Consider the following 144179-nt stretch of genomic DNA (forward strand, 5'->3'; position numbering starts at 1 on the left):
CTTCATAGCTGAAACTTACATATATATACATTTTTTGTCCCGGGCATGGAAACTATTTGTCCATTTGGTTTTGATTTAGTCCAAAGGTCAGTTTCAAGAAAACCTTTTGGATATCACAGTGATTTTTCTTTGTGCCTTTGGGGAGTGCATTTCCCTTAACTCTGAGGTGCTTTAACCCATTCCTATCCAGCCTTTCCTAAAGAAAGAACCCTCAAGAAATATTTCTGAACTTCCAGCTAACTAGACATATTAGATAAACAAAGTTCTGTGTTAAGCAGCAATGCTAATTACAATTGCTCATCCTATTTCACTAGTTTGTTCTGAAGTTGAGAGGAACAATGTGCAGCTGCTTGGAGGAAGCATGGGATACAAATATAATAAACAAGTTGGAATAAAATTAATATTTGACTGGATTCTATTTGAAGGAGTATCTAGAGCATAGGGGTTTATGAATAGGTCATGCTTCCTGATTCAAGGGTTGGTGTTTAGTCAGTGAGTAGAGAATTGCCAGAAAGGCAGCGATTCCATTTATTCTTGAAATGAGCAGGGCTAGCCTAAGAGATCTTTCTGTCTGAATTGGAGCAGCTAATCCTCCCATCTCACTGGACAATGCATTGCATCCATGGCCAATCACATTATTTTGGCACCAGAGGCAGAATCTCCACTCCAAAAGCCCCTCTTCACCCTTGCTGATAGCGGCAACAGTTTATAATAGATTTAACTCTTTGCTGCCCTTTCATGACACTCAAAGTCCCCCCTTTTCCTAATGGCGGAGTTGTCTCTAGAATCACAGAATCGAAAGGAACTACAATCATCAACTAGTCCAACACCCTGCAATGCAGGAATATTTTGCCCACTGTGGGGCTCGGCCCCATGACCCTGAGACTAAGAGACTCATGTGCTATTGATTGATTTATTTTCCCCATATCATTCCCTTTAATCTGTTTGTCCAAGGCACTGCTCCAGAATTGTCTGTGGTAAGACTCTTCCGTCTATTCTGTAAGACTTTCATTTTTTGAAACTGAGTTCATCAGTTACAGTCACGAGACCAGCACTTTTAATGGATAGAGATCTGCTATAACATTTAAGTATCTGACCTTGCCATTCCCTTGTACTGTATCTTTTAGCTCTTCACTCTCACCAGGAGAGGTAATGACTCAAATTAAAACCAACATATACTGGTTTTTAAGTGGGTACTGGAAGGGAGCCAGGAAACTCAAGCAGAAGCTGTATGACTCTTTTGGTCTACTAGGCAGGGCAGCAGTCCACAGTAAAAAACCCTGATATGTGGCCTGTGAGCTGGTTCCTTTCAAAACTTCCCCCAGTGTCATATTAACTGTGTCCCTAGAAGCCTATATGGTTGTTGATAAATGCTTCTGGAATGCAGAATATTAGTGCTTCATTTATTGGATATGGGCTTGGGGGGGAAGCCTTTAACTTTAAAGTAATACTAACGAATCAGTTTTCCATGGACCAAACACTCAGAGCTCCAGTTTTTTTATATAATTAATGTGGAAGGGCTCACTTCCTACTATGGATGTAAATGAGGCAGTCTGAATGCAGAGAAGCCCCATATGCTCACTGAGGGTTATCTGGTCTAAATCTCTCCTAGAAGGGAAGGAAGAAACATGGCTGGATCAAACCACATGTCCATCAAGTCCAGCATCCTGGTTTCAACAGTTGTTATCCAGATACCTGCAAAAAATGAAGGCAACAGTTCTTTTCCAGTAGTATTTGGCAGCCGCTGGTAATCAGCCCTATGGTGTCTATGGAAACAGAGGATCCATTTATCTCTCACAGCATAGCCATTGATAGATGTGTCATTGATAAGTCTGTCTAATCTGTTTTTTATCAACATCTAGGCTAGTTGTCATCTCCATTTCTTATGGCATTGAGATAAATAAAAGCTAGAATATCTGATACAATTTTATAACATTCATAACTGTATAAAAATTTGCTCAGTTTATTTTAAACCTTGTGTAAAAGACAGTATGAAATTCATAATGAAAAGATGTATAATTTTAAAATATCAAAATTACACCTTCCATTGCTTTGAGAGGTGACTTGTTTACCATCAAATAAATTCAAATGTACTATTATACATTAAATTTCCTTTTCTTAAAATGACAATTACAAAAGTACACTAACAGCCAAACTGTCTAGCTTAATATCACAATCATGCAATTGATTTACTACTTAAAGTTGGTCCAAGAATCTAGATAAATTTAAAACAGCAGCTTTTACATTCCTGTACAATCAGCTCTGTTAATCTATAAAGGCTTAATATATAACATCTGAAACCCTAAAATTTGTAAAAATAAATCTTTAGCTTTATATTGCACTATCAAAATCATATTGGCCTACAGGCAATTATTTACATGCTTTTAAAATAGTTCATTTCTTGAGAATGAAAGCCCAAATATTAACAATATATATTAATACTATATTTGCTCTACCTTAAAACTGTTATTTGCCTCACCACATGCCTCAGGTCAATGGCAGCTATAAGCTCTGCTATATTGTGTGTACTGTTTGGAGATCACCTTTCATCAGGTTTAATTAATCAAGATTCCCCCCCCCCCCATTTAATTTCTTAGATGCCTACTACTAAAATTAGTCTTGAGGTGACTTACAATATAAAAGTATTTTAAAATATATATTATTTGCTGTACTTCCCTGGGGAATATCCATAAGCTAAACCAACAGTGAAGTAGTCTGTAGCTTTTGCCTGTAGCTTGTACAACCTGAGGAGACAGAGGCTGACTTTCTTAAGTCACCTCCCTTTGTGAAGACAGTAAGAGACAGTTTCATTTAGACGAAGGCAAATATATACATCCTCAGATCTGACAGTCCTGACATCTTTCCTCTATCGAGTATTGTAAAAACAAATAAACATGAATACTGTACAAAATTGTTTTCCAGCAAGAGAGTATATTTCTATACAGAAAAGAGTGCACTTTTTCTTTAAAAAACAAACCAACAATTCTACACCGTTCAAGGTAAGACTGTTACAGAATTAAAAGCAAAATGAAAAGCTTTAAAGGCACAGTCAGAGGAAAGCAAGTGCTACATTGGCTATACTTTTCAAGTGTTCTTATTCTAAACCAAAGCCTTCTGCATTTGAAATTCCAATTGTCAACTTCTGTTTCAGCTCTTTTTTGGTCTTGTAAGGAGGCAGGCAGAGCTGATTGAAGCAAGTGTGGGCAACAGGTAACCTAAAAATATTGTGAGAGAACATACACATTTTTAGTAAGAAATAACTCAACTGACTAAATTTAACTGTTGCTACAATCCACTGTTCCATGTGTGCAAATATGTATGTAAGTGCTGGGAGTGAGTCAGATCCCATTCTTTTTAGTAGAGGGACTAGTTTTTGCTGAAAGGAATTCACACAAAGTAGCTCTCTGCACTTAAATTAAGAAACAGGTATTCTAGTCAAAGGGACTGCCACACATGAGGAACTGAAAGCCAATATAATTGGGCCACACAATTATAGCTGCAGCCCAATGTTAGGGGTGTGTCACTTGAATCACAGTCTGCTATTATAATGAGAATTAGGGTGAGAGGTATATTTTATATGGCTCATAGTTAGAAAATGGTTCAATGCACTTATTTGTAACTTGACAGTGTAGGAGAGGTAAGTGTATGGATGGTTTATGCCAAATTTGGGATAGAACTTGCAAATATCCCATATTTTTAATGAGTTAAAAAGTTGGACAGACTTTGGTAAGTTGTCAGGCCGTGCGTGTGCTTTTTGGTTACCCCTGGTTTAAGAAATTTCCTAATTCAGCTCCAATCGATGAAGCAGCACAGGGTAAAGTACAGTGGTACCTTGGGTTAAGAACTTAATTCGTTCTGGAGGTCCGTTCTTAACCTGAAGCTGTTCTTCACCTGAGGTACCACTTTAGCTAATGGGGCCTCCTGCTGCTGCCGTGCCGTCACCACCCGATTTCTGTTCTCATCCTGAAGTAAAGTTCTTAACCCGAGGTACTATTTCTGGGTTAGCGGAGTCTGTAACCTGAAGCGTCTGTAACCCGAGGGACCACTGTACCTTTATAGCCACTGAGTGTGGAATCTAGAATAGCCTAGACCACAGGTGGGAACATAGTACTAAGCCATCATTCTGATGCAATCCATGTACTCTCCCAATGGCCGTAATGCTAAGCCAAGGTTTAGTGCAGGGGTGGGGTACTGGATTTGGCCAGTGGTCCAGATCATTATCATTCCCACCTGTTGTGGGCCAAGACTGATGGGCAGGCAGAGCCACCCACCTTTTAATCACCTGATGGCAATAAAAAGGTCACTTGACATCATCATGGACACAGGGGTCTTTAGAAGCCCCTTTCAAAGTGCTACCTCGTGAAGCCCTTTGGGCATTGCAGGTACTCACAATCAGGCTGATTGATGGTACCTGCAAACCCCCTTTTGACTGAGCCAAGTTTTTCTTTCTTTCTTTCTTTCTTTCTTTCTTTCTTTCTTTCTTTCTTTCTTTCACTTGTAGGGCAGATGGGAATGGCTTGGCCAAAATGGCCTCACAGGCCAAAAGGGAGGCCTGGCAGCCCTAACTTGGCCTGTGGGTCAGAGGCTCCCCAACCCTGTTTTAGTGCTCTATGGACAAGCATGAATGAGCCTGAGCAAAGAATTGGACTTGCACGTTTCCTTCTTCTTTCTCTTCCCACACAGCTGGGAGGTCTTCGGCAGAGTTTAGTGTCACTTTTGTAGAATCTCAGCTTACTTAGCATTATGGGATCCTGTTTCAAATAAACTGCTAAGTTTCAGAACAAGTCAGCTGAAAACTATGGCCTATAAAGCTGGCCTATTTAAATAAACAGTGTTAGGATATAGTCTTCAGCAAGCCAACCTTCAAAAGGTTATCTGGGTATTTGGCTTACACGAGTTAAACCAATTGTGTTTGCTCACAGCTTTAAATCTAGGGGGAATAAGTTTATTATAAAGGAACTCTGGTTTTTAAAAAGCTATGCAACTAACATAACAAAATGATACATTAATGAAACAAAGTTATCTATTTAAGATACTTATATTCCACATTTCAGAATGATTTCCTCACAAGATGGTAAACCAAAATATATAAACTAAAGCAAATAATAATGCATACACAATTTAAAACAATAACATTAAAATTGCCAGTACATTAAAAAAATGGCCTGCCCAGTACAACCATTATACTCAGAATAAAAACAGGAACACAGTTCCACAAGTGCATGGCCACCAATGAGAAGGTTTGTTCCCATATGCCCCTCAATGTATTTAAAGTCAGAATAATGAAAACGGAAACAGTTACCAATTTGTGGATGCTTCACTCTTTGAAATCTTGAAATTCAGGTCGGCCATTCCTCCTACAGGTACTCTGTCACTTCCTGTAGCAAAATGCAGGAGCTTCTTTTGAAGTTCAAGAGGAAATTCAAGTACTACTTCCCAGAAATACCTACAATAGGCGTAAAACCCAGTTTCAGTCCCCATTGACAATTGATTTTTATTGGAATTCTGTAGAAATTAGCATTAAGAATCAAGGGGGAAAATATGTCTACCGGACAGTAAGATCAGTTTTCTGGTAACCGTCATATTGCGTGTGCTTCTGAAGAGAATGCATATCCAGTTCAGGACTTCCACAAACTAGAATTTCAACCTCCTCAGGACGAAGCAGCTGCCAAATTATTGAATTTGAAAACTAGATCACACAAACTAGTTAAATAGTTAAGCAGTGGATTTAAATTAATTTAGTCCCATTTATTGTTATGAACTTAAATCATGTCCAGATTGACTGAACAAACTGATCAGCTTGTGAGTTAAGGTATATTACTAAGGTGTCACTAAACCCACTGTTACTTTCCTGTACAATGCAAGAAAAAAGAAAAGCACCTGCACATTGTCGATCATTCAGCAATGATCCTTTTATTTATTGCATATATATCCTTCCCTATTTCTGAGGTGCTTATTGCACCCATTTAGCATGGGTTTTCTATGTCTGAGCTGAATGATTCACTTCTATAGTGAGTTGGAATTTAGATGTGTGGGGGAGGAAGTCTGCTGGTACAGAAACAATGTGGAAACTCTTCATATATTAGATACTTTGATGTCTTGAAACTATTAACTAGTAATTACTCAATAGCATAAGGCATTATATATCTTCACTACCTAGTATTTTGTGGCACAAAGGTACTTCAAGTTTATAATTTCTACAGTATTATTCATGGGCAAACTTCATGCACATATTACACAATCTCTAGAGAATATAATAAATTCTTCAAACTTTTGTTTAGTACATTTTCCAAATACTTTTTGCTTTTTATTCTTACCATTAATGCATATGAAGCACAGACACTATGAAATCCATAATAAAATGCTGCAAACTGTTTGTAGATTGATTTGTTGAGAAGGAAGTCTACATAAAGTTGAACGTACTCTGAAAAGAAAGGAGTTTTCATTTCTTTTGCCACACATTAATTATTAACATTTATTGCCCTGTATCTTAAACTGCACCACACTAAAAATATGCAGAGTTACTATATTATAACCTGATGTGTTTTTACAAACCAGCTAAAATTAAGAAAATCACCTTAATATTCGCAAGTTTAATTATGAAATCAAATTACCTTTTCTATTCTGATTTGTAACTGCGATTTTATCACCATCAGGCTTTAGGTTGTAACATTTTATGACTCCAAATTCTTCTTGAAATACCTGATTAGAAATAACAGCATCAGTGTGCTACAGTGGTTAGTGTGCCAGTCTAGGACTTAGGAGATCCTGGTTTGAATAATCACTCAGTTATGAAGCTCACTGGGTGTTTTGGGGCTACTCAGTATCTCTCAGCCTAACTTACTACGCAGGCTTGGAGGGGAGTATTGTGTCCATTGTCTCCTTGAAGGAAAGGCAGGGTGAGTATGAAATAAAAAACCCCCTATATACAACAGCTGTATGTATACAATAGTCCTGGCGGGGGCTTTCATTCAATGCACACACATAACTGCACAATTAAAGCGCTACCTGGATCCCAGTTAAGGAAAGCTTGGGATGGCTCATCAGTAAGATTGGGGGAAAACGCCCATTGCTTCTGGGAATAGTATATGTCCTGAGCACTAGAGGGCAAATACTACACTTCACTTGGACGCCCACTGTAAAAAAGGAAAATGGATGTATTTTCTTTCTTTCTTTCGACCTGCTATCACAATCCCAAACCTCAGTCCCCTACCATAATGGGAAAAATGAGAAAGGAAGAGCTTCAGTAACCACATGAGTTACAGAGGCAGATAAATAGAATGCAGATGACAGGAGGACCATGTATTCCAAGCTGCTGAGGGCTACAATAAATTAATTGGCTATTCCTGGGCAGGAATATAACCCACTATATGGCTATCCATTAAGAAAGAATGATGAAGATCATGTGCTGTAAAAGCACATGCTGGTATTTTACATGTCAGATGTCTATTTTACATGAAGTTACTAATTTTCAGAACTATTTTGTAAAGCTAATTTTCAGTATAATTTTGATATTGTTAGAAATAGGATATAGGCTACCTTTTCTGTTTTATAATAAATGCTTTTCTATTATACCTGGAAGGTTGAATAAAAGTCTTCTTCAACATTCCCTTCATAGGAAAGAAGTTCATTTAGTCCATGAGCCAATTCCTGCAAGCAGAAAAAAATGTAACGTTTGTAGTATATAAGATGTCCTCCTTTTCACCTGATCATACTGATCATACTGTATACTATATGTATGAATTGCTGCTTTCCACTTTAAAACACAATAGCTTAAAAACCTAAGAAGAGCCTGCTGGATCAGGCCAATGGCCCATCTAGTCCAGCATCTTGTTCTCACAGTGAACAACAATGGTATATCACAAATAAGGTGTCATTTGGCTCTCAACTGCAATCCTTCCAAGCATGGCTGAAGTCTAAATTGCAACTTTAGCTTATGATTAAAAAGTCACATGGCCCACTTGTGACAAGCATAAAGCTACTATAAGACACAAGCAGTAGTTTTAAATATCATCCCTCACCACTGGTATATATTTCCTAGCATCATAACGTGGGCCTCAATGTGTGAAATTTCTAATAGCAACCTGGAATTTGTCTATGCTTGCAGAATATAAACTGTATTGCCACTATGTAAATGCAGTCTGAAAATGCAGAGTGAAAATCGGTGTTAAAGAATATAGATTGTGGCTGGAAGCTTAGGAAACCCAAGGAAATAATAACACAAGAATTACTATTTGCAAGTGTTCTTTTAAAGCATTGTTTTATACCTACCGGCATTACCCGACATAGGTCATCAATAGTAACGCTACCAATTCCTACAGGTGCATTCTGATCACATGGTACAATGGGAGGACTAAGTAGCTTTTTGTAGCAGCATAGTGGAAATCGAATATCCAGTGTGATACTGTTATAGACAGCTAGTCCCATTAGCTAGGTGCTGGATGTTAAGCTGAAAAATCATACTATTGTCATAAGGTATCACAGTACAGTTTGAGTTGTGTGTGAACAGAAACATTTAAAGAGGACTTGTAAAAACTGAATGCAAAATTATAAGATATAATGTATAGTCTACACAAAGTATGGCTATTTAATAAATTCAGCCTTGCAATCTGCCATTTGATTTGAAGTAAGCAACAGCTGGTTTAGCTGAGCATTTTGGAAGCAAACTGCAGTTCTCTCTCTCGTTCTTTAGTCACAAAAATATATGTTAACATCCACTGTACATAAACAATATAAGAAAACTTTAATGATTTGCTACGAAAGGAAAAACAACAATTCATTTAAAAGTTCAAATATTTGTGACATGGTTAATCTGCTGTGTACACAGCACCTTCTAGTGGACAGGAAAGGATACAGCACCAACCAATCGGAATTCAGAGTAATTATCACAGTTCAAGCTGCTAAACCAATGACAGTGAGAGTCCTTGTGATATGTAAACATGCCTGTCGAATAGAACAAATATTTTTTGTATTAAAATTCTATCACTTGTGCCCCAAATACAGTGTGATCTTGCCATGATCAAGAATTCTTGAAGCCCTGTTGATTTCAAATATACTTAGAAGTATGCATATTTAACCGGATTCTGCTTCCAAATTTATTGAAATGGTTGCTTGAATTGACTGTGTTGTCAGGGCGTTAGAAAGCAAATTCCTTAAAATAAATTTCTCTGCCCATTTCAGATACTGTCTTTCCCTTTCATATAATTACTTTTCATCATTATGAAAATTTAAGCTGGAAGTTGAAACGGAAAAAAGAGTGCTATAAATGTAACAAACCATGAAGCTATCAGCAACTTACTAATTTAATTTCTATCAGAGCTCTTTTTTGACCCAGACAGGTCCATAAGTGGGTTACAAAATGATTACAAAGAACAACAATATCAACAACATCCAATGAAACAGAAATAAAGCTATACAGGTTTATACATTATTAATATAAACTGAATGACAAAAAAGAATATTTTTTTCAAAAAAAACCCCTCAATAATTCAATAGATTCCAACTCCCTATGTAATAAACCATTCTTATTCATAATCGGAATACTAATAAGGAGAAATACCATAGCTTCATTACAACCACTGAAAATAGTTTTTCCTGCATTTTCATCCTCCACATTTTCCACAGTAGGGAAATGTGAAACAGGGCTTAAGTATGCAGGCTGGTTCATACTGGAAGCATAGATCTATCAGGTCCCAGATGAGTAAGTTAGTACCAATGAATTCTTGGCACAAAGTTGAGGAGTTAATTTAAATAAAAATCCTCTCCGCTTTGCAATTCTTAATTCTTGTCTGACTTGTGGAAGTGATAGAAGAGCTTCAGTTTAAACACTCACCATAGTCTGGATGAAAAATTTGTCGAATTAGAAGAAGAAACCATTCTTTTGTTAGGCCACCCATGTCAAGACCAGCTTCTCCTACAAATGTAACTTTCAATTTCTTTTTCAAATCTGCTCTTTTCCTTGTCAGCTGTTTAAAAGCACACATATATAAATTAGTAAAAAGAAACATAAAAAACATTTTAATGTTATACCTTTTATTTAACATATGAAATCAGTTTATTATTTAACTCAGACATCATAAACACATCTTATTAGTCTTTGAGGAATCAATAGTCCATGAATGTGGAACTGCATTTTCTTCCTATGCTGAATCCTTTGATAATATCTGAATGCTATGGGAACAGCATTGTGATAGTTTGTCCTTAGAAGTGTAAGAGAGTGAAGGCAGGAATAGAATGTGTACATTTTCATATTGTTTCATATTGTTTCTCTTGTTGTTTCTCTTGTTCACTATATAATCTCCAAATGGAAATACAGTGGTATCTCTGGTTAGGTACTTAATTTGTTCCGGAGGTCCGTTCTTAACCTGAAACTGTTCTTAACCTGAAGCACGACTTTAGCTAATGGAGCCTCCTGCTGCTGCCACACCACTGCCGCGTGATTTTTGTTCTCATCCTGAAGCAAAATTCTTAACCCGAGGTACTATTTCTGGGTTAGCGGCGTCTGTAACCTGAAGCGTATGTAACCTGAAGCGTATGTAAACCGAGGTACCACTGTAAGTGGTTGGTATACGTAAGATTTTTTTGCCACTGCCTGGCTGCAGTGATAGTGTATTAAAACATTTGTCACAGTTGATTACACAGTACGGTCATCATTTCTGAGTCAGGCCCTATGCACTGAATTAAAAAGAAACTCTTGCCAATGTTTTGCAAAACTGCAAACATGTTTTATGATTTAGTTATTTATTTAAACTACTTCTACTCTGCCCGTAAACAGAAACAAAATATAAAAAACAATTTTTGTAATACAACTTAAAAGCAGTAACAATGTGTGATCTATAAAAGCAGCATAAGATCATTTGGCAGAGATAAATGTCAATATAATGGTTGAAAAGACCATGCACTTTCCCCTCCCCTTCCCGCCCCTCCCCTACAACCTTCACTTGAATGCCAGAGCTGAAGATCTGCCGAAACCAGAGTTTCCCTTTACCACTGAAATGGGAGAATGATTTAATGCTGGATTACACACCAGGTTATGAAACCAGACAAGTACCTTCAGGTAGATTATATGCATGTGCAGCTTAGAGGCATTTTTCAAGAATCAATATAGAAATAATTCTGTATACCTCATCTAGTGAATCACTAACTAGGTGCATTCTCCTCACTTTCACATTTAGAAACAACATGTTCATGTCAGGCCTCTGCCTCCGCGAGACTTTGTCCACAAGGCTTTGCTGTTTAGAATTCAAGATAGAAAACAAAAGAATTAACTACAGTATATTATCATCTATGTCTTATGTAGGACTCTGAACTAATGAAACTCCTTTCTGAAACACTGCGGTTTATACAAAATATTGCAGAATAAACTATGCAATACTTAGAATAATAGAACAGTGTTTTCCAATGCCAATTTTAGATTGGGCAAGCCTGCAAATTCTAATTTTTCTCATAGTCACTGCCCAATAATATAGAATATTCATTATACTGATTTTAATACAGCTTTGAATTAAAGCATTAGCCTCGTAGCCATAAACAAGTGCATGGAATTCTACGTAGGTGAGTGAGTGGGCTGGTGGAGAAGCATAGGAGCCAACTCCTAGGGGTTGAAGTTCCTTTGCGCCCCCCTAAAATATTTGAGGGGGCTGGGCTCCCCCAAAGTTGATGGGCATTGCCATTCAAATGGTGTACGTGTGTCACGTCATGTGATCGATTATGTGGGGCGGTGCTTACCTGGCCCTCCCCATATTTTATTCAAGTTGGCACCCCATGGAGAAGGGAGGGAAAGCTCTGACCCTCCTCTGCACCCAGCATAGAAACAAAGTAACTTGTCAGAGGGTGGAAGCCTTCTCCATGTCCAGAATAAAAATGCAGCAAGTTGCATCAGGGGAGATGGAGCTCCGACTCTCTCCTCGATCAGCACCCAGGGAACTACTGAATTTTTTGGTAGCCTAGTAACATTTGTGGGCATATTTATGAACCTGTTTTAATACATTATATATTTTAATAAAAAAACATACTTACCCGTGCAATATTTATCATTTGTTGTTCAGAATCTTTTTGAATAATAACCTTTTTTGCTGCTATAGAAATAATAAATGGATATTGACAGAAGGAAAACCTGAAACAGACAGAGAAACATTAATTATATTACTTTCAAAGTGATTATATTAAACACTATGAATTAGAGTAGCCAAATACAACAAACAAAAGTCCTAAAGCAAGGCAATAAGGGACTGCCTAACAACCACCCATATCAAGACCACCATGTCAAAATATGGAGGCCACAGGTCCTCCAGCCCTGCTTTAAAGTGCTGAGCTGTAGCTTGGATTAAGTCCTGCTGTCTTTTGGGGGGAGGGAACAAGACCAGCTTTTTGAGGAATCCTCTCTTGTGGCAGAAAGCTGTCAATCTGAATCTTACCTCCTGCCATCCCAGAAAAACTGAAAACCCATCCACCCAGGTTGTTGCCACAATATTGATTCAAACTGCAACCCTACCCCTATATTCCTGTTATTCGTGAAACATGGAATTGGAAAACCATAAGTCGGACAATGTACCATACAGCTGTTTCTCCAAAAACTAGTAAAGCTATGATTTCCCAAACTATTAGCTATGAACACACTTTTGTTTGTGTGGACAGTTTGTTGAAGAAGACAAAAGGAAGCATAAGCAGATTAGCAGAGCATAACTGATATTTTGAATTAAAAAAGAAAAACATTTATTAACAACATGAAAGCAATATGTATGAAATACAGGAGCAACAAATAATATTAGCCATGGAATAGAAATGCAACATGCTGGTTGCATTAGCCCAGCCACTGAAATGAAGTATTGTCAGACTCAGCATGCAAAATATAGGACTTCGTTGCCCTAATAAGAATTCAGTGTTTGCAATCTGTTGCACATTGATCTTAATGCTTCAAGGCAGTCCACATTAAGATGAACAATGATGAAGAACAGAACTGCCTGAGGTCTTCTGAAAAGCTGCTGTGAATGGGCATACACATTGCTGAAAAGTATCTCTGAAAAGTACAATACCAGCTACTCAGAAAACATCTGAGTCATAAATGGGTGAAGAACTGCACATTAAAATCGGGGGGAAATGAAAAGTTTTTGTCTAATGTACACGAGTTTGATAACCTAACATTACCTATAAATTATTGGAAGACAATAGTTTTTGAAAAACCATTGTTTTTAAAATATCTTTAATTAAAAGTGATAGGATGACCACTATAGATGAGGATGAAGATGATGATGATATATTTATACCCCATCTGGCTGGGTTTCTCCAGCCACTCTAAAATGGACAGAATGGTTCATTTTAGTAAAAATGGAAACCCTGAAAATATTGCAACAAAAATACAGCCAGTGGTTGATAACACACAACCCATGACATTTAGTAGCCTTTCGACCATGGTACTAAACTCTTAAAAAATTCTTACCTTTGAGAATTTCCATAACATTGCCAATTATGATATTCTTCCATGAGATCAATATGATCCAGTGTAGAATTATAAAAATCCATATATGGAACAATAGAAGGATTAGCTAGACTATTTGAAGTATCTATAAAGATATATTTAAATATGAGTTTTCAGAAATGACAACCAGCTTTCTTTAGAGAAATGAAATTAGACTTTTTATAAAAAACAAAAATAAGTAAAATACACAGTAAACGGCCAGTCAATCCCTGAAAAAATCTTCACCTATGGAAGTAAAATCATGACTGCTGGAAAAAAATAAGTAACTGGGTGCCATTCGTTTAGCTCTTTCCCCCCTGAAGTTTTAATATCTGTGCATTAGATTTAAAAACTTATTTGTAGAACAAGATGTCTACACAAAGATTAATGCAGTTTTCAGTTCTATATTCTTAAACAACAACCAGAAAATTAAATCACTGCAGTAATAGAAGTGATTTACTTATGCTGACATTCATTTTTTATTTCAGATGTATTCTATACAATTGGCTAAGCATTGGCAGTCTGTAAATTTTCCAAGCCCTTAGCTGACCTGCTACCATTATCATGTAAAGTTCCCAATTTTTGTTCAGATGGAAGGTGTTAGCAATAGAATGTTAACAACAAGTGCACCTTCTGTGAGGGATGTGAAAAGACAGTTCCAATGGAAAAGTTTCTATCCAACTTCAAAGGGTGTGTGATTAATGGGTTCAGGGATGCCAGAGCTGCTGCTGCTGCTGGCGCAAGGGAGTCCTGCCACAGATGACTGGGCCACTTTTGCGAGAAAGGCCAGAGACATCTATGTAAAACATAGATTTGTCCTAATAGACAGGTAATTGACTGCACATCACTAGTTTTACTGCCTGGTTGGCAAAAACACCACACATTATATAAGAAAAGCATCGTATTAGAAGAAGGAACACAAACTAATTGAATCTGTGGAAACCTACTAAATAAAGACAACACTTTGGCTGCTGATGGAATCCACCAAGAACACTTTTCCAGAGGAGGCAATTCTTCAGGCTTTGCAGGAAAGAGTCGTAGAGAAATAAACTGTAGCAGCCTGTCTAGCACTTGCTTGAATCTCTTCTGTGATATCCTATAAGAAATATGCTGAAGTCATTTTTATGATAGAAAGCAAACTGTAGAATGTTAGTGGAACTCATAGCTTTTAATGAAAAGTATTTAATAGCTGACAAATTTCTATTGAACTGTACTAAAGTGGTATGGAGAATAGTTAGCAGAACCGTTAACTTTTTCTGTGGGCCAGTTCTAGTCTGTTAGTAGGTATCAGGTGGAACTCTGGAGTAGATTAGGCATAGAAAAATATAGTATAATTTGTGTATTTTATAGTTGCTACAAATACTGAACCATGTTCCATTGACTGCCAGTAGGTTTTAAAGGTTTTTTTTAAAAAAAAAAATTAAAGAGCTGACCTAATCAGAACTAACATATTACAATAAAATCCCATTAGCAATGGAAGCACACACTTTCCAATTGTAAACAATAGAGAATGATTTACTTTTTAAACCAGTGAGTTAGGAAGTGATGATCGCCTTCTGTTAAGGCAGCAATCTGTCTTAGCAAGTGAGCATAAATAACAAATGTTGACGTGGTACTAAATAGAGGATTCTGTAAAAGATTAAAAACACTTTGTTAGTATTTTGGTTGTAATTTATTTTTATACTATTACAAAAATCACCATAGTAAGAAATGATTGCTTCTATTTCTTTATTTATTCATAAAAGTATTTTTATACCCCCATAAAATAAAATATATCAAAGCATCGTTATGCAGCTAGCATGCTGGTTTGACTGAATGCGTCCAGTGTGGCTAATGTTTCATTGTGTGCGTGGGTGCTCGTTGCTGCCTTGAAAGAGGCAGTGGTGGGGCCTCTCCTAAAGAAACCAGTCCTGGAACCCTTGGCCAGGAAGGACTATTGACCAATCATAAAAACCTATTTCATGGGGAAAGTGACAGAAAGAATTATGATGGGGCAGCTGCAACCATTCTTGGATAATATGGATTTTTTTAGACCTGTTCCAGTCTTGGTTCTGAGCTGGTAATGGCACTGTGCTGGCCTTGATTACTCTGGTGGATGACAATTACAGAGAGGGATAAGGGGAGTGCAATATGGGAATTGGGGGCACTGTATTACAGCGTTTTGGGGCCTACAAATGAGACTGAGTCCATACAGTAGCACTGGGAGAGTGCTTTTCAGCTCCCTGGAAGTTATGCTATGATGTGCCACAGGGCACTATTCTATCCCTAATGCCGTTTAATCAACACAAATTTAATTGACATGAAGCTGTTGGGAGCGGTCATTAGAAGTTTGAGGTCAAGATGCCATCAGCACCCTCAAGACACTCAGCTCTTCACTTTCCCTTTTCCTCCACCCTCCTCCTCACTCTTCTCAACTCTACCTTGCACACATCACACCCATTTTCATGCCTTTTCCTCTCTCCTATTGTGCAGCCTGCTTTGCACACATACCCCATTATCACATTTACCCCCCTTTTTCCCATCTCCTTCTCTCCACCTGTACACATACCAACCCCATTTTTATGCCACATCCTCTTTCCTTTTCTGAAGCTTCTTTGCACACACGTCATGTTCATATATGGTACTTTATCTTTAATATTAATAGAAACTTAAGAGCAAGTTTGTCCATTAGTTTATTCAGTTAGAAAATGTTAAGTTCACTTGATGGATGTTGTACATATATGGGTGTACAACATGAAGTTCCAGATTCAGTGTAGTCATGCAGAATAAATACTGTACTAACAAGTATCTCTTATGAATGATGGCACTAAATCTGGAACGTCATGTTGAAGACAACACATGGTAGCAGGAGTGAAATATATGACTGTGGGAAGGTACTATGGAATATTTGAGGATTCCACATCCTTTATCTCTCTCACATGAGGCAGCTGAATGGAAGAGGGAGTCGTTTAAAATGTGCCATTTCCCCCTCTTTCAGTGTTTCACTCTGCTTGCTGAATTCATTCAACAGCAGAAGTTTTAGTAAAGCTGGGGTGAAAGAAAACAGAGATGAAAATTGTGGTTTTAAACAATGGCTGAAGATTGAGTAAAGCAGGAATGGGGGGGGGGGGACAAACCAGCTTTAACAAACAGCAGAGATGGGCACAACACAGAAACTAACATCAAAAAGATAACAGATCAAGACTTTCCCAACTCCCTTCTCACTGTACTCAAACACTGCTTTCAACAGCCACTTTCCCCCATGTTACCCCTGCTCACTCTTCTCAAACATCGGCTATTGTTAAAATTGTCTCGTTTCTTCTCTAAGTTTGTCTCCATCCATGTTTTACTCAACCTCTGCGGTTGTTTAAAACTTTTATTTTTCTCTTTGTTCCCACCACCCCTGCTTTACAGGAAGTTCTGCTGCTGTTTTTCCTTGTCAGTATCCCTCCCTTCCCTCTCCCATGCCATGGTGACTGGTGTTGTGCAACCTGCATTCTCTTTTACTCCCCTACCCCATGCAAATCCAGGCTTGTGATAAAGCACTACAAATCCTCCAAGTATTATTGTTATATATTTATTTATACCCTGCCTTTTCCTCTGATGGGACTCAAGGCAACTTACAGATAAAACAATAACTGTTAAAAACATAGAAAAATCAACCATTAAAATAAAATTAAACATTGATAGAGTTAAAACAATAGACACATATAAAATCTGCTTAAAATGAGGGCTGCATTCTGACTTCCTGCAAATCCAGGTTTGTGATGAGGCACTACAAATCCTCTAATGACAGTGAAATAACTGCCTAACATTTTTATGTATATAGGAAGAAATGGTTACTTGTAAATAAATTTCACTCACTAGGACACCAATGTGCTAATTCAAGCAATAAAATTCTATGCCTACCCACTTACAAATACCATTACAAGCAGATGTGCTGATATGCCTTTTCAAATAGCAAAATTAACTTGATTTGTGTTTCCTTGGGTCTCTTGTTCCTCACTATTGCTGTGCTACGCGTTGTGCGTGAGCACTGCAAACATACAAAGAGCCACACAGGAACAATTAGGGGCAAGTCAAAATAGCATAGAACAAAATGAACGTCAACAGAAGGGCTTCAATGGTGCACTTATTCCTTGGTAATAAATAAAGGGTTCTTTTCCTACCTGTATTAGTACAAAATATGCTCTAAGATCATCTTTTGTACGTGGCCTGAAAGCAAATAAACGGTCCTAGAATGAAACATACCATTTCAGCATGTGTGCATGCCATAAATTTATTTAACATGCAATTCCAACTCCTTTTTCACCTGTCAGGATGTATACATGCAAGCAAGCACATACACAAAAACTATGTAGTCTTTCCGCATTTAAGTGTATAGAGTAGCCTACAACTTCTAGAATATGACTTCTAAACTGTTAAAGTTTTACTATATCAGCAAAATTAAGGGAAAAAATGTTCCAATTAGTTACATATGAAGAACTCTTTAGAAGATGCAGCATTGCTTGCATTTAATTATATGCTAACATAAAGCATAACAGGTTGCTGTTTGAGAAACACAAATCCCGAAGATAGTTGTGTTGTTCTCTCCATTATGACCTATATTTGGAACAAACCTATCTACAAGTGTGCAGATTCATAACTTAAAAGTTCTGTGCAAAAAATGCAAATAGAGATTTCTTGCTTAAGGAAAATATTTTGTACCCATTTCTGTGAGCTTTCAGTTACTATTCACGCTTGCTTGAAAATAGTACCGTTTATAATCAGTTTGGAAACTGTAGCTCAAAAGGCCATGAGAGAACAGGAATAAATCTAATGCCCAATGAATTCTTTGAATCTTTCTTCACAGCAAAAAATGTAGGCCAGATATGTGAAAGATTGTTTTCAAGGACAGTGTCTAAAGAACCAAATCAAACAGGGTGTCAGGGCTTACTGACAAACATTAACATCAAAAGAAGAAGCAGAGGGTAGTAATAAACAGCAGTTCTCAAAAAGAAATAGAGGATGCAATTCAACATAAGGTTAAGTGGGATATGTGCAAGCAGAACAAGTCTGCTTGTGCAATGGGATTTCCCCCATGTCTGCTCATCCTAAACATCTTCTGGGGTTTCCCCCAACACTTCAGAGCAGATTTAGGGGGTGCAAGGAGGGGATGTGGAGAGGAAGGAGAGGGAGGAATGTCCCTTTGCCTAAGTGGACCTCATTTTGCTTGTGCAACAACTTAATTGAATCTCACCCAGAATCGTCAAGGTGGGGTATGTATTGAGAGTGGTACCATTTAACATTTGTTAACTTTCTTGAGTTATGGTGTGCAGTCTGAAGATCACACCAATTTAAAGAAGAGCCCCAAAAGGATCTCTCCATACAGTGTGAATGGGTGGCAAAATGGCAAGTGAGAATCTATGTTGTGGGAAACAAGGGGGCAAACCCGAGAAGATGTGCCTTAAGGGACTGAAGGATTTGATAATGATGCCAAGTATAACACACTTTCTAATGGGTGTGAGTTGACACTGGTATCTGTTTCTGCTTTGTTGAGTCCTGGGGGCATTTGAGGCATCTGTCTGAGGCCAAGCACACCAACAGCCCCTGGACTAGTATAAAGCTAATTTCATTCCCATTGAGTCATTAGGCATGTAAAACATGTGACTGGTTCCTTTAGGAAGCTGGATGCTGTACAAGATGGACCTTTGGTCTGATCTAGCAGAGCTCTTCCTCTGTTTTTAATATTTAAATTGTGATAATACACCATTCTGTAATGGAAGGATATCCTCAATCTCAATTACGTCCACACAGAACAGAACAAAATTTGCTGATATAGTTTAATTTCTCATTGGAATCTTCATTTGAGGGGCTTGTTTTGTTGTTCTTTATGTCCAAGTTTTTATTTTTAAGCTTCACCTAGTTTATTAGGCATTTTAAAAAAATAATTGTATGTATGATTGTTTGGATGGAGAATCCAAAGAATATTGAGGTCAGTAACAGTATCCTGGAATCTAGCATAGCACTATAAAAATGATATGAAAAACTATGGACTCTTGTTTTAAATGGGTCACTTCATTCTTCTATTATATACATATGGATAGTACAAAGAAATATGACAGTATATTTTTATGGCAGCATGTTATGCCTTTTCAGTCCTACAATTTACAAACCTTTTTCTGCCCTCTTATATATTGTACGCATCTGGCAAAAGAGTTCTTGTTGACAAAACCTAAATGAAGATGCTCAACCTAGGACTTTGATGTTTGGGCTACAAGTTACTAATTTTCCAAAATTCCATCTCAGCAGAAACTCTAAATGACTTGCACAATTTAAACGTATATAGAAGTTATAATTACCCCTTCCATTCCTGTAATAAACCATTAATTATTCCCTTAAGGACACACTTCTGGATATCTTGAGGCTAGAACAAATGAAGAAAGAGAGAGAAAAACCACAACCAGCATTTAATCACAGAAGCAAATTCTACAGATATCATTATAGTCCTGTGGTTGGATGATGATAAGACAATGCTCTTGTCAAAATTAGTTTCCATTCTTACAATAAAACACAAGTCATTATTTTAAAATTCAGGGGAAAAAATCTCAGTATTTTCAAGCCATTTATCAATTTATTGCTTAAATCTCCTGTTGGTAGTCTCTCTTCTAAGTTGATAATTCCTATTTTTCTTATATGAACCCCATCAAACTATCTCTTTTGTTTCCATGTCTTTATATCTCTTTCCAACAGGGATTATCAGAGACATGTTTGTCTACCGTACCATTGGGTAATATAGCTCTGATTGTAGTTTCTGGTCTCCCATGTATTTGCTATCACATGACTGGCAACAACAGGCAGCTTTTACCCCTTCTGCTATCTGGTGGTGAATGGTTGGCACATTATTGGTGAATGCAGATAGTACCCTATGCCCATCAACTATGTTTGATTTAAGGTAAAAGCACAGAGGCTGGGACACAAGGACAAGAAAGAGGTGTATACTGCTGCTCCATTGTTTATGCTACACATTTAGACTAACATAAGCATTTTTTATTCAGGGTATGTAAAACACGGATTATATTTGAACTAAAAGTTTGTCGTATATTATAAAAACTACAATTTGTACACGAACACAACTGTATATTCAATGTACAAAATGTGGAAAAAATACACTATCATTTTACTTACTGAACTTAGTAAGGCATCATAAACAGCATTCACAAACTTAGCATCAACTCCACAGTCTTCAATGGAATTAAAAGGGGCATCAATATTTTTCTGCAAATTGTGAAAATATATTAAAGAGCTGTTTCATGAGATTTGTTATGCCAGAGGTATTTTCAAACTTGCATTACAAATGCACATTCTGTAATAGCATCATTTATAAAACAATATAAAACAATTAACATTTAAAATGGATATTTTCATTAATTCTTTGCATTCCGATACAAACGGCACACCTTACTACACTGACACAACCCTTCTCCTGGAAACCACATCAAATTGCTGGTGCTATGCCAGCTCATAGGCATGTTACAAGCTACATGGCCAATGCCATGTTGGCTGAATGAGAGAGATCCTAACCTTTAATCCACACTGCTGGCAGGAGTTAGTATAAAGCAGGGGCAATCTGCTGCTGCAAGGTTCTAAGAAAGGGTGAATGGGTGATTGTGCTTCTGGATCCAAAGGTGGCCCACTTTCTGCCTGAGAGATGACAACAAAAAAGAATTACCTGCCCTTCCTCCACTACCACTGACATTGACGAAGAAGGTAACTCCATCAAGCCCAGTCCTTTGATTATTCTTCCTGCCATCAAATCGGCTGAGGGAAGAACTGTGGGGCAGCAGCTGCCTGCCCTCCAGGCCTGGACATTGTCATCCAACTGTGCTCCTGGATCTGATTTGGTGCTTCAGGGATGGATCTGCTCTTCATCAAGAGCAAGACAGTCAGAGCTGCCACTAACACTGGCTATGACTGAGTCTGCTTTCCCCTCCACCTTCCCATTTCTTTTTCTTCATGTGTCATATTTTTTTAAACTGTGAGACTGAAGGAATAGACCACCTTAGAACTGGTTTTTGTAAGCCACTCTGAGAGCTTTTTGGCTAAAGGGCAAGGTATAAATGCTGTAAATAAATAATAATAACTCTCTGCCCTGGCCAGCAGAACTGGGAATGTGGCAAGGATCCACTACTCTATGCCCTGCCCCTCTGGTCGTATTTTCTCCCTAACATGGTGTCAAAAGTTTGATAAAGTTCTACAGCTTGTTCAGCAGTATAACAAACTATCCATATGCAATCCTTTTATTTGATTTTTTTTTAAATGTATGGTATTTATAGCTTCCATTAGTACTGAAATGCTTTAATTAATTAAAATAGCTTTAATGGGCATAAGACAGATGTTGAAACAGACTGCCTTGATTCCTCTGTCTCACGTTTAGTAGATGACCCTTATCCCATAATAAGCCAATGGGAGCCAAGAACTGAGGTTCATAAAGATTAAGGCATTATATCCATAGTTTGTCCTTTCTTTTTTAAATGCACTGGAATGCCACCAGCACTGCCCTTGTGTGGAGACAGCTGCTGATAACAGAATCTGCTAACATAACATCTGGCCAGACTTAAACTGGGTGGTTGCTTGCAAGCATGTTTCATTTTAAAAATGCAATGGAAGTTTGCCTGTAAAAGGGTAGGTGTGATTAGATTAAATCCCACACCAGCGGAACAGATCATTAGCATTGTCAGACATGACAGCATCAATGATTCCCTTGACAACTTCCTTCGGCACCTGTGAAGACTCTGAGCCTTCATCTGCTCACTGCCCCCTTCTTCATGGAGGTGATGGGGTGGTTACTTTTCTCCCTTGAAAAGTATTGCTACAGAATTAGGGGGGGGGGGTGTCATTCTATTCATAGGCCACTTCCAGGCCTGTAATTCTGCATCTGAGAGGTTTAGAATCTAGCAGAACCAGTCAGACCAGCTTCTTTATTAAGCTAATGGCTTTAGCCCACTCAGCTAAATACCACCATCAGCATTTTAAAGTGTGACCCCTGTTGCCATAGAGACAAATGGGTGATTTTTTTCCAACCTCACCTGGCTGGATGCCATGTCATCATAGGACAAAGAACAAAAGGCCAAGTGGGGCTGCACATGTGTGAGTTTTTCAGCTGCCTTGGATGCTGGAGACACAGAATACCAAAGCTATGGCTTTGGAGGGACTTCCCTAGAAACCTAATAGGGAAGCAAGATCTGTTGGAGAATGCTGAGAGCCCTTCCACCCTATGCTCAGGTTGTATACATGTGTAAATAAACCATATACCCTAAAGACACTACAGTCTCCATTGACCTTCATTCCAAGGTAACTAAACCTTGGGTAAGGGCAGGAACCGCTGGAGTCTCTTGCCACTTGGAGACTGGGGTGCATGAAACACTATATAAAGTAGGGAGAGTGATGCTCTCTCCTACTCCCACCTTCAGTTCTATGTGCCTTTCAAAACCAGCACATGAGCAGTTGAACAGAAAGTAGAGTGACTGAAAGCATACAAAGAAAAGAGACGCAATCTGGGACGCTGGGGAAAATCGGAGAGCTATGGGGGTGAGAGTGAAAGAAGGCATGGGTACATACTCATATCACATCCAATACAATTGATAACTTTTAATTTGCCTGATTTTTCATGGGTTTCCCCAAGCCCACATCCGTCAAATCACAGATGTCACCATTGATTGAAGCATAACCATTACAAATCTGGTGCTTTCCAGTGTTGCTGTGTCACAAAAACAGGGACCCAATACATGGATTATCATAATTTTTCTATGAGATCCCTGAAAATCACCATCAAATCATTGATCACATGTGTCTACAGATGGATTCTGTGATTTGTTGGCTGCTTTGGTTTTTTTCTGAGGCTTAATGAAATACTTAAAAAATCCGTCAGAATCTGTGCCTGCAACACCTTCACTAAAGTTTTCTGTAGTGCTTGACAGAGGCAGATTTTTTTTTTTTTTTTACTGTATCAATATAAGCTTTAATTTTATAGTGGATTTTTTGGGAGACCCTGTGTAAAATCATGCAAATTCAAGAGGAACTGTTTTAATTCTAATGAATTAAACTTTTGCCCAGATCACATTCAAAGGCAAAAAGGGTTTGTGTGTGAACTTTGTTGTTTATCTGGAGTGGGGTGACCCAGGGAGGGGTGGGGGAAGAGAAGCAACCAGAGCAGGCTGTGTTTCCACAACACACATTCCAGATTCTAATTGTGCTTGTAGGCCCCAAAAGATTGGTAACAGCACTATCTAGTGGTGTGGGTACAGTTTTCCAACCTTGTGTGTAGCGTACATGCTATTTTCATACATATTACTCTTCCTGGATTGCTGTGTTTGTAGGGTTTCAGTAATCTTGTCATAGATGAAAAATGCAGTATAACACTGCTAATCACTGTGAAAATGGTCTAACAATCAGTTTCATGTACCAATATAAAAAGCCAGTTTTACTATTTTCTTATACAAAATTAGATTTTAAACATGCCATTTTCCTTAATTTATCTAGCTTCTACGTTTGGTTGCTTTGTTTTAATTATATATATTAGATAAAACATGTATTTGCATTATTGCTAGTTAATGTTTAAGCGAATTAAGATGTGTTTGTGGTGATAATGGTGGTTTTTACCTTAAACGCAGTATTGATTTCTGGAAAAGAATCAAACGTTTTTGAATAAAAATCATACACTGTTTTCCAGTCTCCTGATAATTTAGCTTTTTCTATGTCTTCCCTAAACAGAAAGCACAAAATGCAACCAATTATACAGCTAGCAGAATATTTTACACAAACAGCTTTCAATACATTTTAGACACCCAGAAATATAAATACTAGGTTGTATCCCATAGTTGTATTTAATTTTTTTCATAAATTTTAAAAATCCAAATTACATTCAAATAGGTGTAATTACATTCATGTAAAAATAGCACCCATAAATGCAGTTAAAAGCAGAGAACCTTACATACTTTGGACCATTAGGGCTAGGCATGAAATAATGAGGAACTAAGGAGCTGAGATCCAAAGAAATGCACAGCTTCTTCCACATATCCCAAGGCAGCTCTGTTTTGCTAGAACAAAAGCTCCCCATGTCACATAGCAAGCTGCTTTTATTAGTAAGGGAAATTTCACAAGCAGCTTGTGATTCAACACACGGTCAGTTCTTTAAAAAGAAAAATGCTAAAAGTTAAGCTACTGAAAGACCTAAGCTAGTTCTTTAGGTACAAATTGATATGCTCAAAGCAGTGATCCATCTTCTCCAGTGCTCACTCCAGAGTGCTTGGGAGCAGGTTGCCATTTCTTCCTCTTTTACCCACCAGCCTGGCACAAGACGTTTCAGGAACACAGCAATGTAGCTGGCCTTTCATTCCAACCTGAACATAATCCATGTGTAGCAGCAAGATGGCAACTGTGTGCCATGCCATGTCACCTTAGCAAGACAGCAGCAGAGGTTGCATGCCACAGCAGACAGCCACTGAGCAAGTGAGCCAGCCAGCTACCTCATGAACCATCTGCACTAGGAAACAAGATCACAGAAGCAGAGAATGCATGCCAGGCCTCCTGTCCCTAAGTTGTATGCTATCCAAGCAAGGTCATAATGGGTCAGTAGCAGAGGCAGAGTGCCAGACGTGCCATCCATTGTGATGGGACAAGCCACATGATCACAAAAGGGAGCACAGTCGAGGAAGTAGCATCAACAGCAGGGACCAAACATAGCTAATCTATGAGTAAATGAAGCATTCAATCACAATGTGCCCAAGGTATCTGCCTAATGTTGTAACATTTGAGAAAGGCATGTAATGTCTTTGCTCCCCCACCCCCACCCCCAGCACCACCTCCATCAACCACCAGGCTGTGAGAGACAGCAGCAGCCACCCTGGGCAGTCATGTCTGAGATGGGATTATTTCTTACTTCACCTGCTGTGGCCCAAAGATTCTCTAGCAAAGTGGCTGCTGGAATCCCTGGGAACTGGGAGGAAGGCATGTAACATATTTGCTCCCTCCTAACATCTCCTACATCTGCCTCCAGTTAAAAATACATTCATTTAAAGGAAATTTTTGAGCTGAATTATTTATTCCTTGGTATGCATTCACAGGTTATATAGTTGCAGGAAATTAGAGTATGAAAAAATATGTATTTTCCAATAGAAGATGACCCATTTGGGAGTTTAGTATAAATATTAGAAGCTTTGTTTGGTTGCTGGATACAACATCTAAATTTTTAATTAGAATAATTAAAAAGAACATATCAATAAATCTATTAGCAGTACATATACACAAAATAATGCTACTTACCGGAAGTCTATTAGAGTTTTTGTTTGGATGGGAAGAGGATGTTCTGGTGGGACTGAAACTTTCATTTCTGCTGTAAGTATATCTACAGAGGTGCGCTGTTTTTGCCTAACATCGTGGCCAAGGGATGGAAGCTCTTTTGCTGATTCAGAAGCAAAAGTTTTAAAAAATCATAAACTGCAACTATAAAAATAATTAATTCGAAAGTAAACTAAAATATAGAGACTATGTCTACCTGAACCTACCTGCATATTTGAAAGGAACTACCATTGAAATTCCACATAAACATAGCTAGGATTAGGTTGCAGTGATACCTCATGCCCATACATTTGTGCAAGTCATAAAATATACATATATATATATATAATTTTGTTTGGATCTAGAGGAGCCCAACAGGAAGGGACTGTCTGAATGGGATGGGATGGGGTGGGAAGGGATGAGCTGAAGAGGAAAGGAAGTCACCAAAAACTATCAGATGCACTTTCCATGAGCCAGGAACTGTATAAACTGTGGTTCTTGATTCTGCTTTTTCTCCCTAAACCATAGTTAAGACTAATTACAGTTTGTCCCAGTTTTGAAAGAATGACAAGCCACAGAAACAAAAGCTCCCAATATCCTTCCTGTGGCCATACAGGAGGAGAGAGGAGTGAATGAGTCTGAGGCTTGTTCTCATAATGTTAAACCATAGGTTAGTGTTATGTCTAAACCCAGTCATAGAATTAACACTTATGAAGTTCCAGCACCTGAGGCACACAGTAACATTCAAATTCCTTTCAAACTGGAGCTATATTTCATATTCTAAGACCAAGAATGTAAAAGAAACCTTCTACTACACCAATTTAAATGGGAGTTTATGACAAGTTTGAATAAATCACTAATCTCAGTGGGATAATATAATTTTAAAAAGGAAAGAAAGGTTTTGTTCATGTGACTTAAAATAATATGTTTCATGATCCTTATGCTTCTGAACATCAGTGTCACTGATTTTAAATACAGCAACACCCTTTCTAGCATTATCTTTGAACGAACTAGAAATAAGCACCAAACAATAACATACTAAATTAATTAGTAAAAATTTTAAGAAGCTTTAAATAGCTGTACCAGTCGTGCAGTTTACAACAGCACCTTAAAGAATACTATATACACTGAAAACTATTGATTATAAAAATAATTAAAATACTTCCTGAACTCTGTTCTAAAAATACTTGGAACTGTTTAAGCGATGGTAAGATTTGTAAAGCGTTGTACTGCTGAATAATGGTTTTGAGAATGTTGCTTGGTTACAGTATGCAAAAATCACTTAACCAATGTATGAGAGGCAAGAATGTTAATGAAAAATCTGATGAACAAAGCATTTCTGATAAGAGAAGAGAGACTAAATTATTAGAGCATTAACTGGAAATGAATGGGTATGAAACAGTGCCATTTCTTCAATGACTGATACAAATGTCACGACGTGACATGGTACAATTCTAGTTCAGAATTCTAAGGGTCAATTTCCAGTTTTGCTCTACACCCAAACCCTTCCAACCATATTCTAGCATATATTCAAATGGGCAAAGCTGTCATAAAACCTGTGTTATCATAGGTACAGTTGCAATTCCTGTGGCAGTTTTTTCAGCTGTCCTATCCAGCAACAGCAAATACTTATAGTGTTTAAAATTAACCAGCAGTACAGATCCTGTTGGATTAAAAAAAAAAAAAAAAAGACTTGCCCCCAATGTCAGTCAAATTCACCCATACTGTTCTGATTGTAAATTTAACAGTTCCCTCTGCCAGGGGCGGAGGAAGGAGGTGGGTGTGGACCACCCTGGGTGTCACCACTGAGGAGGGTGACAAAACGCCGGGCAGCACTCACCGTGGGGCCTGCAGCATGCCCGAGCCACGTGTCTCTCCTGGGAGTGACATGGTGGCTTGGGCGCGCGTCGGCTCTGCACTGCCCAAATGGTCCGCCCGCTGTCTCCCCCCCCCCCAGCTGTAGGGTGGCTGAGTGGGTGGAGGCAGGCAGACTCCAGAGGCCCCACGGTGTGCCCTGCCCCTATGGGCACCCAAGTGGCTTCCTCTGCCGCTGCTGTCTGCCTCTGATGGCAACTCAACCCTGACTACAGTGGTACCTCGGGTTAAGTACTTAATTCGTTCCGGAGGTCCGTACTTAACCTGAAACTGTTCTTAACCTGAAGCACCACTTTAGCTAATGGGGCCTCCTGCTGCCGCCGCGCCACCAGAGCCCGATTTCTGTTCTTATCCTGAAGCAAAGTTCTTAACCTGAAGCACTATTTCTGGCTTAGTGGAGTGTGTAACCTGAAGCGTATGTAACCTGAAGCATATGTAACCCGAGGTACCACTGTATTCTTACACCCTTTTTCAAAAAAAGGCCTTCCAAAGCATCCAAACTATCTTTACTCAAGCTCTTTCAACAACCCCACTTCTTCTATACTGCCAATAGAAAAAAAATCTTGACATTTAAAAACAGCTAAGCAGGCAGCAGGCTATGATTACTGCCACTGAAAAGCTTACTACATGCACAAAGTGCACACTGTCAATGTTACACTCACTGTAGCTATTTCATCCTAAAACTCCCTACTGACTTATTTATCTGTTCTAACTTGCATTTGTTAGACTGTTAGCTCTTATTGTGCTGTGTCATTTATTATGACTTTAGAGTACTTGGCACGAACACAGTTCTACTAGCAAGCACCAAGGCTCTGTCACAACACAAACAAAAAACAAAACAGCTACTAACAACAGTGCACCAAGTAGCTCCTGCAGTCACAAATGGCTAAATAATGAAACTTTTGTTCTCTTACCGTTTTTTATATCTGCAATAACAAATTCTGTAGGTGAGCTTCCACTTCCAGTATCTTCTTGTTTCTGGCTGATGGTTGAAATGAAACTGCTGAATGGTGAAATATCATTTTTTGGTCCCGTCTCCAAGCTCTACAATTAGAAAAAAACAATTCAATGCTGTGACATACAAGTTCCATTGATTTCAGTGGAATTTAGGGCTACTTCAAACATTATGAGAGTCAAACACGCATTTTTAATGTTGACACAGTGTTGACACGTTTACATTTTTACATTCCTACACCTCTCTTTCCAAATTGGCTTGTCTGTCATATTATATTAGTGCATATACACTAAAAATGTAACAAGTGGAGTTATTAGGTACACCAAATTTTATGCAGGTTCTACCCTAAAAAAGTATATGCAGACACTTTTCTCTCTAAAGGTACCATAGATTCTGGCATATTAGGCGACTGGGCATATTAGACGACCCCCCAAATTAGCAGCTGCAATTTGGGGATTTGTCTTATAAGCCCAGTCGCCTAATACGCTGGGCAGCTCCGCACCGGGAGAAAGTCGCCCGGCGCGGAGCCCACCGCCCGCTGCTGCTGCTTCGGAGCCACTGCCGCAAGAGCGGGGGGCGGGGGCAGGGGCAGGCTCCGCTCTGCACCACCCATACCCATAAGGCGACCCCTGACTTTTTAACCTCTTTTCTGGGATTAAAAAGTCGCCTTATACGCCAGAATCTACGGTAGATGTTAAAATCGATATGAAAATCTTAAGTCCTCAAACTCACTGAGGACTCTCTGGAGCCTGGATGTGCAAGAGACCACCTATGGAAGAACCCCCGGACCAGAACTCTCCTCCTAAAGGACAGATAAAGGTGGAACCATGAGAACTAGATGAGCCCAGAGTAATGCCATTTGCAAAAATATTCCACACAACATGCCACTCTCTAAACTTGGATACTTGGCTGACTAGTTCTTTAACCCTTTGCTTTGTTTTAACTAGAAAGGGAGCATATACTTTGAATGGCATACTCTAACCATAACTGCTTTGTTCTGTATTGAAGTTGTATTTCCCAAGAACATTCTTTAAATAAAAGTAATTAAAAGTTAAGCAGATAAAAGTTTTAAAATTTCATGGTTTAATAAACACAAACCATTCTTATAATATCCTGCTTTTAACATATAACATTTTGCATAAAGCTTGAATCACAGATATCTCATATTTTAACTTGGAATGTATTTGTAAGGAAAACATTTTTAGAGCTGAATTTTTTTGACATATTTCCACGTAGTAAATAACTGTATGTGAGTTTTTTGATGACAATATTGTCACTATCTAATCAAATAGCCAATGACTCATCCCACCATCTGCTGACAATCTACTTAGAAATAAAATGTTAGTGACTATCATTTATCCTATCATGTGCTGACAGTATTCTTGATATCCTTTTCCCTTGCCACCAAGGAATCTGGTTAGAATAAAACCATACCATTTGCTGTATGCAACTACTTAAGAATTAGGGCAGATAATTAGTACAGTGATAAAGCATGACAGAAAAAGAATGTAATATACACAAGATAGCTGTTCTTAGACAGAAAAAAACACCTATACATTGGGCAGAGGGAATACTTGCACAAGCTCTGCAATAACGTCACCCACCATTAAAAATAAATTATTTTCTTTCTCAAAAACTACAGTGCAGCACCCATCAATTTGATTTCATAACAAATTAAGAGCTATTTAGCCAATATTAGTACGCTGGATTCTCATATACTAACTACAAAAGGATTGCTTTGGTACAAAAATAGAATTGTAACCCACATACTAAAAATGGTTTAGAGCATGCCATATGGCACTTCCCTGTCCTTTCTTAATTCAGTGCCTCTGAGCCAAACAAAACAATATAGGATGCTGAAGTGTGTGGCTCTGGGGTACCTACAGAATGCACAATACATGTTTTTATACTCTTTTGAAAGCTATTCAGCTTCTAGAAGCAGCTTGGTCAAAGCTGTATCTAAAGTTGTTACATCAGAGAAAGGAGAGGGCAGGCAGGGTCAGAGGAAGATGATGAAAAGTAGTGCATCTGGTCCAGTCACCAAAAGAAGGAACTCATGAGAGAGAAACTGTCCTACATATTGTGGTCAAAGTACTTGCAAAGTACAATTAGAACAGACAAATCCCCATATCCAAACTATTGAAAATCTTATTTAGCCATCTTTACTGCTCCCAAGACTTCAGCAGGCATTGCTGACATATTTTAAGCATACAGTGGTATCTTGGTTTAAGAATAGCTTAGTTTATGAACAACTTGGATTAAGAACGCTGCAAACCCAAAGTAGGTGTTTTGGTTTGTGAACTTTGCATTGGAATAAGAACATGTTTCGCTTCCTGTTGATGTGTTCCATTTGTAAATTGAGTCCTCCACTGCTATGGGAAAGCACACCTTGGTTTAAGAATGCTTTGGTTTAAGAACGGACTTCTGGAGTAGATTAAGTTCGTAAACCAAGGTACCACTGTATTTAGTTACAGGGCTCTCACAAAGCTCTACTCCAATTCCTCACATATATCTGCATCCATAAGGGCTAGAAACATGTCTTTTATTTTAAAAAGCAGATTCTCAAGAAATTGATTTTCTACTCAAAACCACATTCTATGGTTCTTCTATGTGTCCACAGAATTATGTCAAATACATTCCTGTCTATTAATTCAGAGATCTACAACTTGAGTGCTTGTTGCTATACATTAAACAATTAAGGCATAAATTCTTATTTAGAACACTAAATAAAAACTCATTTGTGATAAATGGGCTCCAGTTCAATAGCTCTTTCTTCTTTTCTCATTTCAAAATGTTTTATAAGTCTTGACGTTTGTTACCAAAATATCATTGTGTTCTTCTCCATCTGTTACTTTCCCTAGATACAATGAAGCATCTCTGTAACATAGTTATATTTAACACATTTTGTACTTCCTTTTTTTGCTACCTCCACCCAAGCCATTCAGATAAATAAATATAGACGTACAATTGTTATTCTTCTAAAATAGATGTGCTCCCCTTCCTTACGTTACAGATATTTGTAACGCACAAAACAAGACAATCAACAAAGATTTCAGTGTTAAATGCATAGGTAAGCCTTTTTAATTATTTGAGCTTCAGCACTTAACTTTCATTGTACACAACTGGAAACAATCCCAAGCAGTGCTGTCTTTAGCCGCCGGGGTGCAAAGATGTGCCCAGTGCCCCCAAATTTAGTTTAGCCCCCAAATTAACTTTTATTAGGTTTATGTCAGACACCACGCTTAAGCCTTATCTCCTGTTTACGAAAGAAGGGAGGAAAAGAAACAAACTTTTTTATTTGCTCATTTATTTACAATACACTTGTACTTAAGTATACAACACCACCACACTTAAATTTATAAGTAATGTTTAGGCAACTACTTAGGAGAAACATCAGTCGTGTCAACGATGCCACTGACCCCGCTGCCGCATAGCAGCTCAATACAATACGTAACATAATATTTTGATGTAAGAGTTAATTTCGTGTGCACAACGCAATGTGAATGACAAGCGCTGCCGCTGACGTCTTTGGTAAATGAGCACACAAAGTCGAAAGTCCTTTAGTGAAACAGTAGGTATACATTTCGGTAATACCTAGGTATATACGTATTTTGTTTTTCTAGCTTGATCAAAATTATTTATTATTTCATAACAAGCAGATAGTTAAGAGCTTAGGCGGCTTCAGCGGTGAGCGCCTGGCGCCCCCCAGAATTCAGCACCTGGGTGCCCCGCACCCCTTGCACCCTCAGATAAAGACAGCCCTGATCCCAAGTACTATTTATGTATTGAATTTGTATCCCTCCTGCCCTCCTGAAGGAATCCCAGGGCAAACACATCCAGAATTTAAAAATGAAACAAAAACAGAGTGAAAACATTCTGAAAACCATTAGCATAAAACATCTTTTAAAAGTTACAGTTGGCCTCAAATGTTAAGAATCTAGCCGCAATATTGGCCTCTTGGGATGGTGCAGTTAATTTGGCCTTCAATTGGTGACTGTGAGAACAAGATGCTAGATTAGAAATGCCACTGGCCTGATCTGAGCAGGCAACTTATGTTCTTAATTTTTAGGCACTTAACTTCAATCTGAGTTTACAAAAGACTTTCACACAATTAGGACTTGAGTCATCATCCCCACAAATGTGCTTGATTATAATTTTCTACCCTGGTCTACATTTACTGTGAATGTTCTAGAATTATTTGCTAGGAAGAAAAAGGATGCTTAGTATTAGCTGAAGGGCTGGTGAGTGACTCTCACCCCCTGCTGCTTTTTTCTCCAGATGGCAAATTGCACTTTCCACTAGTAGGAGAACAACAGAAAGCAGGAAGCAGAATGAGATTTGCTGCCTTGCAGCACAGGGGCCATGGATACATGGAATATAGCTTTTCAAATTCTCCTCAAATGAGCCTTTTGGCCTATTAAGATATTTAGAACAGGCTCTTCTGCAGTACCATAATGTGCTCCGTTAGATTTGGCAAATACACACTGTCACTCAATTGCTGTGAAGATCCACATGCCTTTCCACCTTGTAGGGCATCTGTTGGAAGGAAGTAAAGTTCTCAGCAATAAACCACAATATTCTGACACTGATACAGGATGTTATTCCATAAGCTAGTGATTCTATTGGGATCATAAATCTTCCACAGAACGAGGCTGCCAAAATATCAGTGCCCATCATTGGTTAACAACTTTTCTTCATGCATGTGCCATTTTGCACTTCTAAAAAGTTTTGTTTTAGTCATTCTGAAAAAGTTCTAGGTGCTGAGCACTCCCTCCCACTCTACCATTCAAGTGAGGGAGATTCGTGTAGCTTTTTGAACACAAATGAGTGATGCATAATAGAAAGATAACCTTCTCCTTCTCTAAAAAGTGTCTACTTACCTTTCCTTTTGCTCCCCCCTTTGTTGCTGTTAACATTTTTTGACAGGTGTGCATTTAAGATCCAGTGGATCATGTATTTCTTACCCCAATATGTATGGGGTGCCTCATTCACTGTTTGTGATGCAGTATAATCAGTCTATCGAAATGTGGCTAGATGTCATTTAATGCATGGAAGATCTTGGGGAACATTTCAGGCCCTTCTTAGGCACATTTTTAACCTGGATTTATCAACCCCCCAAGATTCGACCAATGATTTTGTTTCTAGTTAGGCAATTCTAAGCATTCATTTGTTGCTTAACTGTTTACTTCATAACTGCATTCTCCAAAAGCAATCTCCAGTCTCTCAAAGCTATCAAACTATGAGAGAAACTATAGCTGAGAAATTAAGGTTAAATGGTGAGAATGCTATAAGCATTAATGCATTCTAAATACGAGTACATACCATAATTGTGCCCCGTTGGAATGGTACACACTAGTTCAAAACACAACCCCCTGGAGTTACTTTCAAAGGGTGTTGGGTGCTCCCCCTAATTTGTCCTGCTACCTGCTTAATGACCTCAAGCTTTCATTCACAGTGTATTTATATTTAATGTGTATGTATAGCAAAATCCTTGCTCCCCTTAAAGTGTCCCCCTGAACTCAATTATCCCCTGCAGTCCCCTTTCCTCCCAAACAGTCTTGACAAAATCTTCCTTGATACTTATTCACTGGACTTACAGATATTTAAACTATATTCATGCTAATAATTTGTTGATACATTGATGTTATAACGGCCTTGATTTAAAACGAAAAACAACGTGTTGGGATCTTATTCCGTGCCAGAACAGAGAAATCCTGGAAACCACGCCTACGCAATCTGTCCCATTCAGCACGCTAATTGTTCCGACAATGTAGCCAAAAATGGCAGGACCGTTAAATACCAGCTACTTCTGTATGGATAAGTTTATAAGAACCCCCTCCCTCCACCCCCCCAAACCCCATTGATGCCAGTCACTGGGTGCTGTTACATTAGTGAAACCAGTCAACATGTATATTATGTGTACACCTGAGAGGGTGGGAGGAAAAGAAACAAAACCTCCCGTGAATTTCATGCCCTTTGCTTTCCATTATCACCAGGAAAGATTTGGCCTTAAGCTGCTTTTTCACGGGAATTGAAGCCGAGCCATTCATCCCAGCATCTCCTGGTGAGCTCAGCAACGAAGCATCTGTGGACGGGAGAAGCTTTCCAGCATCCCTTAAAAGAGCATCTCAGGCGCTGGTGGTGGTCCATGAAAGCCTTTACTAGCCTTGCCGCATTCAGTCTGCCAGCCTTTATTAAGGAGCCGCTGTTTTGCTGCAGCAGACCGCTAGGAAGAACCAGGAGCTGGTATATACAAACATAGAATGCATACATACCCCAGAAGCTGCCCTGGGCTCCGTCAGCTGGGGAGGCAGTTTCTTCTCTCCTCCTCCTCCTCCTTCCTCCTCCTCCTCCTCCGCAGCCGCCAGCGCCGCCGCCCTCTCGTCCTGCTCTGATCCCGCCGCCTCCGCCGGGGAATCCGCTCTCTCTCCCTCCTCCGCGCTGCAGCCCAGCAACAGCCGCTTGTCGCCGGCGGCGGGCGAGAGGAGCTCCGAGTTGGCTTCTGAAGGCTGCAGCGACATCCTCTCTCCCTCGCAGGCAGCAGCAGCAGCAGCAGCAGCGCTCCTCTCTGTCAAACCAGCCCCGGGGCTGCTGCTGCCGCTGCCGCTGCCGCCATGTGTCCTGATCGCCTCCGTCTGTCCCCTCCTCCTCGCCGGCTTTTTTTTATTTTTACCTCAGGCAACCTCTTTTACCTCAGAGGCACATCCACGACGAAGACGATGACGCCCCGCTCCTCGCCCGCCTCAAAGCTATGGCTCTCTCCCCAGTCTGCCCCCTTAGCTTCCCTCCGTATCGCCGCCTCAGGAGGAATTTGTTGGCTGCCCGCAAGCGGCGCTTCTTCTTCACACGACGCCCCTGTCCCTCTTTCGCGCCGCCGCCGCCACCCCGCTACCGCCCACAAGCCGCCAGCTCCCTCTCTCGGCGCGGTCTCCCTTCACTCGGCTCCTGTGCCAGCCGCTCTCAGAGCAACGGCGACCTCTCTAGGCCGCCCCCGGAATCAGCAGAGGCGGCGGTTGGAGGAGCCGGCGCGGAAGAAACAAAAAAGAAGGAAAAAGGAGCGGGGGCCCGCGAGACGTGGCGGCAGCCTGAGGCGCGGACACCCCCGCTCGTTGGTTTCTTTCTCTCCCCCCACACACTTCCCTTCAGTTGGCGAGGGAGGAGCCGCAGACGGGAGTTGTGAGGCGGCACAGGCGGAGATCTCCCCCCGCCAGGGCTTCTTCGCCACAAAACCCCGCAGAGCCGCTGCGCCGCCTACAGCCCGGGGCCAGAGAGCGAGGCCGCCATATTGTTTTAGTGGGCGGCATGTTATTATATAGGAAAACGCCGCGCTGGGTGAGTGGGAGGGAGGGGTTGGCCGCGCGGCTGCGAAAACTCCGTAGCGTCAAGGGAAGCTGCAGTGCCCACTCTCCCCCGTCATTCCTTCGCCCGCTTAAGGGAACTGCCTGCCGCGCGCTCTACGCAGACTTAGAGGGATTCTCTAAATGCTGGTTGGGTTACCAGCTGGGCGTCCCCCCCCCCCCAGCTTTGCGCGAAGGAGGGTTGCGGATGGTCCCCCAGGACATGAAACTTTTTTTTTTAATGTTACTCTAATTATGATGGTGAATAAGAACCGTAAATAGACTGTTCTGTGGCGCCCCTAATTGATTTATTTATGGTTATACAGAAATGTCTAAAAATAAAGTGGTGTAAGCTTTTTTTTTTCCTTTTTGGAAAATATTAGTGAATAAATAATACTTTGGTGAAAGAAATCCCCATCCCTTTCACATTTCAGAGAGTAGACGTTATGGGAGCAAAATTGTAGGAACTGAGAGAAATGATAGGTGACAGAAAAGGGTAAAAAATCCCTGTTACTTTTCAGAGATTCTGTCCCCAACGCAGTGGGTTGTTTTTTAAAATTTACTGTTATTTTTTTACATTTTTATCCAGGAGCATGTATGGTTCTTTCCCAGTTTTATCCTTTGAGGCTGAGGTATATGGACTAGCCCAATGTCATCTGGTGAGTTTCATGGCTTTAAAATAGTGCTGCGGTGCTATTACATGTATTTGCACCTATATCCCTAAGTTCTAAATAAGCTTACTAGGGAGTAAGGCCAAATGAATGCTCCTGTGAACATGCATGGAATGGCACTGATTGTGTCATTCTAGAACAGAATATCAGTGGGATAGGAGTCAGGTGGTTTTTATGATTTAAAACTTGGGTGGGGTGGGGACCAAAGGTGGACAAACTACCGCAGAAGAAGCAGGAAGTGTCACTCACCAGAGGTACTCCTCCTCCCGTAACTAACACGGCAGTATGACTTCAGCCCCGGAGGTGCACACCACTGTCTCTGCAGACAGACGGATGCCAACAACAGTAACTTAGGGGGGGAACCCTCTTCAGCCTGTATTTCAGTCTAAGCAACCTTCTGGAGGCCAAACACCAGAGCTTAGCAAGGCTAGAGTGGGCAGAGCAATAAACATGAATTTTAGCTTAGTTTCTATAAACATGCTAACAGCAGCTCTGTCTCCCACCCCGGCAAACAAGAAGCATTATCAGAGTTCAAGGACATATTCTAGCTGGGCTGGTGAGGTGCAGCTGAGAAGAGAATATGGCCTGGAGAAAGTCCCAAGGCCTTGAGAGCTGCATCCAGCCCCTGGGCTTGAAATCTGCCATTCCTACTCTAATTAATACAAGGGCCATCATAATAGTGCCATTGTGATCCCTGGTGTCCACAGTGTCTTAATCCCTTCCCTCCCTCACTGGCCGCCTTGGTCATGAGGGTGTATGGATGGTTACCTTCTCTCCCCCGTCCCCGAAAAGCACATAGTGCTGAAGGAGAAAGTTGGAAGAGTGATATTTGTTTTGTGAGCTTTTAGAGACACTGCTCTTTTGGATTTGACATTTACGCTGATCCCTTTGATAAGTGAAATGGGTGCATGGGTGATTTATCTATGTCTCTTAGGATGAAGAACTGATCTGGCTGGAGGGAGGAGAGCAATTACTAGAGGGGATGGTGTCCACAGTACTTGCTCAAAATCCAGATGTGCTCTGAGGAAAAAAATCTAAGCCTGATTTCTATGTAGCAGACACTAAGTTTTTTATTTCAGCTCCCTCTACAACTGCCACATTAAAGAGGGAGAGTTAGTCCCCCTTACTGTCACCACACTGTAAATGTAGTGTTCAAGGACAAGTCTCCAGGCACATAGCAAATACATTTCCTTTACTTAATAGAACTTAATCAAGCATTACAGAAATTAAGATAAATTAGGTCAATATCATAAGAACCTCATAAAATACTAGCATTACAAATCTAAAATTATGCATGGCACAGATAAATTGGTTGGTTTAAAGCAGGGATGCAGAACCTTTTTGGCTCCATTTATCTGCCTCGTGCCAAATTTGACAGAAGGGTGTGACCACGCACCTGTCAAAATCCCTTGTGCTTCAATCTTAAAAGGGAAGGGGGCAAACATGCGAAGGGTTTTGCAAGCCTTGGGTGGCAGCAATGTTGGTCTCATATTTTCCTGCCACCATCCTGCTCACTTAAAGGAGAATGCAAAGGACTGTAATCTCCACTCATCAGGTGGTTAGCATAGATTAAATTCTGCTGCCTAGGCTGCCAGATCCTGTTCCCTCCTGGGAATGGGGTGGTACAACCAATGCAGAATTAAACCCTCTCTTTCCATCAGCTGACATCATCCGTGATGTTATTTGATGGGTGGATGGGCATGGTTTGGAGAAAATGGCCTGGTGTGTTAAATATTGGCACACAAGCCGCAGGTTCCCCACTCCTAGTTTAAAGTCTCAAGTACACAATGTGTACCTGATTACTCCTTTTGATGTGTTTGTTGACACTCTCAAATAACTCTAAAGGATTAGTGACACAAGACTTGGTGCTGCTGAAGTCATGCTGATGCTCATTCAGCAGGACTTATCCTATATTCCTAATAATTTGATCTTTAATAAACTTTCCACGAATTTGTCCAGAAGAGACATTGAGCTAACCAGACTACCAGTAATTTATTTCCAGGATTCTCCAACCCCCACCCCCCACTTCACCTCACCACCCAGTTTCCTAAAAAAATATATCCCTACAATCACCACTTTTCATTGTAATCTCTGGTATGGAGGCAGATCCTAGAGACATTTTCTATACTTTTGTTAGATGAACAGCAGTTTCACATTTGAGTCCATTCAGAACTTTCTGATGGATATCAGCTAGACTTGGGTATCAGTTGGGGTTGGGGAAGCAGCAGTCAGGAAGATAAAACTGCAGCAGCCCAGAGAAATAGTGGGGGAATCAACATTTGTACAATCTGTTTTCGTGGTGGGGGTGGGGTGGGCGGAATCTAGATCAGCAAAATGGCTATTTTAAATTTTAAAAAAAGAATCTGGATTACATTTGCCACAGGTATTTGTGTTGGTTTCTGTTCTACAACAAGAACATCAGCATACAAATTACTTACATGTGTAAAATAGGTGGATCTTGTCAGGTAATTAACTTTAGCATTTTATTAAATAATTATGTATAGGGATAGATTATACTTGCATATTTTAAAAAAGTGTTATTACACAGAAATGCAAGTATATGAATGGCAGTTTAAGTAACAGGATGCTATTCCTCTTCCCATTCTTGCCATCAAGGGGCAGTCATAGACTAGCTGCTTGATTCTACATTACAGAAACTCCAAAATTTTCAATTGGTGATAGGAATTGCATTGTTTTTCATGGGCATCTAGAAGTGTTGAGTAGTGTAATCAGAGGCTTTTTTAATTTCAAAGTAAATCAACAGGGCATGTTCCTTAGTCGTAAGTGTGTTTGGGTTTACAGCCTAAGAAGAACTTTTGAGAATCATGCTTTAACAGCTACCCAGCATACGTTTACATGGAAGTACACGTCAATTGTGCTTACTCTCTCAATAAGCATGTCTAGGATGGTACGCTTTGTAATTTAAGATTATAATCCAAAATTAGTCAGTGATTCTTTCAATTTCTTTCAAAGTCACCTGTTAAGTGATCATGCCATTTCTATTCATACAGAGTTTAGAGGTTGTATGTGTAATAACATTTTAGGTGGCTGATGTTTAGTCTTGTGAAATGGAACACTTAGATCTTGCCAGCATCTGGGTATGAGTTTCAAATAAGTAGCGTAGTTGAACTGTTTTGTATTGTGTATGTCAAATGCAATTATGTTGCTCTCAGTCTGAACATTATTTTATCCTGGTTGTTAAAATTTTACAGATTAAGCTGAATGCTGGAATCCAATCTGTCATCCCAGTTTTGTTCTATAAATAGAGCATCAACTCTTTCTTCTCTCTCCTGATAGTTTTTCTCAAGAATCAAGTGGTTTATTTATGCAACAACACTAAGTATACAAAGGCATTACAAATGAAGATCAAAATGCCATATTTCACTTTCTGACAGCTATTGTCCTCAATCAGTCAGTCAGTCAAGAATGGTGGGGTGGGAATAAACATAATATCACAATAGTGAAAACTATCTTCCTAGGGAACTAATACTTATTGCTGGTATGTAACTATCTTTTAAATTTAGGAGATGAGCAGGGACAGCAAAAATTGAAGTTGGGGGAGGCTTGGTGGAGGAAGGGAGAGAAGGGAAATGGGAAAAATACTTTACCCACACCTTCCTCTGTCTCTTACTCCCTCACTGTCACATGCTTCCCTCTGTTCCTCACTCTCAATACCTGTGTCTCATTTCCCCATACCTGATATTTGGCTTCCAATGCATTTAAAGAATGTCTTGTGTTGGTCTTTAGGTTTTCAGCCTTGTGCTCCTTGAATTATTTGTTTGCATCTCTTATTAGCTGCTTGCATTTCTTTCACCAAAGCTTGTGTCTTTTGTTTGGACAAGACATCAGTTTTCCCAAGGAATACTTATTACCTGTAATAGCTTCCTTGACTCTACAGTCATACCTTGGAAGTCGAATGGAATCTGTTCCGAAAGTCTTTTTGACTTCCAAAATGTTTGAAAACCAAAGTGTGGCTTCTGATTGGGTGCAGGAAGCTCCTGCAGCCAATTGGAAGCCACGAAAGCCCCGTTGGATGTTTGGCTTCCAAAAATAGTTCACAAACCGGAACACTCACTTCCGGGTTTGTGGCATTCAGGAGCCAAAACATTCGAGAAATAAGCTGTTTGAAAACCAAGGTATGGCAGTACTTGTATACAGTATACACATATGCACCCCCCCCCCAGCTAGCATAAGTCCCCCATTATGTCAGGGTTTAGCTATGCAAGGTATCTGAGCTCATGTCCTAATGTTTCAAGCACATGTTATACAGAGTATTTGGACATGCTTTGAATCAGTTCCAGGAAGAGTATTATTTGACAACAGTTTTCACAAATCAAGCTTCATCAGGGGGGCCAAACCTTTTTCCTCCTTGTCAATATACGGGAAGCCTGGCATGGATTTGCCTCTCACAACAGGTGTCTGGAATAACTAGAAAAAATGTTCTCTATCTCATGCATGCCCTTTAGAAGAACTTTTCCTTGTACATTACTTATTTTCATATGAAAATTAGTTATGTAAAACAACTAAACGTGTTGAGTACAAGTAAAAATTGGGGTCAGAACTATGAGCTGAAAAGCAGACACCTTCAAAACTAACACTGTTGATGTTTTCCTCCCTGCCCTCCTCTCCCATCCCAGATCAGCTTGTTGACATAGCTACCATTTGTATATCCTGACCTGCAGAATTATTATATGCTCCCCTCTTCCAAGGGCTTCTTCAGATGACCTGTTCATTGAGGATTCATCTTGATTTGTTTTCACAAAGTTTACATAAATTCTATCTGGTCTTTACTGAGCATTCATTTTGATTTGTTTGCTTGGCAACTTTATGACTATGAACATTCACCTTACATTAATCACTTGCAAGGTGTTTGTTTATACATCTTCCTTATAATAATTTCTTTGTCCCACATTTTTCAATGTGTTTCCCTATCACTTTCCAACAGCAAAAAGTCTGATTCTTTTTTAAATGTTTAGCACAAACCTGAAGTTCCAGTATGCTCTTGAAACTCTTCTACAAAATGGTAACCAGACACCTTCAAGTGCTCATGATAGTATCAGAGCAGTTATATATGATCCCACTTTCAATACTGTTTATGCCTGCAAAAGTTTTGGGGTGGGCATGCCACCAACTGCTTTATCAATGTTTCTCTGTAAAGCAATTTACAGAATGTTTTAAACATTTTACAAACAACACCAGCAGTCCATACAAAATTCAATATAATAAAACAGGAAATCAGTGCAGCAGGAACAGCTAAATATCAGAGAAGACAAACCATTAAAATACATACACACACACAGGCCTGGGAAAATAAAAAGGTCTTCCACCGGAGCCAAAAAGCAGAGGGGGATTTAGGGCAGCACAACCAGTTCCACCACACTGGCCGCTGAGCCTAGGGGGTGCCATGGGGTGTTGCAACAAATGACAGTGAATTGAGCAGAATAGAAGACAAGAGGAGTTGAATTTTGGCCTCACGCAGGTTGCTGCTGAAATTTGAAAGACCAAAGTCTGCCCCTGCAAAAAGATGTTCAACTTGGCACCAGGTAAACCTCCCTGGTAGTATAGGGGGCTAAGCGACTGAAGTATGAATCAGGGAGTCCCTGATTTGAATCTCCTGTCTGCTGCAAGGTATTCTTAGGCAATCCTACCTCTTTCAGCTTAGCTTACCTCAGAGAAAATGTGCTGGCTTACTTTACAGAAGAGTTGTGAGGTTCATAATTAGGGGCTTGTCTAGACTTCCTTTTCCACAGCATTTCTAGGAAGAGTTCTGTGCTTTAAAGCACCCTGTCTGAGGCCTTTTTTTTTTTTTTTTTTTTTGCCCTGGCACTTTTCCTGCAAAAAGCCTGCTCTTTGCTACTGAATCAGAGCAAATGGCAATTTGCAGAAAACGCGAATTGCCGTTTCTTCCAATTCAGCATTAAAGAGTGTGTTTTCATAGGGATGGCACCATGGATGGGGAGAGAGAAAAGAAAAGCATTTGGACATGGCGCTTTAAAGCACATACCTGTGTCGAGAAAGTGTGGGGCAAAAGGTAAGTGTGGATGAGCCCTATATAATGTCTGGGAAGTGCTTTGAACATTTGAAAGTGCTATACAAATATGAAGCACTGCTGGTTACTTCCTAGTAAGTGTGTTGAGGATTGTGATCTTAGTGTGTATCAGATATTCTTGAACTCCTAAACATCAAGAACTCTAGAAGTTAGTAATTGAAATTGGAGGTTGAGACCCTATGGACATATGGTCAGCAGCAGCATTAAATCTGTGGATCCCTTTGGAGTTTGAAACAATAAAGCAGGCAGTTCTTGGTACAAGACTGTGATTAAAGCAAAAGAAGAACCATCCATTTGTTATTTAAATAAATGTTCAAAGAAAGGAAAGATGACATTTATACCACTTAGACTGATATAAGAACCTGCAAGTTCTTTCACACAACTCTTCATGTGCTAGTTAAATAATTTATATCATTTTACCTATCTGTTGAAACCAACAAAGGAGCTGCTATATACTGAGGAAAAGAAACAAATGCACATTTAGACCTTGTTACTGTTGAACCTATCAGGCTAACCTTCAAGGGCAAAGTCTCAAGGCCTAGCATTTGGTAAATATAACTAAAGATGCATGACTTAAGTGCCATCTGAATGGCAGTGGTTAGAAATGATACCTCTGGAGTGAGATATGATGTGGTTTTGATTCCCAGCTAGAGAGCTTTAATGCGTGCCTAAAAATACCCTGTGTTGGGTGCATGGGAATTAGCAGTGTTACCCCATGCAGTACCTAAAGTCAGGGTGTTGGTTGCCACAGAAGATGAACAAGCACTGAAGTCTTAGATTAACATTTTTAAAGGCTAGGAAAACATGTCAATGCTTGCTTGGTTCAAATTGCCTGCCTCCCCTCCTGTATTGAAAATTGATCTATAGTTAGAAATGAGTCATAGGTACTGTATGTTACATTATCACCATATAAAGTTCTATTTTTATTGTAATACCTGATGTATGCTTCAGCTATTTTATTAATTATGTCTGGTTTATTTTCATGGGGACAACTTTTGCATTATCACTCTTTCACAGATAATTTTAAGGAAAGAGCACTGATGAATAGATTAAATATTAGCATTCATAACCAAACTTTAAGTTTCTGTAGCTGGATTATTGCCACACGCTCTGTGGAGATGCCGTTCGGTTTGGTTTGGAAGCTTCAGCCGGTGCAGAATGCAGCAGCAAGGCTGTTCAGTGGGGCAGCTCACAAAAAATACGTAACATTGGCACCGAAGGAGCTGCAATTGCCAGCTATACTCTACCAGGCTAAGGTCAAGGTGCTTATATTAACATATAAAGCCTAGTATGCTAGCTGTTTACTGTAATCATAAACATTCATTCATTTATTCATATAAAGCCCTACACAGCTTAGGACCTAGAAATTTGATAGTTTACATGTTCTGACAGGTAACCTGCCCAGAGTTTGTGACACACCCTCTTATTGGTACTGGATTTGCCTAGGGTGCAATATATGTCAACACACAAGAGGGCATTCTCCCTAACAGGATTCCAGCCGTGCAGTAGTTGTTGGCATGGTGGGACAGCCTGGAGTGGTGCTACTTATCTGAGAAGGAGAGCAGTGAGGTGCCCGGTAGATCTGCATAGTGTGCACATAGTGTTTGGAGCGTCAGATTGTTACGCTGTTTCACCTGCACTGTGCAGCCTTCCCTTGGCTTCTGGTACTGGTTTTACTGTGCAATAGCGATTTCATATTGTCCTACCCACCCAATGATGTGAAAGACATTGGGATAGCTGTGTAGTCTTGAAAGTTGGTATCTAAATAAATAAATTTTGTATGACGCAAGTAGGCCTGCACTTGAGTAAAAAATTATCTGATGAGCTTTGCTTTACCCTCGGGATCTAATGGATCACTGTAATAAAGTGTCATGTAGCATGTGAGTTAACTCCTGAGTCAGCCCAAGCTCTCTCCCTCGTTATCTGAGCTGATCAGGGATCTAGGGAGAGCACAGGGTCAGATGCCGCTAAGTCTGCTAACCCCCTGGGTCCTTCATGTCCATGTTTCTTTGAACTTGAGGAAGAGAACTGGGACTAAGGATGTGAGGGAGGTGTATCCGATAACCTGTTGAATATTGTAGCCTTATAATTCCATTATACCATGATTGTGTTTGTGATGGAAAAAAAAATTGGTTTCCTTCTAAACTTGCTTTAGGTCTCCCACAGAAAACTAGTCAGTAACCAGAAGAAGGCATCTTAGATGCCCTCCCACAGTCAGTCAGGAGCAAGGGAAGAGTAGCATGATTAGTTTAGAAATTTGGATGACTTCAAGTAGTGCTAAACCTCAGCTTATTTGACATAAGTGTCTCTGATTCCAACAGCCACAAGATCACCTTTCTCCTAGAACATTATGCCCTGCATCTTGCACTCCTCAAGTGCCCCCTCCACAGCACATGGATTATACTATAACAACAGCTACTACTGTATTGTCTTTGAATGGGAACATCTCTTTTGATAAATACTTCCTCCACTATCTGCTGCTTCCATTGGAATTTGACAAAGATACATCATATTGCACATTGATGCATTGAAGGCAAAATATGTGATCTCTATAATGTGAAATGGATAAAGGTGCAGTTTTATAGAGTTCTATTTTAAAGTGTTGCTATGGATATTCAATATAATATACAGCAGTTGTGTTGATGGAAAGTTTCTCCCTACGTCAGAGAGAGCCAGTGAATAGCTGTAATACTCCAGCCCACTAGTGCTTTCAAGCTTCCTTTCCTTCATCCTTTCTGTGAATTATTTTAAAGCAACACTAGATGGAGTCTTAAGTAGGTAAGACGTCCTGCATGCACTTTGAAAAGCCTGTGCTTTCTAAAGGTTATAATCTTTCTATTACTTGAAAAGAATGAGATTAATAGTATTGCATTATACAAACAGGCAATATCATCACCAAATAAGCAGTCCTGAATTTTCATAATTAAATTGGCAGGTTTTACTAAGCAACTGTGTCTTGCAGTATAGAGAAAAGTACAGCAAAAGGCTTCACTGGAATTCATCTTCTTCTTTGTAAAAAAAACAGTTTTGACCAACAAAAATCTCACAGAATGAAACACACTCATCTTTGTCTTAGATGCTGTGATGGATAGTGGCTGTCCTAAAGCTTTAAAGTGAGTAGCATCATGATAATATTTATCCATTTATTCTTAAATAGTTTATTAACCACATTCCATGCATACCTACTCAGAAGTAATCCCTGTAGAGTTTAATTGAGTTCACACCCAGGTAGGGATGGACAAACCTGTCAACTTTGGGTTCTCTTGGCTTCTCATTTTTTGAATCTTCAGTTGCCCGTATTTTCACATCACTGCGTTTTTTAAAAATAAACTCACGGAAATTCACTAGCAAATTTTTTCCAGTAGACACAGTTTTATGCAATTTTGCATAATGTACACTTTTTAAAAAGCCACCCCCTCAATATAATGCTTTTCTACATGTTATTTTCTCTAACATATGCATTTACATGCACACTTTAGCCTAGTATATGCATTTTTGTATACATTATTTGGCTGGAGAACTGCATTGCAAAATTTGGAGAAGTGTGAATTTCAGAAGATGGCCGTGTTTGCATTTGTGCATGAATTGAACTGAATTTCTCCCCCAAACTCTACTCCTAGGTAAGCATATACGATTACAGCCTTAGTGGTATAGGTTTCTGCTCTATAAACTGTAAAAGAGCCGAGATCACTTGAAGGAGCAGTAAGAGCTAGAATGAGGAGGACCATTTTTTCCTTTTGATCAAGCTAACTTTGACCATCTTTGAATCTTTTGCCAAATAAAAACTGCTAACACCTTCTGGTTTGACTCTCTTAGCACACAACTATAAGCATTTTCTACTGAAATCATACAGTCAGTTTCATGGTAAGATATTATTAAGTGCACATAGGCTTGCAACTTTAGATGCTCCAAGTGAGGAGGCAAAGCATAGCCATTGCTGCCAGTAGCCATAGCCTTATCCTCCATGAATTTGTCCAATCCTCTTAAATCCATCCAAGTTCATTGAATCAGCACATGGGCTGAAGGGGGCAGTAAAAATACATTAAAATACATAGCAAACTGAGGTTCTATCCCTCCACAAGTGGCCTGCCCTCCCCCAAATCCTGGCTATGCCCATGATTCAGCAGCAAAAGAGTCTACATCTACATCTATAGGCCATGCTTGATGACTCAAAAGAGGAAAAATACTCGTATAAAATCTCAAAACAATACATGAATAGCAAACTCTGTCTGCATTTATCATCTTAAAAAAACAAAAGTAATTTGGCTGAAGTCTTAGATTCTGAAAATAATAATAATAATAATAATAATAATAATAATAATAATTTATTATTTATACCCCGCCCATCTGGCTGGGTTTCCCCAGCCACTCTGGGCGGCTTCCAACTGAATATTAAAAACAATATAGCATCAGACATTAAAAACTTCCCTAAAGAGGGCTGCCTTCAGTTGTCTTTTGAAAGTAAAATAGTTGTTTATTGCCTTGACATCTGCTGGGAGGGCATTCCACAGGGCAGGTGGGCACAGAATACACCTGTTCTGTAACATTGGTTTCAATTTTTCACCTTGGCCAGCTCCTCCAGAAGATTTTGTTTTTCTATGGCTGCACATGGAATTTCAGGAGGGGTTTTTTGCCACTTTGACTTTAAAATACATCATTTTTCCTAGCATAGTTGTGCTGCTGGCAGATGGCCACTTTCAGATCTGTCAGGAGCCACAGATATGAGCTCATAAGGAAAGATGGGTTTGGAGAGACTAAAATAAGTCTGCGTCACTCAGATGGCAAATTGCAGATTGAAGTTGCTGCTACAACTGTTTGCATAAGCTTGGCATCTGGCCAACCTGTGGACGGACAAAGAATTCATGAACTGTGATGCATCAGCGAAAATGCACTGAAAGTGTTAGCAAATGAAAGGCTCATTTATTCTTCCATCAGCAAGGCTTAGGAAACAAATTTCCTTTAACTAAAAGGTTCTTTTTAACAACAAAGAGCTTCAATCTGCTTGCAATGAAAATGCCATTAAATCGCTCCCTGCTTCCCATAACAGTGGGAAGTCCAGTGGAAACATGACAAAGGATTTGTTTCTTTGACTGTGAGAGCTCTGCAGACTTACAGTGTCTTTGTAATATTTGCTCAGGACCGCAATACTTCAAGGACTGTCTCTCTCCATATGAACCTACCCAGACTCTCAGGGTCTTCTTCACGTGCCTTCTCTGTGAGAAGTCTGGAGGATGGCAACATGAGAACAGGCTTTTTCCTTCGCAGTGACTCCCTACTTGTGGAATTTTCTCTCCAGGGAGGTTCAGCTGACACTTTCATTATACACCTTCAGGCATCAGGCAAAAATGTTCCTCTTTAACCCGGCCTTTGGCTGATTGACATCCAATGCCCTTTTGCATGTGTTGTGGAAGGGGTGGGGGTTATTGGTTTGTTTTTGTTCTTATTTTGTGTTTTTTATATTGTGATTTTATGTTGTGAACAGCCCTGAGATCTAGGAGTATAGGACAGTATACAAATATAATTAATAATAATACAAATACAAATATACAAGCAGAGCACTCTGGGAGAAAGACTCCTGAAGGCCGATGGTGCAACCACTTAACCTGCATTTGACTCCCAAAAGCAACAGCTGCACCCCAGAGATGCCTCAGTTTTAGCCAGCTCCAGCTGCAACAAAGCAGGCAGAGCTCTTCACACAGACATAGCTCTGCAGGTATACAGTGGTACCTCGCAAGACGAAAAACTCGCAAGACGAAAAACTCGCAAGACGAAAGAGTTTTGGGTTTTTTGAGTTGCTTCGCAAGACGAATTTCCCTATGGGCTTGCTTCGCAAGACGAAAACGTCTTGCAAGTTTGTTTCCTTTTTCTTAAAACCGTTACAGTAATACAGGGTGCATTGCTTGAAGAGGTGCAGTTGCGACTTGACTTCGAGGAGCAACTCATAGCACGCGGTGTGGTAGCCTTTTTTGAGGTTTTTGAAGACTTTTTTGAAAAAATGGAAACCGTGCTTCGCAAGACGAAAAAACTCGCAAGACGAAAAAACTCGCAGAACGAATTAATTTCGTCTTGCGAGGCACCACTGTATTGCCTCTTCAGAAACACATCTCCATTCATTAACAGCTCTTGAGAAAACATCAACCAATTACCTCCAACTACCAGCAAAGGGTTAGAGTTAGGCAGAGTATTTAGTTCAGCCAACCAGCAGCCACGTACCTCTTTAAAAAAGATTTGAAGGAACTTTGGGCCAAACTCGGCAAAATATCAGCGCAGAATAGCTTCTCCCCAACACAAAAGCTGATCCAGACTGAGACCCCCTTAGCATGAGTCACAAGGGAACTTCAGCCTTTTTTGCCCTGCTATTTCCTGATTTGGATGACTACACCCCTCCATGCCAGCAATTTGCAGGGTGGTGGGTGAGAGAAAACTCAAATTTTCTTCATCAGGAGGTGTTGGCCCGATGCATAGTGCTGGTAATGGTAACCCAATCTTGATCAGGATCATAATGTTGCTTAGGGGTGTCATCATGACTTACATTTGCAAAATACACCAGCAATCTGGAAATGCTCTTTGAAGTTCTTTGCTAACATGCAGGATTCCCACCCACCCCAACAACAATGAGTGAGAAAGACACAGCAGATAAACGGCACAAAATCAAATGGCCGGAATTCCATTCAGCATTGCTTTGGGGTATGCCAAAAGCATTTTTTGGATTTTCAGGCTATTTATATTCAGTCTTACCTTTGGGACATGCAACCCTGGGCCACATGATGAGAAGGCCCCTGAGCTTTGAAGGCCTCCTGCAATAGACTGACTTTCCTCTCCACTATGGCTGCAGCCTTAATAGTTTTCCTTAGTTTGCATCAAGCTTTGAGTTTAGATCAGGGGTAGCTAAGCTGTGGCAACTCCCATCGTCCCTAACTATTCGCCATAATGGCTGCAGCTGATAAGAATTGGAGGCCAACAACATCTGGAAGGTCACAAGTTAACCACCTCTGGTTTAGATAATCAGTGTAATGTTATGTAAGTTTCAAACATAGCATTGAATACAATAACAGTGATTACCCAAACCTCACTGCTGGTTGTGAAGGGGCCCAAAATCTAGGTCAGGGCCCCCCAAATCTAGGTTGCTGTAAATCAGACCAGCGGTTTCGTGATTGTGCCAAGAAGCACCGCTGACATTTTGGTAGCAGAAGTGTGGTATTAAAGCACAACCCCCAGATCATCCCCACACCAACACAAAAAAGTTACACCACAGTGCTCTTGCACACAAATCTTTTTTAAAAAAAAATTTGAGGTTTTGCTGTTTGAAATTTGAGAGGCAACCTGAGAGGAAAGAGTGGGGTAACAACCAATTGATTACATTGTCTGATCCCCCCATGTAGATTGTATGTGTAGAATTCAGGCTGATTGCACAATAGTCATGTCATCTGGAGGCAACCATGGTCTTTACTTTTGGTGTACAGGCAACAGCTGTTTTGCACAGGGGTTATGTTCCTAACCCCCTGTGTGCATTGGCAGAGCGTGTATAAACCTGCTCCTACCCTGCCCCATTTTTTGGCCACTTCTGGGTTGCGGCAATGCAAATGTGCACAGTTGCACACATATCGGACAAGAGTAAAACCGTTGTGGCTTGCACTTGTACTGTCTTTCTCTTTCTTCACTCATCCAACCTAGAGGGCAAACTGATGAATTTGTAGAGGTCAGCCGTCTCAATAAGGGGAGCAACAGTGAACACCAGCTAGCCCTCGTGCCAGTGAAAGGGCGAGTGCTGAGTGTTTATTATTAGCTCCTACTGTGCAAGTTCAGGAGCCACGGTAATTTCCAGGGCTGAGCATCTCAGTCATCTCAAAACCACTTTCCCTCAAAAGGCTGCAGTGCACACTCATCTGATGCCCTTGCACGCCGTTATTTTTAAAAATGCTCATGAAGTCATTTGCCTGAGTGCTGACAACTTTGCGATCGAGTTTCAGTTCTTTGCAATTTGAAACATTCAGCAGATAAACACTGGAGAATGCCATCTCTCCTGCTTGCAACAGAAGGCACTGACAGAACTTCAGCCATCTCTTGTGACTGACAGGATGAACATACAGCCAATACACTGTATAGCTAACGTTGCCCTTGCTTTTGCTGCCTAATGTTTCTTGACTAAAATTACATGTAGCAATTATTTATCATTCTTATTTATTTAGTAAACTTATTAGTGCCCCCTTAAAAAGGTAACTTGGAGCAACTTAAAACAATCAATAAATAACACATACATTAAAACCAGCACAAAACAAAACAGGGTGGGGGAAACCTAAAACTCATTTATATTTTTAAAGGCAGGACTAGTAGGTCCCACCTACTGTAGGAGGCCACAGGTAATTAAAAGCCAAAGGCCTGGTGGAAAAGAAATGTTTTTCACTGGAGCCTAAAGATATGTATTGATGGCAGCAGGCGAGCTTTCCTGGGGAAAGCATTCCACAAGCAGGGAGCCACCACTGAAAAGGCACGTTCTTCTGTTGCCACCCTCCAGATCTCCCATAGAAGAGTTACACAGAGAAGGGTCTCATATGCAGGGGCGAAGGAAGGCATTGTGATACCCGGGGTGGGCATTGTTACGTAGGGCGCTTGTGTGGCATCGCTACGTACGACGCATGCACCGTACGTCATGACGCCACACATGTGCTGTATAGCCACCGGTGCCGCTCTAGCACCGTAGTGATGGTGTCAGGATCCTCTGCTCATGGCTGCAGCCATGAACAGAGGATCCTCTGCAGCTGTAGTGACGACGGAAGGATCCCAGCACCATCTATGTGGCGCTGGAGCGGTGTCAGCGGCAAACCACTATACGGCGCATGTGCAGCATCGCTACCTACAGCTTATGCGTGCAACGCCACACCTCCGCTGTACTTAGCGGTTTGCCGCCAGCGCCAGGATCCTCTGCTCGCGGCTGCAGCTGCGAACGGAGGATCCTCCAAATGCAGCTGTGGTGGCGCGATGGCTGCTTGTGCCGCCGCAAGCCCCTGCAGGGTGACTTTTTGTCACCCCCGTAGACATGTTACCCGGGGCGCCCCCCCCCCCCCCGTTGTGACGCCACTGCTCATATGATGACTGCAGGGTTCAGATTGGTTCATATGGGGAGAGGTATTTGGGGTCCTGAGCTTTATAGGTCAAAACCAGCACTTTGAATTTTCATTTCCGTTTAAACCATTAAAGACAAGGTGAACTGGGTTCGATTCCCCGCTCCTCCACATGCAGCTGCTGGGTGACCTTCGGGTAGTCACACGTCTTTGAAGTCTCTCAGCCCCACTCACCTCACAGAGTGTTTGTTGTGGGGGAGGAAGGTAAAGGAGAATGTTAGCCGCTTTGAGACTCCTTTGGGCAGTGATAAAGTGGGATATCAAATCCAAACTCTTCTTCTTCTTCTTTCTTCTTTTAATGGCACCTAAGGCATTTCCAGACTCTCACTATTTGGGGATGGGATTCAATCATCCCAGCAAATTCAGGCCACGCAATTAAATCTGCTTGTTTAAAAAAACCTCTCTTCCCCCACAGATAGCACTCTTTGTAACACGGAAAATGATGGGAAAATGCACTTTGACACAATGTCATCTAACCTCCCTGCAAACAAATCAGAATGAATGCTCTTTAAACTGGTTGTCTGGAATCAACCACAGGCATGAAGATTTGAGGTCTCATGGTATTTCCACCTGTCAGGGACTGGCAGGGCTCTGAGGAGTGGGTGAAAGAGGTATTGGAGCCAGGGGCAGAGGAAGGGGGGTGCGGTAGGTGTGGGCCACACTGGGTGTCACCACTGTGACTAAATGCCAGGTGGCACTCACCACGGGGCCTGCAGTGCACCTGAGCCACACGTCTCCCTGCCCTGCCCAAACAGTCCGCCTGCTGCCTCCCCCCCCCCCAGCTGTAGGGTGGCTGAGTGGGAGGAGGCAGGCAGACTCCCGAAGTCCCTATGGGCCCCTGGTGCCCAAGTGGCTTCCTCCACTGCTGATTGGAGCCAGAGGTTGATCTAAGGGAATGTAGTGGCACTTTATTGGGTTTTGTGCCTCCCACGAGGCAGGAGCCAGAGCTGGAGAATGGATCTGAGCAGTCGGAGACGGGGAAGGAGGTACAGGATGTAGGACAGAAGCCGAAGCTGGAGGAAGGACAGGATGTGCCAGGAGCTGAGGGAGAGACAGTGCATGAAGGGAGGGGGCTGGCAGAATCCCCTCCACCACCACCCCACTGTCCCCCAGGACCGGGGGCGGGGGGCGGGGCGGGCTGAAGAGGCAAACACAGCGACAACTTCTGTGTAAGAGCTACCTAGCCGCCAGGAACATGTTTGTGTGTGTTTAGTGCACCTTGGGAGCTCCTGCAAGTTCATGCTTTGTCAATAAAGAAAACTACCAGCCACTTGGGCTGGATGTGCTCAGGACACCAACTCTAGGAAGAATTCCCTGCTGTTCTGCCTGTTCTGTATGGGTTGTTGTTGTTTGGTAGCCACAGAATTTGGCATTGTTCACAAAAGTCATCTTCCTAAGAATTCTGTATTTATTTAGACGTTTCTAGTCCTTACAGATTCAAAAGTGTCATTTAAGCTTAAGAATGCGGGCACTATAATGTAAGGGGAACTCTTGCTTCACTCCTGCCATGACTGTGAGTCTGGGTAGGCCAGTCAAGCAAGGGACTCTCTGGTAGCCTGCCCCTACACTTCCCTTATGTTCCCTCTAACCCCATGCAGAAGTGAAACCTGGGGGTGCAAGGCAAATATTTATGAGGGGAAGTCCAGAGAGCACTGAGCTTACTTGTCTCTCACCAGAACCCAAAGTAGCTTGCTTTTCTCTGACAAATCCCAGTTATATGCACCTGCATCAGGAAGACTAAGCTTGCGAAGGGGGAAATAACCCTTTGAGTCTGCAGAAATGCACACAAGGACCCTAACAACCAGTTTTAATAGTTTTAATAAGACTTCAAAAGACAAGAGGCCAAAGGGGAGGCAAGCAAGCTCCACAAAATGGAAGAGGGTTTCAGGGGTGATTGTGTCAACAGCCCGAGCCATTCGGTTGTCCCAGAGGTCGTCTAGGGCTTCAACAGGATCACCAGTCATATCAGCTGGAGAATCCCCCAGCTGGGAGATGCTATATTTTCCCCTTCCCTGATCGATGGAACCCATTTTTGTATTTAGTCTATTGAAAAGATACACAAGTTCTCTGCTTGTAAGTGATGGCGGGCTAGAGAGCCTTGGCAATCTTAAAGAGACAGGCTGGCTTGGGCAGGCCTGCATTATGAACACTGTCTAGTGAAGCCACTGAGAGGGCTGAACAAGATTTCTAGGGATCAAGGATGCCTCTTCACTGTGGTGCATAGCCTCTTGTACTTCCCAGTTCTTTATAAATACATTATACAGAATACATTATGCAAAATGGTAGAAGATGCAACACAAATGAGAAAAATTATGCTAATTTGAAGAGTCTTTACAGGTTCTTTGCTTTTTCTTGGCACAAAACTTGGGTTATCAGGTTGATGAATTTTAATTTCTTTATTTTTAGCTCAGAATACATAGCATAGCTCACCAGTTTATGATACTTCCAGCTTGATCCTCAGTGCTGAAGAATGAACACACTCCCTTCTTCACCTACCCTCAGTTGCTGATATCAGTGGGTGACTCTGTCACTTCCGATTGCTCTCAGTTTCTCATATTTCCCAATATTAAGTTCAGTTTTCCACACCAGTTTGTAATTTATTCATCATTTTAGTGCAATTTTTTCCCAATATACATGTGTCTAAGTGCAGTTTTGCCAAAAAAACACATTTTTGCAAATGTTTGCGTATTGGTTTGGGAAGTGTGAATTAGTTTGTGTATTGGTTTGCCTCACATTTAAATGCAGATAGAACTGAATTTCTCTCCCCATCCCTATTTCTGTGCCACCAAGAAGAGGAAGTTGCTAGCTTTCTGTTCTTATTCACCACCACCACAACAGATGCTGAGAGTGTGGTTCTGAATCGTACCAGCTGAGCAGGGTCCACAGTCTGGGTCTATAAAGTTCTTTTCAGGATTCTGTCCTTTTCTTGATTCTCTACAGAAACCTTCTTCTTAATGGCCCGAGAGCCAAACTAGATGTGATATTAATTACACAAATGCAATTTTTATCAGCTTCAGCTGTTGCAACAACTGCGACCATTCCTGGGCCAGCCTAGCTAGACCACAGTAATCCAGGCACTGGTAACTTCAGGGTTGGATTACTGCAATGCAATCTATATGGGACATTTCTTGTGGCTGGTCTGGAAACTGCAGTTAGTGCAGAATGCTGCAGGATGATTGCCAAGGCCGGCCCACCCTTGAGACAAGGTGAGGCGACTGCTTCAGGCGGCAGGATTCTCCAGAGCAGTAGATCCTGATGTCAGTCTCTCCCCCTGCCCCTTGTTCCTGATTTAGATCTTCCCTCACCCCATATTCCCTGGCAGGGAGGGGAGCATCATTTTGGGGTCTGCCTCAGCCACCAAAATGTATTGGACTGGCCCCCGATGATTACTGACTGGAGTGAGATCCTATCAGCATATTACACCTCTGCTCAAAGGTCTGAGCTAGCTGCCAATTTGTTACCAAGCCAAATTTAAGGTTTCCTATTAATATATAACGCCCTCAACAGCTTGGAACCAGTTTACTTGAAGAATTGCCTTGCTCCACACATGCCTACTAGACCTTGGACTTACCCTACCCTGATGGCACCACTGAGCTCATGGGCTTATGTTATAATGTGGAAATGGTGTTGTTGTTGTTGTTGTTGTTTAGTCGTTTAGTTGTGTCCGACTCTTCGTGACCCCATGGACCAGAGCATGCCAGGCACTCCTGTCGTCCACTGCCTCCTGCAGTTTGGTCAAACTCATGCTGGTAGCTTTGAGAACACTATCCAACCATCTCATCCTCTGTCGTCCCCTTCTCCTTGTGCCCTCCATCTTTCTCAACATCAGGGTCTTTTCCAGGGAGTCTTCTCTTCTCATGAGGTGGCCAAAGTACTGGAGCCTCAGCTTCAGGATCTGTCCTTCCAGTGAGCACTCAGGGCTGATTTCCTTAAGAATGGATAGGTTTGATCTTCTTGCAGTCGATAGGACTCTCAAGAGTCTCCTCCTGCACCATAATTCAAAAGCATCAATTCTTCGGCGCTCAGCCTTCTTTATGGTCCAGCTCTCACTTCCATACATCACTACTGGGAAAACCATAGCTTTAACTATACGGACCTTTGTTGGCAAGGCAATGTCTCTGCTTTTTAAGATGCTGTCTAGGTTTGCCATCGCCTTTCTCCCAAGGAGCAGGCATCTTTTAATTTTGTGACTGCTGTCACCATCTGCAGTGATCATGGAGCCCAAGAAAGTAAAATCTCTCACTGCCTCCATTTCTTCCCCTTCTATTTGCCAGGAGGTGATGGGACCAGTGGCCATGATCTTCGTGGAAATGGTAGCAAGATTTTAACAACGCTTTCAAATTAAAAGAAACTCCCTCCTAGTAGGGCAAAAGTCAGAACTTGAGAGCCAGACCTGTGCTTTCTGAAAGGAATAACGGTGCACATGGAAAGTCTTAAATGAGTTGGAAGAGCACAAAGAAACAGTTAAGTTAGAATTAGAGAGAGGAAAAAAGAGATTGTGTTTTCTCTTTGGCATCTACTGGAGGAAGTGATGATGGGTGTGACTTTTTGCAGTTTGGTAAAAAGCTTAGTGAAGGAGAAATTATGGAATGTTCTTTAAGGGAAGGGACTTTGTAAAGTAAAAGCTATAAATATATGGAAAATAAGCTTAAAAGTTGCAGCAGGTTTGGGAGGGTTTTGTGTGTGTATGCATTCTTGGAAATATCTGCTTATGGAGGATTCAAAAGAAGCAATAACTGTTGTGGAGGAAATAGAACCCTAAAGAAATTTAAGCTATTATTAGTCAGAGCTGCCCAGAAATGCATGTGCTAAAAATGAAAACACAGAAAAATGAATAGAGGTCTATTTGCTGTTTTATGCTCTTCTTCCAAGAGCTGTATACCATGCAATTAGAATATTGATCTATGAGTCTTCTAGGAGGGATGGGCGAGGCCTTCTAGGTAGTCAAGTATACTGTACAGTTGGTGCAAATGCCCAATATTAATCCAGTGATAGGGGCTCCATACCATTCAATACCATTCTGCCCTGTGCAGCTTGTTTTTCTAGGAACAAAATACAAAGCTATGAGGTGTGATTATTAGTCTCTGAAGAAAGTTGTACTGAGCTTACCCATGCACTCCAATGGTCTCTATTTATTACCATGAAAAGTATTGTTATGAGTTGCGGGGAGATAGGCTGTGTGTATGAGCTCCCTTCTAATCCCTGGATCCAGTAGGGATTCAATTCCTATAATAGCCAGGCTAGCTTCCTGGTGAGATAATGCCCTTCTAAGTATGGAACATTAAGGTAACAAAGGAAGTACCGTATTTTTCGCTCTATAACACGCACCCGACCATAACACGCACATAGTTTTTAGAGGAGGAAAATCCGTAGGCATTCCCTCCATAACACGCACAGACATTTCCCCTTACTTTCTAGGAGGAAAAAAGTGAGTGTTATGGTGCAAAAAATACGGTAGCTCTGTGTGGAGTAGTTAGAAAGTGTCAGGCAGAGTTCTTTCTCAGCCTTATTTGGAAATGTCAGGAATTGAACGAGGGACCTCCTGCCTGTGAAGGATGAGCCCTGCTACTGAATTGTGGCCTTCCCCTTTCTCATCTCACTGTCATTACTCTGAACCAGGGGTAAGCAAACTTTTTCAGCAGGGGGCCGGTCCACTGTCCCTCAGACCTTGTGGGGGGCCGGACTATATTTTGGGGAGGAGGGAATGAACAGATTCCTATGCCCCACAAATAACCCAGAGGTGCATTTTAAATAAAAGGACACATTCTACTCATGTAAAAACACACTGATTCCTGGACCATCCACGGGCTGGATTTAGAAGGTGATTGGGCTGGATCCGGCCCCGGGCCTTAGTTTGCCTACCCATGCAGTCTGAACCTTTCTTTAAAGCTTTCTGTTTCAGCAGCCTCAGGTTGCCATGTCTGATCGTGCTTGTGAGTTACAGTAAATATCAGAATTCGGTGACTTTTACTGCCAAACATTTCACTGGCAATTCTTAAATTGATAGAAAATCCAGCAGAAAATATCAGACATGTTTGTGTCATGAAGCTCAGTTTTGGTATTTACTTGCTGTATTGTTTTTAACACTTGATTGGGAGCCGCCCAGAATGGCTGGGGAAACTCAGCCAGATGGGTGGGGTATAAATAATAAATTATTATTATTATTATTATTATTATTATTATTATTGTTCATGGCACAGTAAATGCCAATTCGCAGTCAATGAGGGAAATGTGAATAATTTTTGGACATTTATTGTAGCCACTTAGTCAGCCTCAATCTTCACTCGAGCAAATATATATAGGAAACTTCACACCCTCTAGATGTTGTTGAACTACAGTTCCCACCACCCCTGATGGGAGTTGTAGTTCAGGAACATCTGGAGGGCCAAAGGATCCCCATGCTTGCACTATAGTCTTCCATAGAGTTCTGACATTGACCTCTGCAATTATTCAGAATTACTGGTAAATGTCAACATTCACCACACTTCTGCTCACACACAGTACTGTAAGGAAACATGGGCCAACGCTGACACACCACTCAGCAGTTTATCTCAGTTAACACTGCACCAGGCCATGGGATAATTTTAGAAAGCTACAACCAGATGGTTTAAAGAAGCATGTTGTGTCACACATGCCAGAGCAAGGCAAAAATCTCACAGTCGCCACTCTGACATCTGTGCAATGTTGTGATACATTTCTCTTAATAGGTTATGTCATTTGGATTTTTTTTTTTTAAGAAAAAATGTGTATTTTATAGCTTAGCTTTGCATAAAAGGTAATTTTTGGCTGCTTAAGGATTATCCACAATCTTTCTTGGAATGTGGAAAAATGTAGCCTCTGAGAAGCCTGTCTCAGCCTAATAAGGCTGAGTTCTCTACTGGTAACATAGTCTGAATACCTTCTCTATGAAATAATTCAGATCATGGGGAGAACCTCCATCAACGTGGCGCAGTAGCTGGATCAGCTTTCCACCTATAAAGAACAAGATCGCCTTTGAATAATTAGTCATTCCAAGCTACACATAACTGTTTTCTTATATGGCTTCTGCTGCAGCAAGAACCACCACATAAGAAATAATATTCCCAAAATCCTCTGACGTAACGCTTTGCATTTAACCAGTGGAGAATTGAAGCAGTCATTATACTAAGGCAGGGGTGGCCATCTCTCAAGAGACTGTGATCTACTTTCAGAATTATAAACTGGCAGTGATCTATCCCTGGTTTTTTTTGGGGGGGGGTTTCAGCTCAAAGTTTCTGAGCTTTTTTTTAAGGGAGGAGTAGAACCCCCGTTTTTTAGGGGTTAAAAATAAGCTTTTGGGGTGATTTATTTTTTGGGGGGGTTAAAGGCATGGGAAAAAAGGGTAAAGTCACTCACAAAAAGATTGCTATGGATCAAAACAGCAGCACAGAGAAAGCTCTGTCTTCCATAGATCATACAACAGTGGAGGGTGGGGCAAGAGGGCAGGGCAAGAGTCAGTTTTAGCAATGCTAAGGAAAGGGAGTTATCTTGGCAGGGATACTAGAGTGGCTTGCCGGTTCCTGCTCCAGGTGGATCACGTTTGGTCAAAACTCTCCACTATGACCTGGGTGCCCTGCTTGGCATAGTTCATAGCTCCTCTGAGTTATTCAAGCCCCTTCGCCACGGCAAGGCAGTGATCCATGAGTGCCTGGCGTGCTCTGGTCCATGGGGTCATGAAGAGTCGGACATGACTAAATGACTAAACACCAACAACAAGGAAAGGGAGCCAGATATCTACCAAAACCTCACAGGGATCTACCAGTAGATCACGATTGACCTGTTGGACATCCCTGTACTAAGGAAACAATCAATTCATTGCCAGGGGAAGTAGAAACATGGGTTAATCAGCCACAGGATCCTTTCTCTGAGCGTGATACGATGCTCCAGAGCAAGCTTATATCATGTCAAGCCAGTACACCCTGTCAGTCTTTTCTATTTTTCATTTAATAATTACATTTCAGGATATTTATGGAATCTTGGGGTGATGTTCAACGTCCATCAGGAAAACGAGGAAGGTGACAGTTTGTGGTGATTCCTTTTGCCCCATTGAAGACTCCCCCATGAAATCTGAAATCTGCTCCAGAGATTATTAGGATATATACACATTAGCCTTTCAAACTGCATTCACAGTTTGTTCACATCAGAAAGAAGGTGAGGAAGTTTCCACCCAATGCACATGATGTTTTGGTTCCCCCTCCCCACCACAAACTCTTCATGAAGCTGTTATCTGTGCGTGTGTTCTCATTTGCCCAAGTATGGTGGCTGTTAGTTATGTCCACATTACTGCTTATCCACATCCAGTTTTCTGGTCGGACTGAAGTTGGTTTGGGGGGGGGGGAATGCATCAGACAGCAATACAGGATGAATATGGATTGTGGCTAACATGTGACTGTAGTTTCAAAAACTAGCACTGGATGTGGAGGTGGCATTAGTGTGAACACCCCCTGAGTAAAAAGCCATTGGCTGAGATCTAGTGATAGAGTTCCCTAGGTACATATAGGAATCTCATGCTATAACAGAGGAGGGGTGTTATAGCTTATGGACCAGTCCAGCTAAAGTTGCATTTTGATCCATGGGATGTGTGACCTCATATGGAGATGTTGAATGCTTATTTTCTTTCACCAAGAGCCAAGTACAGCTAAAGTGCAATTGTTGATTTAGCTGGAGGGAGCTGAACCAGCTCCACAATAATTTATGAGATTTCTTATTTTAGACCTGCTGCTTTGTTTCTTGATGCATTTACAAGTTTCACAGTAGGCATTTCAATGTATTTCAGAGGCAGGCAAAAAGCAGTGGAAAGGGGATGAATAACATTTTATGATACAACTATCAGTAGGATTTATTTGGGCAGGGAGAGTCGTTTTTCTGGGGAAAGGTCATAAATCAACACTTAATCCTAAAACCATTCAGCAACTTTTGTAAGGATCGGACATACTGAAGCAAATCTCTACTTGTGACAATATTTTTTGTTAAATGGCCAAATTTATCCCAATATTTTATTTTATTTTATTACTTTTGGAAAGCAAACAAAACATGTCTCTCCCATATCAGTCTCTACAGCCACAACAGGCACTGTAACTCTTCAGTGGTTTGACTTCACCCCTGAAGGCACATTCTTCAATTGTCTCCCAAGATAGATAGATGAGACCCAAAAACTTTTGGAAATGTGACATACTTGCAGTTTTGTTTTGCTTCGGGAGCCATGAGCAGAATGCTCCTCTGTTGCCTTCTCTGTTCGCTGCTTGCAACTTGCTTGCTCTGCTCTGTTTAGGCTACAGATATTGGCAAGCTGCCTGCCTGAGCTGCATCACGCTCAAGCCAAACAATGCCGCTCCTCCTTCCAGCAGATCCTCCAAGTCTCCCTATTTTCCAGGGAGGTCCCTGACTTAGAGGAGCCATCCCAGTTTCTGATTTGATCCTGGAATGTCCCACTTTTGCTTAGGATGTCTCTATTTTCATTGGAGGAATGTTGGATGGTATGGTAAGATGTTCCTATTTTCATTGGAGAAATGTTGGAGGGTATGGAGTTATCTAACCACTCCCTGTATAGGGAAGTTTTAAAATGTTTTATTATGTTTTTATATATGTTAGAAGCTGCCCGGAATGGCTGGGGCAACTCAGTAGGATGTGTGGGGTATAAATAGTAAAATTATCATTATGGAATGGGACGTCCCTATTTTCAACGGAGAAATGTTGGAGGGTATGTTCCAGTAATTGGTCTTGGCCTGGGATGTGTGGCCTGCCCAGGAAGTCATTAGACCATTGTTGACATCTTTGGAACAGGCAAGTGTCGCTAAGAATAGAACTCCTCACATGTTTTTTAAACAAGGAAGCTCAAATATCTAGAGACTGGAAACAATTCAAACTGAGGCTGTCGCCCGATGAAAGTAGATTTCAAATTCATTGCTCACATGCTTTTGAATGGAGTAAATCTGTACGGTTTTGCTGTCACAGAAACCTATGAGAGAAAGGGAAAGGTGAAACTTGCATTTGTGACTAAAGATACATTGGGCTGGACTTTTCAACAGGTTGGCTCAGTTTAAAGCGAATCATAAAGTGATGTTCTGATAAGCTTGAGTCACTTTTGAGTTACTTTTCTGGTTTTAATTTTGGTTCAACATACATAAGGTTATGCTCTGCAGCTTAAGGGTCAAAACTAGATGTGATGCTGTATGTGTCGTTAGAAACTTCATAGTATTTTTTAAAAATGATAATAGGCACCTCAGGAGAGAAGCTGCCTTTAGCTCTTTAGAAAGTTGCAGGGCTGATCCAAAGATGCAACATTGTATATAGATTATTTCCAAGCATAGCAAAAGCCAGTTAATTTGCATTGCAAATTCTCTTTTCTTTACTTAGATGTCACAGCAGAGACTCTTCAAAGCATTTGCCTGCATCTTTTGGATGCCACACATTTTACTTCCATATCAAACAGAAGAAATCAAATCACAAGCAAAAATGCAAAAGAATATTTAAAAATAAGAGGCAGAATGACTTTGGCTGGCATTTGACTGTCACTTAAATTATGAAGCATGTTTATCATTGCAGGCTGGTTGAAAGAAGCAATTGACACCAGCAACAAAATCACCGCTTTATTATTTCCTCCTTTCCCACCCCCACCGGCTGCTTCCCAAAAATGAATGGCACTGAAGTGGATTAGCACTTATGCAGATAGAATTGTCAATGTCTCCTTGTTGAAAGTTTACAATATTGGCAGACAGGGATATGTTACATTAGTAAGATGAGGCCATGAACATTACAAAGGGCACTTTTGTGTCATCCCTGGGATTAGCGAGAATGTACAGCTCAGGTGCAGAATGAGAAGTTACTACTCCGCTCCACTCCAGGCAGGGCCCCCTATAGTCACCTGGCCCTTTGCCACCTGGCTAGGAGGAGGGGGTGAGCTGCGGTACGGCCAGGCTGTTTGTGCACCAGACACCACCATCCGACCATACCAGGCACAAAATGTACAATCTTTCCCACTGCCCCTATCCAGTGGTGGGGAACCTCAGGCTCTGAGGGCTGGATGTGGCCCTCCAAACCTCTCTTGTCGTGGCCCTCATAACTCTCCCCAAGTCACACCCCTCACTTGTCCTGCTTAACATCCTTGAGATTTTTGAGCTGGCTGAAATGTGTCCTTGATATAGGAGTCAACTCCTAGGGGTGGAGGTCCCTTCAGCCTCCCCAATAAAATATTTGAGGTGGCTGCCTCCCCCACAAAGTTGACGGGCATTGTGTGCACCATGTCATGTAATTGACTATGCGGGGTGGGGCTTACATGGCGCTCCCCCAATTATTATTTTTCAGGAAGTTTTTAATGTTTGATGTTACGTTATGCTTTTTTGTGTGTTGGAAGCTGCCCAGAGTGGCTGGGGCAACCCAGGGCAGGATATAAATTTTTAAAATATTTTAAAAATTATTAGTATTCAAGTTGGGACCCCTGGTCCTTGAACTCTGCTCATGCCTTTTGCTTTCCTGGGTGGAAGTTAGAGAGGGTATAGAGAAGCTAACTTACAGTATATAAAGGTACAATTTATATTCATTGCTCCGCCCACTGCTGGCAATTGACCCTTGGAAGAAAACAGGAAAATTTCTTCATTGCTACCCTCTGCCCTGACCCGTACCAGGCACAAAGGGTGGCTTACTGAGATGAGGGACAGGGCTTGTGCCCATAGGATGGCAAAGAGAGGCAAGCAGGGCAGCAGAGAGAAAGAACAAAACTGTCTTGGTAAGTTGGTCTTCAACAGCATCATCAGGTCTTTGGGAAAGAATGATATGATTTGATGTTTTTTTTTCACAGGGTGCTGGCTTCAACTTATTATTGATTCATTTTGTATAGCCAACCACCCAGCTATATTTGCATTTTACTGTATTTGATTCCTTTGCTATGGCTTGTGGCTGACACAAATAAATATTTTTATCTTCTTCTTATGATTGATATTTGTAAACTGCTCTTTAACGGCTAAATAGCAGGGTAAAATGCTTTAAATAAATGCGTATGTAAACAACATCCTATGTATCAGCTCCTCCCTCAATAGTCATCTACTAGAAGCCATTCCACCAAGCTACAGCAAAATGAGAGATGGTTCTGCTGGGTCTACCTATTGGCTGGGCTGAGAGACTGGCAGGTTTTGGCTCCTCCTCTTCTTGAATTCCTATTAGCAAAAATTCTGTAATGGAGAACTAATGCCTGAGTTTGCATTTTCCTCATCCTTCCCAGTGTCCTTCCCTTTTCTGTCATGTATTTTATATTGTGAGCCTGAGAGCAGGGATTGTCTTATTGTTCATATTTCTAAGCTCCTCTATAAGAGGCTTTTTGTCTGCTGAAGAACTGGGTAAAGATACCTCCAAAAAACCAGAACATAAAGAAATTATAGGCATCAGGGATACATTTGAGGTTTTGCTCTCCAGGGAAAGCATTTGATCGTTACTGTATTATTTAAGACCATTTGTGTTGCATGTCTCTGCTGAATTGATCCGCCAATATGTCTCTTTTCCATGCTAAAAATAAATGTGCCATTCTAAGATGTGCCATTCTCCGCATGGACCATGGCAGCATTTTGAATATCAATACAGTGAGGGGAAACTAGAGTCTATTACATGATTGCTCTGACTTTTCAAGTACAACCACATGTGCACACTGAGTAGTCTGCAGCCACTGTGCATTCCTCCTTACACTCTCTGCTTGTTTCCCTGTGATTGTGCACCATCCTGTTACTTTTAAACCCCTCCTTATCTTAGACTGCACAGTACAATTGCATCTTACACACATTTAACATATGCGGTTGAAGGCCGGCTGGTTGAAATTCTGCGAGGTAAATGCAAGAAAGGCAGAAAGCTTAAAAGCTCCTTTTGCGCTGAGTTTTCCTGGCATGGTAAGCACTTTCAAGATCTCCCCCTTGTTTGGGTGGGCAAGGCCTGTTCGGTGCACTGGTTCTGAAAGGCTACAGATGCTTGCAGGGACTCAGATGGCCCTACAAGATGCAGTGAGAACATCCCAGTCTCCGAGGCTGGCTAAATAGCTTAAAAGCTCTTTTTGTGCTCGGCCTGTTTGGGTCTGATCTGGTATATGGCAGCTTCCTACCTACCTATGTAAAGTTTAACTATATGTATATGCATATTTCTATGCCTATCTCTGGGTTAGCAATTGCTATTTTGATATTTTATTGTAATCTGCCTGGGTTTTTAAAAAACTCTTTCAGTTACGACAGAAGACAACATTTAAGGCGCTGCTACAGGTCGTTTTCTTGAGCACCAGCTCCTGTGCTTGCTTCCCTCTTTTTCCTTCCATGGAATTTTCCCTTTGATGGAAAAAGCGATTTAATCATTCAGTTTTGACTTAAACAACAACAAAAAATGTGCTGGCATTCTGTCAGGCAAATGCCTCATTCGGATGGCAGGCATCCAGCAACTTCATTTGGAAAGGAGCCTTCTGCATTCATAATTCACAAAAAGGTTGGCATGCGTCCCGTTAAAATAACAGAGGAAGAGAAAATATCCTTGCATTCAGAAACACTCTTCCCCAGCTTTTCGGAATTATTTATACAAAGGGATGTCATTTCCTAAATTAAAATACATAACAACAATGTGTATATATAGCTATGTAGAGGAGTAGAGATTAACAAACCTTTTAAAAAATGTGCCGGTGAACTGTTTGTGACCGCCACACATTATTCAAATGCTTAATTATCACTGAAAGTTAAGGAGGAAAAGGCAAACCCTCTTTTTTGCGTGTTTACAAAGAAATGCCCCACGCAGGGCCATTAGGCAGAGTGAGGTGGATGAGGGGCAGCAGTGAGAAAAACCTTCCTTGGAGGTTTTTAAGCAGAGGTTGGATGGCAACCTGTTGTGAGTGCTTTAGCTGAGATTACTGCATTGCAGTGGGTTGGACTAGATGACCCTGGGGTCCCTTCCAACTCTACAATTCTATGATTCTGTGTTAGGGGAGAGCTGTTAAGGCCACACGACTTACACCCTTTTGCCTGCTGCACTGAACTGTGATGTCTCATTGCCAGAAGTAAGACTCAGCTGACATTGTGATCAGATGTTATGGACTGGTTGGTCGCAGAGGAATGGTGGGAGGAAGCAGCTGGGGAACCCCCAAGGGAAGAAGGCTCAGAGCCCAGGGATTGGTGGTGGCACAATGATGGGTGGCCAGAGGGAGAAGACTGGGAAGAGGAGGTTTCGGAAGCTGAGGAGGGAACAGGCCTTAGTGAGCTTAGAGAGTCTGTGGTGAAGAAATGTCCAAATCAAGCGGGAGGCCCAGAGGCAGACATGAGTCTGATTGGGGAAGAGGCATGGATATCTCCCCCTCCTGCTGTGATAAGTTCTCCTCCCCTGTGGTCTCCCAAAACTAGGAGAGGCATGAAAAGGGCAGGGGAGAATTTAGAGGAGGGGACTTAGGCAGCTGTGAGGAGTCAGGGACCTTCAGTCTCAGCAACTGCTTCATGGGGACAAGACTTACCAGAGATGAGTTGCTTTGCTCATTAGGCCTGACACTCCTGTGCAGATCCTGTTTTTACTAATAATTAACTCCGACTTGCTTGGTGTAACTTACTGCTGGCTTACTCCTGTCATCAGATTCTGTATGCAAAATATGAGGGGCCAACTTGTTTTAGGCAACAGAATGGGCTGGCCCCGGTGCATTTGTACATTTGCCAGGTCTGATCATATAGCAGTAGGGCGTTTGTTAGCAGCAGTTGAACACCTTGCAGGAAATAGCCTTTGCTTTAAACAAACTTCTAGGGTGGGTGGATGAATGCATAGATACTAAAGACATTGTGCAGTACCCAGCCAGTGTCACAGAGGCAAGATCAGGATCAAATGAGAAAAATGGTTCTGATGAAACACAGGCAATAAAACGTTTAATTGGCACGAGCATTTATTTTGCTGCTAGTATATGGATTGAGAAACCGATTATCTCTACATTGGAAAATCCCACATATAAAGCAGACCAAAAGCCCTTGTGTGAGATGAAATGTTTGGATGTTCTTCAGATAAGCATGGACAAATTCATGGAGGATAAGGCTATCAATGACTAGACTCTGCATCATGGTCAGAGGCAGTAATGCTTCTGAATGCCAGGAGCTATGGGGAGGGGAAGTGTTTTTGTCCTCTGGTCCTGCTTGGTTTCCCAAAGGCATCTGGGTGGCCACTGTGAGAACAGGATGCTGGACTAGAGGGGCCAGTGGTCTGGCCCAGGAGGCTTTCCCTCCCACCAGACCCCCCCCCCCATCAAGGACATTCAGTGCCCTGTGCAAAGGATTCCAGGAGAGGGTGGAATACACAAAAAAAGCAAACATCAGAGTGTTTCCCAGCTAGATCTTATTCTGTCTCTCCCAACAGAGCATTCTATCATCACCTGGCATGCGGGAAGGATATTTATGGCATTTTGTTGTGCTTTTCATTAAAAAAATGTACCGGTAGTTTAATGTTTCTTGTAAGCTACAAGATTTGTATTTTGAAAGCTATGATACAAATAATAATAATAAAAAAATAATGAAACCACTCGGGCATCCAAAGATGCTTTGGATCCTAGCCTAATTCTAGGAGGAGGCATGAATATATGGTAAATGGGCAAATATTATTTGAATTGAAATTACATGGCATAACGCTGGTGGTGTGGATTTAGTGCCACAATGATCCAAGATCTCACTCAATGGAACTTTATTTTGATATTATTATTTTTTGGTCAGTGTGAAGTCGTTATGGTTGCTAGTGTGATGTGAGTTGAAGCCAGAGAACATTTTCATTCAAAGCCTTTTACAAATGAGACAGTTTTTCAGATGAACCAAAGAATTCTTTTTATAGCACAAAATAAATTAGATAGAAAACAAAAGTGCAAAAAAATGCCTCTTACTGTAGGCTGCACAACAGATGTTACAACATGAATATATTTATTGCTTTCAGAAAGGAGCAATTCAGGGCTAACAAGCAAAGGAGTTATACAACTTGCCCAACTTGATATTTATTTATAGGATTTTAGCCAACTGGGCCAAAAGCATATTGCAGCATATGGACCGTACAAGATGTGGTTTCCATCAGCAGCTTACAATGGTGCTGTGAACATCGATATTAGCATTAAACGCAGCCTTTGAAGCATTATCTCCGTTATTAAAATGAGTACATAACATGTAATATAATTAATGACAGGGTTATAAATGGCTACTAATCTGATTGCCCATGGCAAGTATGAATCCCTTCTGGGCATGCTAGAAAAGGAACATTCGCTAAATTTGAGGAGTTTTGGTTCATTCATTCTTCCTTAATCCATCTACTAACATAGGAAGTTGTGGATAAGTGGACTAGTGCAAATTTGTGTGGGCTAGTACTATTTGTACATTCCCTGCCCCGCCCCCAGGCTGATTAATAACACATTTTTTCAGCCAAGTTTATATAATGTGCATATGCTGCTGTGTCTTTTACTGGTATTGCCTTCTGATACAAATCAAAACTTCAAAACGACAAGCAGCCACCAAAAATATTGATCATAATAGAATGCAACATCTACACCTTGCCTTAGATAGAATTAATGCCAGCCACTGTTTCTCAGGCAGGCATGTGTTTTGCAGGCTGCAATCCAGCTTAGGAAAAGTAACTGGAGGTCATAATGTCATAAAATTAAAAGACATTAACAAATTCTCTGGCATAGTGGTTGAGAACTAAGAATTCTCAGGGAAAACAGACAAAACAATAAAGATTAACAACTGGAGTTAAAGCATTCAGGAGTGAAAGTGGAAACTTTGGGTCAGCCACATGTGTTCAGATATACTATACAGTATTTCCATCAAAGAGATTATATGCGATGTCATGGAGTTCTGCTATTCTAAAGGGGTTCAGGTCAGGCAACATCTCAGAATTACAGTTATCAGAATCTGACCACAAGCCTGAGTTCCAGGGTTGCTGACGTCCATCTTCATTCTATAGCGCACGTAATTTATTTCCCAGTGATTGGCCCAAAAAGATAGATTAAAAAAGGACTAAATTCCAGCTACTGCACAATTTCCAATGGCTAACTCTAGTCTTATAGCTTAAGCACCTTCCCCTTCTCAATTCTTTTCAGACAGCAACCCCCCTTGTATTAGTCATTCAAGAATTGCAGCTGAAACCTTTTCTGTGTTCCAACAGCAGTTTCCTAGGGAACAGCTTTTCAAAATATGCAGGTATACAACCCACCTGCACTGGAAAGATATATATTTGGATCATTTCTTTGTCCCCGCCCCCACCCCAGTTCACTGAACTACTGACTGGATATGAGAACGGGTTTTATAACCTGGTTGCCAAGCAGCCAGCCTTTTATTGGGCCAAGAGGTAAAATGGTCTTCTGTTAAAATAATCAGGATTGGGGGCTAAATAGCCAGCTGACTTCAGAGTTTGCCAGCCTCCACTCATCATAACCAACCAGCTTCTCTCTCTACCATCTTGCCCTGAGTCCAAGATCTGTCCTAACTCACAAGGAGTTTTGTTTGTTTGTATGTTTTGGTCTTGGCCTTACTTGCTCTTGCTCTGGGTGCCTCCAGACTGTCAGGGATATGTGGGAAAGATTAAAGTGCATACCAGGCGTGAGCAATGGAAGCAGACTGAGGTGCTCTGTTCCCCTAGTATAGCAAGCCCACTTTTAAAACAAAATGGACTTTTTGTGGTTAGGAAAGAGACCAGGAAGTACATTGAAAAGTCTGAGATGAACAGATGACTAACAGGTAGATGACTAACAAGCAAAGTAGGACGAATGCAGACAAATCACTACGAATGTTCAGTGAAGACCAGATATAAACTAACTGCTGCGGGATGAATGCTCAATAAAGAGATCATCTGGAGAGGCCCTCTGTCTCCTGGCTCACCACTTTTGATACCCAAAGCTCACAATCCTATTATAAGCTGCAAACAAAGTAAGCAGCCAGTGATACATCAATCTGAAGTGCGACTGTCACAGTTAATCCAGAACTTTGTTATAACATGATGACAAAGATAGGAATGCTGTAAGGCAGAAGGAAGCTAATATCGATGATGGAAACACAGCACCAATGCACATTCTGCTTTCAGGTAGATTTAATGAAAGACTCTGTGGCATACTCAGGACATACTTAGCTAAGTCCAGATATAAAACGTGATTAGCCCAGTTGTAACTATTCAGCTATGTACAGAATGAACATGCCACAAATGCAAAGGAAATCCATTTTAGAACAAACCTAAAAATATTTAGGCAATCCCCTAAGAGGCAGCATTTCCCCCCCTCCAAAACAAAACATAGATATCAGATAACAGATAACAGAGTAAATATTTACAAGTGCATTTCCTTTACAAAAATACATTTATTCCTAAGTAGGATAGACTGTCATTAATAATGACCTGGATTTTTTTTTCACTTCAATTTGAATGATTCATAAGCTAAACTTTACAACCACAAAAAGGTTTATTATGTTACCACTTTTGACACAGAAAAAGAAAAGGCTTAAAATAGTTCATACCTGAAAAGAAAATTAACAATGGGATATTATGCAGTTAGTTCTCTACATACTTCAAGAGCTGTACCGATTCAACCACCAACTACATACAAATAAGTTTGGAAGAATAACAGCTAATCTCTCTCTTCTCTGGTCCCTACCACTTGTTGTGATTCTCAAGGCAGTTTATTTTAGACTTGGTCTGCTCACTGATGCAAATCTGTTGCTGTGTCTACAGATCTTCAACAAAATGCCATCCCATATCCTTCCCTGCCCCCCCCCCCATTTAATACAGACTTACTGTTTCTGCGGGGGTTTTCTTTACTTCTACGAAAACAGTAAATCCAGATTAAAAGGGAAAATATCATGGGATGACATTTTTATAAGGATGTTGTGTGGACACTGCACAGAACTTGCATACATGAGCAGCACTATATCCACAATAAACTGCCAGGTGGAAGCAGCTCACATCTTATGCAAGGACACTTACAGTCCATTCTATGCAGGCTGACACATAGGTCAGTCCTACAAAGTTCTGGGGGTGCTCACACCCAAGTAAGTGTGTACAGGAATACAGCCCTCAAGAAGTTACCTGGGTTATTATTTTTTAATGCCACAGAGTTTCTCTTTTCAATGGCTGACTGCAATATGGTAGGCTAATCTATGCATTTTTATTTTCTAGTCTAGAAAGCAAATAAAATTTTGTAGACAAGTGTTTTTTTTAAAGTTAAAACTACTTTGAAGGGATGTATCAAAATGGACTATGCTGTGTATAATGCATGACACAGTGTTGCCTTATTTGCTAACCCACAGGACAGACATGATTGAAAGCAATGTTCTTTGCTAAAAGAAACAAACAAAAATACTACAAAGATCTGTAAAATGGATGTTGATACCTTGTCACATACTCCAGGCCTATTCTTTCTGGCTAAGGATTATGTAACTAAACCTCAAAGCTATTTTTAAAAGGCTGAATGAATTTAGTTTGAGCAGTATTTTGTGCTTTGCAGATTTACAAGATCGACAGGGCACAGAGTTTTTGGTTCATAGGCCAGGTATAGCAGAGCCACCAGCACTGAAGCAAAAGCCTTTGTACCTTTTTGTAAGTGAGCATTTCTCAGGACCAATTTTAAAGCAACAGAGACCTTCAGGCACTCTCCAGCATCTAAGAATCTAAACCTGTAGCATTGCTTCAATCCTGCAAATCAATCTACATATGTAACCTCATGTCTTATCCTATAGGGATCCCTATCTGCCCTAAGCTTGTATACTATTTACTGCTTACTTGCGGGCACAGCAGTGTTACAATTCTTTGGGCTGGGCATGCAGAACAGTAGTTTCAAATGCCCAGGGTGAGATTAAAAGCTTTCCATTTCTTCTGTGAAAGGAAAATGCCAGCCTGCACATGGGAAACAGCTTCAATGTCCATGGAGCAATTCTCTTTCACAGAACAGAGGAAGCTGGCCAGACTATTTGCCCATCAAGCCCAGTATTGTCCATTCTGCTCTGTCAGCCGCTCTCCAGAAAGCAGTCTTTTTTATCCTAATTTTAACTGAAGATGTCATTTGAGACCTTCTGCATGTAAATCACATGCTTTATTGCTGAGGTATGAACTCTCCCAATAGAAAACATGCCTTGGAATGAGAATCCTCAGCACATACTAGGCTTATAGGAAGTGAGCAAACAGTGAAGCCATTGTCAGGTTTGATTTTATTTTTATTTTATCCTCAGTCAGTTTGGCTATGGATATCTCTGTGTGCACTATCTTCATTTATGCAATGTTCCTCTGACACAGGAAGCCTGTGATCATGCTCTATTAATATTTCATATTTAACTTGTTCTTGGTACATCGTTTATATATTTTTAGGAGTGATCAGATGAACAAATAGGTAGAATCGTCAGTGAACTAAGAAGTTAGAAAGTTCTATAGAAGTCGACTGCACTTGGTGGTCCTTCCTACAATTACCCAACCAACTCTGTAGAGGCACTATACAGCTGAACCAGAAATGCAATGGTATAAGCCACAAAGAGGTTACATGTGCAAGAAACATTTTAAGGCTCTTAGCGTTTCACAGCTCACAAGTCTGTCTTGGATTTCCATGCTTTTTTTTTTCAAGTGGAAAATATTTGCTCCCATTAATCAAGGTTACGCTATTAAAAACAAAATGAAAATAAATAAAAAAGAAGATGAACTAGATGTTGGTTCCCAGCCCTAAACATCTGAGATGCTACTGCAATTGATGTAGAAAATCTTTGTAGCCAGACCCCAAATTCTAGTTTTTATATGGCCCTTTCTCTACGGAGAATAGCAAATTTTCTGCTAGTGTACAACATAATTACACAAGGTTTATAATTGTTAGATTTCTGAGGATTTGGACAAAACACGTTTAAAGGAAGCATACTATTAAATAAATAGATTACTTTGAGAATGTATTTTAAGTCAGTCGGAATGAAGTTTTGAAACATTACATTTACCTCCATGAATCAAAGGAAGGATTTAACAGCTCATTTTCCACAGGAAACCAAAAAACAGTTCAGAAATAAGTTGCACATACTCCATTTGTGAAAATAAAAAAGTCTTTTGTTTGTGGGAATTTTTAACAATGCTCAAGTTGGCAGAGCACTGATGAAGAAAATAAATCAATATTTGCTGCTATTGGAGGTCCTTCAAATCTTCAATGGCAACAATTTCAGTAACTTAAGTAAAGCCACTATGCATACAACGGATCTGAACTGACAGATTTTTCAGGGTATCTTTGGATGCTACCTAAAAAAGCTGAAGACTATGGTCTATGCATCTCTTCCCAAGCTTTTAGGTTACATATGGGGAACACTTTGGGGAAAAGTGGTGACTCCCATATCCTCTCCATGGCAAAGTATACACATTCTGGATCTGCACCCAAAGGAAGATGCAGGAGCTACTGCTTCAGGGGTCATCCAGGACTATGCAAACAGATACACAAATCAACTCATTACCTTTCTCCTCCCCTTGCCCTTCCAGGTAATGTCCAAAATCATTCTAGTGAAGCACAGTGCAAAGGAGGAATTTGCCACATCCTAAGATACTAACCTATACACAGAAGTAGGCTTATATATAATGTAATTAGATCCACTGCTAGATGTTACCTGTGTGTGTAAAAAAAATCTGGCCAAGATCCAGATAATTAGTTCCAAGACTTTAAAGAAGCTGTGGACTCGTCCTTCTCAAGCAGCAGCCTCACATGCAGTGAAACAACTGCTTTGGAAACTGAAGTGAATTAGAAAATCAGTTTTTGATATGGCATGAGTGGCAGGCCAAACTGTTGAAAGGGGGAGAACGTTAGGCAGGTGCAAGCTCTCTGCACCCAAAATAGGAGTGTATGGAAGTGGTACTCCTGCACCATGCCCAGAGCATTTAACAGGTGATAGTTATTGACACTGTCATCAAGTATAAGTTAGAGGAAGCCAGCATGGGCTTTAGTCCAGCCACTCCTTTTTCCTTCCATGTGCTGTGTTGTGCCTGACATTCCTGATCATGTTGTGGGGCACAGAAATGACAGCCTACAATTATTTCACCATCTACTTCCTACTTTTACACGCTAGGGCTGTGGTATTTGTACTGCCACATTTTCCTGAAGTGAATTAATTACATCATAGCATCTGAAAGTGAATGTAGTTACTTGTAGTGTGCCGTTTACTCTACAAATAACTCTGTTTATTAAAACTTGTACAGATCATTCAGCTGTATTGTTTTGGCTTTTAACTGTGCAAAAGTAATGGAAGACAGGAAACAAAATAACAATATGTTACTAGCTTTGTAATGATATCCATAAACAAAACACAACATTTTTAAAAGAGGAAGAATGCACATGCGATACCTAAGGCAGCCATTAGTATTTTTGTAACACTACCGCTTGTCAGGGGAAACTCCCCCCCGCCCTTGAACAGTCAGTGGGTTTTGGTCAGGTAGCTTTGTCAATCATGTTAAATCTGCTTCTGTTTCAGGTGTTACAACGGTTTTACTATAGTTTTTAGATTCCAGATAACCCGAAAATGTGGTTGAAATGCCATTAACATTTTACAACATATTGGTGTGTTACTGAATATACTAAAATAATACAGACGTATATTTAGGTGCAGTGGACCTAATCTAGCACACTTAAGACCACCAATTTCAAAACTACCTCTTTCCCACATTGTTGCCTTCAAGGAAATCTGAAAAGGGAAGCCTGCAATGGCAACAGTTTCAAAAAATATGTAACACTTTTTATATTACAGTTTATGACACTTCCTGTTTCTTCTTTTATTTAAAAAAATATTATGTAATAGATTTTTAAAAAGACAAAATAACCTTACCTGCTGCATGTTTACAGATTTGCTATTTCTGCAATTTAAAACTCTAGGTTAAGTTATATACACTGCTGAAAGGATATGAGACATTATACCATTTCAATTCAATACAAACTGTCGCATTTAACTTCTCTGACACAAAATCTAAAATTTCAAATTCTGCAAAGGGACTGCTGTATACTAACGAGTTAGCTACCTGGTCCTATGGGGAACTGAATGAGAAAACGTTAGTGGCACAACAACCACATTTCTAAAACATGTATTATATACAAAAAAAATGTAAAGGCATATTTAACCTTTTTATACAGTACTTTCAAACAACATTTTTCAGTAAGATAGTTAATGTGGAAAAAAACAAACGAACAGCAACACCACATGTGAAAGAGCCGATGGCCATCTCTGCCGATCTAATCAATGTTATGGACCAAGGAAGGTTTCTAACAGGCAAAGCAAGTATTCCAGACTATACATTTAACTATTTGGCTATGACTCGCAAACTCTGATGTCACAAACATCTTATGAATGTTTCAGTAGGAGAATGGCACTTGGATTACGCTAACGGGGGGGGGGGGGAGATAGTTGATCAGCTGAAGAAAAAGTCCATATCTGCATGCTGGAATTCTGATCTTGTTTTCCCACCCCCCCAAATCCAGGCACGTCCATTCATTGTGCAATCTGTCGATGGGTAAATATAGTGCAGGTTTAATCTCAGTGGGATCTGGCCCTTTGGTCTAACCGAAGTCAATTCTGGGTCGATACTGGAGTACCATGGGGTAAGACTAGAACCACAATGAAAACAGAACAATGACAGCATGTAGACATAAGCACATATGCAGTAGAATTATTTAAAACGTATCAAAATATTTTACTCATCAACTTATACACGTTAAAGAAGCAAAACAAAAAGGAGGGGCTCTGTATATTAAAACAACAAGAGTTGGGCTAGCTCTTCCCATGTCATGTCAGACTGCCTTGGAGATGAGCTGAAGTATTTCTCCCCAAATCAGACAATACATTGCCTAATTTCTGGACCAATCTGAACCCATTATTTCCCTCTGTATAGCCTTTCAAAGCAGCCCCTATGCAAATGTCATCTCCAGTCTGTTTATTCAGGCCTGCTTTGAAGCAGTGAACCTGGCAAATCTGCTGCTGGGGGCCTTACTGGGCTTCATCACATGTTCCAGAGAGCAGGAGGAAGCTAAATACACTGAGGACCCTTGTGCCACTCACTATAGTTCAGCTTAACATATAAGGTAAAAGGTAAAGGGACCCCTGACCATTAGCTCCAGTCGTGACCGACTCTGGGGTTGCGGCGCTCATCTCGCTTTATTGGCTGAGGGAGCCGGCGTACAGCTTCCGGGTCATGTGGCCAGCAGGACTAAGCCGCTTCTGGCGAACCAGAGCAGTGCACGGAAACCTTTGAAATCCTAGGCTGAAATCCCATGAAGTCCTAATCAGCTAAATAAACTATTAACATAAATTAAACTATCAAACACCATCTTGGGTGGTGAAAGGCAGGCCCGGCTCACCAGTAGGGCAGGGTGAAGCAGCCACCTTGGGTGGTAAAAGTCCCTGAGGCAGCGCCCCCAAGATTTCTGGTGAGATCTTGCAAGACTTCAGTGAAATCTCAACAGAAATCAGTGCTGGTGCCAACACCACTTCTCTTCCAGCAACAGAGGGGGTGGGGCTGGCAGTGCAGTAGCAGCACTTCCCCTTTTGCCTCTGGCGGCAAAACGGGACGCGCCAGCCCTGTTTTCAGGCAATTCAGGGATCATCCCCTTGCTGCATGAGAATGCAGCTTTAGTTACATGTAACATAACTTGAGCAAGCAGGGCTATAGGAGGGCAAATCACCTTGTGACATTTTGGCCTATCGTTTTGGCTTACTATTTTACTAAAAGCTAAGGAAATGGATTATTTTATCAGAAGTTTGATTATCATCTCACTACTGAACTCTCTCTCTCTCTCTCTCTCTCTCTCTCCAGGTGTTTGTTCTTTTCCCAGTTATCTTAATGAAACACGGCTATGAACCATTCACTCCTAGTCTCCACGTATCCTAACAATTAAAAGTGTTTAAATCATACACAAACAATTAAACAGCATCAGAGGGAGTCACCAAGGCTGCTGGTACTGGAAGCATCAACAACCACAGCAGATAGAGGGGCTAAATACTACCTTTTAACTTCCATCTATGTGGTAGCCAGTCAACATCAAGTGCCAGCAGTATAGGGAGAAGCCAGCCCTCAATTGTTATAACATATCTCTGAAGTTTTCTTAGGATACTTATGTTTATATATCTATGATCAAAGTAATCCTAATTCTAGCCAGGGGTCATTGGGGTAAACAGAATGGCAGAGCCACCTCAATGTTCTTTAACTTATAATGGCCAGGGCAGGAGGTAGGGGCAGTGTCATTCACTTCTTTCCCTTTTGTTGGGCTGCACCAGCTGCAGGTTGGCACAACAGACTGGGTCTCTCTTCAGGAGCTGGACTGCCTTAGGATCCAGCAGATCCATAGCTGCAGCAGGGGCTTCTGTGGTGGGGGAGCTCCCTGCACCCCCATAGGAAAAGGTCAATGGGTGGAAATGCCCAATGGATTCTAAGGTCCTATAGCAGTGCTAATCAGGACTTAGGACTATAGCCTTAGTGTCACTGTTTTATACTATTTCTATCTTTGATATGTGCCTTGGGTATGCGAAAAGAAAAGTAGGATATAAATTTCACAAATTAATGAATAAATATTATTACATGCATTAAAAAAATTAATCTGCATGACCTTCTGAAAGCACCTGAGGCTTATGACCTGCAAGGCTAATTTTGGTCTTGGGAGACTTTCTTATATGGAATTAAAAGGACACCCGCCACCCATTGGGCTTCATTAACAATGGTTGTGTTAATGTCATCTTAATGACTATAATGTGTACAGTCGGGAGTGCCTCTTACCTGATAAAAAGAGCCATCCTGTGAGCAGACTTGCGAAGATGAGCAGTTCTGACACCGAAACTGCGAAGGAGACGAGTTTCTGATCAGATAAGAGGCATCCACAACTGGACATGGATTATCAGTCATCTCATTTATAATTCTGTTTCACATTTGAGAATTTAATTATTTTACAATTAAGACAGGTATTGCATTGCTATCAGAGATTAACAGCAAAACGTATAACTTGTACTGGACCAATTTTAATAGTAGGCATATTCATTTTATAATCAAAAGAACTAGAAAGGGAGCAAGGTGAAAATTACTAGGGACTGGTCTGAAGACCCCATTGTACAAGGGGAATAAAAAGCCCTTCTGCTCCCTCTCCCTGCCTCCTGGTCTATAGCTTCCCCACTCTTTCAGAATTGCCTACAGAGAGTTGGGAGTGTTCTTGAAGGATCCTCAAATCTTTTGAGGATTTGTGCAGCAAAGGGTGCAGATGCAATGAGAGGGAATTAGGAACTTTCTCCTTGAATGAGTGAAAGTGCTTTCCACTTAACTTGGAGGGCTTAAGGCACAAAATGGAATAAAAAAAGGCTACCTAAGGCTATAAGATATGCAAATAGTTTCTTAGTTGTGACTAGAATTCACTTAGAATGGAAAATATATAATCCCCCCACCCATTATTTTATATTCAGTAGATGAATAGGGTTGTAAACAACACTGTGTGAGTGCATCACAAGCCCATGCAATGGACATTTCCCTTCCTCTGCTCCCCACCAAAAGCATCTCCATGGTGCAAGTTTTTCTAATCTGATACTGTGCATCCCTCCCCTCCACTTATGCAGCTATTTACAGCTCCAGTGTTCTGTAGGGGCACTGCAAGGAAAAGAGAAAGGGAAAGATGTATTGTGCAAGCTCCTATCTGCTCATACTAAGCATTAAACTAGTATAAGCCATGTTTTAAAAGTGCTACTAGTCTAAAGGACGATTTCTATCTACATAAATGATTGCAAAACATAACCAGGGATTAAAAAAATTAAATTATCTTTCTGAAGTCATCACTTTTAGCAATGCAAGTCAATTCCTTTCCAAATCTGAAAGTCCTTAAATATTCTTGCATTTAATCATTTCTCAGCCTGTCTGAGTCATTGCTCAGAATAATATAATAGATGGTACTAATGGTACCCATGTCAAGTGCTCATCTTTTTGAAATGGTACTTTGTGAGGAAGCTGCTACTCCTGAGGCAGCTAACTACTAGATCTCTTTATGATAAATGTTCAAGCACCTTCCCAATTTCCCCAGATCTATTTCTCTTTTGTTTTTTGTAACCACTTGGCACCAAGAAGCTTTGTTTTCTGTACTTTTCACTGACAAATACATTCCTAGGCTGCAAGGCTCCCTTCTCCCTGGACTCCATGACTTAATTTTTATCTTAGTTCCCAGTAAGAAGTAGCTACTGCCAGCTGGTTTCTTTGTTTACACTCTGTGCCAAAGCAGCCAAGGTGGTGCTGGTTTGGAATAATCATCAGTTATCTTGCCACCGTATCATAAAATTTGGGAAATCATGGACTATTGGAAGCCAGCAATGCATTTTAAAATAGCTATTAATAAGTCCTGTTGAGGCTTTTAAACATAAATTTAGAAACTTAAGATAGCAAATAAGCTATATATACACAAAATAAATTATTAGAGTTATTTCGAATTTTATTTACATTTTCGCCTCGTAGTCTCCATCTTGTCATATAGATGAATTCCATAGTGTGATCTTTCCCCATGATCTCCCCATTGCATAGTACATCCAGCTTAGAAAGAAAAGGAAAAGGGAAGTACTGTAAATCATAAAATAGCCTTAAGAGTAAAAAACACAAACATAAAAACACCAATTTCCTTTAAATTCTTGCAATGTTATATACTAATCAGTTTTAGGAAACTGATTAGAGGAAATGATAGGGAGTATAAATGAGAACACATTATCCTAGTGCAACATTGTTGATCATTGTTTAACTGAACAAAATACAAACGAAATGGCCCTGATCCAGAAAGATCTTTTTTTACAAGTCCACATGTATTTTCACTTTCACTCCAGACAGAAGACCCAGCATCTATACATGCCACCTACAATGAGACAAACTAGAAAAGCAGCTTGGATTCCGGCACATCAAATTGCAGTGTTTTAAAACCATGATTTACTTGGGAGTCCATTTGATTCCATTATCAGATTAGTAAAGGGCTTTTAGCGAGCATAGGAAAGCTACATGATTGTGATTTTTTAAAAAAGTAAGGTGGAGAATGTACAAATAAATCTGCATATGCTGCTTAAGGGGGGGGGGAGGGAGGGACAGCCAGTCTGATCATAAAGGAAGGTAAAGAATTATTTAGCATACAAGTACAGGAAACTGCCTTATACCAAGCTACAGTATTTGTCCATCTGGTCCACCATGGGCAGCTTAAATATGCAACAGTTCTCCACAGTTTTAGGCCAAGGCCTTCCACGTGATCTTAGAAAAACAAACTGGAGATGGCAGAAACTGAACTTGGAACTTAATGAATGCAGCCATGTGCTGTATCCGTAGTGCTATGTTCCCTCTTCAAATCACTATTTACGGCCAAAAATGCCAATGCTCAATTTGTTGGCATTTATGGTTATAGAACCTACCTTACTCCTACAGCTGCTTTCACCAGTTAGAGGTGAAGGCTGGATTATTAATGTCTCATTGTCTGAGTGAGACAAAACTTCCTGTTTCATTGTAGTAACACCCATCTATATCTCAGAGTTAGGAACAAATACCATTTCAGATGAAGTAACACTTTCACTGAGGAAATGTTTATGCAGTTAGTAGCATTTTTCACTGGGGTCACATTAATGCTGATTTCTCAGTGAATAATAATCCTCAGTAAAAGATAGGCTTTACCCTCGATTATGACACTAAAACTGCAATCCCATGCACACTTACACTGGAGTACACTGAACTCAGTGTGAGCGGCATCTTAGTAAATTTGGAAAGGGTTGGCTTATTGATATTGCAGTGCATGTTTGACGTTAAAGCCAAACAATATTTGTACATCTGAAGCCTGACATGATATGTCCATTTAACTTAATCACAGGAAGGAGTGTAAAATCTTTGGCTTGTTGTCTATCATACCTCATAAGAACTTGGAAGCTTTAATTTTAAACTTAGAAACTTCTTGATAGTCCCTACAGTAACTCGTGTAGAACACCGGATGAATTTCTTCATCAGTCCCTAAAGGAAAGAAGACAAAAAACTATAAATTTGAATACACATTTCAGTCTTTGTTGGGTTCCAAAATGAAACCCAATGAAAAACAGACAAACCTGCTTGATCATTCATAGGATGAGAAAGTACTACAGCTAAGTGGTAGAACACATTTAGAATTTGGAAGCCTTAGGTTAGCTTCATTTGACAAACTTTCAGTGACAACACAAAAGCTACTCTACTTAGCATTTTTGTTATAGCAGTGTTGTTTTAGGGCAGCATGCCAGCTGTTATAAAGGTAGGCTCACAGGTGTAACAGAACTTTTATACATAGAACACTTTCCTTGTGAGATACAATTGGCATCCACTCTTTTAACCTTTCAACAGCAGCTGAAAACCTGGTTATTTGCCCAGGCTCTTAGTGGACTTCACTGTTAGTACTGATGTTTATTTTAGTTGGCTGGTTTTAACTACTCTATTTTTAGTACTTGTATAATGTGTCTCAATTTGTTTTAATTTGCAGTGAAATGGAATGGCATTTGCAATGAAGGGCAGGTAAGAAATGTTTTAAATAAAACACTGACATTTGAAGACCAAAGAACATATCTGCCTATATTTTCGACTGCCGCTATATGGGAAAGTAGCAGGCTGATTTCAAGTGGAGAAGTGGCGATAGGCAACAGGGTGTGAAACTTCCCCTGCTGTTTTATGTATTCTAACAAGACTCAGTGACTGAAAATGAGCCCATGGGGGTGGGGGGCAACCTGGGTACAGGTGTTCCAAAGCAAAAGCGGGGAAGGGTTCAGCCTTCCTAGTTTTGAAAAAGAATATTATAGGTTTGTGGGTCAGTCTGGATGATACCCTGGGTCCCTCCAAGCCTGTGCTCCTGTATCAAGGAGGCTTTAAATCTACTAGAAAAGGTTGCTGAACTGGTCAGACTTTTGTCAAGGTCACTGTCCCTGGCAACTTAAAGAATGATCTCTGTTGCCATAGAGACAAATGGATGGACTCCCCCCCCCCCCACCTCACCTGGCTGGATGCCTTGCCATCCTAGGATGGAGAAGAATAGGCCAAGGAGGGCCGTGTATGTGATGCTGATGCTGGAAGCTGGAGACACAGAAGCATATTTGCTCTGTGCTGGACTCAGAGTGGTGACTTGGAGCTTCCCTGGCTTTGGGCGTCCCTTGGGGAAGCAAGATCTGTTTGGGTGTTAATTATGTATTCTAAAGACAACACAGTCTCTACTGACCTTCATCCCAAGGAAAGTGAACCCTGGGTAAATGCAGGCACCCTTGGCACCTCTCACTGCTCATGAAATAGAGGTTGCACACAATGATATAGTTGCAGGAAATTAGAATCTTCAACTGTCAACAAACCTACGCTGTTTACAGCATGAAGATAAAAAGGGTTCATATACTGCTCGAGTTATTTAAGAAACAAAAATATTATCAAAACTTACTTTTACTACATTATCCCCGGACTGCCCATTGTTACGTAAACAATCCAGACAAATAGCAATCTGTGGGTCACTCCTGTGATAGTCTTTATCATCTTGATTTTCATCTCCATCTTCATCATCTTTGGGATCTTCAGATTTTGGATTTTCTTCTGCATAAATAAAATGAAATAAAACGTACCATTTACACATATTCCACAACCTTCAAACAAATGGACTAAGAATGAAATCCACAGTATGCTTAGTAAGCAGTAAGATGTACTGAAACCAGTGAGGCATAACTCAATGTGGTGGTGCTGAGTGTTCCTTCTTTGTGTGGTGGCTGTTGCACATGCAGTCACGAATAGGTCTATTTTATCTATTCTGCTGTTCAATATCTTCACAAGACTGCTATGGGAGGTTTTTTGGGTTTGGGAGGGAGGTGCCATCAGTATGCTGATGACAATAACACCCAATTCTATTTCTCTTTTTTCAAATATCAGATTACAGATTTTGACAAAAAAACAAAAGCCCAAATCCTTTCCTTATGTATGCCCATGTGAAACATTTCAGATGCACAAGAATGCTCCTAGGAGGTATAACTGGATAAAAAACATTAGAAACAGCATAACATATATTCTCTATATGCACAACTATGTAGACAACCAACTCTAGAAGCTAAGCATTTTACCGTATGATGTGTATAAATAAGCCATGTAACTAATAGCTGCAAGAGTTAACTCCAAGGGAAAAAGCAACAGCTGAACATACAGGTATAGTTTTGTGAGCACTGACTCTCATGCAGCTTTTGACGTCTGAAATTAAAATACACTGGATCTTATCAAAACGTTACTTTAAAAAAATCAAGGATGTAATTACCATCTCCATTTTCTTGAGGTTTGTTTTTCTTCCAGAATTCAGTCTCACGGTATAGTTCCTCTAGTTCACAACAAAAAAAGGAGCATGATATTTCAGTTCAGTTATGCTGGAATATCAACAGGATTGCAAAGAAAAGAAAGCAAGCAACCAAATGAAGAGGGGGAAACTTACGTTCTCGAAGCCCTGGGACCAACTTAAATATAATTTCCTCTAATGTGTTATCCAGCCTGAAGAGAGATAAACAGAAAGAAAACAAGTCTTCTTGACGTCTTTAAAAAAGTTATCTTTTTTTTTCTTTTAAGCTAGCTGATAACAGATTTTATAAACATGCATTGTAGAACTTGAAAGGAAACGAGGAACAAAACTTTCAGGACACTGTTTTTGGCAACAATTATTTAAGCTACAAATTCCCCAAACAACTATACAGATATATTTAAACATTGTCTGTGATCCCAAAGTGCCTTCCTACAGAGAAGACTACCCACAGAATGCCTGGCCTTGCCTCCTTCTAATCAACCTCTGTTGGAAGTTCTCCCACTAGTTGCAATTTTATTGAGAATGTATGGAGCCAAAAAATATTGACAGACAAATGGAAAAGAATGTAGGGGGAATAGGGTACCATTTTTTTCTTTGTCCACTAAATGTATCAAAATCTTTTCTCTGGTATGTGTGTGTATATCGGGGGGAGGCATCTAGATATTACAGTTTTCAGAAGAAAGATCTCCAGAGAAGAAAAGTATAAAAATTCTCTATGTCCTCAGAGAGAGAAGCCTCCATGGCAGTACTCTGTAGAAAGCAAAAACTACACACAACAGTAAAATGTGTAGTTTGGCTCATTGTCCCATAATGCTAAAGGGACTTTATTTGCCCCTTTAAAATTTGTCTGCAAACTTCCCCTAAAAATAACATGGTCACAGTCCTGTAATTTAGGTTTAGGCTGTTCAGCCTCCCCGCCTAACAGCTGATGTATGTGGTAGCACAGCAGCCATTGCCAGTTTTCCCCACGTCCTCCAGCCCCCAGCCAGAAGCAGTACTTTTGATCTGGATTGGAGAGAGACTGGCAGAAAGGGCATTTAAAGGGTGTTTAGAGGGTGCTCCCCACTTATGTAATGCCCACTTGTGTGCATGGGGTGCCGGAATATAACCCCTGCGTAAGTGGGGAATTAAAGGGATGCAGGGTCGTATGAGAAGCTTCAGGATTGGTCCCTGTGAGCAGCTGATTGATCTAATGGACAGACTTTCCCCTCAAACAGATCAGATTGCAAAACTCTTCTGGAAAAAGGCAGTCCATAAAAATCTACTGATTCTTCTGTCCATTTACCAGTACAGAGCCAATAGACCAGTTTTGTCCTAAGCCAGTAGCAAACCACAGAGAGACAAGTTGCATTAACTGCCATTGACTGTTATGAACTGGATAGTATTCATGCTCAGTTACTAATATTATATATTTTTTATTACAGTTTTGATGTACTTGTGCTGAAATGGGATTTCTAATAAACATTAAAAGTGAAGGTAGTCATGAAATATAACAAAATGAGGACACACAGCAGATATTTCACCTGTACTGTCTGTGAGCACAGTTTTGCAATTGTACTAACAGATGAGCACAGAACAATTTCAATGCTGGTTCAAGCCATTAGTCCTGCCTCACCTGCTTCCTTCTCTGCTGCTGCCACCACCTCATGCAACTGGAAAGAAATAAAAATAATTCCCTGCAACTGAGTGCCTGATGTGAAAGCATCTCAGATACAGTGGTTTCAGAAGAAACTTGTGCAACAGATTATAAGGCAACTGAAATCATTCAGAAGAGGCTCCCTGTAGGTAGCCATTCATGACCCAAGTCATTCACTTTCTCCTGCCAGAGAAGAAGTGGAGGTAGCGGCAGTACTGACCAAGGGAGAAGGCTGTTGGTGTGATCCAGCATACATGTCTTTTCCTATAGTTTCTTACAACTCTACATATAGTAATGCTACCTTGCAACTTAGAATAAGAATAGTTCTGGAAATCTGGGCTTCCTGTTCTTTAACAACAAAAGATAGTTCTGTGCATCTCTTTAAAAATCTGTAAAATCTAGGACATGGATCCTGTTGCAGTTAAACTGTGTTGCAACTCAACCATTGAAACCAACAAAACACATTATATATCCACTTTCCAGTATGACCACTTGGTTTGGGGAAGTTTTTTTTTTCTTTTTACATCTTAACCTCTTCTCCCACTATAGAAGTATTCCCTAATAGTCATATTTGAAAAGTAAGATAAATTGCTCATCACATTTTTGCCTCCTTAACAATGCAAAGATTCTGGTTTGCAGAGCTCAGTTGGGGAGGAAAGAAGGTGAAAAACCCTGCAGATTCAGCAAAAGAAAAAGGGAGCAAAGAAGCAGAAACAGCCATGATTTCCTGGCATTATTTTCCCAAGGATATTTCCCTACTTGCTTCCCCATTACAAACAGGCACCTAATTTTCTTCCAAGCCCATGATTATGTAGTCTGATCCCCCTACATGTTAGTTTTCTGTATTCTCTCCTACCCTATCCCTAATCTCAAGGACATTTAAGGTTCTTGCGATTTTTTTTGTTTAAAAGGCCATTTATGTGCACCAGTTAGTTGTTGTTTTTTTAAGAAAGAAACTGAACTGATAAGTCATTGCACTGCACTGCATAACAGACAATTATTCTGCACTGCTAGGAGCAGAGGAGCGGGCATACAGGTAAGGTAAAAAGACATGATTACACACACTATTATCATGGGATTGCATCCTGGTCCATCTGAAAGCTTGGAGAATTACTGCCACTCAGCATAGATGCAATAATGAGTTGTATGGACCAATGCTCAGACTCGGTATGGCAGCTTTCTATATTCCTATAGGTAGCCAGTCACGTCAAAAGGCAATTTAAGACAAACTCTCTCCACTGAAATAATTTGTATTTAATATCCTCTTACCGTAACATTTCTAATGGATTGGTCTCATGAACTTGATTGCCACATCTGGGACAGTCATTGCTTTCTTCGAAGTGCTGCACAATACAACTCTTACAAACTACAAAATCAAGTAAGAAATAGGTATTAGAAAAAAAATGTAAATTGGATGAATGATTTCTGAATGCTATCATTTAAAAGAGCATGCCCACACCTATCACAAGTGCATCCCAAGTTCCTTCCTGCCTTCTTCATATAGTGTTGGGATTTTCTTTCCAGCACACCTGGTAAAATCTGCTGACTTCTCTAAACTGATTTGCATGTGCCAAGCTGCTCTCAAAATTCAAATCAGAGCAGAAGCCAGGAGCTCCATCTGCACAGAGCATGCAAGGAGATTCAGATAGGCTGCAGAGCTCTCTTTTAATGTGACTCTTTTCAAAATAACTTAAAAATTTAAAGCCAGGACAGGGAACTGAGACTCCCCAGATGTTGTTGAACTATAGCTCCCACCATCGCAGGCCATTGGCCACAGTCCCAACATCTGGAGGGCCACAGGTTACCCAGCACTGAATTAAAGTAACCATCAAGATTTATCATACCAATTTAGGGAAAACACAAAGCAAAGCTTCTGGATTTGGGGAAGAGACAGATTTATGTTGCACGTGTGCCTGCATTATTTATTTAAATATTTTAATTCAGCATTTTCTCTTCCATCAAGGCAGCCAACAGCAACATTAAGGAAAACCCCCCACAGTATCTGAACTTCTGTGCCCCTTCAGTGGATACCACCAGGTGTAAAGGGGAGAAATAAGTCTCCAAAAACTTGCAGTAGACATGTACAGGGAAGCTGCCATTGGCAACTTCCAGGTACATGTCCACCATGGCCCAACTTGGACATCATGCTAAACCATGGAATGAGCCCTGAAATGAGCCCTGGACTTTTCCCATGTACCTTGGAGTAGAACTCTGCTAATGTTTACTTTCAGTTTCTTCTAATCTTAGTTTATCGTCACTTGCAAACCAGATATTGTGAGTTATAACAAACAAATTTCCAACAAGCCCACTTCAAAGCATGGCTTCCAAAGCCTTTTTTCCCTTTTAACTGATCAGTCAGCTATAATCATGATTCTTGGTTTGCATACAACAATAGGCAGAGATCAGGGGGAAACTGAAAATAAATGTTTTTGGTCATTCTCCCACCCATACTGGATGGGAAATTATGTGAACCCTAGGCTTGCTCATGTTAGTTCTGCATGTGATGCTAAACTAGGTATGTGGAACCTGTGTCAGTCTACATATTAATTCTCCCTGACCATTAGCCGTTCTGGGCAGGGCTGATGGGACTCTGAATCCAACATGTGGACTACAGATAATCCACCACTGATTCAGCATGACATATGAATGTGGTGCATGTACATTTATATATACACAAACCCCTTTAATATTTATTACACTTATCCATCACTCTTTCTCCAAGGAGCTCAGAGAGGCTAACAAATATTTCCCAAGCAGTTTTCCATCCAGGCATTCTATAGCATTTAGCTTTAACAGTAGAAGTGAATCATGCAACTGCAGAACACTTTAGTTACACTTTTTTTTTTACTGTGACAAACACTGGTATACATGTGGCAAACATGCTTACACAGGAAGGTGACCTAGAATGTAAATCAGGACACTACTTAATTCGTTCTGAGTGGAGGCCTCATAAATGCAAGAATGAAAAGTTTATGGGTGCTACCTATCAATCTGTAGGACCATTAGGACCATTTTATTAAAACTACTCATCAAGGGAATTTAAACCTTGTACAGGATTGGCCTGTCAGTCCCACTTCATGACATTTTTGTCTTTAGCAAAAACTTCAGCAGTTTCGTGGCTTGTCAAAATGTAACTACTGAACAAAGTTCTTTAAAACAACTTTTTTTTTTTTTTTTGCTTCTTTTAAGTTGAAGGCACCGGTAGATCTAAGAAAAAATATAGAATCCAAACTATGTCAACCAGTACCCTGTGACACTTTTGTCACAGGCATAGCTCAACTATTTAAACTTCCTTCAACTATTTGAAATTTCTGGTATTAAGGAATAACTGTGATATATTCTGTAAGTGATACTGTTTGAATATTTGAAGTGTATGCTATGGATACTATAATGGTGTATATTAAGCAATAGTATAATGATGCATAAACTTTTATGTCTTGGTTTTAAAATTATGTTGTGTAGTGGCTGGAGGGTGGGACTAGGATCAGTGAGATCCAAGTTCAAAACCCCACTCAGCCATGAAACACTGAGTGACCTTGGCCCAGTCACTATCTTACAGTTTACCTCGCAGAGTTGTTGTGTGAGGCAGTGGCGTAGCGTGGGGGGTGCAGGGGGGGGCCGGCCGCACCGGGCGCAACATCTGGGGGTTAGGGGCGCAAATCCATGGGTTAGGGGGCGCAAATCCACGGGTTAGGGGGTGCAAATTACTTGCCTTGCCCCGGGTCCTGACAACCCACGCTACGCCCCTGGTGTGAGGATAAAATAGAGAACATGCAGGTTGACTTGAGCTCCTTGGGGGAAAGGCAGGGCATAAATGTAGTAAATAAGATAAAATAAATAATTGGAGCAAAGACCACTTTGTTCCAAAGACAGATGCCTCACATAATCCTACTTACAAGTATGGAGGCACTCAGTTACTGTCGTTGGTTTGATAAGATATCCTTTACAGATACAACAGGTGATATGGGGATTGAAATCTTTCACAAAGTGCTTCCTCTGGGTAGCCATTCGTGGCACAGGCTGCGGCAATAAAATGGTTTGGACCCGATCCGTGAATCTGGAAGGCGAAGGTGGCAGGATCACAGGAGCCGGTGAGCTGCCCTGCGCAGCTGGACTTCTCCAGGCATTTGATCAAAATCCAAGGGTCCTCAGGGGGTCACGATTCCTAACCTCTGCTTCTTTTTGGAGTTAGACATCTTTGAGCCCTGTAGCACACATAAAAAACGAAAATAAAACCCAGGAAATGGAAGTCTGACAACAGAGATGATCCCGCAGCCACAACGCAAATACAAAAGATGTTTGAACTGGCCCGAGGAAGGAAGAAATGCCTGCAACATTTGCATGCTCGTTGAAGTTAGTAAGGAAAAGCAGGAGGTAGGGAGCGCGTAAGAGCTTGTGATAAGAACTCAGAGGTACAAGAGAAACCTCGAAGCTGGCAATAGGCTTGTCTGTCCCCTGAGAAGCTGAGGGAGGGGGCTGCTCAGTTTCCTTCCAACAGTCAAGCCCCTTCCATAAACGGGGTTAGCAGGAGAGTTTGTTTCTTCCTTAGTTTTTTAAAAAAGCTATTTACTCTCTTTCTTTATCACCCCCCCCCCCCCCCGCAATTTATGGTCTCACAGCTTGGTCCCGGTCTCAGGTCTGCACCTCGGACTCCCCCTCTCTTTTAAGGCACCCGACGCCCCGCAGGCGCTCCCCGCTCCGCCCTGCGCGCCTCTCCTCTTCAGGTTCTCATACCTGGCGCTTCCCCCGGCCCGCTCGCCTGCCGGCGAAAGAGAAAGGGAAAGAGCAGGCGCGCCCGGCCTACGTCTGACTGAGGCCGACGGGACAGCCCCAAAGCGAGCCTTCCTCCGTCGCCTGGGCCACGCCGTCGCTGCGCGCGCACGACGTCCTTTCAACCAGGGCTCACCTGGCCTCCCAGAGCCTCCTTTCAGCGCTGAAGCAGAAACGCAGGGCAGCGCGCCTGAGCACGTGCAGAGTGCTTTTCCTTCCGCGCTGACCAAGAACCACTTGAACCGCGGCGCGTGCGCGGTTGCAGGGATCTGGCTAGGGCGAAGACAGCCGGTCGCCCAAGCCCGGCTCCTTTGGCTCAGAAGCCCGGAGTTAAAAACACACTTGCATTGTCAGCAAGACTGCTCAACACCGGTCTTCAAAGAAGCCAGCTCCTAGGGGCGGGCTTCCTTCGACCCCCTTAAATTATTTGTGGGCGTTGTACCCCCAAAGTTGATGGGCATTGCCATTCAAATGTAGGGTGTGTACAGAACAGGGCTTAACTGCCTCCCCCCCATATTTTACTCAAGTTGGCATCCCTGCCAGTCTTCATTTGATTGGTATGAGGCAGGCGTGTGTTTAAGTCAGAGATCAGGTTTGGAGATAGCCTTGAACCCTGGCATCTCTCCTGGGCTCTGCCTTTAGAAAAAGGCACAAGGTATTACTTTTCCCTTAACCGCATCCAGCAAGTGTTGACAGAAAAACACTCCCGTGAGCACCTGTAGAATGGAGCGAGGATGCTAGTGGCTTGGTAGGCGCTGCTGCTCTCAGATAAGTGGGGCAGAGCCTAGAGATAGATAGTGTTGTTGCCCCCCCCCCCATTAGAGAAAGAGTCCCCTTTCATTCCAGATCACAGTGCTATACTCTTCAACTGCACCTGTCTGAACAAGAGTCCAAGTAGCACAAACTGGAAGTTGCCATCTCCACACTGTAACAAATCACACTTCACTGGCTTTCCCCTCCAGGAAAAGCACCTTCTGAAGGGCATCCCTTGCAGCGGAGAAGCATCCCTTTCCCTGCCAAATTATTCAAGAAGGTGAATACTGGGAGGACAGCAACTTCCCTCCTCACTCCCAAGAGAGAATGAATGGGCTTTTTGTGGCAATAAAATATGAATGTTTTTAAAATTCTGTAGAAATGGCTGCTCCGCTTGCCGTTAAAAAGTGAAGCATTTCGTCACAAGCTTGAAACAAATACACCTATTTTCCTACGTTAAATCTTGGATGAAAAACAAACCATAAAACATTTCAAAATATTACAGCGGAGTTGTGTCTATGTATAATTAAATAATCCATACCAGATCACTACTGTTGTTGCCCTGTTTAATTTTGAACTTGCCAACCTGAAATAAAAGCTTCCCAAACAAGGAACTCTTGGGATAGCCATACATTTTAAAAATCAAAATAGCCTGAAGTACTGAATTCAATCTTTTCTTGATCATTCAAGTTTATTTTAAATAGCTGCATATATGTAATGCTGAAGTATAATCCCTAAATTCCTTTACCCCCCCCATTACTTCTACCTACATTCACCTTCCTTTCCTCTACTGCCTTCATTACATCTGTTTGTAGACTGCAAGCCCAACTGAGGCAGAGTTTGATTGGTCTACTTATTTTTTAAGGACAATATGCTTGGAGACACTTTGGCCCATGTAATAACTGCACAACATACTCTAATACATTCTCTATTTAAATAATGGGAATGAACACAAGGAACTACTACATGTTTGATTCAGCAGTGATATTTAAGCAGGCTAATTACTGGAGATCTGCTTGTCCCTTGGCTGTGAATTACTATTTCGGTACTAAGTACACATTTGTTACACACAGTGACAGGATACTGTGCTCATTATGGTATAATTTGGGGACAGAACAGTACATAAATGTAGCTGATATGTAAACATACCTGATGCTATGTTCTAAACCTCAATATATTTAAAGAAAAAATACAATTGTTTTCAGTGTGGTTTCTGACTGTGTAAAAGCCACAACAGACAGACAGACAGACAGACAGACAGCAGTAACAATGCATCTGGCTGAAATCATGCAGATATGTTGTCTCTACCAAAATTAGCCAGCTGTATGACTGCATCAAAAACTTCCCTTTTCAGGAAATTTGTCATCTAAGGGTAATGGAAGAATTGCATCTCCTGCTGCGTTGCTGCCAATAAGCTTCCATTCCTTTTTTTTTTTAATTAAAAAACCCCACAACTCCATATTAGTCAGGCAACTTGACAATTAATTAGCCACCTTTCTACAGTTCACATAAAACATAAAAACAATAATATAAATCCAGCGCCACGAAACAATAAACAAACAAAACCAAAACCAAAAAAACAGAAGCAGCAACAGGAAAGTTGCAAAAACTGTCAATACTGTGACTCCCAATTGATGGTGGAGGAAAACCCCAAGATCAGCTATGGTGTATTATGTTAGTTATAAAACCAGAAAAGTAGCTTCACCTGCAGACCATTTCCAGCTTTTTTCGTAAGGCACATGTCCCTAAACTGCAAGCATAGAGCAAGGAATATGAAAAGACTAAACCTATTGTACACTTCAGTTGTTTTATCACCCCAATATTTTTCGACCATAATACAGGTCTTTTTAAAATCTCATACAGGCTTGAAAGAGCTATACTTTAAAGAGAAAGTATATAATATAGAACTATCAGACAAAGATTTACAGAAGTAATAGAATAACACTTAAAAATTACGTCTCAAATAATGAAATATTTGTCCCATACAACTCAGATGCAATTTATTTAGCCTGGATTCCCCTAAGGTACAAGAGGATTATGGTGCCGGCTGAAGCAGAAATTTGCTTTCCCTTGAAATCAGTGGACCAGTGGATGCATTTAGGATTAGGGTGTGTACGTATAACTTTGATCATGACCTAAACATGTAGCATAAACAGATACATACACACTATCCTGGTTATTGCTAAATGTCTGGTACACTGGTCCTACAGTATAAATTACATTAGAGATTAGCTCTAATAGTTGTTCTGTATTTGCTTTGCAGAGCAGACCACAAAACTGGTTTGATTACTAACTTTCACATAAGTTATTGGGACTTATTGCTCTATCTATGCTATACTTATCTTGATCCCAAACTTTCATTGTCAGTTCTAATTTCTAACTCCATATATGCCTACCATTAAATGTTCTTGATCCGTTTGATCCCATTAAAGGGACAAAAGAAAATCTAAACCATTGCCTTAAAAAAAAAATATTTCAAACATGCTATCCACGGCAAATGTTTATACTAGTTAAAGGGCAGGACACTGGATTTTGACTGATTTTCATGGCAACTTGTCATGGCATGGAATTTGTATAGACAAGCAAGTTTATGTCTAGGATTGCAAATTAACTGAAGAAACCCTTTTTGATTTCTCATATAAGTTTTTATGTACATGGAAAACGAAGCTTTCAGTTAATCATGTGATTTTTTTAATTATTCATTTGGCAAATAATGCAACTTTAATTGATTGGCAAAACCCCCTCTGTGGGTTGTAGTTGACTATTCAGATGTCAGTCCCAGAAGGAATTTGATAAATTATTTCAGAACAATGGTTGTGAAGCAAAACTTCGTTTTTATTTTGGTGCATTCCTATGCCATCTTCAAAAATACATTTCCTTCTGTGTAAGTACTTTTTATAAGTAGCTATTACATTTTTTTTTAAAAAAAAACCTAATTTAAAAATAAATTAGAACCAATTCTAATTGTAGCAAAAGCTAGAATAAATTGGCACCTTAGTGTCAAATGCTAACTCGCAGCACAATCCTGTGCATGTTTACTCAGAAGTAAGGCACTGTGTACAATGAGAATTACTCCTTGAAATGTGACTCTAGAGTTGCAGCCTTAATTAAACACTCAAGGAATAACAGTAAAATTAGCACATTTTCACCGATCTACTGTATGCTTAAAATTAGTTCATTTGAGTTAATTGTCACATATAAATGCCTCCGGATTGTGAAAAGCCAACAATATAGTGCTTTCAGACAAAGAGTACTCAGACTGTGTGATAGCAAGCCTCCTTAAGTCTAGGGAAAATGGTAAAAAGCCCCTTTCAAAGCCACTCTGGCTAAATCTATTTTAAAATTAAAGTTTTATTGTGTTTGCTTTTAGATGCTTTTTGATTGTTTTAAAACATTTTAAGTAGGTTTGTTCACTTTTTAAATGTATTGCTCTATCACACGTGTTTGCTGCCCTAGGCTGCTTTGTGAGGAAGGGCAGGATATAAATTTAGTAAATAAAGGGAACATAGGGCTTGCCCTATTCCCCTAAGACAGCATATAAAGGAATCTCTCAATTATTTTGTGTATTTTTTTAAATACCTGCATCTAAAGAGCTATTTTAAGCATATCCAATTATTTATTTTACTGTTCTAAGTGCTGCCACCCCAATTTTACACCACAAGAACAAAACAGTAACCAACGTATCACGGCTTGTTTTCATTTTCCAGGTTCACAGGAGCGAATTCCGTATACCTTTTGTACAGATTTGTGGAGGTTGTCATTACCTAGCTAGTTATACAAATTTGTCCATAATTTGTAGTGATCAATTGAGCACTATTGCCTCCAGAATCTCTTCTCCAGCTTATAATGTTAAATGAGATTTTGCACTGTCTGCTTTCAACAGGCGCAGCATGCAAAAGCCAGCTGATTTGTTAGGTACACACACTCAAGCTCTTTATCATTTATCCCTTACTCTCAATAGAACTCTTGATTGGTTGTCGAGAAAAAGCACAGGCAGCCACGTTAGTTCGTATGTTCCAAAACCTACAGTAATGCCAACCAGTGTCGTAAAATAAGCGAGCAGGCTTTTGAGTTCTTCAGAGCAGCTTAGCATGCTGGAGGTTAAGCAGACTTTGAAAGATGGATGGCCCTTTGTCCTGGGTGCTTTAGTTGCGAATCCTATATTGTAGGGGGTTGGAGAAAATGACTTTTGGGGGTCCCTTCCAATTCTGAGATTCTATAAAAACAGGAGAAGGGGTGGGGGGAAGCTGGCGTGATGTTAAAAAAAGCCATAAAGTCTACAGCTGTTTGAATGGCTTTCTCGGACAGCATAATCCTATACATGTTGATGCAGAAGTATGTCTCACAGTATTCAGTGGGCCTTATTATCCAATACTGTGTGTTTCAGACTACAGCCAAAATAAACTATAACGCACCATAAAACAATATAACTAGGGTACTAACAAAAAGCAGCAGCTGACCGCTGCCACTTCCTTCCCCAATGCCTACCTGTGTGGTCCAAGAAGAAGAAGAAGAAGAAGAGGAGTTTGGATCTGATATCCTGCTTTATCACTACCCGAAGGAGTCTCAAAGCGGCTAGTATTCTCCTTTCCCTTCCTCCCCCACAACAAACACTCTGTGGGGTGAATGGGGCTGAGAGACTTCAGAGGAGTGTGACTAGCCCAAGGTCACCCAGCAGCTGCATGTGGAGGAGCGGGGACGCGAACCCGGTTCACCAGATTATGAATCTACCACTCTTAACCACTACACCACACTGGCTCCAAGTCTTACAGTTTCAAAGGAAGTTCATTGAGGTACGTGGTGACTGGTGCCCACTGGGTAGGGTAAAAGGTAAGGAGGCCAGAGACAATTATGGGCAGAGCCAGCTAATGTTAGCTTTGTCTTCCTCCTCCCTGCTGCATTTTAGAAAGGCAACACTTGAGACTGAGGAAGAAGCCGATAGCCAGTGCCACCCTCTAGTCCAGGGGTAGGCAACCTAAGGCCCAGGGGGCAGATCCGGCCCAATCGCCTTCTCAATCTGGCCCACGGATGGTCCGGGAATCAGCGTGCTTTTACATGTAGAATGTGTTCTTTTATTTAAAATGCATCTCTGGGTTATTTGTGGGGCAAAGGAAGTCTCTCATCCCCCCCCTGCCAAATATAGTCCGGCCCACCACATGGTCTGAGGGACGGTGGACTGGCTCCCAGCTGAAAAAGGTTGCTGACCCCTGCTCTAGTCTGGCTGTAGGGAAGGAGGTAAACAGGTGGGGCTGGCTGAGAGAAGACTGGGTTTGGTGGGGCAGGGTCCGCTTCCTTGAATGGACCAGCCTTCCTTGCTAATGGTTGTGCATTCATTCTTCTTTGGTTTGTGCTCTGATGTTCGCACCTTTAGTGTTTTCTACAAACCAGTCCTCAGGATTCTGGTCAACAGGGGGTGGGGGAGAGGAAGAGAAAGCACAGAAACAATGAAAGGGGTTGGGAGGTTGAAAAAGTGATTACTAATAAAGAGGGGTGTGTTTGGGCAGTATATGCTTTTCAGACAATCACAGTGATAGTGATGCAAGAATAAATAAAATTAATACTTCAGAACAAACATTGTTATGTAGGTAATTTTTGATTGGCTTTTGACATGCTTCATTTTTGTGTGTCTTGTGAAGTTGCATAGGAGAAACTGTGCTCTGCACATACACTTTCTCAATTTGGAACATTCCCATTTCATGTTAAAGCTCATTAATGCCAGTGTGCCAACAGTCCCTGGAGTCTAGGCAAAACTGGTCCCCGAGTGGCAAGAGTGTTGTCTAGCAATGCTATCTTTCATTTTCCCACCAGGGACCGAGCATAGTGCTGTTTCAGCATTGGAGCTGCTTTCCACAGAGAAAAAGAGTAACCCATTTTCCCCCTAGCTAACTCACCATACAACTCGTTGCACAGCCTTTCAAAGTTGTTGCGCCAGATTGTAAGGGCCAGGTGGTTGAGAGCGCCATGATTCAGATTGGTGGAAAGGGTTTCTTGGCCATGGAGGAGACAAGTGAGAACCAGGCGGTTATAGAAAAGCAGGGAAATGCCTGTTTTTAAAACTCAGATGAAAGGATGTGGTTTCTTTCGGTGGTAGATGGAGATGCACTTGGGCAACAAAATTCCTTCATAGGAACATGAACAAAAAACATGTCACAGTAGACAGCATGCTTACAAATGGGCCTTAGACTGGGCATTAGAAGAGATGAAATGGATCTTAAAGTTGACCAAGCTTTGCAAGTCCAGTCCTTATTGCAAAAAGCCCAAAGGTTTTTTGGAAGCAAGTTTGTTGTTGCCAATATGCCACTGAATCCCACCTGCAAATAACAGTTGTCTGGAAGTGCCCCTAGACTAGCATGCCCAGGGGTTCCAAAACACCTGGAGATGGCTTAAACCAGGGCTTTTTTTCAGTCAGAACTCAATTCTGGTACCTGTTTTTCTAGAAAAACACATTATTATCACTCCTATTTTTTCTTCTTCCACACCGCACTACGTGAATGGTCATGAGGTTTCACAGCATTGACCTAGGGTTCTTTCTAGTGAAACTGTGCCAAAAACAGTGCATGAAAATTCATTAACTGTTTGTGTACATTACATTTAACTTCACTTCTGTCCTAAATGCCCATCATCTCCACCATCAAGAAAGCAATTGTATACAACACCTGTACAGGATATGAATTTGCAACAATGGACCAAGTATAAGGGTGCTTCATATATTACAGTAGAATTAGGAACACATGAAAAAATTAGCACATGGTATCTTATAAAACAATGATTGAAACATGGAACTAAAAAGAATTTACAGTTAAGGTATTCCACTCAGATCCAGATTAAAATATGTTGTGACAAAATCCACATTGTACCACCCTAGACATATTGCCAGATTGCATCTCAGCTTAAATTCTGCTAAAGAACTACAGAATCTTATCGAAACCTGTTGTTTCATATTATTTATTCTTACTGCAAACTCCCCTTTCCTCTTCTACCTGTATTCACAACTGAGAAGTTAGTTCAAAACATTCCAGTTAAAATTATGTCTTGTGCCTGACAAGAGCAGGATTATAACTCCTGTTCTAGTTCATTAGACAATTCAAAGGTATTTTCTCTTAAATATATGGGTGAATGAAGCGACTCAGCAGCTTTGTCTTTCCAGGCTGCAGTGTGATTTGTCTGTCTGTCTGTCTGTCTGTCTGTCTCTGTCTGTCTGTCTGTCTGTCTGTTTGTTAAAGCTACAGGGAGAAGGAAAAAGGGAGAGAGAAGTCCTCAAACAGCAAATACAGCTTTGTCACCAATAAAAAACAACAACTAAACACATCCACCTGCACTAATTTATTCAAGCTACTTTTTCACAGATGGGCAAGCGAATTTGGATGGTTAAAATGCAGTCTGTTATGGCGGACTGAAACAAATACATATGCAGCTTATTTGTTCAGTCTCCACTACAAACTATTGCCAATTTTAGATGAGCCAATCCTAGTTTCAAACCAGTGGCAGTTAACAGTTTCAAAACTAATATATCACACTAACATTTATTTATTTTTTAATGGGAAGCTGATATAAAAGTTGATTCTGGCTGGGAGCAGTTCACAAGATCTTGTATTTTTGTTCATATGCAAATGTCTCAAAGTTCATGTGCCATTGATCTTGGATTACAATTGGCCCTTGGATTACAAAGCCCTTTTCCGTACCTGGAGTAAAAATTGAGGATGCTTCTTCTTCTCTGCCCTTACTGAAATGCCCTTCCTACCTGTTTGCCTTTCCTAAAGCGTAATTAGGCGAAAGGCCTGCTTCAAAATATAATGTATGTCACCTGCATGCCATCTTTTCTTCTACAGAGATGATGAGAGAAAACAACAGTACTGTATTCATTGCTGCTTATGAGTAATGATTACAAATCTACACTTCCCCCCCGCCCAAGATGGTAGTTGTAGTTAGCATATGATGCCTAAATGTGAAGCTTCCATCTCTGCACATGTATTTCATTTAGCCCTTTCCCTCTACTCGTGAAGCACAGGATTCTTTGGAAAAACTACTACTAATGCAGTAAAATCATAAAGAGGACAGACAACTCTGCAGTTTCCCCAAGTTCAGATAACTACTGCTCATGTTGAGTCTTGCTAAACACCCACAACAGCTTCTTGCCTCTACCCCTGTGTTTTACACACACACCACAAAAACCCCCACCAGTCTGTGCCAATACTATAATGCCTTATTATTACTTCCATTAAACCCAGTCTGTGGAATTCACCTGTTTCTAAATAATTCCTTCTGACCTTCACCAGTCACAGGATTTTATTATCAGGTATAAAAATCAACATGGAATTCAGATATGACCTTTGGGAGGAATTAGAGAGTTCGTGTATAGATTACCTCATCTTTCTGGGAACATTAAGGAGAACCAAATTATCTGCAATAAGTATGACCTTGCCTCTTCTCATCCCTTTTTCATTGCAAAATAAGAATGGAACAGAGTAACGTAGGGTTCTTCTGGCCCAGGAAGGTTTGTGTTAGATGTAATCTTATCTCAACATATACAGAACTTTGAGCATTAAAGACAGCTACGTTCAAGTAAGAATCCAAAATACTGTGCTGTTTGGAAAGGCAGAAAAGTCTCATGTAATTCAGCACTTGTTTGATCTTCTTGTGCTGAGCAAAGTTTCCTTGTTTAATACTTTGATTTTTCCAACACAACATCCTGTGATTAGAGATTACTTTCAAGACTGTCTTGATTTTCTGCCCACAGTGCAGCCTATATTAGCCAGTTGGATGTCCATGACCTTATATATCATATCTCCACTATTCCTGTGTCATGTAACCAGTGGTGGCTGACAAGGTCCTTCGCTGGGTGAAATCACCCAGCATCGTTCCATGGCAACCAGGCAGGATTCTTGCTCATATCTTTTAGCCCTGGGAGGTGCAGGATAGGAAGGTTAGGCTGCAGCCAGAATCATGCGGGTTACAGCTACATGGTTTTTGACTGGATAATCATAGTTGTGCAGGCAAGGGCTGTTGGCATCAGCTTCAGCACACCTTGCCTCCATTGCTGCTTCCTGGTGCTTAACAGTGCGGATGAGAATTTTCTTCACCATAAAGCGACTGCTGGAGGCTAGCAAACCATCTCACCTCCTGTTGCTGCCTGCCATGGGCGTAGTAGCCAAGGGGGGCAGGGAGGCGCAGCCCCCCATCAATAGAAATCAATAAAAATGCACAGCTAACTGAGGTTCTGCCCCCCCCCAACAAAAATCCTGGCTACGCCTAAGCTACATACACAACAACCTTCCATCGTGATATACAGAGGCCACTAGTACCCAGCACAGTTAGCACTGATCACATCAATGTGTGAGGTTTCCTTGTAATGTTCCTGAACAGCACGGCTATATTTACATGCTGTTCATTCACCCTCATCCTGCTATACACCTGCACAGGATCAAAGCTGCAGGATCAGACGACGGAAGAATAACCTATGGATTTCTACTACTCCAGACAGAGCCTCACTAAAATGATTATTTGGAAGTGTTGATACTAGCAAGTATCACTAGCAGCCTGACCCTGCCCATCTTGCCCTTCACCTCTGTTGCAACCCTCTAATGCAGCAGTTTTCAACCTGTGGGTCCCCAGATGTTGTTGGACTACAACTCCCATCATCCCTGAACTCTGGCCTTGCTAGCTAGGGATGATGGGAGTTGTAGTCCAACAACATCTGGGGACCCACAGGTTGAGAACCGCTGCTCTAATGTAACATTAGAGCCTGCGGAATAGCTCAGCCGGTAGAGTAAGAGACTATTAATCTCAGGGTCATAGGTTTGAGCTCCATGCTGGGCAAAAAGATCCCTGCATTTCAGGGGGTTGGACTAGATGACCCTTGTGGTCCCTTCCAACTCCACAATTCTACGATTCTAAAGGCATAGCACCTACTCTGCTAGTGCAACACCAAAGCATGTTGTACAGTGCTGGAAACTGACATACCGTATTTACTCAAATCTAATGCTCACCTTTTTTTGGCGAAATTACGTTGTAAAAATTAAGGTGCGCATTAGATTCAATGGCACATTTACATTCACCAGCAAATACCTTTTTTGGTTTTAAGGTTCTGAAAACTGAGGTGTGCATTAGATTTGATAGCGCATTAGACTTGAGTAAATACGGTAGTATAAGATGTCAGGTCAGTATAGCTGCCCACAGTTGTATAATAGCCATATCAATGATATACGAACAGGAAACAAAGATTATCGTTACTGCATTCAGGGAGGCCTCTCTGCTTTCGTGGAACTGCAGACAACTTTGCTACTTCAAACATGGCCGTTCTGACCTGCTTTGCAACCTTTTCTTGCTAGCCACTGGGTTCTGCTTTAACTACATGAACTTGCAGGGTTGCCACTAATGAGAACAAAATCACAGCTAGGGTCAGATATAATAAGCCAAATAAAGACAATGGTTAAAGGAATAAATAGGCAACAGGGTCACTTTGAACTGACAAAGGACGGTGTGCATCTTTCAGATCCACCAGACTCCCACACAACCAGTGTCACTATGGGCAGTTTTCATACTGAGAGAACAATACAAGATGAACAATATGAGATGAGAATTGGCAACCGCATAAAGTTTGAACATTTCACCACAACTGTACACTCTTTAATAAAGCGGCCCTCCCCTTTCCCTAGGAAAAATGGAACAGCAAAGTGCCTATCCTGTTGACACATTACCAGGATGTTGCTACCACTAGAATGGGTGCCTAGTTCAATTACTTCTGCCAGTGGATTTGAGAACCTTCAGATTGAAGTGGACTGGATTTTCAAGCCAAACCTACAGTAAGGGTCTCTATAGCCAAGCACAATTTCAGATAGAGTCCAATGCACAGCAGATCTATGGAATTTGCCTTGTTCACTTCTCATTCCCATTCCTTCTCAACCTTGCTGTCCTATCAGGACTAGTCATGGGGGCTTTTCCAGAAACAGGACAGTTAGTTGGGTTTTCATCCATTTCCTTTCAAACAGGAAAGCAGCAGTCCTTCCATTCTCAGTCAAAACAAATGTATGACACCCTTACCAGTTACAGAAAATCTTGCTACTTTTAGTCCCACTCTACAGACACTTTGAATATTTTAACACTTATTTTTACTTTGCAGGATTTATATTGTGCTCAATCATTGCAAACATCTAAGCGGTTAATATGAAATAATATATTCATTAGCATGCTGAGAAAAGGGTAAAAAAAGGTTGTTCTAATATTTGTCAGTAAAATCAGTAGTCTGGGTAAGCTTGTCTAAACAAAAAAGTGTTTAGGAGGTGCTGGAAGCAATACATCCAAGGTGCTTTCCTAATATCAAAGGGCAGAATGCTCCAGAGATTAGATGCTGCCAAACCGAAGTACCGATTTCTTTGAAGTGCATCAGAAATAAGGTCAAAGATAGTGATGTCAGGGGGTAATCAACAAAACTCCTGCATTAGATCGAATCATAGAACCGTAGACTTGGAGGGGACCCCAAAGGTCATCCAGTCCAACCCTCTATAATGCGGCAATCTCAGCTAAATCATATGACAGATGGCCATCCATTCTGCTGGGAGTCCATCACCTTCTGAGGGAGTCTGTTCCACTCTCAGACAGCTCTTACTGTCAGAAAGTTCCTCCTGACGTTTAGTCAGAATCTCATTTCTTGTAATTTGAAGCCATTGATTTGGCTCCTACCCTCCAGAGCAGGAGAAAACAAGCTTGCTCCGTCCATAAGACAAACCTTTAGATATTTGAAGATCGCTGTCATATCCCCTCTTAGCCTCCTCTTTACCAGGTTGATCATACCAAACTCCCTCAACTATTCCCCATAAGGCTTGTTTTCCAGACCCTTGATCATCTTGGTTGGCTTCCTCTGCCAGCTTGTCAATAGCCTTCTTCAGTCATGGTGCCCAGAACTGGACACAGTACTTCAGGTGTGGTCTGACCAAGACAGAATAAAATGGGACTGTTACTTCCCTTGATCAGGACATCAGACTTCTGTTGCTGCAGCCTAGAACAGCATTACTGTTTTTTGTTGCTGACTAATGTTACTAAGAAGGACACGGGTGGCGCTGTGGGTTAAACCACAGAGCCTAGGACTTGCCGATCAGAAGGTCAGCGGTTTGAATCCCCGCAACGGGGTGAGCTCCTGTTGTTCAGTCCCAGCTCCTGCCCACCTAGCAGTTCAAAAGCATGTCAAAGTGCAAGTAGATAAATAGGTACCGCTCCAGCGGTAAGGTAAACGGCGTATCCGTGCACTGCTCTGGTTCGCCAGAAGCGGCTTAGTCATGCTGGCCACATGACCCGGAAGCTGTACGCCGGCTCCCTCGGCCAATAAAGCGAGATGAGCGCCGCAACCCCAGAGTTGGTCACGACTGGACCTAATACAGTGGTACCCCGCAAGACGAATGCCTCGCAAGACGGAAAACCCGCAAGACGAAAGGGTTTTCTGTTTTGGAGGCGCTTCGCAAGACGAATTTCCCTATGGGCTTGCATCGCAAGACGAAAGCCCATAGGGAAATGCTGGCGGTCGGGAGCAAAGACTTTCGCCCACAGCCGGCCTTCAGAAGAGGACCTCTTCTGAAGGCCGGCAGGGGGCAAAAGTCTTTGCTCCCCCCCGCCTGCCTTCCCCCCCCCCGCCTGCCCCAGGCGATCTTAAAATGCTGGCGGGCGGGAGCGAAGCGTTCGCTGCCGACCCCCAGCATTTTAAAATCTCCCCGGGACAGCAGAGAAGTCTCTGCTGTCCCGGGGAGATTTTAAAATGCTGGGGGTCGGCAGCGAACGCTTCGCTCCCGACCCCCAGCATTTTAAAACGCTGTTCCGAAGCGGGGCGGGGGGGCGGGAACACCTGCCCCAGTCGCCCCGCTTCGGAACGCTGCTCCGAAGCGGGGCGGGGGGCGGGAACACCTTCTGAAGGCGGGCGGGGGGCGAAAGTCTTTGTCCCCCCTGCCTGCCTTCCCAGGGGCTTTTAAATCGCCCCGGACAGCGGAGAAGTCCTCCGGTGTCCGGGGCGATTTTAAAATGCCGCCCGCCAGCATTTTAAGATCGCCCGGACAGCGGAGAAGTCCTCCGCTGTCCTGGGGTTTTTTAAAATGCTGGGGGAGGGAAGAAAAGCCCTTGTCCCCCCCCCCCAGCCTTCAGAAGAGGTCCGGGGACAGACTGTCCCCGGACCTGGTCTGAAGGCGGTTTCCCTAGGAACGCATTAATTGATTTTCAATGCATTCCTATGGGAAACCGTGCATCGCAAGACGAAAAACTCGCAAGACGAAGAGACTTGCGGAACGAATTAATTTCGTCTTGTGAGGCACCACTGTAGTCACGGGTTCCTTTACCTTTAATGTTACTAAGACCCCCTAGATCCTTTTCACATGTACTGCCAGCAAGTCAAGTATCTCCCATCTCAGATTTGTGCAGCTGGATATTCGTAGAACATCTCAACTGGTACACCCTGACCGGTTGTACCTAACTCCAACTGACTCCTCCAGCCTCCTGTGTGTACTTTCTAACCCAGCTTCATTGGTTGTTTGTGACACAAGGCAGTATTTGGACCAGTTCTTTGGCCTTCTATGTCTTTGCATGAAATGACAGAAAGCTATCACGATGACTATTTCTTTTTTCCAAGTAATATCTGGCATTAGGCAATGCTGTTTTAACTTTAATGGGGCAACAGATTTGACAGAATTTAGACGGCTGTTCTGATCCAGCATTCGTGGCTGCCATGGTACACTTGGTTGCTTTCACAGACATAGCTTCTGCAACATCCTATATCATACAACTGTGCAAGTCCACCATGCAGACCTGTTGCAGCAAATGGCCACTCTATGTTAGGCACACAGATCTGTGCAGACTTGTCTGTATTTGCAGTAGCCTGAAAGCCTGTAAGTTGGTTAATTAGCCACCAGAGTCCTACTATTGACATGCTTGCTCTCTGCCTGATTCTGAGTCATGAAGCACTGACACTGATGACGCTTGTACAGTGGTACCTCGGGTTACATACACTTCAGGTTACATACGCTTCAGGTTACAGTCTCCACTAACCCAGAAATAGTAGCTTGGGTTAAGAACTTTGCTTCAGGATGAGAACAGTAATCATGCTCCGGCGGTGCAGCCGGAGGCCCCATTAGCTAAAGTGGAGCTTCAGGTTAAGAACAGTTTCAGGTTAAGAACGAACCTCCAGAACGAATTAAGTACTTAACCTGAGGTACCACTGTACTTGGCTTTTGTTGACAGCCACGGGGCAACGTCACAGGATGCTCTCCATCCTAAACAGCTCTTGGCTCAAAGACCCTTTTAACTCAATGGCTTGTCTTTCCTTAAAGGTGGTAACTCACTTGAACAATTAGATCTGGAGAACATTGTTTGGTACACCTAACTTTGGTAGTGGCTAGACTCATCCCATTTCTGCATAACGCCCATCTAGGCCTCTGAATTGCATCTGCAGAACATGCTCTTGGCCTAGTCCTCCCTTCTCTTTTGCCACTTCCAGAAGGGACACTGCATTCTTTCTCCCAGCTTCCACTTCCCTACTCTTGGCTATAGCAGAGCTAGCAACAGACTCTGTACATCTCCAGTCTGTCTATTCTGCGGCTCTGGGCTCTCTCCCTCTCCCCCTCTTCCCAACTCTTCTCACAGCCAGGGGTAGCATCAGCACTCAACATCCTTGGACACATCTGCCAGGGCCCTAGCAGGACCCATTGCCGGTGCCTGTTCTGGGGAGGCCTTAATCCCCTACTCCTGGCCCTCTACTGCTACAGCTCATCCAGACTTTCTTTTGTGCTATGCTTTCCAGGCGCAGGTCTACACTTTGTAAGTCCACCTGCATCCACAGGAAAACCCATTGTTAAGACTGAAAGGAAACAAACAACAATCTGCAGAAAACCCGTTTGCTGTGTGTTCTGATTCAGCAGTAAACAGCGGGGTTTCCTGGGGAAAGGTGCGGGGGCATAAAAACAAAACAAAACCTGCTTAGATAGTGATCTGAAAGGCACAGGCCTGTGCCTGGAAAGCACAGCACAAAGGGAAGTCTGGATGAGCCCTTAGTCAGATCATCAGAAACCACCAGAAGCAAAGGAACTGGGCAAAGTACATGCCCACAAAAAGCAGCAGCAGCAGCAGTAGTAGTAGTAGTAGTAGTAGTACAGTAGTACTATTTTGCACAGTTACAGTCCTACTGGGGCCATGTGGCCCATCCTATGCACATTGATACTGGACAGGCACTTTGGTCACATTGTTATCAGCACCTGCTAAAAAGCTTTTTGTTTAGGCAAGCCTAATCAGATGCGACATGTATTTTAATAGGTATTTAAACTACTGATTCTATTCACATTTGGAGTTGTTTTAATCTTTTGACCTTTATAAATAGTATCTCTTACATGTTCTGTAAGCTGCTTAGGAGTTTCAACAGTTCAGTGGCATACAATTTTTTTTTTATCAATTACCAATAAATAAATCCCAAACCACAGTAGTAGGGCACTAACTGTAAACTGTACATTTATGGAGTCAATTTACTTTGATTCTACAGGGGTGCTTGCTTTTGTATTTCATTTACATCTCACTTTCCTTCCATCACGAAACACAGCGCTCTCAGGTAGTTTTCTATTGAGGTACTGGCAAGACTCAGACCTGCCAAGCTTCAGCAAGGTGGCTGCATCAGGTGCCTTCTTGCCACTTTACTACACCATGTCTTGCAACATGGTCATGAATTTATTTTGAAGCTTTCAACCTTAATGATTCAATATTCAACATTTTCTTATAATCCATAGCATCACCAAGGCAATCTCCAAGGAGGAATTCAAAGTATTAAATAGTCCACAGGAGTTTCCCCTTATCTATGGCAGGAAAAGCAACAGAAGATTGCTGGGAAAGGTTCAAAGCTCCTGTTAATTTGAAATGACCTGGAACATCCTGACCCTAAAGAGACTCTTCATCAAAGCACATTTAGGATAACAATTTAACACACCCATTCTAAACAGGTGTGCATGAAAGCAGGCTCCAATCCCAGGCAAAATGTGTTAAGAATGGCATAGGTGGTTATGCGATAATGGTTAGAGTGTTGGACTAGGACCTGGGAGAGCAGGGTTCAAATCCCCACTGAGCCATAAAATTCACTAGGTGACCTTGGGCCAGTCACCTTCTCTTGGCCTGACCTACCTCACAGGGTTGTTGTGACAATTAAATGGCGAAAACCATAAAATAAAAACAGCTTTTGGACAATTAGCATCTTTTTACAATGTGTGTGTGTAAGTGAGTCCATCTTACTCTCTCTCTCTCTCTCTCTCTCTCTCAACACACACACACACACACACACACAGAGCGAGGTGAGTCATTATTCTGTGGAACTGATGATTCACCCATTCAGTCACCATCTCCGGGCCATACTAACAAGCAAAAACACACGTGGGTTGTAATCCACAAACCACTTTACACCGAAGGTCCTTCTCAATCGGCCGGATTCGGAACGGCGCCGGATTCTCTTCCCCTTCACCCACGCCCCCAATTCCTCAAATATTTATTCCCTATTTCCTTCATGACGAAAGTGCGGGGGCAGGGAGAACAACTATGCGCCCAGGGAGATGGGTACCAGGAGCCTGAAGGGGGGGTGCCTGAGTCCTGAGTGCCTTTAACGCTCCCCTTTACCGCACCCGCGAGATCGGGTGTAATATCAGCATGTCAGTTTCACTTTTGAGATCAGACAGGTGTGTGTGTGTTTGTGCGTCCGCGGCGTCGTGGCCCATCGGCGCCGTCAACACCGAGCGAGCGCCCAGCTCTCCCTTCGCCACATCCAGGACGTGCGTCGCTCCTCCATCTCCTCCTCCTGTGACATCTTATATAAGAATGATCCGAGCAAGCTCCAGAAGCGGAAGCCGGCCGAGCCACCTCGGGAGTAAGGAGCCGGCGGAACGGGCGCTCCTCCGGACCAGGAGCCTTTCGTCAAAAACTAGCGACATGCTAGAAAAAAGCTCGGCAGGGAAGAAGCGACGCAGCAGCCAAATGCAAGAGACACCCAAGAGGATGCGGTGCTGGTGGTGCTGCGCTCGGTTCCCCATTGCGAAGCTCGCAGGCACCATCGCCAGGACACCTTCCTGCCCCTTTCCAGTGATGGGAAGTCCCAGCTTCCCTTGACTCGACGCAGGTTCCTTAATTATAGGAGGCGGCGGGGACGCGGGAGAGAAAGTTAACTCTCCGCTCCGGCCCCTTCCCGAGCCTCGCAGGAGCAGCCTCGCTTCCCAGCCCGCCTTTGGCTTCGGCTGCTGCTGCTGCTGCTGCTGCTGCTGCAAGGCGCGATTCCGGCAGAAGCACGTTCAGCAACTTGTTATGACAGACGAACCCTCCTCCTCCCTCCCCCCCCCTACGCCATCCCGCTGCCCTCCCCCGCCTTAACTTTCCTCTGGGGTGGCGAGGGAGAAGCAGGGCGGCCGGGGACGAGCGGGCTGGCTGGGCAAGACGCTTTCCCTTACCTTCCCCCGAGCAGCGCAGCGGGAGCGCCCCGAGGACGCGGCGCGGGAGTTACGGGCGGGCGGGAGGCAGGCGAGGCGGCGCGGGGAAGCGAGGCGCGCTCGGCGCTGCTGTTCAGCTGACAGGACTTCCACGGGGGAGGGAGGAGGAGGAAGGACGGGGGGAGGAGGAGGAGGAAGCCTCGCGCGGAGCGGCGCGGAGGGAGCGGCGCAGGGGGGCGGAGGACTTTCCCAGGGCTGGTTGTTTACGCATTGCTGCCCTGCTCGGTGCACGCAATGCACTCTCTGATTGGACGCAAACTGGGGCACAGCCTTTCGCCGCCCGCCCTCGCCGCCGCCGCCTCGCAGCCATGCCGCCGACACACGGAGCCCCGCAGGGGAAGAGCAGGGCTGGCAAGTTCTGCCCCGCTTTGAGGGGACTTCGGCTCCCGTCGCGTGCGCGCTCCCGAAGCTTCCACACTCGCCTTCTCTCCCGCCCCCCCTCCCAACACACATGCGCGCGCGCGCGCAAGCGGAGCCAATGGTGTCGGGCGGCCCTTTTGGCGAGCGCGGAGTTTACCCTTCCTGGCCTGGCTGCGCACATGCTGCCAGGGCTCCGGCGGAAGGAGCGTGCGCGTCGCACATGCGCGCCGAGGTCCCGCGAAGCCGCGGCCCTTCCAGCCTGCCCTTACCCGCGCCTTCGGACTGACGGGAATTCTTAGCCGTGAATGGCGCGAGCGAGCGAGCAGTCCGGTGCCCGAGGCGCAAACTCCCCTAGCTAAAAGCGGGGGCGGGGTTACAATATTATTCCTCCCGCTGATCTCTCGTCCGCTCAGTCTCAACCTCTTCCAGCAATTAAAAAGAGGGACCAGGGGGACGCAACTAAAGGGAATTAGCGCAGCCCGATTCCAGTTATGTTTTGCGCACAAGTGAAGTCGCACTAAGTTCAGTGAGACTCCCCCTGCCCACCCTGAAAGTGTGATCAGGCACTTGTTAGTGCGTAGCAACAGCGTGGTGGGAGAGTTTATTCCGACGTGAGATAACCAGATACAATCGTGGGGCTGCTTCCCTGCGCCTTTGCAGCCCTGACGACGCGCTACTTTGTGCTTGTAGGCATGCCCTGAGTTATACTACTATTGTGGGAGTATAAGCGGAATCCTATATTGTTTTTGCTCTACAGCGAATCCGTGATCTAATTGTGGAGAAAGGAAGGCGGGGTGGGGGTGCTTTTTAATGAAACCCATGCCCCGCTTCTAGACCCCAATTTTAATCAAATCACACACATACGGACACACCCCACAGGTAAAGAGGAATGGCACAAAGCGCCCCCAGGGAGACTGCTGGGCTACGCGTTTAAGGTTATCACCGGTGAATAGAACTGAGACAAAGGATTTTTTAAGCACATATGTGTTAATTGGCTTACCAATACCAAGATGTGTTATCAGCTACTTTTTGTGAATTACCATGATGAAATAAGAATGGTCACTCTCTCTGCTTCCTTGCATTTCGTTTATCCTGACGTCACTGTTTGTACACACACACGCCACCTTGCCCCTTCTATGTTCCTGCAGTTCAGGACAACACTTCTTGCATCTGGTGAAGAGTGGACTGTAGTCTGCAAAAGTTCATCCCATAGAAAGTTTTTAAGTCTTTAAGGTGCTGCAAAATTCTCTGACGTTTTCTTTATACTAGCCTCTCCCACCTTGGTACCCTCTAGACATTTGGATTACAACTTCAATCAGCCCAAACCAGTATGGCCAGTGAATAGGGATGGTGGGAATTGTAGTCTGTTACAAGAATTCTAAGAACCCAAATATAAAATCAACGTTCATAAATGTACAATGCAAACACATACATAAGTATATAAACCATGTGTCTGAAATAGTACAGGAGAGCAATCCTGAAGTCATTTTGACTCTCCCAAACCATTTTGACTCGCAAATTGACCTAAAATATTTCTCTGCAAGCTTCTCCATTGTCTTTTGCCTACCTGTCTTAAGGGTGTATTTGTGTGTGAATAGGGTGAGCCTGTGGCCTGGATTCAGGAACTAAAAGTATTTACCATCACAAAAGAGTGGCCAGGCTGCCCAGGTAAAGCAATCAGAGACCATTAACAGATATCCTGGCAAACAGGATTTCTGCTGTGAACACGCCACCTTCAGTGATGTATGTATGATGTTTTGGGGGGTGGTCTTGAGCTACGGGGTGGGCAGTTACAAAAGTCTATATAAGGGCTTGCGCACCATTGTTTGGGGTTCCTCCTCCCTCCTGTGTGTGGTGAGGACCCTGTTGCACCAGTTTAATAAAGATCAGGCTTACTATCTGCGTTGCTTCTCAATATTCTCTGGTTGGCCTCTGTTATTTTCTCCTACTGATAGGGAACCCTGTTAAGGACTCTATACAGGCTCTTGGACACCCCATAAGGGAAAAGGAGCAGGTTTTTTCTTATAACATAGTCCAATAACATGTGGTGTTGGAGCAAAGCTGCCTGAAACCCTGGATGGCTGCTGACAGTTTAGACAATACTGGGCTAGAAAGACTGACTTCGTATCTTTTTGGTACCCTATATTGTGAGATTGCAAGGTCTTAACCCTGAAAATTTCCAGCAACAAAAGAGGATATTTATTATTACATTTAGATCCCACCTTTCCTCCAAGGAGCTCAAGGTGTCATGCATGGTTATTCCTTTCATTTTCTCTTCACGACAACCCTGTGAGGTAGGCTAGGCCATCCTAAGTTACACAAAGCAGCTGATGGGTAGGGCAGGAAGTAAAATGGAGGGGGAGGAGAGTTAAAATAAGCTTCTGGCTTTGAGGGTACCACCTATGCTGTAGTACCCTGCTTGCCTAAATAGTCCACCAGCTGCCCCCAAGGGCCAGTCCATATCCACCAATCTCTAAATAGCCCTAGCCTTTAAATACCTGGTGCCCTCCAGTAGTTCTACATCAGCTTCACCAAGCATGGGGCACCCAGTTAAGAGCATAAGAGTGGGGGGCTGAAGTAATACAGCCCTCCCTTGCACTACCTTTCAAGACGGAGAGTGTAGAATTCTTGTCCCTTTCTCCTTCACCAGCCAATATGTGCAAAAGGAAGGAAGCACATCATGGCTGTCGCTGTCACAGTGATGTCATTGTCAGTCATAGCACAGCCCTGTCACTCATGGCCCAGAAGAGTGGAAGACAGAAACAGTGTTGATGGTTGGGTGGGAAACTGCCAATGCATCCCCCCCCCCAAAGGGCTAGAAACTTATTTTTAAATGAAAGCTGACAAATTAGGTTGGGAAATGCACAGGAGAACAGGATAGTATCACCAAGAAAGGGGGTCGGTGCTGGGAAACACTGAGCAGGAACAGTTTAGTGCCACTCATGTATCCTGATCCTCTGTATATTTCATCAGAAGTAAGCATTGGAGAGTATTGAGAGCTGGACAGTAAAGAAGGCTGATCGCCGAAGAATTGATGCTTTTGAATTATGGTGCTAGAGGAGACTCTTGAGAGTCCCATGGACTGCAAGAAGGTCAAACCTATCCATTCTGAAGGAAATCAGCCCTGAGTGCTCACTGGAAGGACAGATCCTGAAGCTGAGGCTCCAGTACTTTGGCCACCTCATGAGAAGAGAAGACTCCCTGGAAAAGACCCTGATGTTGGGAAAGATGGAGGGCACAAGGAGAAGGGGACGACAGAGGACGAGATGGTTGGACAGTGTTCTCGAAGCTACCAGCATCCTGAACAGAACGTAAGACGCGACGGCGCTTCCGCGCATGCGCGTGACGTCATTTTGAGCGTCTGCGCATGCACGAGTGGCAAAACCCGGAAGTAACGTACTCCGTTACTTCTGGGTTGCCGCGGAGCGCAACCCAAAAGCACTCAACCTGAAGCACATTCAACCTGAGGTATGACTGTATTTCCCCACAGTCAGGTATCCCTTCCCTTGCTTCAGTGCTAGGCAACACAATACCCTCCAGATGTTGTTGGACCCCCAGTTATCATCAGCCCCAGCCAGCATGGTCAGTGGTCAAGGCTGATGGAAGTTGTTGCCCAGCAACATCCAGGCAACCAATGCAGACAACCAATGACACTGAATGCTGGGATTTTCAGGACAGATAAAAGAAACGACTTCTTCATGCAGTGCATAGTTAAACTATGGAACTTCGTCCCACAGAATGCAGTGATGACCACCAACTTGGACGGCTTTAAATGAGAACTGGACAAATTGGTGTAGGATAGGGCAGTCATGGCTACTAGCCACAACGGTTGGAGGAAGCACTGCTTCTGAATAGCAGTTGCCGGAAACCACAAGAGGAGAGAGAGTGCTTTTGTGCTTGGGTTCAGCTTGCAGGCTTCCCACAGGCACCTGGTTGTGAGAACAGGATGCTGGTCCAGATGGGCCATTGGCCTGCCTGCAGGCTCTTCTTACGTTCTTGTGGAGGGCAGCATGTTCACTAAACATGCCTTACTTCATCTGGCCTATAAACATACAGAGGTACCTCGGGTTACAGACACTTCAGGTTACAGACGCTTCAGGTTACAGACTCCGCTAACCTGGAAGTAGTACCTCGGGTTAAGAACTTTGCTTCAGGGTGAGAACAGAAATTGCACGGCGGCCATGAGAGGCTCCATTAGCTAAAGTGGTACCTCAGGTTAAGAACAGTTTCAGGTTAAGAACGGACCTCCAGAACGAATTAAGTTCTTAACCTGAGGTACTGCTGTAGACCTATCTACCTAGAGTCAATGCTGTGCTTAAGATTGCCAACTTTTACAAACAAACACACAAGCATCCAAGCCCAACTGGACCTCTTCCTGTGCTTTTAACAGCAGCTTGACATGCAGAAACTGAGCATGGGAAGCTTTTCCTGGCATGGAGAAAATGTAATGGGGAAATCTTAGCCTACTTAATTTCTGCACGGCTAATGTTAAAAGCCATAGGAGCGGGGCCAGAAAATGCTGCCAACCCTAATAGCGCTAAAAGGAAAGGGTAGGCTTGTTTTCAAAACATATGGAAAGGCCCTAAGAGTGCCTGGCTGAAACTGTGTGGGATTTCTGACCTATGTAAACAAAGGTGGTTGATTCAGAATAACTCTTAAATCAACAGCTTCTGAAGCATTCCTGGGGAGTTTTAGCCTTTGGGTAAATATTCAGCTGAGAAGATGCTTAGCTGTTTGCATAGTTTTTGTTTTGTAAAAGCATTAGCAGCAGGCAGAACCCAGCCAAAGTTAATACGCTCAAAACAAAACCCATTAGTTTCAATGGGAAAGTTTAGCATAGGGGGCAAGTGCTTCCTTTTGAAGTGAATGGGACAAACAGCTCAGCTTTCAGAGGATCATGTAACTTGTACACATCATTAATTTCTTTGTGTTTATGGTGAATGGAAACCATTCCTCTGTAGCAGCCAAATTTTACAAGAAGGGCAAATTGTGGTTTTAAACATTTTCTTATTACTCATGTACTACGCTGCTGTATAGCATACGGCTGAATGGAAATATTCTATGTGTAAAGAGAGGTTTGTCCCCCCTCCCATTAAAGTCTCTGAAACCCAGTGGTTAGGATGAGATTGGCCCAGGGTGGTCCAACCTCTCAGACCAAGTAGGCTGCAAGAGTACCGGTACTTCGACACAGAATCTGCAGGCCACACACTGGATTAAATTTCCATATTGTAAATTAAAAGTGTTTTCAATATAGTTAATATTTTTAATAGGCACAGTTAATTGAATGCATATAATTAAATACACAGTTAATAGATTTAATATATTTATTTATTAAACAAAATTTAGTGCAAAAATATTTTAGCCGCCTCCCCACCCTCCCCTCCTCACAGGACCCCTGGTGCCACTGCAGAATGCGCGACCATCACAGGAAGTCTTGGAGGAAGGAGCTTCCACTAGGTATTTGGTTGGCCAATGTGGGGACAGAATGCTGGCCTGATCCAGCAGGCCTCTTCTTAGGGAGCTCAAGGCACCATTTGTAGGACTCCCGAAACCCAGTCCTGCTTAATTTCGGAAAGCGGACAGAGACACTCTCAGAGACACCCTTAAACCATGCCATCTTATGAGCCAAAATGACCCCTTATTCCTTAACTAAACCTAAATGTTGGGGCTATTCTATCAAAGTTATTTCCCATGGTGCCCAGAGCACTGAACTGTGTCTCAGGCTATAACAATCTCTGGCAGCCAAGCAGCCTGATAAGCAGCAAGGAATCTCCGTCAGTTTTATGTAAGTTTATTTACAAGAAAAACACATCCAGACACACACACAAGAAAAACACATCCAGAGCATGGCATTCCGCATGCTCTCATTAACAGTAGTTGCTCAGTCTGACTCATCATCCCTCCCCCAACAGGAAGGCTGCCAAAATTCCACCTTTCTTGTCCTTCCTTTCTGTTGTTCTCTCAGCTTCTCCAGTCTCCTCATTCTGGGACTGATTGGCTGGCCTGTCTCTTCTCCAGAAGACACAGCCTCAGACTCTGGCTTATCTGCTGGTTGCCTGGCAAGGCTTTGGCCAACTTCCAACTCTTCCTCTCCTTGGTAGTTAACCATGTCTTCCTTGGGAAGGAGGGGGGCCGGGCTGTCCTCTCTAAACTCTGACAGACAGCTCTCATTTGCAGAGTCGGCCCCTTGCTCGCTTAGCTCAGTTTCTGAGGCTCTCTTCTGCTGCACTCGGGGGGGGGCACGTTCCTGACACCAGCTGGCGAATTGTTCTTCTAATTATACTACCACTTTCACTTCCTTCACTGGCGGAGTTTTTGACTGCTCTGTGGGACACTGTTCTACTTCCCAACATTTACATGTTTCCTCTAAGCAACAGATCTTCTCATTTCAGTACTTTGTCATCACCACGAAATGACGGAGTTGCACATCTGCGTGTACCATCTATTCCTGTGATGATACGTGTCTTGAAAGATCAAGCAGTGCTAATGTGGTTTTATAATACAACACTTGCGGTTGGTAAAGTCTTTCATAGTACTGAGTGCAGAAAAGGAGCGAAGTGCTGCTTACTGGTGCGGCTTAACCAAAACACAGGAACAACCAATTTGCCATCTTGCTGCTTACATACCAAATGTGCCTTGCCATGAAATGTCCATGAACACCTTACCTATTAATTTAATAAAAATATGTTTATGCGGCTATATCACACACAAAAAACCAAAGCGGTTTACAACAGTAAAAATAAGACAAAACCATACAATAAAAGCATAAAGGGTTAAAAACAAGTTGACAACAAAGATCAACAACCCATTGTGGGGGCTGCACTCTTAACTGCTTGCATAGACCTGGTGGAATATGAAAGTTTTCGACAGGTGTTTTGACAAGTTAGCACAGAAGGCACCCACCGAATCTCAAATAGGCAGGGTTTTTCTCAGGACCCAGCCAATGACACTAAAGGCTCGATTTCTTGTTTCTGTCAAATGAGCCTCACCAACTTGGAGAGATGAGCTCAGTGACTGAGCTGAGATAGAAAGGTTCATGTGACCCCTGAGGAAGGTGGAAGGGCATTCTGCAATATATGTCAAAAAGGGCAGAATGAAATCCAATGAAGCAGGTAACTTAAGAGGAACAATCTCCTCAGCAGAATTGTTGTGGGTGGAAATACCAAGCCCCAAAAGTCATGTTGTACTTGTGGCATGACCAAAACTTTTAGAGTGATCTTGAGATGCAGAGAGAAATCAAGAGAGGCAGCTTAAGAAGAAAGTAGTTTAATAGTTGACCTGTGAGAAGTTGATCCTTTAGAACCAGCTAGAGGAAAGGCAACTGGGAGTAGTGTCCATGGTTTGATGTATGTTTTCTCAAACCAGTTGGCAACAGTGACCACACACACACACACACACACACCCCAGCCAAAGTTCAGCATATATGTAACTGGAAAAGTGCCCACAAAGTCCAAACAGAGTCATATTTAAGTTCAATAGAGGGAAACCTCAAAAAAATGAAGGAATTTATTAAGAGGAAGTTAAAAGTTGAAAGGGAAGCTCAAGACAGTTCAATGTCTTCAGGGCACTTGGAGGTTATTTAAAACCACAATAAGAGAAGCTTAGCTAGAATAGTATTGGGGAGTAGGCTGTATGCCTTGTGCTTTCTAGTTCCTGGATCCAGCAAGTTTTAAAATCTAAGGAAGGATTCAAATTGTTGGAATAGCCAGACAAGCTTATTGATAATGATCCCCTAAATATGAGTCATTAAGGTAACAAAGGAAATGGCTCTGTGCCAGATAAAAAAATGAGTGGGTTTCCCTTCTCTAGTTATGTAATGGGTACAAAAATGAAATTACTAAGTTAAAAATGTGCATAAAATGTATATATTAGTGAAAATAATATACAAAAATGTATTATAGTAAAGAAAATATAAATACTAGGGGAAATAAGTTTTGCAAAAATATAAATACTAGGGGAAATAAGTTTTGCAAAAATTTCATGGCAAAAATTGTATATTAGGACAAATTTGCACTTAAATGCTGATGACCTTCAATGAGGACTTTATAAAACAAACTCATAAAAACTGTTGTGGATAATTGAATTTAAGTTTGGGGAAATGAGAAATAGTGAGAAAGTGAAATTGACAGTTTTACCTATCCCCAACCTCAGCAGAGTCTTATGTTTGCAAAAGTGTTGTGGTTCTGGCTGTCTATATGGAGTAAAATTAATAAAGCACTGCCATATCAAGCAAGGAACTTGTTTAAGTATGTATGCATGTGTGTGTGTGTGTGTGTGTGTGTGTGTGTGTGTGCTTGCATTATCTGGTGACATTGAAGAGTCACGTTAATGTTTGCTTGGCACAGATTCCTGCCTTTTAGTTTGGGGTTTCTAGGTAACTTTGTTGTGAAGTGAGAAAATGTTTAGAAGATGATAGATAGATAGATGATAGATGATAGATAGATAGATAGATGATAGATAGATAGATAGATAGATAGATAGATAGATAGATAGATAGATATAGATAGATAGATGATAGATAGATAGACAGACAGATGATAGATAGATGATAGATATAGATAGATAGATGATAGATAGATAGATAGATAGATGATAGATAGATAGATATAGATGATAGATAGGTATGTCTGCAGTTCTGTTGGTGCAAGGGACTTCCATGTGAGCAAGGTAATTTACTCTCCCTTTCCTGTCTCCTCTGCCCCCTGTGTGCTCTCAAAATCAGCTCCGGAGGGTTGAGATTTGAGAGACCCTCTAGAGCAGATTTTGGGGGATGGAGGTAGGAGAGGAAATGGAAGTCCCATTACACTAGCAGAACCGCCTGGTATAGCATTGGAGACAACATATATTTAAATCAAAAGGCTGTCTTCCTTGTGCATTACGTATGTATATTACGTTACATATCTCAGAGTTCTCTTTCCCAGGATCATCTTTCAGTTAAGTGCTGAAATTTTTTCGTTTGCGCTAGATTTATGTGACCAAAATCATGGTTCTGGTGTGTATGTGTGTGAAAGTTTGGTAAGTTTTATCATAGTATTGTAAATGACCCCCAAGACTTTGGAATACAGCTGGCACAGTTCTCAGTAACTTAATTCAAATTAAAATAGGAATCAAGTTGCTGTGGGTAAAATAATAATAATAATAATAATAATAATTAATAATAATAATAATAATAATAATAATAATAATAATAATAATACAGTAGGAGGGAGTGCAGATGGAATGATAAGGAATGAAGTACTGTACAGTATATTGGATCGGCATGTAGCTAAAACTGTTCCACTTGGAGATGTGGCTGCTGGATGCAGGCGTTGCCAGATTTTTAAAGCTATGAGTCGATTTCATTCACAAACCCTACAAGAGGAAATTGAGACATTTGGTGCCCCCTTTACTCCACCGATGCTTCAGAAATCGTGGGTAGGAAATCTGTTAATTGCCTTAACAAGGTGGTGGGTTGTGATGTGCCATTTTTAATGACTTCCTTGCCTTTGCTTTCTGTAGTTCTGCTTGCTTTGTGTGCTTACTTCTTTTAGTGGGGCATTGCTGGCCCTACCATTAGGCAGAAGGAGGCAGCCATCTCAGGCAGCTGGTTTTGGATGCTGTGCAAGGGCAGTTAATTTATTATTATTGTGTTCTTATTGCTAGAAGAGGGGAACTTCTTGTGGGATTTTCTGCCTCATCTTCAGCCCTTCTAAAATCAATGCGACTTTAACAACAATCCTTACTTGGGAGTAAATCCTATTGAAGTCAGTGGGACTGCCTTCTAAATAAATAGGATTGGGTTGGGTTGCGTATTGCTCTGCTTTGGGTTGGATCTTGCCCACTGATTCAGTAGGAAGCTAAGCGTTATTTTAACCTCTCCCATTGAAATCAGTGAGACTTTAAAGCATTCAGTTCAAACCCTAGTGTTTTCTCTTCAGATGCCAGTTTTTAACGTCTTATTGAAATAAATGTGGGTAACATATAGTATGCCAACCCTGCAAAGGCAGCAATCAAAATCAGTTTAGCAGAGGTAGTAAAGAAAGTTTTTTTTAAATAATTATAATAATAAAAAGTCTAAAACAGGGTTAGCTCAAAGACTAGTAGCGTTTTTAAAAAAAGCCCAAACCCTGCATTTTGAATCCAGCTTAATCTTCAATAATTTAATTGCACCAATGAATCAATTAAAGCTGGCAGCCATGATTTAAATCCTTATTGATGGGTCTATCAAATAGAGCGGCACCACTCATAATGCAAATTGTTTTCACATTTCATTTAGTTACTTCAGCCAAAAAAAACCCAAAAACAACAACACATGAATAAAATGATGATTGAATGAAATGCACAGTACAGTGGTACCTTGGGTTAAGAACTTAATTTGCTCTGGAGGTCCATTCTTAATCTGAAACTGTTCTTAACCTGAGGTACCACTTTAGCTAATGGGGCCTCCCGCTGCCACCGCGCCGCCGGAGCACGATTTCTGTTCTCATCCTGAAGCAAAGTTCTTAACCCAAGGTACTATTTTTGGGTTAGTGTAGTCTGTAACCTGAAGTGTCTGTAACCTGAGGTACCACTGTACTCAAAAGCAGTTTTGGCAAAGTCCTGCTCTCATATGTGGACTTAGAGAAGTAGTTGCCCTGCTTAAATCTGCTAGAAATATGAACCTTTGTAAGTTGTAGGGCAAATGCATATACATTTACATGGGGCTTTTAGTTAGGCTGCTTTTAAAGTTGATGCTCTGTTTCAATCTGCTTTTTGTTGTTGTTGGGTATAAGCAACCTTGCTAGCCTCCAGTCAGTAGAGGGCAGGGTTGAGACTAACAGTCAGGGGAAATGTGTTTTAGTGGGAAACCACCTAAGCTTCGCCCCCTTCTCCTGCTGGATTTCTTTCTTCATCCTCTTTCTTGCACAAGGTGCCATGAAGGCTCCATTCATGCAATGTAGAATCTGAAACCATTCTCATGAATATGAAGTGTTGTTGTTGTTTAGTCGTTTAGTCATGTCTGACTCTTCGTGACCCCATGGACCAGAGCACGCCAGGCACTCCTGTCTTCCACTGCCTCCTACAGTTTGGTCAAACTCATGTTGGTAGCTTTGAGAACACTGTCCAACCATCATCATCCTCTATCATCTCCTTCTCCTTGTGCCCTTAATCTTTTTCAACATCAGGGTCTTTTCCAGGGAGTCTTCTCTTCTCATGAGGTGGCCAAAGTACTGGAGCCTCAGCTTCAGGATCTGTCCTTCCAGTGAGCATTCAGGGCTGATTTCCTTCAGAACGGAGAGGTTTGATCTTCTTGCAGTCCATGGGACTCTCAAGAGTCTCCTACAGCACCATAATTGAAAAGCATAAATTCTTCGGCAATCAGCCTTCTTTATGGTCCAGCTCTCACTTCCATACATCACTACTGGGAAAACCATAGCTTTAACTATACGGACCTTTGTTGGCAAGGCGATGTCTCTGCTTTTCAGGATGCTGTCTAGGTTTGTCATTGCTTTCCTTCCAAGAAGCAGGCGTCTTTTAATTTTGGGACTGCTGTCATCATCTGAGGTGATCATGGAACCCAAGAAAGTAAAATCTCTCACTGCCTCCATTTCTTCCCCTTCTATTTGCCAGGAGGTGATGGGACCAGTGGCCATGATCTCCGTTTTTCTGATGTTGAGCTTCAGAAGTAACTGTATGTAAAACTCCCCCCCCCCCCTTTAACAATGGGACTCCGATGTATTTTGTTTTACCTTTTAAAGCACTGGTCTTCAAATTGGTCCCGAAATGTATGTTTGGGTTAAAATAGGGTTGCCATACTTCAAAAAGTGAAAATCCAGACACAAAGGTGGTTGTGCTTTTTTTTTTAGAAATCTATTTTTTTCAAAAATGAATTTTTGAGCTATTTTTAATGAAATTCATCAAAATCGACACTACTGGCATGGGCTGCCATATGTCCTGATTTTCCTGGACATTTCAGGGTTTTCTGCTTGGACGCTGCTTATGAGGGCTGAATACCAGCTTTGTCCAGGGAATTCTGGATGTATGGCAACCCTAGGTTAAAAGGGGGTCCTGCGTCTGAAAAAGTTGAAGAACTGTCAGTCATCTGATGTCACCGGACGACCCACAGCAACATTTTGCCTTTGTGGGCCAGGAATGTCAAGAGGCAGAAGAAGATTCTTTGGCACCACTATCTCGAATTCAAGCCAGTGATGCGAAGGGACAGTTTTTCCTTTACTGGTGGGCTTTCATTAATACATGCTGATGAAGAGCCTTTGCTGGTGCTTCAAAGAAAGATTCAAGAGTGCTGTCTGAGAGTGCTCCCATGCCTTCCTTTGCATCAAAAAGTGGACATTTCTTTAATTTGGAGTCTTTTCCTGTCACTCTGCAAGTCTCTGCTTCATTGTAGCTGCAGCTTCCCCACATCTGATGCCATATAGGACAACCTGATGCAGGTAAGCCTCCACGGCTTGCCAGAGGTTCTGCAGTCCTTGTTTATGTATTGAATCTGTACAATAGGAAGCAGGCCAGTGGTTTTTCTAGAAAGCTGATACAGTGGTACCTCAGGTTAAGAACTTAATTCGTTCTGGAGGTCTGTTGTTAACCTGAAACTGTTCTTAACCTGAAGTACCACTTTAGTTAATGGGGCCTCCCGCTGCTGCCGCGCGATTTCTGTTCTCATCCTGAAGCAAAGTTCTTAACGCGAGGTACTATTTCTGGGTTAGCGGAGGCTGTAACCTGAAGTGTCTGTAACCCGAGGTACCACTGTACTTCTGTGCAGAGAGTACAGATTATGGGCAGACAGATCTCCCTACTGCAGCCAGTGTTTCCCCCCTCTTCCTAACATGACCTGAGCTGTGTTTTTGGCTTTTCGAAAACTCCCTCCCGCCCCAGGCGCTTGGCATGTTTATCCAGTCAAATGTTTATTAAGTGCCTTTTTTAAAAAGCCAATCCTTAAAATAATAATACTCGAAACAGTGCTCTGGGCAGAATCCCATATATTTTTTCTGGATTAAAACTGAAGGCACCATTTCCTTTGGCACTCAGAAAGAGAACAGAAAACTGCCTTATAATGAATCAGACATGTAGCTCAGGAGTTCTCCAGGGTTTCAGATAGGAATCGTATGCATGCGTATCTGGAGATGTTGGGGATTGAACCAGAAATCTTCTGCATGCAGATCAAGTGCTCTGCCCCTGAGTTGTAGCTCTTCCCACCCTCTTCTCACAATTGCACCTGTATATTTTCTTGATCAGGTTCCCTGACAAGGGATAGAAAGAGATGCAGTGAAGCTTCCTTTCTAAGTAAACCTGCCACATTTCCATGGGAGGCTTCGGATAAATAAAACTGGTGATTCCTTATAAATCACCAGAAACACCTATAAAGCTATCACTGTGCACAAGTCTCCATGGACTGCTAGTATCGGAACGATCCAAGGAATAACAGCAGACCTTCTTAAGTTCAGAAGCTTTCATGTACATATAATGAACATCATTCTTAAATAAATAAACACCTCATGCAAAAATGATTGCTTTGGGGGCCAAGAAGTAGACTGCATGAAAGCTGAGTGTAATGGGGAAAGTAATCATGAAGACTTTGGAGGAAAGAACTGGGATATATTTTTGGTTCTTTAGAATGAAGGATTAAGGATGGATTTCTCTCTCCAAGATTAAGTTAATTTACCCCTTCTTTTTCAAATGCAATAGAAAACCCAAATTTGATAAATGGCAATTGTTTTACTGATTTGTTAATTATTTTGCCTAATTTATGTTGTAATGGGGTTGCCATACATCTGGATTTTCAAACCGTGAAATTAGCCTATGTTGTAATTGCGATGTTTGTTATTATTTATTGTATTTAAGCCACTTTGCCCAGTCATTCGGAAATTACCTCGACCAGGGCAGGGAAGGTCAGTGCAATGCAGTCTGTTCCCACCCATCAGGTATAGAGCAGTGAGTGTACATACCTAACACAGATGCTTTGCCGTATGGGACTGAGCAGCAACCTTCAACTGCCCTCTTCCTCCTCCAGCAAAGGTGCATAACGCCCATGGCTGGCCAAATTATTTTGCCACCTGGGTCAGAAAATCCCACAAGCACCTTCTCTTCTCTCTGTCAGAGAAAGTGCAATAATAATCAATAAAATAATAAAGAATCAGCTGCCCTTTCACGACACTCCACGCATGCCACCTAAGGCAGCTACCTCATTCTGCCTAATGTCAAGGATGGCGTACTTTAGCCCACTTTCAACTTGCAGTCGTGAATCATGCAGATAGCCCACGTCGTTTGGTTTGCATTCATCTCCCGTCATTGGGTAAAGAAAAGGTGACTATTTGTGTGGTATATAACTCTGGAATTCCTGGCATTCATGACTTCCTCAGCACGCTGCCATGCCTCTGCTTCCTCCTTTGCGTCTGGACCTGCCAATATTAGATCCCAGTTTCCAATTTGGGAAGAGACATTTTCTGGATGGAATCTGATAGGCACATGCCATGCAATCTGCTATTCATTTTTTTAAACAGAGCAGTAGGAAATCTGTCTCTCACCCACAGGAAAAGCTATGAGCTGCACAGATGTATTTATTTATTTTGAAGAAGATAATATGCCTTGCATATTGCGCTCGGAATGTGCACTGCGGCCCTCTGCAGGATTTCCAAGGAGCTGCTAACTTCATCCCACAGGGACAACATGAGCCTTTCATGTTTTGGGGACCATGAGCATCTCCACATGGGTGTGCTTGCCACATTGCAGCTGTGCTTGCTGAAAACGGAGAGCTTGATATGCACAGCACTCCTCAACCCACAGAAAAGGGCATATTCAACGCGGACATTTTCGTCCATGGGCAATACCCTAAAAATGATATCTCGCTTTAATAGCAGCCAGCAGGCAACATCCAGTCAAATTGTTTTGCCATTGAAGGAGCTGAATCTGTCACATACAATTTTGTGTATGCCAAGCCCTTTTGGGCAAACCACTTTTCCCATGCCTGACACATCATATATGACATCAGGTGCTGGAAACTTCGCTAAAGAGAAGCAGAATCGGGAGTACCCTCTAAACACTCCTAAGTCTTCTTTTGAATAAAAAAAATATACAAAGGGTCTTCCTTTAGCAGGTGTGGCTCACATATACATAATTATATTACAGAAACAATGCAGTCTCGAGTTACCTTCACCCCTAGGAAATCAAACCTATGATATATGGTGGGCCTGGATCCTCTGAAACACTTCACTACTCAGACACTGATGTGTGTGTAACTTTATGCAAAATTTGCCTTTTTGGCATAATTTATTCAGGAAGCACAAGCAAGATTTTCTTGGTGCAAAAAAAGTCTTCATCTGCTTTAACATACCCTTCAACATTACTCCAATGAAAACAGAGGTGTCCTATTTAATAATAATTGTAGTAATATTATTTATACCCTGCTCATCTGACTGGGTTGCCCCAGAGACTCAAGGTGTCTTCCAACGTATATAAAAAACATGATAAAACATTAAAAATTTAAAAAAACTTCTCTATACAGGGCTGCCTTCAGATGTCTTCTAACAGTTGTATAGTTACTTATCTCTTTGGCTCGGGGGTTACATAACTCCATACCCTCCCTTGAAATGGGGACGTCCTAAGGAAAAGCTGGACATTCTGGGATCAAATCAGAAACTGGGATGGCTTCTGTAAATCCAGGACTGTCCCTTGAAAATAGGGACACTTGGAACTCTAAGGAACTATTAATCACAGACCAAGCATTTTTACCATTCTTTCTCATCATCTTTTCAATATGTCCACACCCTGAAATGCCCCTTGCCTTTTGCCCGAATTTACTGTCAACTGCCCCCAATCTATGCTACAAATAGCAAGCTTGTCATCATGATAAAAAAGATTAGCTAGGCCCCGATCAAAATTAGCAGCCTGTGCCCTTTCCCCAGACACTTCTGTCTGCCTAAATTTAATTTTGGATGTTCAACGAAAGTGAGGCTCCTGATTAGTTAGCGTAAGGATGAAATTTGATATTGCAGATATGCTGGCTGGGGAATTTAGAATATGGCGGAAGTCCAGCTATGCCACCATAAACCCAGACATGGCTCTCATGAAATGAGATATCGTGAATATGGCAGTGCGACTCCAAGCTGGTTTGTCTAAAGCACTGGTCCATCTGCACTGCCAGTGGAAGGCCCAGAGGTAGGAGGGACCAGAGTCATGAGCAGAATGTTGACATGATAAGGGAGAAGCAGACATAGACAGGCAGTGTAATGTAGTGGATAGGGTGTTGGACTACTAGGTATAAATGGGTATAAATGCAATAAGTAGATAATATGCCAAACCCTATACACCTTTACGCCACAGTCCCCTTGCCAGCAGCATTACACTAGTGAGGAAAACCATGCATCAAACTCAACGGAAGGCAAAAAAACAATGATCCCCCTGCCCCCAAACTCCTCCACCAAAACTGAGCAAAGGATTCAGACCAACTCAGTGCCCATTTACAACCCACCAAAAGCAGTATATAAGCACCAGATGGGAAGACCATAACTCAGATGTAAGGGTACATAGCCCCTATATTTCTCTGGCCTTGTGTTATGCACACAAGAGAGAACATTGGTACAGGAACTATGGAGAAAGGGCACTTGTTGTCAACAAGAAGGGTGCATTGCTGATGCTTGTCTGCTCAGAACTCCTATAGCTTTTTCTGTCATGGGACTCCTCCTGACACAAACACCAAACAAGACACATGTACACAGGCTCTGCTACCATTCTTCCCCATCAACGTTGTGAATTTTGGGGCAAGTGACTCAGGCAGCAGTTCAAAGTGCTGGGCTTGGGCTGCAGTGATGTGCTCCTCTGCTAGAACAGATAGTACACACAGTTTGTCTTAACTTGCAAAGCTGGCAACAGGGACCTGCATTACCTGTATGTTCTCTGCTTCCTCTCTTATAAGACAGGGATAAATTTGCAGAAGAGGAGAGCCAGTTTCCACACCACAGATAATGTGGGGCCTGTGTATGCCTGTCTCCATCTATGTGTGGCAGCTGAGACACTGAGATCACTAACCAGCATTTGCACGTGCATGCTGTGTGATCAAAAACACATTCATCGTACATGCATTGTTGGTCCACTCCTGTGATGCAGATTCTCTTCCTATGGGTCTGTGGGTCTTCATCTTTAGCCCACCAAGTAGAGGACACCCTCAAACAATAGAGGACTGTCCTTTATAAAGTAGAACCCAAGGCTAACTGACAGGGCCGTCTTAAGCATATCCGGCACCGTGGTGCAAAGATCTCTCTCTCCCCCCCCCCCCCATTTCCCAGAGTTGTTGACCTTTTCCCAAGCCTCTGCAAGGATCGCTCTCCTCCCTCGGAGGCTTGGGAGGCAAGCTGCACCCCTGCCAGCCATATGGTTGGCAAGGCGCAGCTGGCTGGCATGCAGGGAAAGGGGAGGCCGCCAGCAAAGCCGCACAGCTCCCCTACTCACTGGGGCACCCCTGAGAGGCTAGTGCCCTAGCGCAACGCACCAGTAAGCCCAATAGGAAAGACAGCTCTGCGAACTGACACCCACAGCCACTTTGCAGCAACTTCACTGTTGTGCGATTCCCATCCCACTGAGGAATGAGTCTGTGATTCATGCCATGACCATGTGAACATAGCTAGTCACGTGTGACCAGGGTCATTCACAGCTCTGCTTTTAGATGTTTTCATTCCATATCTTCCCAGCGCTTCTTTCAGAAACAGCAATTTTCTGAGGTATAACCGGGACTTACTGAGCGCATGTAGACACACCACACATTAAACATAATTTCTCATTGCTTTCATCTTTGCTAATGTCCATAAAGGCCAGAGTCACCTTGCCCTTCTGTTTCCCCTCCTTTCCCCAAGCCCACAACCGGGCTCTTAAAGACTATATATCATCATAACCTGACGAGGCCAATTCCAATCTCGCAGGAAAACTGCCAACTCCCAGTTTCTAATGCAATTAAGGCGCAACAAGATTGTTCTGGCAATGTCTTACACAGAACACTTTTCATTAGTCAGTAGCCAACATCCCAGTTGAGCTGGGTCAAGCTGTTTCTCATGTAAAGGCACCAGAATGTTAATTAATGCCTTACATGTTAATATTAATTAGCACAGAAGAAGGCTAATTTGTAGCCAGTGTAGGCACTCCCACGAAAAATCCAGTTTCCCCTTGGTAAACACAGCATCTGGGACGAAATGTTCACCTTCAAAAATAACACAAAATACTGGTTTCTCTTGGAACTGAGAAAATGAACACATTGCTTTGGTTGTAAGAAGCAAGTTATTCAACCAGTTTGGTCGTACTGTGTGTGTGTGTGTGTGTGTGTGTGTGTGTGTGTGCTTGTTTTTCCTTTCAGCCTATGGCACGTCCAAGCATAACAGTGCTTTGGATCTTGGCTGATGTTTCTAAGACATGTCTGGGAAACATGCATATGTGATAAACAAGTTTTAAACTAAGTAGCAAGCATGTACAAATGGTGGTGAGCTGGCCTAGATCTCAGTGTCTTGCTACATGTACAGGTGAAAAGGCAAAATTAAAGCCCACATAATCTTCTGTGTGGACTCTTTCCTTTTTGCAGAAGAACCCAGCTGATGCAACAGCAGCAGCAGCAGCAGCAGCAGCAACAACAACAACAGAGCAATAAAACAAAAACCATAAAAAACTTCCCTAAACATGGCTGTCTTAAGACATCTTCTAAAAGTCAGATAGTTGTTTATTTCCTTGACACCTGATGGGAGGGCATTCCACAGGCCACTACTGAGAAGGCCCTCTGCCTGGTTCCCTGTAACTTCGCTTCTCGCAGTGAGGGAACCACCAGGAGGCCCTCGGAGCTGGACCTCAGTGTCTGGGCTTAACGATGAGAGTGGAGATGCTCCTTCAGGTTGGACTGGCTGGATGCAAACGAATGGTAGGAGGAACCAGCTGGGGAACCCCCAAAGGAAGAAGGCTCAGAGCCTAGGGAGTGGTGGTGGGACAACAGAGAGTGGCCACAGGAAGAAGACTGGGAAGAGGTGTCAGAAGCCAAGGAGGTAACAGGGCTTAGTGAGCTGGGAGAGTTTGTGGCAGAGAGGAGCCCAGAATCAGAGGCAGAAGATGAAGCAGCCGAGGAGGAGGATGGAGGCCAAGAGGCAGAGACGAGTTAGGTGAAGAGTCACAGGTGTCTCCTCCTGCTGTGATAAGCTCCCCTCCCTCCCTGTCTCCCAGAGCCAGAAGAGGCATGAAAAGGGCAGAGGAGAGAATGGCAATACACAGACATAGTCTTTGATTGCTTGGAAGAAAACGAGGAGAGGACTTAGACAGCTGTGGGAAAGGAGGGACCTTCAGTCTCAGCAACTGCTTAATGGGGGTGAGAATTTTCATGTGGGATAACAACAGCAGCAGCAGCAATAGCAATAGCAAACTGATGTCAAAATGTGGAGAACTGAAGACTGGAAAAGTGTGAAATGGAGAGAAACAAAAACTGACCAATCTGTCCATCCACAGGTGGTTAATGTGCATATTACTTCACTTTGAAACATGATAAGCCCACCTTGCTGCATGTGGGGACCTCCATGTTCATTCTGCTGAGGGGCTCCCTAGATATCTGCCCTGCAGTGCACACTGCATATTTCTTTCTCTTCTTTCTCTCTTTGCCTCCCAGGTGTTCCAAAGTTTCTCCGTAATCAGAAACTTCAGAAGCTGTGTTTTTTTCTTCTTTAAAGCCGGTTGATTAGCCTTGATTGTGTGAATAACTTTCTGCTGCTATCAGTCCCTCGCTTGGATCCTTCCACTCCTGCATTTTTCCAGCAGAACAGATCCTTCAGTCTGTCAGTGCCTTTTTCCCTTGCTCAGGATTGCCAAATGGAGCTGATTTTATTACTCTCTTAAAAAGTAGGTGGAAAATCACATGACTCTTTACTGCACCAGTAAAAGGGTTTTTATGATAAGCGGCCACTCACTTTTCATTTGTCTTTCTTCAGTGCATCCATTGGCAATGCCACCTGACATATTACTGATTCAGCAATAATTCATTCATTTCAGCACCTCTCATTTTATGGATTTGACACATTTCCAAAAATGGGGTCATAGAGGATTTAGGTGTGTGTGTGAGAGAGAGAGACAAGAGAGTGGGAAGGGATAGATACTAAGGCTTCTTCTCAAGACTGGATTTTCATTGGCATTAGTTTCTGTAAAAATTTAACAGGTTAGAGGCAGAAAAGTGCACGAGGCAAACAGAAGTTATTATTTCCTTAGGAGTGTGAATAGAAGGCTGAAGATAGGAACTTTTAAACTCACAACACAGTCATTATACACTTACAAAATACGGCTCTGTCCGAGCATCCTTTGAAAAACTGGGGCAATCCCATTTAATGCACATTTAAAGCACGATACTCTCCCAAAAGTATTCCAGGAACTGTAGTTTGTCAAGGATGCTGAAAATTGTAGGGAATACACCTCAGCTCCCAGGATTCTTTGGGACAATCCATGTACATTTAAATGTGCTTCAAAGAGGTGGTGTGGATGTTACTGTGGTTACATTTTGACATGATAAGTTCCTAGGTTGCCATTTGTCTGTGTTTATTTACTGACATGGTGCCATCATTGTGCATGTCATTATATAAAGTTCAGGGGAGAGGTCCCTGCCCCAAGTAGTTTACAGTCTATAAGTCAACACAGGGAAAGAAGCAGAGGAAGAGGAAAGAAGTATTGCCAAGGTTAAATGGGGAGGCAACATGTGGTTGTTTCAGTTGCATGTTCTCATCATGCCTATCCAACCACATTGGCAGGGAATAAATAATAAAATCACTAACATTATCATCATTAGCATATGTAAGGGATGTGAAATATCTGGTGCTACTTATGCAACAGAGCACAGATCTACATTTTTGGGCAAAGAAGATGAGCAGAAGGAAGCCATGCAACGAGATGCAGGAATTTATTTCTACATTTATTTCTACCTACTTCTTCCAAAGTGATGCCATTTTACATTTCAGTAAAAAACAAGAAGGGGAAAAATAGGTTCAAAAGGACTCTTACATTTAATATTGGGCTTAGAAAGCAAAGCAATACCTTTTTTTTTTTTTTTTTTGGAAAAGAACATGTATTCTAGCTATGTTTAACTCTAGCAATCCTACACGTAATTACTTGAAACTAAGCGTCATTGCACTCAATGGGACTCAAAGATCTGTGCCATTGGTGCGTGTACCTGATACACAAGCCGATTTCATTGTTTACATCCATGGTCACTCATGTCTGGTTCACAAATGCATATAAAGTGGTACCTCGGGTTACATACACTTCAGGTTACATACGCTTCAGGTTACAGATTCCGCTAACCCAGAAATATTACCTCGGGTTAAGAACTTTGCTTCAGGATGAGAACAGAAATTGTGCAGTGGCGGTGCAGCGGCAGCAGGAGGCCCCATTAGCTAAAGTGGTGCTTCAGGTTAAGAGCAGTTTCAGGTTAAGAACAGACCTCCAGAACGAATTAAGTTCTTAACCCGAGGTACCACTGTACATCACTTGTGCAGTCTTATTTATTTATTTATTTATTTATGACATTTATATACCACTTAATTCACATTTCTAAGCAGGGTACATAAAAAATAACCCACAGAAAATGGGACAATAAAACAATGAACAGTTATTGTAACATTTTGCATGCACACATACTCAAGATCAATGGGTCTTACTCCAGGAAATTGCATGATGATGATGATAAAACTCTTTCAAATGTGTGAAGTGTTTCACATGCATTATTTACCTGTAATCCTTACAGCAACCCTGTAAGTCAGTATTAAGAAAGCAGCTTTGATTTCTCTTCAGTCGATAACTGGTAGCTAAATATGTGAACAGACATAACATCCAATCTGATGAGATAGGAATATTCTCAGTGTTGACCCAGTTACAAATGCAAATCACGTGAAACTGACTTGTAGGACGATACATGGCATTGTAGCACCCTGCTTGTGGTTAACGCTTAGCTGGAATGAAATATATCAACGCAGCAAGAGAGAAATTAAAATAATAATTTATTTGTCAGACAAATAAATGATAGGCACAGTGGTATATGGTTACCAAAGCTCTGCCCCCCTCCAGCCCTGATGGCCAGCACTTATATTCCTCAGCCCAGCCCCCTTGCTCCTCCTTTGGCTGCCTCTGTCCAATCAGCCTGGTTGAAATTCCTATTGGCTGTTTGCTAGAACCAATCATAAAAGATACACCCATTTCCTATTACCTTTTATGGGAGACAAAGAGCTATATTTCCTTCTATCCATAAATGGCAGACAAGTAACCATATATCTTACATTTGCCTCGACAAGGCACCTTAATTACCAGATCACCTTTTGCCCCTGTTGCCCCTGCATTCCAAAACAAATGGCTGAAACAAATGGCTCATGGTATTAAATTCTGTCTAAAAAGAGATCTTGGGTTCACATTCTCACACACCATCAATGAAATAAGAATCTAACATAAGAATCTAACATTTCTTACTTTCTAAATCCTTTGCATAATTACATTAAGCCAACAAATCTCATACATAACATAGATAGCTTTTTAGAAGAAAAGGCCTTTGCAAAGTAAAAAAGGAACTCAGTAAAAACAGCTTCAAAAGAAGCCTCTTCAGTTTACACCCCCCTTTCCCAGCCAGCTGCTTTTCCCATTAGCTCTTCCCAAAATTTATTGCCCTTTAACTCTCTCAGTATACCTTAAACCTTAGGAAAATATGGCTAGAGTCTGATGGGAGGCACATGGTACTATTTTCTGTTAAACAATAAATCTTACTATTTACCAACTTTTAGTGTTTTTGCAGCTTGATTGTATTCTGTAATATGTAGGGTCAGTGTAACATTTGCTCCCAGCCTGTAATTCCCTTTTACAACTTTGAGAAACTTGTCTCCTGCTACTGCTATAAATCGGGGGGGGGGGGGGCTTGTTCAGGAGAGCAGGAAGATAAACAACTGCCAAAGTACTTAGCCAGCTGGTTTCTGCCTGGCATGAAACATACAAACATTTGCAAAAATATCTTTAAGCTCATTTTAAAATACAGGCCTTGATCAGATGCCTCAGCATAGTGGGTAGAATTTCAAAACAGATCTGGGGAGAGATCAGTCTCCTGGCTCAGCCATAGAATTGGGTGGGTGACCTCTGGCCACTTGCCTGCCCTACCTTACAGGGCTCTTATGAAGATCAAAAGATAGGGGAGAGCCTTTACAACAGATGCTACTGAAGGGAGTGATAAAGACGTGCCAAAACTTGTACATTGGCTCAAGAGTCTTGGGGCAGCAAGCAAAGTTTAAACATTATTTTTATTTATGTTTTCTTTGTAGCTGCACTGATATTCCCCCAAGGAGCTAAGATGGCCTGTGAACTTCACCCCTCTCCTTTTTCTTCTCACAGCGATGCTGCAAGGTAGGCCGAGGGACAGTGACTAGCCCAAGGTCACCCTCTGGAGATTTCAACCTTGGTCTTGGAGGTCCTAGTCTGACACTCTAACCACTACATCACCCCACCCAGGCTCATTAATTTGTTGTGAATGCATGTGGTCTAGAACTGGACCTGGGACAGGGTTGAAACCACCCACATTCTTAAATAGCACCTGTGCCTCAATAGTATCTATTGTTCCTCTCCCATCCTGTTGTCTCTTTCAGCCATTAAGGATGACATGTGAAGTCACTAGCATTCACAGCAGTCTCTGCAGATCATGCTTTTGAAAGGCTTCCTTGCTCTGCTACAAATATGGTGCTGTCATTTTCTTTCTGGCTGCTCCAACTCATTTCCTCCCACCCACCTCCTTTTCCTTACTTCAGTAGAATTTTGTTGCTAATATTAGCAGCCCTGAGCTACTGTATAAGCAACCCCCCACAAAAAACCACTTAAAAAAAAAAATAGCTGAACATGCAATTGTTTGAACGCTCCTGACAGATTTCTTTTACACTATCTCTAGCCTTTTATGTGGTTTCGCGCTGCTCTAGAAGTGTGTTAAGATCTATGCACTATTCTTTCTGTGCTGTTGCTGTTACACTTCAGAAATCTGTTTAAGGGAGGCTTGTTAATATTAATTAAAACCAAATGAAAGGGCCGTGCCCCCCCCCAAAAGCAGGGTATAAATGGGAGAAATTTAGTAATTCAGCAAAAGGGCTTTACAGCAGCTCGTTTTTATTTCAGTTTAAAATAAGTGCAATTTTATATGCCGTGACTCCTTCCACAATCCTGCAAACCCTCCAGTTTGAGATGGAGCCTGTATCCTGATGGGCTTCTTGTGCTGCGAAAGAGCTCTGTACACAGACGCAGAGGCAACATTCATAATGTTTCACAGATCCCTGCTGTTGCTATGGAAATCAGTCCTTTTTAAATCTATGTGCAAATGCAAGCCTCTCTCTCGGAGCAAAAGGTGTGCATGAGTCAAATTATTTGTTGTGCATTATTCCCTCATGACCTTAGTGCCATCAGGGGAAGAAAAGGATTATTATTAACAGCTCTGAAGGGAGTGCCTGTCATCAGGAGGAGATTTGCAAGTCAAAGCGACTCGAGGCGAGATCGTCTGCCAAGCACATTTTCTGTATCATGTGCCGTTGATTGGTTATTAGAAATAGTTAAGAGGCATCTACTCGGAGTAAGCAAATTGAGAATGGAAGCCTTTGTGCAAGTGGGAGGGAGGGAGGGAGGGAGGGAGAAGAGCCAGGAGTGAAGCAACAAATAGATATCGGAACCAAGGCTGGCCCTACCATTAGGCAGATGGAGGTGGCTGCCTCAGGTGGCAGATGCTGAGGGACGTGGAGCAGACAGATACTATTATGTGTGCCACTCACCTTGCCCTGCACCCCTTAAGCTAGCCTGCCGCTCTCAGGTGCAGTGGAGGATGAGATCCCATTACTACTATTTGAAATGAAATTCAGCTGCCAATCTAATGGACAGAACGAGACGTCATTTGGTCCTTTGCTTCTGGCAGCAAAATATATTGAGTCAGCTTTGGTTAGTGTAACGCTGTGGGGACTTCATTGCAGTTCCTCCACTATTTTTACTGGACTGAATTTTTGCTATTTTCTTCATTCCTTGTGCTACTCGGGCGATCTTAGGGTTGTTTCACACATTATGATAGAAAGAGCATTGCTTGCCTCTCCCTATCAGTCATCCATGTCTCTCTCTTTTTTGTAATATTTGAAGAGGGAGACATGCATACAAGTGTAAGAAGCCCATGCCCTGGACGATAGAGTTGGAGACAGATGATAAGAGATGAAAGTGCTATGATAGAGGCACTGTTGCCATTGCTGTGTACACACACACACACACACACACACACACACACACCCTTCTCCCCAGCTGTCATCATTAGTCAAACATGATATGCAGGCTTTTGAAACAATAATCACACACCCACCTACACTGCTAAATTTGTTCACCAGAGGTGACAGAGTCAAGAAAGTCACATAGACAAAGTCCAGAGAGAAAAGAAATCCTGATAACACTTTATTGATGAAATGGAACAAAAATAGTGTTTAATTTGTGGAGAAAGAAAAAGAGATGTTTTGTGTTTCTTACCTCAGGCCTTTTACATAGCAAGGAGACATTCAACCAAACATACAAAGGAGAAACTCCCTTGAAACTACACAACCAACCAGGACATGTGCCATCTCAAAGAAAGTAATGCCGCTGTTACTGGTTGCTAAGCAATACCTCCTCCACCACAACCCTCTGGGTCAACTTGGTAGTAACAGAATTAGCCCTTAGTTTATAAACTGAATGATCCCTGCTAATACACTTCTAACTGCACACACCTGAGACAGTGATGCCCCTCCTGTATTTCTGTCCACCTGCAGGAAAGGCAAGCATCCATGTTGCAACTTATTTCATGTGCATGAAGGGAGGTTTTGATAAGAAGGACCATTCACACATGCTATCCCTCACCGACTGTCGGGTACTTTACGTGGAGAATGGCACCCATGTGGTTTTTCAGCCGGGATTTCTGCACATCCGCATTCTTTTGACAGGATACTCTGAGGAAAAATTAACTTCATTGTTCCCATTCTGGGATGTGGGATTTTGTTGTTGTTGAAGTAAGAGCTCTGTCTGTGCAGAACAATAATTCAGCTGATTGTGCATTCCATGTGTGTGGGGGGAAAGTAAGTTGGAATTAATCAGCAGAGATTTTTTTTTACAGTTCAGTATTTAAATTCCTATTCATGTTTCTCTTCATATATCACACATTTTGATGGTTTCCTACACTTAGCAATGATACTGATAAAGTAACTAGGTCACACATTGAATATGCTATTTATTTGCAAATGTGTCTCACACTAACAGAGCGGTAGCATTTTTTTCTTCTTCCAAATTTGAAATGTTGAGTTTTGTGCAAACTAAAAGCAGATGAAAAAGGCTGCATGCACACCATACATTTAAAACCGATGGCTTCCTCCAAAGAAATCTAAGAGCTTCAGTTTTCTGTATTGCAAAATTTGCATAAGTGTGAATTTCTAGGGTGAGCTGTGCTTTAGTTCACGTATTGTTTTGTGCTGCCCATAACCCACTCCTAACTCTGCCCTGCTCCACCTGTTCCATTGGTGTATTTTTACCAGAGGAATGGTTCTGCTGCCAGTATGTTCTACTGGCATATCAGAATTATGCTACCAGCATATTGGGGGTTGGACTAAATGACCCTTGTGGATCTCTTCCAATTCTATGACTCCATATCTGCCATGGCAGACACGTAACTGGCCTCCTGCCAGTGTAGCAGAGTTTCCATTTAGCTCTTTGGATTCCTGTGAATATTTTTAACAATATTATAAAGCAAATTATGTGCTATGCACATAAAGAAATATTGTGCCCATGGCTCCATTTGATAGCTGATATGCAATGGTACTTAGTATTCAAGTATATTTGACAGCTGGCACACAATGGGACACCATTTAGCATATGGCAGTAATTGATAGATGGCAAGCAATGGCATTTAGTACTTAAAAGCTGGCAGCTTGTGAGATTTTCTATTTGATGCCTGCCATAACCAAAACAAAATCAAAAAGTTGAAAGCACTCAAATGTGGATTGGGGAAATAAAATTCTCTGCTCACAATCCAAATTTGTACTTCAGATATGAAATGTCACATTAAACCTTTGAAGAATTGGCATGCACCCATACTAGCATTCCTCAAATACCTTTAATGACAACCTTAAGAGACTTCAGTCCGAACAGCTCAGAATAAGGAAGCTAGCATCCCATACTGTGGCACGGACAGTTCAGCGCACCGCAGCCAATCTGAAGAATGCGCCATCGTCCCCATGTGACATGAAAACCGACCCTGTAAACAGCGCACCATTTTTAGCAATTAGATATCTATTATGAATACCCAGCAGCTGCAGCTGGGAATAGTTTCAGGCATGAAGTGTTTGCATTCTCTATGTATAGGCAGGTTTTGTGTGTATGTGTGTGAGAGAGAGAGACAGAAAGAGAAAGAGGGAGATAGACAGCTGCTGCAATTTGGTTTATTATTTGTTTGTTCAGCCAAGCCCCTTCTGTTTTTGTGACATCACATAACTGGCCTTGACTTTGTGGTGTTTATGAATGTACACATACAAAAAGCGCACCCCCAGTTTGGATGTGTACATGTGTTTTTTTCAGTAAATGTTTTTATGTAGACTGAATGAACGTGCCTATCTAAACACACCTATGAGTGCAATGGGAAACCTTTCCACTTTCCTTTCCAATAGAAATCTTGTGACTTACCGTAGATATTTCTCCTGCCATAGTCACCTGAGTTCAGACCTTCCTTTGCTGACTAACTTGCTGAATTGCATCTGAACTGTGGTCCCAGAGATGGACCCTCTACTAATACAGCTACTGAAGAGCTGAACTACACAACATTCAGGTGTTTCACAATGCACAACTGTTCCTGGACTATGCCAATTCAGACTACCTCTGTAGAGGTGGCGACTCCATAACTGAATGATCACCTATGTAATATACCATGGAACTTGGCATGCCACAGAGAAAGATTGTAGCTTAGCCTCCTCTGACATACAAGCTCCCCATGGGCAGTAGGGCTCTCCACCTCCTCCTTCTGGCAGACCAGAGATGCAGTCCTGTGAAACCTCAGGTCCAAATAGTCCTAAGCACAATGATTGGCTTTAAGAATCTCTGGTGGCAAATCACCATCAGATTTAAAATATGTGAGAATCCTCAGTATGAGATACAGTAGTAGATGAATTACATCAGTTGCGGCTTCTGGTGTTGGTCTGCCATAATGGAGGCAGCTCCCATGAAAGTGGGAGATTATTGGAGAAGGAAAAACAAGGATGATTGGGGATAATTCTCCTTGCAAGTTCCCCCCAGGCAGTGTGGAATGGGCTTCACTCGCAGTTTGTCTCGGTACCTGGTTCTCGCTCCGGCATGGAATGCGGGGGGCAGGGAGGCGCTGAGTTCAAAAGCACTTTGCCTGCCAATAACCCTCCTACGCCGCCATTAAGAAGCAGAGGTTCTCCTGTTAATAAGAGATTAATTTTGACTAATATACAGGCACATGCTAGAAGAGATGAGATCATAGACTGCAGAATTGAACCAGCTGCAAGGTCGTTAAGGTTTGAACTTGAAAGGAGACTTTATTCAGTGCAAAAAATGGTGTGGGAGAGAGGAGCCTATGACTTCTTGATATAATCCCCACCCCCACAGTTATGATTTGGCAACCTTCCCTGAAATGCTAGTTTAAATTATGTATGGAGACATGGATTGCAGCTATAGAATATAACACCAAATGGAACTGTGTGTGTAAAAAAAAAGAAGGAGGGAAAAGGGAGGAAAGCTCTATTTTGCAAAACAGAAACTTAGAGCTGACTTTTCTTTATTCTCTATTGTTTGTGGATTGAACTGAATGACGCTGGAAGGACTTGGAATTTGATTTGATGGGTGGGAAGTACATCTGCTTAATTTCGGGTGAACAGGGGGGTGAATGGAAACTGCGTGCTTGCCAAGGAAGGCTCATTACTGAGTTATCTGAAGTGTGTTTAGATCACTCTCCTTCCCAGGCTGAGGGGGGGAAATGTTGAAAACAGGACTTATACTGGAACAGTGTGATTTTCACAGCTGTTGTTGAAGTTGTAAAACAATGTGAACACAGATCTTCAGGAGCTTTTTGGTAAAAGTTGTAAAACAATGAACCATGCGATGGAGCAATGGAGAAGTTTTGAAACAACAATGGGATATTAGCTCCGCCCAAGGCATGATGGAAGCATCAGCTGGGAAAAGATAGACATAACATTTTACAAGATTTTACAAGGACAGGAAGGAACACCATGGACAGAATAATTGTCACACACAGGAGGAATAAGGATATAGGTTCAGCTATAAGTTTATAAATGATTTAATGTGTCAAGATGAATGGATGTAGTTAATATTGCAGTTGTTAAATAAGGGAAGGTAATTTTGAATGGAATGTAATTGAGAGGAATAAGATCTTGGAACACAGAAACAAAGTAAATTATCAAACCATCAATTCTAGCACGCGGGAGACCACCTAAATTATATAACCTGGTATCTGAATGATTTGGATTAGTAATTGCATTGTAATTTGGCATTGTTATAATGAGGCTACCATTGGATTATTCTAATTGAAAATCAATAAATATTATTGTTCAGAAAAAGAAAGAATTACACCAGTTGCACACCATGCTTTCATTTATACCACATTTATAGGTCCCTTTCAGAACCGCCCCTCTCAAGGCATCTGCTAGCTATGCCATGTCCACATTACACTATCTCCTCAGAAAACACACATAAAGCCTCCATTAACACGCACAAAGTCTCTGCTTTTGTGTTTGTTTCTGAATACGCTTGTTAAAACTAAAAGGGAAGATAAAACTAAAGTTCCCTCTGCTTGGTGTGAACTGAATAGAAAACTTTATAAGTATCAGTTGTTGCATTGGTTTTATTTTGTTCTTGTTTATTTATAAAGAAACAAAGGAATCTGACCAGGGATGGAGAACCTACAGTCCTTCAAATATCACTGGACTACAGCTCCCGTCATCCCTGATTGTTGACCATGCTGGCTGGGGCTGATGGGAGTGGAGTTCAACAGCAAGAACGTCTGGAGCATAACGATATCTGGTCCCTTACTTCTGAATTAAGACAAAAATCATGATGGATAGGCATAGGAGCAATTCCTAAGGGCTGTGGGGGCTTTGGCTGCCATAATAAAATATTTGAAGGGGTTGGGCCTCCACAAAGTTTATAGGCATTCCCATTCAAATGGTGTGAGTGCACGGCATCATGTGATAAGTTATGTGGGGTGGGGCATACCTGGGCCGCCACAATATTTTATTCAAGTTGGCACCCCTGTGGATAGGTCTGTTAATAGATAGTTAAACAAAACCTCCATACTCAGCAGTGACTGAATACCAAATACTGTGGGGCAGGAGGAAGAGGGAAGGACATTCCTGTTCCCCTTGTGGATTTCTCAGAAGTAATTGGTTGGCTACTGGTGAGAACAGAACAGTGGCCCTGGCAGATTCGAGGCCTGCTACTGCAGAGATACCATATTCAATTCATTTCAGTACTGATGGGAGACACAAACCTATTTCAAGAGAGTAGAGATGAAATTCAACAGAAGGGATTTCTCTGTGCACAGAATCACTTCTGTAAAATGCGCCTGCAATTTTAACAGAAGGGATGAAAGATATTTGTAGCAACTGCTCTCTCCATAAATCTCAAACAGAAATCTGGTGAATTACCCTGCCCATTGCTACAATTATAGAAAAATGTGCAGCACTTAAGCCTTTCATATTTGGAACTTTAAATACTGTTTTTGGTTGGCAGGTGGTTGATCTGTAAATGTCAACTAGCACAAGGGAGATATAGAGGATTGCTAAGGTATTGACTTGGATGCAGCCAGCAAGTAAACCTACCAACATTTTCTTAAAAGGCCAAGTCAAAATTACCCACCCTTTCGTCAACGTGTTTGGCATCAACTAAAATGGGTGCTGAAGCTATTTTTCAGTGATGGCATTGAAAGCATGCATCTATTCAGGAAAGATCACCCTCATTCCAAATTGACTTTGCCCTCAGCAATTTATTTACAAAACCAAATATTTGTGGCTGTTTATGGCGTGAAAGCTGCTATAAACAGATTCGCCCGGCACACTTCTGACCAGGCATTTAGCAGAGTTGAAATACAGTCCGCAGCGAAGTGTGAGGAAATCGGTCCTGAGTCTTGATTGATAAGCAACACACAATTGTTCTAGGCAGATTACTTTATTGCCTGTCATTAAGCTTAACGGTTACTATTTACAGAGACGGCTGTGGATCCCCACAGTGGCAGATCCGCTTGCATCCTCTCAGCACAGTCCAAAACCAAAACTCTCTTTTAGTTACTCTCACAATAATGCACTGTGCATGTCCATGACTTCACTGTCTTATCTTTGCACCTGTGTAAACAATCCAGCTTCATAGACAGAGTTTAATCTTACATGCAGAAATTCATGAAGACAATTTCTGAAAACGAATGACCAATACCCCCAACACTCCTTCTCAGTCTTTTCAGAACAACTATTTACAGAGCATAAACAGAGTGCTTACTTAGTATGGTTATCCAAACCCAAACATTCAGCCATCATTTAACGTTCCAGGAACGTCAGAGGTTTTGTCATTGCATCAGCAATATTCTGGTTACTTTCACAGTACACCGGCATAATTACATTCTGTGCCTCATTACATTTTACATTCTGGTACAGTGGAACCTTGGTTCTCGAACGGCTTAGTTGACAAACAAATCAGCTTCCGCACGCCGAAAAGTAAGTGTTCTGGTTTCCGAACGTTTTTCGGAAGCCAAACGTCCGATGCAGCTGTCGGCTATTGTTTCTGGGACGCCTGTGCCAATCGGAAGCCGTGCCTTGGTTTTCGATTGTTTCAGGAGTTGAACGGATTTCCAGAATGGATTACATTCAAGAACCAGGGTACCACTGTATTTTATTTCAATATGTTTTGATCGTCCTTTAAAATGATCAGATTTAGCAAGAGATATACATGCCTGGTTATCTATAGAGAATCTCTATTGGAGATTTACATTTCACTCCCATGTCAATCAATAACTGTTCAAAATAGACCAGTTCACAGCACAATTCACGCAAAGTACTCCACTTCAGTGAAGGATACACTTGCAAGACCCTGTTTTCGAGATTTCCATTCTATCAGGGAACCTCCAAACTGTATTACTAGTCCATTTATTGACTTTCTATCAGGCAAATTAGCCCAGTCACTGTCTGCAAAACATTCCAGCATTTCCTCACCTGCAGAAGATAGTTTCAAGCGTGTGTTTAAGATACCTAAGAACACCCCAGAATTCGACATTGTTTGCATTTCCAAGCACTTATTGGAAATGATCCAATATGTCCACCCCAAAATTTTTACAGGCACAAACAGTCCTGAAAGCAGGATTATGTATCACTGCCCCATCATGAGTCCAAATCACCAGGAATGCACAGGTAAAAGGACACCCTAGAGCAGGAGTAGCCAACCTGGTGACGTCCAGTTGGTGTTGGACAGGTAAAGTCCTGGCCATAGAGTAAGCCTTGGGAGCATTAGAATGAGCTCCCAGGAGAGATAGCACTGGGTTAAAGCTGACCGAAAGTCCAGAGGTAGCATTATTAATCAATTTATGATGGAGTGGAAGGTTTGCAGGCTATGAAGGACTTGCTCACAAATTTGTTGACAGCTGCACGAATTGCTATTATAGCTAGGAAGTGGAAAGGGAAAGCAGAATATAAAATGGAAGAATGGTATAAAGAGGTGTGGGATATAGCTTTTAATGATAAAATATGTGCCCTTAAGGTAAGATGGGGAATATGCAGGAAAAACGATTTTGAGGAGATATGGAGGGTGTTGGTAGAATTTGTACTGTTAAAGCGGAAAGGGGTCAAACCATCGCAAGCAGTGTTGACATTTGGGGAGGTTGGATAGTTACAATGGAATGGTCTCGGTGGTGGGGGTGCACATTTTTATTCTTATTTATTTGTGATTATTACTTTGTCAAAATAAAATTTTTTAAAAAAATAAATTTAAAAAATGTTTAAAAAGTAATGCGTACAAAAATGCAAATAAAGTGTGAACATGAATGCAAAAAAAAAAGAAAGAAAAGAAAAGAAAAGAAAAAAAGGAAAGAGAGAGCGAGAGAGCGAGAGAGTGAGAGAGCTCCCAGGAGTGGCAAACTTGGGGCTTTAAAATTTCAGTGCAATGCTAAAATTCAGCACCTCACTGCCTCTTACCTTCCATTGTTCTTCATTGTTGCAGCAGCCCCTGCAGCCCCCTCTAGGCCTAGCGCTGGGGCAGGCAAACTGGTTGTGCTCCCTTATATCTACCTCAGTGGTTCACCTACTTGCAGTGCTTGCCTTGGGCACCTTTTAAATTTGGAGCCAAATCCCAATGGCAGCCAATCCCTGCACTTGACACTGACATGAAATCAAGTGGGGCCGTGATGGAAAAGGCCCTGCCACAGGCTCAAGCCTGTGGAGGTAGTTATTCTGCTGTGGCTGAGGCTGTGAGCTATGAGCCAGGACATCAGTAGTGTCGTTAGATTGTACCTCAGCCGCAACTGAAATATTTGTGTCTGGAAAGATTCTCTCAACCTCAAGCCTCCATCTGCAAGATGGTGGTGCTGACACGGTCCTACCTTGCTGGACTCTTGACAAAGGTTACCGAGGGAATGGATACAGAAGAGCCTTGAGCACTTCAAAGTCTTTGTTGGAAATCTGAGCTCTGGCGTGAAGGGCAAACTAGAGTGGGGAGTGTGGAAAAACAGGTGGTGGCTCTTGGTGAGGATTAGTGGGGTGTGGAGGTATTTTAAGTGTTTGAGATTGATGGAATATGGCAAGTGGTGGCTGCTGGTGTGTTAACCATCATGAGAGTCTTTCATGGGGTACTGCTTTATAAATTAGTCACATTTTAGTATTGCTAAGAAGATTTATTCTCAGGGATTAAAATTCCAAATGGCAAACCATTCTTGATAAAACAGCAAATACTTTAAAAATACGCTTTTTCATCTTTTTTCATCGGAGCAATGCTTGCTTTGGATCCCTGTGACAATTGTTCTCTCTACTAAACCATAGCAAATGTTTTTGTGGGGCCCATGGGACCGATACTAATGGGCCTCTCCTTAGAGATGGGCAAAACTGTCAATTGCAGTCACTCTCAGCTTTTTCCAGGTTTAAAGTTCAGTTCTCTACATTACCATATCAGTTTGTGATTAATTTTTTTGAATCCTCATGAAAATCCATCAACATTTAAGTGTGAATTTCTCCAGACAAACATATTTTTAAATGCACATTTTTTGCAAACCAATTTTCCCTAACACAATTTCCCACAACTTTTACATTGCTCATATTTGAACAGGAAAACAGTAAAATCCAAGGATCTTGTAACATTTTTCCTGGTTGCTGCAAGGCAGACTATTGCACAAAGATGAAAAACACTGCATAGTTTGAACATTTCATGGATAAATTCTTTTTGGAAGAAAATATAAAATATTCCTGATTGTGTACCCATAATTGTACACATTCTGTACATGTGTATACATGTGAGACACATACTGTACATATCTTTGGTTGATTTCTTGAATGTGTTTTCCTGGTTTAGGCATTTATTTTAAAAATGATGGGGTTTTTAGTGTGCCACTTAAGAAGACTTGTTTGGGACAAATGAAAAGCGACAGCACAATCCTGTCTTCTTCCAGGGAATAACCAAGCACAAGCATTGCTTCCAAACTTGCCTCAAATTGTTATTGCAACCTTTGTATTCCTTTCATGTCTGCAACACAACTCAAATACATAAAGTGATTTGCTGCAAGGAACATTCAATAAGGCTTAATCTGAAAATTAAATACCAAGTGATAATCATAAACATTTTTATTTTTACTCATCCAGGCTACTTGGCTGGAGCCTGGAGATCAGTTACCTAAGTATATGTGTTCCCAAGTGAGCAATACTTTAATACTCCGAGAGTCACGATTACATTAGCAAGCATTCCTCTCGCATGAGAATATATTTGTTCTCTTCTAGTTGTAAACAATTTATAGCTGATAGAGAATAGCCTGCCCTTCCTTCTGAAAGTCAGCCACCAACAACTCTTTAGTGAAACCTGAACTTTAAAGGGAAAATGAGTGAGGAACAATACCAGGGGCAATGCAGATAGCATCAGAGAAGACCCAGATGCCTCTGCAGAGAACCATTCATGTTGTTGATCCAAATCCCTCACATCAGTAGCTTGTGAGACCGGAATATCCACATTTCCCTGACTCTCATGCCAACAGCGATGGTTTCTGTCCCAATCATCTGGGAATCTCTGCCACCCTTTCTTACTTCAGTATGAGCGCTCGTGCTGCCATTTCCTCTACTTGCTGCTGTCAAAGGCCAGTGACACTGGATGAAGATGATGCCGTAGAGATCAATGAAAAGGAGGAGAAGTTCCTGGAAAGCAGCAAGAAAAACAGTTGACCATGGATTTGCAGGTTACAGAGGGATCTGTCAATGTCAGCTTCTCTCAGTTTCTAATTTTCCCAGTCTTAAATTGAGCACCCCACATTTCCATATCAGTTTTTTCTAATAGCCATCGTGAAAATTCACCAGCGTTTTAGTGCAAATCTCTCCTAATTTACACATTTTAGCAACACAATTTTCCTTAACATACACATTTTGACAAAGCGATTTCCCCTAACAAAATGCATTTTTTGAGCCCTAAAGGTACCCCTGCCCATAAGGGCCAGTCTTGACAGACTCTAGGGTTGTGCGCTCATTTCACTCTAGAGGCCGGGAGCCAGCGCTGTCCGCAAACACTTCCGGGTCATGTGGCCAGCGTGACAAGCTGCATCTGGCAAGCCAGCGCAGCACACGGAAACGCTGTTTACCTTCCCGCTGGTAAGCGGTCCCTATTTATCTACTTGCACCCGGGGGTGCTTTCGAACTGCTAGGTTGGCAGGCGCTGGGACCGAACGACGGGAGCGCACCCCGCCGCGGGGATTCGAATCGCCAACCATGCGATCGGCAAGTCCTAGGCGCTGAGGTTTTACCCACAGTGCCACCCGCGTCCCTACTCTCACCCATATGTGTATTTTTATGTACACTTTACCTTAGCATATGCCTTTTTGTACTTGGTTGGCGAACTGCATTGAAAAATTCAGAGAAATGCAAATTTAAAAGGATGGTTGTGTTTCAGTCCGCTTATTGTTTCTGAAAGC

The 144179-nt window shown here is 41.8% G+C and overlaps 2 protein-coding genes and 2 long non-coding RNA genes across 7 annotated transcripts; 1 reads left to right on the top strand and 3 right to left on the bottom strand.

Annotated features, from left to right (window-relative positions):
- Positions 1–463: 463 nt before the first annotated feature.
- HECTD2 (HECT domain E3 ubiquitin protein ligase 2) lies at positions 464–35893 on the bottom strand. The gene is made up of 21 exons (XM_081004554.1): positions 34859–35893; positions 28543–28672; positions 25739–25877; positions 24077–24179; positions 20603–20692; positions 19777–19841; positions 17605–17650; positions 14976–15085; positions 14404–14552; positions 13439–13562; positions 12019–12115; positions 11124–11231; positions 9833–9965; positions 8855–8943; positions 8272–8430; positions 7576–7650; positions 6615–6702; positions 6318–6424; positions 5550–5665; positions 5303–5446; positions 464–3215 (listed from the first exon to the last, which is right to left on the bottom strand). Exons 1-21 carry the CDS (start codon positions 35102–35104, stop codon positions 3095–3097), a joined length of 2439 nt encoding a protein of 812 aa, XP_080860680.1. The 5' UTR covers positions 35105–35893; the 3' UTR covers positions 464–3094.
- LOC308476781 lies at positions 35790–63720 on the top strand. The gene is made up of 3 exons (XR_013986089.1): positions 35790–35915; positions 36510–36579; positions 62137–63720. It is a non-coding gene; the product is annotated as an uncharacterized lncRNA (long non-coding RNA).
- Positions 55403–61729, bottom strand: LOC308476779. The gene is made up of 3 exons (XR_013986087.1): positions 60956–61729; positions 58661–58734; positions 55403–56804 (listed from the first exon to the last, which is right to left on the bottom strand). It is a non-coding gene; the product is annotated as an uncharacterized lncRNA (long non-coding RNA).
- Positions 63721–67656: 3936 nt separating the features above from the next.
- Positions 67657–107929, bottom strand: PCGF5 (polycomb group ring finger 5). Of its 4 annotated transcripts, none has more exons than XM_081004630.1 (10): positions 107636–107929; positions 88568–88876; positions 85941–86037; positions 83171–83226; positions 83000–83059; positions 82145–82293; positions 80614–80712; positions 79183–79272; positions 77491–77550; positions 67657–75328 (listed from the first exon to the last, which is right to left on the bottom strand). In XM_081004630.1, the coding sequence occupies exons 2-10, from the start codon at positions 88677–88679 to the stop codon at positions 75281–75283; spliced, it is 771 nt and encodes a 256-aa protein (XP_080860756.1). In that variant the 5' UTR covers positions 88680–88876; positions 107636–107929; the 3' UTR covers positions 67657–75280. The 4 variants fall into 4 exon arrangements, with proteins under 4 accessions (XP_080860756.1, XP_080860755.1, XP_080860757.1 ...); XM_081004629.1 differs by lacking the exon at positions 107636–107929 and adding an exon at positions 89406–89556; XM_081004631.1 differs by lacking the exons at positions 77491–77550; positions 107636–107929 and adding an exon at positions 89406–89556.
- Positions 107930–144179: the final 36250 nt, after the last annotated feature.

This window comes from Podarcis pityusensis (genome assembly GCF_964106645.2).
Source record: "Podarcis pityusensis genome assembly, chromosome: 5".
Lineage (NCBI taxonomy): Eukaryota > Metazoa > Chordata > Lepidosauria > Squamata > Lacertidae > Podarcis > Podarcis pityusensis.

Excerpts from the sequence above, each read along its gene's own strand:
- PCGF5 (XM_081004630.1), bottom strand. The coding sequence starts at position 88,679 with ATGGCTACCCAGAGGAAGCACTTTGTGAAAGATTTCAATCCCCATATC. Across the intron at positions 83,060-83,170 it reads GGTCCCAGGGCTTCGAGAAC|AGGAACTATACCGTGAGACT; the intron begins GTAAGTTTCCCC and ends GTTGTGAACTAG. Across the intron at positions 75,329-77,490 it reads AGGATGGCTCTTTTTATCAG|TCTTACCCCATGGTACTCCA; the intron begins GTAAGAGGCACT and ends TTGTGGTTCTAG.
- HECTD2 (XM_081004554.1), bottom strand. The coding sequence starts at position 35,104 with ATGTCGCTGCAGCCTTCAGAAGCCAACTCGGAGCTCCTCTCGCCCGCC. Across the intron at positions 25,878-28,542 it reads TATTGCAGATATAAAAAACG|CAAAAGAGCTTCCATCCCTT; the intron begins GTAAGAGAACAA and ends CTTCTGAATCAG. Across the intron at positions 5,666-6,317 it reads GTGCTTCATATGCATTAATG|CTGCTTCGTCCTGAGGAGGT; the intron begins GTAAGAATAAAA and ends ATAATTTGGCAG.